This window comes from Thalassophryne amazonica, chromosome 13, assembly GCF_902500255.1.
Source record: "Thalassophryne amazonica chromosome 13, fThaAma1.1, whole genome shotgun sequence".
In the NCBI taxonomy this organism is placed as follows: Eukaryota; Metazoa; Chordata; class Actinopteri; order Batrachoidiformes; family Batrachoididae; genus Thalassophryne; species Thalassophryne amazonica.
In genome coordinates, this window is record NC_047115.1 from 87,049,394 (window position 1) to 87,193,572 (window position 144,179).

General features: G+C 43.0%; 1 protein-coding gene across 2 annotated transcripts; it reads right to left on the reverse strand.

Moving 5' to 3' along the window:
- Positions 1–2,350: 2,350 nt before the first annotated feature.
- LOC117523661 (pituitary homeobox 3) lies at positions 2,351–100,650 on the reverse strand. Of its 2 annotated transcripts, XM_034185240.1 has the most exons (5): positions 78,556–78,559; positions 71,766–71,772; positions 65,526–65,642; positions 42,611–42,816; positions 2,351–3,733 (listed from the first exon to the last, which is right to left on the reverse strand). In XM_034185240.1, exons 3-5 carry the CDS (start codon positions 65,632–65,634, stop codon positions 3,164–3,166), a joined length of 885 nt encoding a protein of 294 aa, XP_034041131.1. In that variant the 5' UTR covers positions 65,635–65,642; positions 71,766–71,772; positions 78,556–78,559; the 3' UTR covers positions 2,351–3,163. The 2 variants fall into 2 exon arrangements, with proteins under 2 accessions (XP_034041131.1, XP_034041130.1); XM_034185239.1 differs by lacking the exons at positions 71,766–71,772; positions 78,556–78,559 and adding an exon at positions 100,483–100,650.
- Positions 100,651–144,179: the final 43,529 nt, after the last annotated feature.

Consider the following 144,179-nt stretch of genomic DNA (forward strand, 5'->3'; position numbering starts at 1 on the left):
CAGCTCTAACTGGTATCACTCCACCTCCTGCACAAGCTCCGGCTCCTTCCCCTGCAGCTAGTTAACGTTCCACAACCCCAGAGCTAGGCCCTGCCACCTGGGTCTGGTCCGCCGAGGCTCTGGACATTCACTGCCACCCATAGGTCTGCGCACACAACATCAGCAGTTCCCCCTGCAGGTGGTGAGCCCACAGGGTAGAGATGGAGGGTCCACGTTTCTTTTTCAGGCTGTGCCCGACTGGGCTCCGCAGCAAGCCCAGTAATCATCAAACTTTCTTTATGATGTCACAAAGAAGTAATAAGAGACGAAAGCCCTTTTTTAGATGGTGGTGTTGGTTGAACATTATTACACTGGTGGACTACATGCTTGCTTGCTTTCTTAGTGGCCTGTTTTTTAGAAGAATAACAGCTAGAGGTGGGTGGATCGATCCTAATATCGATAATATCGATACCAACGCTGGTATTGATATTGAACGATCCTCATGTAAAAAGATCGATACTCAAGCTTTTTGTTTTCTCCCGCACGCACTGACTGCTGTGCACGCAGATTCATCAAAGTCTACTCTCTGTAAGAGCAGCGCTGCGCTGTGTCACACAACACGGAGCAGCGCACCCTTGTATTGTGGTTTGTCAGACCTCTACTTCAGATTTTGTTTGAAGTTGTGTTGAGTGATATTTTTTTAAACAAAAAAGTTGATTGTGATAATAAAGTATTTTGTTGTCACGTACAATGATTGGCAAACTTTTATCCTAGGTCTTTTGGATCCTTTGGATCTATGAAGCTTAAATATCAAAAAGTATCAGTATCTGTATCGATATTGCCGATACTGGGCCTGTATTTACTTGGTATCGGATCAATACCAAAATTCCCGGTATCGTCCACCTCTAATAACAGCCCTTATCACCATTGTACATACATACAATGAAATTTAGCCTCTGCATATAACTCGTGCTAATTTTCCAACAACAGTCTGCTTCCTGGGGACCAAATCCACATCTAGAAACAATACACATCCCAGAGTGTGACCCTGATGTGCATGTTTTAGATATTTTCATCAAGTGACAGAGGCAGAGGTCATGTTATCTCCTGTCTGTCTGTCCATTACACACACACACAGACACACACACATGCACACACACATGGACACACACACATCTTCAACCGCTTATCCAGGACGCAGGGGCCTGGAGCCTATCCCAGCAGCCATAGGGCGCGAGGCAGGATGCCAGTCTGTCACAGGGCCCTGCCCATTACATAGTTAGACCAAAAAGTGTCCAGTTTCAAACAGATTATGTGTGATTAAGGGAGGTGATGGTCTAGTGGTTAAAGCGTTGAGCTTGAGACCAGAGGATCCTCAGTTCGACTCCCAGCCTGACCAGAAAATCACTAAGGGCCCTTGGGCAAGGTCCTTAATCCCTAGTTGCTCCCGGTGTGTAGTGAGCGCCTTGTATGGCAGCAGCCTGACATCGGGGTGAATGTGAAGCATTAGGGTGTAAAGCGCTTTGAGCATTTGATGCAGATGGAAAGGCGCTACATAAATTTACTATCATCCTTCGATTCAGGAAGATGATTAAAGTTTGATTTAAAATTTTTGTATTTGGGTTTTTTGTTTTTGTTTCATTTTCTGTTATCTTTTTCATCTGTATTTATGGCATCACAAAGATTTATACACATTGTCACATCCATAACTAGTTGGATAATGATGCAACTTTTGTAATTTTCCTAATTACTTACAGCCTCTAAATCTAAATTTGCCTCAGCCTCAAATCTAAATTTGATTGTTTTAATGTTGAGTGGTCAAACGTATTGCACACACCTTGGAGGAAGCTACTGTATGTGGTTAGAAGGTTTATTGAAAAATGCTGTGAGTTTCAATGTCCCAGCAGTAAACAGGCGTGTGAGGGTGCCTTTAGGCTGCAGGGACTGATGAGCTGCTAACCTCTCATTTGTGCCTCCACTGACACATCTCGCTCCTTTGGGTCTTACGTAACGTTGGCAGCAGTGGCTTCTCTGAATTCCTGCTGTGTTACAGGATCACCTATGGCTCCAGCTCCAAGTGTAGGTCAAACGTATCAGTGACCGCTGCTCTCCTGCACAGCAACCACTCACTTTCACCATTATGTAACAGTTACCATGGAGATGAGATGGGGTTTCCATGGTGTTATGCTCATTGTTGTGAGAACATCATGTCGCACAAAGTAAGGGCGCAGAGTGCAGATTACAGACATGGACGCAGTGTTCCTGTTTAAGGTCAAAGTCCATTTCATGTTCATAAAAACGGATCCTTTAATTGGTTCTTTAATGAGACAAAGCAGACTACACCAGGAAAACAGCTGGGGTTTTTTTCTTATAACAACTGCACTCTTACATACATTTGTTACAGTCATGGATTCCCTTTGTAACACCACACAAATCTAAAAAGTCAATGGCTTTCATTGGTTCAAAAGGTTGCTGATATTTTGCTGTAAGTGTCAGTTGTGTCTCACTGCTCGAGGTTCCTTTAGCGTTCAGGACTGCTGTCTGTGACCTCTGCTTTCAAATCCAACTTAGCCTTTGACCTTCCAAGGCCAGAGAACTTCACAACAAAGATCCTAAAGTTCCTAAGATGTGCTCATTGTACATAAACCCAGGTCCTTCGCTTTTGAAGAACATGCTTTTCTCATCTTTTAAGTCCAGTACTACCTTTTGATATCTTTGTCACATACAAAAAAGAAAAAAAAAACTCCATTATATACATCCTCCATTTCCTCCGTTCTGTAACCAAAGGTACGTTCTCCTGAAACAGGCTGACGCTGATTTTTGATTGATCGACCCTATCTGTGTGGGATTTTTTCTTTTTTTATTGTTGTCTACATTTACACTAATCATGCAGTTGAAAAGAAGGAAAAATGTGAATTGACAATAATCTTTAGAAATCTCTTGAAGCAGTTTGTCATTCCATCAACAAAGTCTCACATAGCAGAGAGTTCCTTTGAAGCATGGTGGTCCGTCCTTTCATGTGCATTTGTTTTGTCAATTTTGAAGATTACACTCATCGTGTTTCGCCAAAACAAGCTGAATTCACCACTCTACAGTGTACAGATGGAATATGGCTGAGGACATGTCACACAGAGAAGGAGTGACTCTACATCTGGTCCGGTGACTCGTCGTTGGAGTTCTTTCTTCATACCGGCCGGTCCACAGCGTATTGGCAGGGGCTCAGGTTGGACACAGGGCTCTGCACTGCCGGATAAGCAAAGTTGGTGTGCTGCTTGGCCTTGAGCCGCAGACTGGCCAGGCTGGAGTTGCAGGTGTCTCTGTACATGTAGGGGCTGGCTGTGGTGGCGTAGGGGCAAGTGGCTGCAGTCACAGCGACTGAGTTAAGTGCTGTTGGACTGTTTAGGTTGTTTAGGTTGCTAAGGTTGTTGAGCCCCGTTGCAGGAACCCCGGCCACTGCCGAGGGCACCATGCTAGATGCCATGTTCATGGAGGAGATGGAACTTGGTGGGGAGAACATGGGCTGGGAGGACAGGGGGCTTACATTCATGGAGTTAAAGAAGGGGAAGCTCTTGGCAGAGAGCGGGCTGCTTGCTAGGCTCTTTGTGGCCCAGTTGTTGTAGGAGTAACCAGTGTACATGTCATCATAGGGCTGCATGAGTCCATTGAACTGAGCACCAAAGCCATTTTTGCATAACTCTGCCTGCTGGTTCCTCTCCCGCTTTCTCCACTTGGCACGACGGTTCTTGAACCATACCTAGAGAAAACAGCAGAAAAATAATTTCGAGAGGACTCTGTTTTTTGACATTTTAAACCCTTCTTCTGTGTTTGAATAAATTATATTCAAGCTGACAGGAAATGTTGACTAAACATAGGCCAAGCAAAATAGTCAAAGACTGACCTGGATTAATAAGAACAAGAAGAAGGGTCTTTATTGTCATTGTACATCGATACATACAACAGCATTTGTCCTCTGCACCATAGGAATAGGGATTGGCCAATACTACACTCAGTAACATCTATTTTCTATGATCAGTCTGTCAGCTAACACATTAAAGTCAATAATGTCACATCGGGAAACACTCAGTATCAAAAGCTGATCCATGAATTGCAACATGAAGAACACGTAGTTTTTAAAAAGTTACACTCAGCAATTGACTCATCATTGGCCCATTTGTGATCAACGGGGGGCATTGACCACAAACAGGTCCAAACTGGTTGCCAAAGTGTCTCCACTGTTAACGGCAAAAGCCAATGAAATACATAAATAAAAGTCACAGAAACAAACAGTACAGTAATATTTTGAATATACAAATTGAAATCAGTAATATGGTGCTTTGTCATTGGCTGGTTGTCCCTTAGAAACCATGAGATGTTCCAACAGCTCCAGGTTATAAATCAGCGATCTTTGTAAACACAAAAAGACTAACAGTCACATTATTTTCATATTATCTCTCTCATTAAACAATCAAAAAGTGTCACACAAGTCAGTAAAGTCTAATTTTAAAACACATCCAGTGAGAGTACTCTAACCCCTTCCAAATAGTTTCAGTAATATTGTGTGCATATGCATCCAGAGTTTTTGAAAGACACAATGATCCCAGAAAGTAAGTTGAAGTGTATCATCAAACAGTCATATTAGGAAAGCTTTATTAAAACTAATCATTGACTTATTTGAATAGCGAAATCCCAGTGAAAGAAACGGCAGGGAAGGGCAATCTTCATATTTGTCATTTGAGGGTCCTATATTTGGAGGATATGAATTGGATTAAAATTTAAAATGAGACTTTAAATTGCTAAGTTCCCTTTCATGTTAAGTTCTGGACAAACTTTATTTCTGATTTAGACAAAAACCTTCCATTTGAATGTGCATGTAGATGAGATGATGATAAGATCCACAGGGTCAGCCTGTGTCATATCTCCATGTTCCTGCAGGTCCTTCTGGTCCCTCTGCTTGTTTAAGCAGAGGGACCAAAAGGACTTTTTTCATCTCTCTCATCTCTTTGCATCTTGACTTCAACATCATCTACATATTTACATAATTGTGTTTACATTTCCATTCAAAGGACAGCAGTGTTTTACAGGACAGACAAGCACAGGATCAAAGTGTGCTGCTTATCTTACTTGAAACTTATGGCTGGTCAGTAATGATCACGATCGTAGAGCTCATCGGGAAAACACAGGAACAAGCCACTGGCTGGTCAGATGTTTTATGTATACAAGAGATAAGTCCTATAAGCTAACAGATCATCTGCAGAGGAATGGTCTATTTGAAGAGTTTCAGTCAGGTTTTAGAATTCATCATAGTACAGAAACAGCATTAGTGAAGGTTACAAATGATCTTCTTATGGCCTCGGACAGTGGACTCATCTCTGTGCTTGTTCTGTTAGACCTCAGTGCTGCTTTTGATACTGTTGACCATAACATTTTATTACAGAGATTAGAGCATGCCATAGGTATTAAAGGCACTGCGCTGCGGTGGTTTGAATCATATTTGTCTAATAGATTACAATTTGTTCATGTAAATGGGGAATCTTCTTCACAGACTAAAGTTAATTATGGAGTTCCACAAGGTTCTGTGCTAGGACCAATTTTATTCACTTTATACATGCTTCCCTTAGGCAGTATTATTAGACGGTATTGCTTAAATTTTCATTGTTACGCAGATGATACCCAGCTTTATCTATCCATGAAGCCAGAGGACACACACCAATTAGCTAAACTGCAGGATTGTCTTACAGACATAAAGACATGGATGACCTCTAATTTCCTGCTTTTAAACTCAGATAAAACTGAAGTTATTGTACTTGGCCCCACAAATCTTAGAAACATGGTGTCTAACCAGATCCTTACTCTGGATGGCATTACCCTGAGCTCTAGTAATACTGTGAGAAATCTTGGAGTCATTTTTGATCAGGATATGTCATTCAAAGCGCATATTAAACAAATATGTAGGACTGCTTTTTTGCATTTACGCAATATCTCTAAAATCAGAAAGGTCTTGTCTCAGAGTGATGCTGAAAAACTAATTCATGCATTTATTTCCTCTAGGCTGGACTATTGTAATTCATTATTATCAGGTTGTCCTAAAAGTTCCCTAAAAAGCCTTCAGTTAATTCAAAATGCTGCAGCTAGAGTACTGACGGGGACTAGAAGGAGAGAGCATATCTCACCCATATTGGCCTCTCTTCATTGGCTTCCTGTTAATTCTAGAATAGAATTTAAAATTCTTCTTCTTACTTATAAGGTTTTGAATAATCAGGTCCCATCTTATCTTAGGGACCTCGTAGTACCATATCACCCCAATAGAGCGCTTCGCTCTCAGACTGCAGGCTTACTTGTAGTTCCTAGGGTTTGTAAGAGTAGAATGGGAGGCAGAGCCTTCAGCTTTCAGGCTCCTCTCCTGTGGAACCAGCTCCCAATTCAGATCAGGGAGACAGACACCCTCTCTACTTTTAAGATTAGGCTTAAAACTTTCCTTTTTGCTAAAGCTTATAGTTATGCTGCTATAGACGTAGACTGCTGGGGGGTTCCCATGATGCATTGTTTCTTTCTCTTTTTGCTCTGTATGCACCACTCTGCATTTAATCATTAGTGATCGATCTCTGCTCCCCTCCACAGCATGTCTTTTTCCTGGTTCTCTCCCTCAGCCCCAACCAGTCCCAGCAGAAGACTGCCCCTCCCTGAGCCTGGTTCTGCTGGAGGTTTCTTCCTGTTAAAAGGGAGTTTTCTCCTTCCCACTGTAGCCAAGTGCTTGCTCACAGGTGGTCGTTTTGACCGTTGGGGTTTTACATAATTATTGTATGGCCTTGCCTTACAATATAAAGCGCCTTGGGGCAACTGTTTGTTGTGATTTGGCACTATATAAAAAAAATTGATTGATTGATTGATATAAGAGCCCTGATGCCCACCTGGAGCACCCGGGTATATGGCACATCGCCTGATACCCTATCGTGGATCTGTTGAGAGTTTACAAGTAAATTCTATGTACATAGCACCTTTCACAGATATGACATCACAAAGTGCTGCACAAAGCAAACAAGTAAATTACATAAAATATTGGCAAGATACATTTAAAATATACTGTAGATTTTAAAAACAGAAAAACCACAATAAAATCAATAAAACAATAGAAAAAAACCCTTGTCTAACTAAACACCTGTTTAAAAAGAAAAGTGCTTTTTAAATACATCAACAGCGTCTAGACAGCAAAGGGAAAGCAGTAGAGTGCTCCACAACCAAGGTGTTACTGCTTCAAAGGAGCAGTCACCTTAAAATTAGTTTTTGGGATCACAAATCCCGTCTGCCCTGCTGATCTCAGACTGTGGCTCGGCGTGTGTAGCTGTAGCAAGTGAGAGATGTAAGGAAGAGCTTGGCCATACAAGGCTCTAAAAGTTAGGGTCATGATTTTAAAATGTATTCGAAACTTCACAGCTAACCAGTGAAGGGGGGCTAAAACAGGCATGATATGGGCATATTTGTGTGTCCCAGTTAAAAGCCTTGCAGCAGAGTTCTGGATGATCTGAATGCGGTCAAGTTTAATTTAGACAGATTAATTTGACTATTGCCATATTCCAGATGTGAGGACATAAAAGTGGAATAATCATCTCCAATTCAACCTTGGTCATAAGGGGTTTCAGTTTAGAAATATTGCAAAGATGGAAGAAACTGTTTTTACTAACTGTTTAGAGTGACACTTAAGACACTCCTGAGACAACAATAACACCTACATTCTGCATATAGGGCTGGACAGAAGAAGCTAATGGACCTATGTGCTGTTTTATTTTAGGAATGACACTGTCAGGGGCAACAATTAGGGTTTCTGTTTTCTCAGAGTTCAGTTGTAAGTAATTATCACTTAACCACTGGTTGATCTTAGACAAGCACTTAGTTGAGGAAGGTAATTTGCACAATTCAATGCGCTTAAAAGAACAGTACAGCTGGATATCATCAGCATCAAGGTGGTAAGACACATCACTGGACTTGCTAATTATCTGTCTTAAAGGAAAAAAATATCACAGAAAGCATGCTGGGCCCAAGACAGAACCCTGAGGTACTCCACAGGAGAGGTAGAAAGAGAATCATTCTAAAACCACTCCTGAAAGCCCAACCACATCTCGATTTCTATTAATCAGAATGTTATGATCAACAGTTACAAAAGCTGCAGAGAGTTACAATAAAAGGATAAATGCGTATTGTCCATAGTCGGCTGTCTTCATAATGTTACTTGAAAGGCCATGCATAGCACAAATGAGGCACAATGGTGCACAAAGGAGGATGACAAAGAAACTTCATTTCTTCTCTACAAGAGTCAAGACAGAAGTCAGACTACCAGAGCAAGAATTTTAGCTGAGGAAGCTTCTGCGATTTGAAGCGAAACGTCCTCGCATCAAGCAACCCAGTCCAGTCGAAGATTCAAGCTTCTCTACTATGGAAACCACCTGGACAACTGAGAGCCTACACAGAAACCTCACATTGCAATCCCAATCGAATGGCGGTCAAGATGCAGTCTTGACCGCCATACTGCCATTCCACGGAAGTCACAACCTCCGTACTGCAAGTCTCTGCAAGTTGGACCATTCAGAATGCAAGTTGTATGAAGTATTTGGTCATGTCAAACACTGGCCGAACATCCTGATCGAGCCAGCCTTCATACTGTAGGCCAAATTACGGCGAATGACAATGCAAATGCCCATTCGACCCACACCCACTCAGAGTCGAGGTGTAACCCACAAACTTCCAACAGCAGTTGCGGGGCACCTAGAAAATGTTGGCCCATTCACGCAACCAGCACGAATGTAGTGCCCAGGACACCACTGTCGAGGTGTGGTCGAGGTGGCGAAACCTCAGAGGGAGGTCACTGTGTCGTGTCCACCCCCTGAGCACCACAAATGGCGTGCGAGTGTGTCGTGTGTGTCCCCCCAACCCAACATTGTCAAGGTGCGGCCAAGATGCCAGAAGTTCGAATGGTGGCCAGAGTGCAGTGCGATCACCGTCTAAGCGCACATCTGGACGGGCTGTCATGTCCATGATGGACTTCATTTAACAGATCCATTGCCTTTCCCTCCCATGAGTTGCATAATGTATATGAGACATTATGATCATCACAGCTGTAATACAACGTGCAAGTGCGCGCAGCGTCCTGCTTGCCCACAGCGAGTCGATGCATGTGATGGGTTGGATGTGATTTGAAATCTAGCAGGGGAGGAGCTGACCACAGTGTGCCACGCCCCATCAACAGCTGATTCCCAGAGAGAGAGAGAGGGGGAGAAAGAGGGCACACGTGCAAAGGGGGGGAGACACATACAACCCACATACTGACATGTAATGTTTGATATGGCAGGTCTTCCGGTGAGCAGACCACAGTAATCATCCTGGCACGTACGGCACTGGGAGTGCATTCCGCATATTCCTGCTGCATTCTGCTGGCATTGTGGTGTTTTGTGCTGTGTTCTTTTTCCTTTTTTTATTTTGTTTGTTGTATTTCTTACAGCCGATCTGCTCTGTGTCAGCCTGATCCCATCAGATCTCAGAAGCTAAGCAGTGCAGGACCTGGTTAGTACTTGGATGGGAGACCTCTTTGGAACACCAGTGGCTGTGTGTGTATCTCCACGTAAAATTGGAGTTGCGTCAGGAAGGGCATCCGGCGTAAAACTTGTGCCACCTACAAATGCGGATCTGGCTGTATCCACTGTGGCGACCCCAACCACAAAACAGGAGCAGCAGAAGGGACATTTTGTTTGTATTTCTTCCTGTTTTGTACTGTGTTCCTGGTGCAGGCTGCCTGAATGAAAGCTTTGATACTGGCCTATAGTTCTTCAGGATTGCTCGATCAACGCTAAGCTTTTTAAGGATTGGTTCAACGACAGCAGTTTTAAAAGAGTTGGGAACAACACTTGTCAGAAGTGATGTATTAAAGATAAGATCTGTAACAGATGGTCCAATAATACAAATGACTTTTTTTAAACAGTGCTGTGAAAATAAGATCATGAGGAGAGGAGGAAACTTTCATTTGGCCAAGCAGAGCAGTCACTTCGTGCAGTGTCACAGGCAAGAATGTTATCCACTTATGAGGAGGTCACAGGCAGAATCGTACAGATTTGGAGGAGAAATATTTGCCCCAGGGTCTCTAATCTTGTCAACAAAGACATTAAGAAAGACATTACTATCAGCTGAAGTTAGGGGAGGTGATGGTCTAGTGGTTAAGCATTGAGCTTGAGACCAGAGGATCCTCATTTCAAATCCCAGCCTGACCGGAAAATCACTAAGGGCCCTTGGGCAAGGTTTTTAATCCCCTAGTTGCTCCCAGTGTGTTGTGAGTACTTTGTATGGCAGCACCCTGACATCGGGATGAATGTAAGGCATTAGTATGTAAAGCACTTTGAGCGTCTGATGCAGATGGAAAAGCGCTATATAAATGCAGTATATTTACCATTTACATTACTATCAGCCTTAGAAAACACTGGAATTTGGGGAGCAGCTGGACAAACAAAGCAGCTGATGCTGTCAAACAGGACTTTAGGATTTTTCCTGTTGGAAGACATGAGTTGTGAAATATATTTGGTTCTGGCATTCCTTGTGACACCATTTCAGGAAGTTCTCTATTCCGTTAGATCATAGGTGTCAAACTGCTTACAGAAAGAGCCAAGAGGGTGCAAGTTTTCTTTGTAACCATCAACTCCTTAAGGTGGTTTCACTGACTAACATCACTTTGAGCAGATGGTAAGATTTCATCAGTGAAATCACCTGCTGAAGTGGGGGGTTACAAAGAAAGCTTGCACCCTCTTGGCTCTTTCTGGAATCAGATACTTGCTTTTTCTTCTGTAGACTGACACCTTTTTGTGTTCCATTAGAATGGCACCAGACAAAAGTTGCACCATCATGTCCCTGTCCTATACAGATGGATGATTCATCATTGAACATCGCTTTGATGCAGTCATTCAGACTCCATGATGGTTTCTCTTTTGTCCACTGCAAACTTTACTTTGTTTAATCATTTGTGTTGCTTTTCCTTTGGGCTTACTTAATGGAAATCTCACTGCATTCAGTCCATTTCTTATGGTTCTCTCACAAATGCTGACTTTTCTTACCATTTGGTTGCCATTTGTTGTGCATTTTCTATTTGTTACACATATTGCTTTGAATTTTCTATCCTGATGCTTTAACCTCTTACTTGGTCTCCCATATGTTGTTTATAGTCCATCCAGAAAGTATCCACAGCGCTTCACTTTTCCCACAATTTGTTATGTTACAGCCTTATTCAAAAATGAGGTAAATTCTTGCAAATACAGTTTTGTTTTGTTTTGTTTTGTTTGCAGTTGTATATACACATCAGACTGTGCATATTGTCCCTCTTCTTTATCATTGTTTTATAGGTTTGCACTGAGAAGGAGTTGCTTTTAATCTCATTGTACATGCATATAATTACAGTAAAGGCATTCTATTCTAAATTCATTTTTACCCTCAAAATGCTACTCACAACACCCCATAATGACAAAATGAAAAAAGTTTTTTGAACGCTGTGCAAATCAGACCAGAGAATTTTTTTCTCGTGGTCTGAGAGTCCTTCGGGTGCCTTTTGGTAAACTCTAGGTGGGCTGCCATGGCTGTCACTCTGACAGAGTGACCATCGGGTTCTTGGCCACCTCCCTGATTAAGGCCCTTCTCCCCTGATCACTCAGTTTAGGTGGGCAGTGAGCTCTAGGAAGAGTCCTGGTGGAGCTGAACATCTTCCATTTACAGATGATGGCCACTGTGCTCATTGGGACCTTCAATGCAGCAGAAATGTTTCTGGACCTTTTCCCAGATTTGTGGCCCGAGACAGTATTGTCTCAAGGTGGAAAAAGTGAAGTGCTGTGAATATGTTCTGGATGCACTAGATTTTAGACCCACCTAGCTGGAACCATCCAAGGTCTTTTGTCTTGGCACAGTTTTCTAATCCTTACTGTTGCTTTCATTGACATCTCTCTTGTTGTGGAAACATTTCTTTTCAGTTCGTCCAACAGCTTGTTAAGATCAGTAAGCATAACTGTGGACTAAAGTCGGTGTCCCATTACCAATATTTGACACCTGATTGTGTAAATTTTTGGGGGCAAAAAAAAAAGATTCCAAATTGAGGCCTGAAAATGGACGAATGTGGTATAAAGCAGTGTTGCACAACACTGTGGGCAATTAGGAAAGTTTTAAAAATATTTTTAAGTCATGACATTGTGATGTTGTAACATTGTGACATCGTGATGCAAAAAACTTTCTCTGCCCCTGACCAAGGCAGCGTCTCTACATCTGGAGTTGGTCGGCGAGCACCGGACTGTGGCTGCCCATTGCTCCGAGTGGTTGGATTGTGTCTAACTGTAACTAGGATGGGTTAAATGCAGAGGACAGGTTTTATTGTATGTATATATGCATGTACAATGACAATAAAGGCTCTATTCTATTCTATTATATTCTACTTTAAGACCTGTGCCAACATTTGTTTTCAAAATCAAACCACTATGTGATTCCACCATTTATTTTTCCTTTACATAATATGGAAAAATAACACTTGTAAAGGCGGCACAGTGGAGTAATTGTTGGCACTGATCCTTCACAGCCACAAGGTCATGGGATCACCTGGGTCTTTCTCTGTGAAGTTGGCAGGTTCCCTCAGGCTGCTCCAGCATCCTACCATTTCCAAGACATACAGATTAGGTGAATTAGAACTTTTGAAATTGACTGTTGAGGTGTGTGTGTGTTGGTTTAAATAAAGGAGTGGCAAAAGATGATTTACAAACTGATGGAATTTCATTATATATACATACAGTAGTGTTCAGAATAATGGTAGTGCTGTGTGACTAAAAAGATTAATCCAGGTTTTGAGTATATTTCTTATTGTTACATGGGAAACAAGGTACCAGTAGATTCAGTAGATTCTCACAAATCCAACAAGACCAAGCATTCATGATATGCACACTCTTAAGGCTATGAAATTGGGCTATTAGTAAAAACAAGTAGAAAAGGGGGTGTTCACAATAGTAGTAGTGTGGCATTCAGTCAGTGAGTTCGTCAATTTTGTGGAACAAACAGGTGTGAATCAGGTGTCCCCTATATAAGGATGAAGCCAGCACTTGTTGAACATGCTTTTCTCTTTGAAAGCCTGAGGAAAATGGGACGTTCAAGACATTGTTCAGAAGAACAGTGTAGTTTGATTAAAAAGTTGTTTGGAGAGGGGAAAACTTATACGCAGGTGCAAAAAATTATAGGCTGTTCATCTACAATGATCTCCAATGCTTTAAAATTGACAAAAAAAAAAAAAGAGACGCGTGGAAGAAAATGGAAAACAACCATCAAAATGGATAGAAGAATAACCAGAATGGCAAAGGCTCACCCATTGATCAGCTCTAGGATGATCAAAGACAGTCTGGAGTTACCTGTAAGTGCTGTGACAGTTAGAAGACACCTGTGTGAAGCTAATTTATTTGCAAGAATTCCCCGCAAAGTCCCTCTGTTAAATAAAAGATGTGCAGAAGAGGTTACAATTTGCCAAAGAACACATCAACTGGCCTAAAGACAAATGGAGGAATATTTTGTGGACTGATGAGAGTAAAACTGTTCTTTTTGGGTCTAAGGGCCGCAGACAGTTTGTGAGATGACCCCCAAACTCTGAATTCAAGCCACAGTTCACAGTGAAGACAGTAAAGCATGGTGGTGCAAGCATCATGATATGGGCATGTTTCTCCTACTATGGTGTTGGGCCTATATATCGCATACCAGGTATCATGGATCAGTTTGGATATGTGAAAATACTTGAAGAGGTCATGTTGCCTTATGCTGAAGAGGACATGCCCTTGAAATGGGTGTTTCAACAAGACAATGACCCCAAGCACACTAGTAAATGAGAAAGATCTTGGTTCCAAACCAGCAAAATGAATGCCTCGCAGATGTGAAGAAATCATGAAAAACTGTGGTTATACAACTAAATACTAGTTTAGTGATTCACAGGATTGCTAAAAAAGCAGTTTGAACATAATAGTTTTGAGTTTGTAGCGTCAACAGCAGATGCTATTATTATTGTGAACACCCCCTTTTCTACTTTTTTTTTACTAATAGCCCAATTTCATAGCCTTAGGAGTGTGCATATCATGAATGCTTGGTCTTGTTGGATTTGTGAGAATCTACTGAATCTACTGGTACCTTGTTTCCCATGTAACAATAAGAAATATACTCAAAACCTGGATTAATCTTTTTTAGTCACATAGCACTACTATTATTCTGAACACTACTGTACATACATACATACATACACACATACACACACACACACACACATATATATATATATATATATATATATATATATATATGTATATGTATATATATGTATATATATGTATATATGTATGTATATATATGTATATATATGTATGTATATATATGTATATATATGTATGTATATATATATGTATATATGTATGTATATATATATGTATATATGTATGTATGTATATGTATATATGTATGTATATATATATATGTATGTATGTATATATATATATATGTATGTATGTATGTATGTATATATATGTATGTATGTATGTATATATATGTATGTATGTATATGTATATATGTATATATATGTATGTATATGTATATATATGTATATATATGTATATGTGTGTGTGTGTGTGTGTTCTCCACTCAGATTGCAATAGCCAACCACAGATTAGCCTTTCTGTCCATCATTTACCTGTATTTTGGCATGCTTGGCGCCAGAAAGTTATTTTGGATCCAAAAGGATACAAAAAGGCTAGGACCAAAAGTTATATTGGATCGGTTCCCACTGACCAACAGCTAGCCATTCAGAGCGCGGCATACGAAGGTCAGGAACTAGCTGACAGACGCTGGTTGAAAAAAATGGCAACAAACATGTCAACAACAGCAGAAAATCATCTGCCAGCGAGGTTTGCTGAGTTCACAGAGGAGGAACTGGTGGAAATATTGAACTCCAAGGATGCCAAAAACACTAAGATGGTAGACAATCACGCTACTGACGTTTTAGAAGCATTCATCGCATCAGAATCAATCATATGCTGTTCACAACAAAATAAATTGATAAATTTACTTGTCTCTTTGTTGTTTGCTTAATTTGGGAGGGGGGTGGAGAACATAACAATTGATGGATGGCAAGTCGTCTGGAGTGGAGTAAGTGGTTGAGGATGAGTGACTGAGTGGGTATAGACAATGAATGAATGAAAAGCATATAATTTGTTTGAGGCTGTCTTCATGAACACAGAATGTTTAGCTAATGAACAAAAATGGTTTTGTGTCAGTAAGCCGTGTGATTACAATTTATGAAGGGTTGCAGGTGAGAAGATGGTCAGACTGGATCAGGGGTCCAAAACAAAAAAATAAAATAACATAAAACCAGCATGGCAGTAACATGTCTGAAGAACACGTGCTGTGGCAGAGGTACGCACTCCAATGGCTGTTCCCCTAGTTAGTAGCTAATAACTGAGTGTGGTAACATGAGTGACACAGTAAATTATGAGTACTTAATGAAACTATTAAATCACAGATGATGACATTGTGTCAGGTGCTGATTTGATCATTTATGAAGCTGCAGCAGAGCTGCTGGCCAAATATTGGACTGTTTTACAAGGTGTCACTTTTTATGCTCCTTCCTCTTTGTAAATGACTTTAGTCAGTTTATCTTTTTATTTTATTTAGTATGATCTGAAGAAAAAAAAGTATTAAAAACAGAGAGATACAATGTAAAATACTGCTCACTTTATTTGGTATCAAGTGTGTTGTGTATTTATTCCTTTAAAAACTGTCCTGTGATGATGCCGAGCTGCCTCTGCTTTCTTGGCATACATGCTGTGTGTCATCCAATCCTTTTTTATTATAGTAACAGAATGCTGTTGACCATTAATATGAGTATAAAGTGCATGACGGTGAGTTTTCCAGGCCACTCAGCGACAGCAGGGGAAAGCCCACAGCACCCAACACACGCCATTCAATCTCTGCACTGACTCGAGGACTATGCTGTTTGAAGGTTTGTGAACAGGCTGAATGTCAAGGTTACTCAACCATGCTGCAGTTGCCTGAGGTCAAACAGGAGCAGGATACTTCATGGGTCAAAGTAAATATTTTTAAGCCTCCAATAAAATGCACTGGAAATACAGTTAAATCAATTTAACAAACAAATATTGTGTCAGTGAGCGCTTACAACCGGAGCATGTGCCATTTTCAGGCACAGTGCCCACGTTCCTTAAATACCAAGTCTGCGTGTGCTCATCTGTGCATCCAGGGCCGTGTTGGTCTTAAATTGGGTTAGGGACAGGCACAGTATTGGTGCCTTGCTGTTGTGAGACACCAGAAAGTGAGTGTGCCAAAAAAACAATGAATACATGGTCTAAATTGAAGTGGAGAGGTTTTCTGCTATTTGTAAGGTGTAATAATCAGATGCTCCTGACACACACACACACACACACTCTGCATATACACACATGGATGTGCGTTAGTGTTCATATTCCTCCTCTTCACTCATCAAACTACAACAAAACTGAAGTAAATACAAAAATTACGTAAACGTCAGTACAAATGTACAAATCTAAACTTTAATAATTGAAGTTTCTAACATTTTGGTGGAGTTTTTTTCTCCCTGGGTTCACAGGCAGGGGAGCACTGGCCATTGTCCATGAACTGGGGGGGGCCTGATGGTGTACTGTGTGTAGACTGTATGGACAAGATTGGGGAGGTGTTGCAAGAATCTGCTGCACACATTAACACTTGTGCATAGCCCCGTTCCCTCGCCAAAATTCTCTCCCTTCTACTGAATGCATCATGATAACAGTGATGCACCAGGTTCAAGTGCACATGGCTCTTAAAGGAAATGACAGATGACAATCCGGACCCGGCGCCACCAGGGGGCATTTGGGGCGACGCCCCCTCACGTCATCAACCTCGCCCCCTCGGATGTGAGCGTTATCAAAAAATAAAAATAAAAAAGAAAGAAAAAGAAATACTGGAAAATATAGCAAAATATTAGTTATTCAATAATATCACGTATTTAACAAATAAACCAAATTAATTAACTAAAGTAAATAAATTTAAAACAAACGGATATGGCATGTGTCTGTGTTCAAGCAATTTGATAGGTTGAGGGTTGCGCTTGTCAGTGCAGCAGAGGGCAAGGATCCTGAGTCCAGTGATTATGGCAAGGTGGACGAATTAAAGCATGCTCGATTTATTCAAGCAGTGTCAGAGCTGGAGTTCCTGGGATTCGTCAAATCCACCAAGCAAAAGGCAGATCATGTAGCACGACTCACTTGGAGAGGGTGTTAAGATTTTGCACACGAGTGGAAAAAGCCTAGTGATCACAGACGCAGCATGCTGCATGAACGAAAGGCGAACTTAATAAGGCTGGCATTTGAAAATGACCTAACCAGGAAATTCAGTGGAGAGTGGCAAGATGTCCTTCTCAGAAGATTCAACGCGGCATCCAACCGAAGGCTTCAACTCTTCTGAGGTAGGCTAGCATCCAGTTTCCACACAGAATTTTATGTTAAGATAGGGACTTTTAAAAGTTATGTATTGTTGTAAATACAGTGGTCCCTCGCTATAACGCGGTTCACCTTTCGCGGCCTCGCAGTTTCGCGGATTTTTTTAGTCCAATTTTGCATGCTTTTTTTTTTTTTTTTTTTTTTTTTTACAGCGCATTGTGTTCTGTGTCCTCATCAAGCAGGCCGGTCGCAGCACCGCGAAGGGAGAGCACGCACATTGTGTTCTGCGTGTCTGTTTCTAAGAATCCTCTCGCCCAGAAGAAAAAAGAGCGCCAACAACTACCATTAACTGTGTTCTTCACTCGGAAAAAGACACCTGCACCAAGGCCTTCAGCGGAGTGGCGCCAGGACGAAGAGGCGCGATCAGAGGAACTTTGAAGTACTGGTTAGTCACTATTAAATTTTTTCTTATGTGTCCAACCTTGTAGGTTGATCGTTAAAATTAAATTTGTTAGTTCTAAAAGCCATCATAATTATTTATAGGAAAACGTTCTATTTTTATTTCTCAAACAAATGTTTGGGCCTGAAAACAGGTTGGTCTTATTTTTCTACTTGAACTTTGAGAGTGTTTACACACGAGAGAACAGTGAGAAAATGTTAATGCCTGTTTGAGAAAAGTGTATAAAGTGTGTAGTGAGGGGTTTTACAGCCTTAAAATGTCTATAATAATTGTAAAAAATAACGCTGACTACTTCGCGGATTTTGCCTATTGCGGGTTATTTTTAGAACATAACTCCCGCGATAAACGAGGGACTGCACATCTACATGAAAGGTTTATCTTTGACCCGTTGTGTGACTGTCATGTCCAATTGCGCTGTGTTTGCGCTTGTGATGGAGGGCTGTATGTGGGGTTAATCTACTGTCTTGTGTCGTTTCTCAGATCAGTTGTTGGTTTGGTTTTGTGGTATGCAGGAGATCACTTGACCGAGGGTCTATACGTTCAAATAATAATTAAAAAATACTGTCATCACTCTTTACTCTTACTCAGTCAGTCTCTTACAACGTTGTAGCCTAAATACACGAGCTTTCTAGGAGCGCACCCAATTCATTACGCACGCTCAGAGGCACGTCCCTTCCGGTGAGCACTTTTTTGGGGGGGGTGACCCCGCCCCCTGTGATAAACTCATCGCCCCCTTAATATTTTTTTTCTGGCGCCGGGCCTGTGACAATCTGACTGGTATAAGGTATGTTTTGCCCAAAGCACCCTCATGACTGATTAAGTGACTAAATAGAGCACTGTTGCACCCTGCACATCTCTTTGTGCACAGATTATGCAGAAAGATGTCCCCTTGGACTCCTCCAGTCGCTGGGGTCCTCAACGGTGTGGCACGTGCTGGAGCTCACCCAGAGAAATGTACCACACAGCCAAAATTGTGTAGCTGCTTTCCCACTGTACAGTGCATCCTCAAAGTATTCACAAACACCTCACTTTTTCCACATTTTATTGTTACAGCCTTATTCCAAAATGGATGACATTCATTTTTTTTCCCTCAAATTCTTCACACACTACCCCATAACGGCAATGTGAAAAAAAGCTTTTCTGAGATTTTTGCAAATTTATTAAAAGTAAAAAAACCAAAAACAAATCACATGTACACAAGTATTCAGGCACTTTGCTCAATACTTTGTTGATGCACCTTTGGCAGCAATTACAGCCTCAGGTCTAATATGATGCCACAAGCTTGGTGCACCTATCTTTGGGCAGTTTTGCTCATTCGTCTTTGCAGCACCTCTCAAGCTCCATCAGGTTGGATGGGGAGCGTCGGTGCACAGCCACTTTCAGATCTCTCCAGAGATGATCAATCGGTTTCAGGTCTGGGCTCTGGCTGGGCCACTCAAGGACATTCACAGAGTGTGTAGAATTTTGAGGAAAAAAAACAAAGAATTTCATCCATTTTGGAATAAGGCTGTAACATAACAAAATGTGGAACCAGTGAAGCGCTGTGAATACTTTCCAGATGCACCATATAAGTAATTTGTCTTCATATGATTCTGCCTCAGCTACTCAGTCATTCCAGTGGCATCCAAAGATTCTTGAAAGAGACCTGGTACCAAACACCTCACCTTAGCACACTGTTTCATGTCCAAATCTCCCTAAAAATGTGGACCTTCATTTTCCTGCAACCATTTCAACATTGCCAAACACCTTGTGAAAGGTGAAGTTCTTTGCACACGTCTCTCGATCTCAAGGAAAAACCCTGACACATGAATGTTACTGCTGAGATAAGTTAATGTCGCTACAAGTTTAACTCTCTGGAGTTGTCTGATGCAGAGGCATCAGACAACATTCAACAACAGATTCAAAGTCACATTACCAAACTAAGCGGACATACCATCCAGTACGCCAAAGTCTCCGTTTGAATGTGTGTCAAAAACTACAACTTCAAACTACATACCAGTTTATAAATTGTATTGACTGGCTAGTATAACTTGAATCATGATTAATAATTTATGCCATACTTTTTCCTGAATACTATGGTCATTTTTGGAGTGTGTTTCTGTAGAAGTGCAATCACATTCCAGCAGGGGGTGGTAAATTACTTATATATTAAAAGCCAAGTGGTCTCCGTACACGTGTGTGCGTGTGTAACTTTGATCACGGAGAAATTGGGGGGAGTTGACATTTGTCATTTGGTGTGCTTATGTATGTTGGGTCAAGGATGGACGCTGAGAACACGGAAATAGGCAAAAAATTGATAGGTCTAATATTTTTGGAGAAATTAAGGATATTAGGTAACAACAGTGAACAATGGACGTTGATATCACCATTAATCAGTCCCTGGTAACCAGACAAGCTCTGAACAAAGGAAATATCTCAACCTTGCCAGTTGTAAAACATGACATCAACTAAATGTCCTAAATAATAAATACAATTATTCACAAAGCTTTCTCATTTTAATTCTCTACACTTTCAGTTAAAATCATTATAGAAACTTTGCATAATTTATTACTACCCTTGAAAAATGTACTTATTTTATAAACACTAACCAATCTAGAGCATGTGGATCCCCACAGGCTAGCAGATATTTGATATTAACATTGATATTAACATTGTAAGATGGTGTTACAGTGAACTGTTCATACTGTATAGTTGATTTCTGCTTTGTCCTTTGTCCGAGGATAAACTGCTGATGAAGACATAGACCATTAGCGAAGAGGAAAGTACCTGGATTGGGATTCCTAATCTGTATGTTGGTGCATCTTGGAGTTTTGTAGATCCTCAGGTTTAACCATCAGCCATCATCCAAGATCCTTCCAGGACTACAGAGGTACAGGGGAACTGTAGGTATCCAGAGTGTGCCAAGGAATTATGGAAGCATCTTGGATGAAAACTGGGGAAGGTACCTTCAATAACTAATCTGGCATTGATCAATGACTCACGAATTGCTGTCATTTACTGAGATTCTGTTCTTCATCTGTCTGGATGGTTTCTGAGACACTGGTCTTTGCAACCACTGGACTCCTTATCTGTGTGGCTGCTTTGCTGCAACATTTCTGTGTCTGCATGTTTGACAATTCTTTGTTTTATTTGCCATGTTAATATGATGGCCAAAGTAGATGGTCACCCTGATCTGCTTGAGGCTTCTTCCTGTTGTTGGTGGTGTCCTTTCGGCTGCTGCCATTTTCTTTGGGGTCGCCATAGCGGATACAGCCAGATCTGCATTGGTATTTGGCACATGTTCCACTGTGCTTGTTCAGGGGGTGGGTAAAGTTAGACCTTACTCATGTGTAGCACCTTGGGGTGACACGTTGTGATTTGGCACTGTACAAATAAATAGGGTGCTCAAACATCTGGTCTACTTGGGGGCGGTGCATCATCATCATAATTGTGCCAATGCAAACATCCGCTGGACTAGCATTGTTTACATCATCTGCTATTGTCAATCTGCAAGCTATACATTTTATGATGCACATTGTTTCTGATTTTCCTGAATAAAATAAGCATTATGTATATATGTGAATTAGTTCATTAATGGACACTTTTCAAGTTGTGCTGCCATCTTGAAACCAAGACTTCCAGTTAGGGAGGCTCTCACTCAGGTCGAAGCTGGATGCCGGTTAAACGATGTCTCCAAAAGTCAAGAAATCGAGATTTCTTGTTTCTTTTTGGAATTGGTGTCCTTTGTTAGTGCAGTGTGACCGGGGATTTACATTCATTGCCAGGAGAATATCAACATTCTGGGTGCAATGAACATGTTTTCACTATTATTTGATTTCTTTGTGTGGCTGACATCGTTATTCAAGCATTCAAAAGGCTATTCTTACCGCCACACAACTCCAACCATCGACCAGAAAGTTTCTTGACAGTTCTTGTTGGTGAAAGAAACTGCGTCTCCCTAACCGGAAAGAGTCGTGATGTCATCACGCATGTACATAGGCGCTGGGTGCTCCGGCTTCCTCCCACAATCAAAAACATGCTCTTAAAAAAACAAACAAATACATTTTTAAAAGTGAAGTAAATTAGTGTGTTAATTCTCTGTGTGAAACTCAGCCGCAGGGTTGACTGGCTGCTCAAATAAAACCTTTATCGGGCTGATTCCGAACATGTCAGACCACTGTAAGTACGATTTAGTGTTCATAAATTTTAGTAAAAAGATTGAACATTCCATTCCTTCCATTCTAGTGCAAAGGATTTCCATGACAACTAAACTGCCATGGAAATGCTTACAAAAAATTATTGAATGGCAACTGTGGTTGTTGTCCCCATTTTCAATGTAGAGAACATGAGTTGCACACGAAATTGTGGATATGTGACATCAGTGAAATTAACGTGACATGCCCCCCCCATGAATTTCTGTCTGCAGGACAGAAGTGTCCAGACCCGTCTGTGTTTAGATCTGTGTTTTCAAAAAAAGGCTCGTCAGGTCTGAATGTGAAGAGATGATTGAAATGGATGTAATCTGGTTTGTATATAACAGTTCAAAACAGTATCTCATCTCATGAGGAATGTTGCTGAAGTGTTGAATTTGAAAATCCAGAATGCATTTTTCACGAGTGAAAACTCAGATTTTCACATTTTAATACGTTCTCTTACATTGTACATGACCTGACACCCTGTGTCGCCATGACGCAGTTTTAAGGACATACAGGACAAATTTAAATATTTATGGGTCTATATTCTGCACTGATCCTGATGGGTTTAACTAAATAAATGTTATATTGTTTACCTTTGCTGTAGTCCTGTTGTAGAACGTCCACAAGCTCAGCACTATGACAGAGTTATTTATTATTAGACATTAGGCAGTTATTAAACTTTGAACCTACAATGACTATGTGCTCTTGTGAAATAATAATGTGAATGCTTCATTACAAGGTAATGACACAAATCCAACAACACCGCCCTGAGAGTACTTTGGACCTGCAGGACCCACAGAATGACATCAAGACTGAGACAATGTGAAGTCCAGAGTCCTTTCAAAATAACCAGGAGTTCAAGCTATGTGACCTTTCATCCAGCCAATGATAATTTGATAACTCATCAGAGAGGCCGCCAGCTGCATTGTTGTCCATCAGAATGTGTCATCCTGCTGCACACAGTTACAGTCACCAGCCCACTGGGTGTGCACGCACTCCAGTGCACCTCTGACATTTAGGGCCCTATGTTCTACTCGGTTCAAAGCAGATGTACTTCATCATTATGTCAGTCCGAGCATGAAGTATGGTCATGCACAGTGCTGGTACACAGCGACTCTGAGGAGGCAAGAAAAGAAATAAGCAATGGCACAATAAACCAATCAAAACTTGATCCAAAGTCGAGCACAGTGTTTTTCTGTTGTTTACACAGCGCAACATTCAGAGGCGGCTTCACGACACGCAATATACAGTACACACACCGCACACACTTAAACACAATGAAGATGAATTGAAAACATCAAGCTAAATTAAAGCAAACGCTACTGGAGAAAATAGAAAACGCCAGCATTTCAGGGAGCTTTGGTGACTTCTCTCCGCTCATGTATTTTGACACAAAGTGCACAGGCCCATTAACTTGCTAGTAAACGTCTCATTCCAGTAGTCAGATGTGAAAATAGTGTGTCAGGTTCCAGTGCACCCTGACTCTTCAAGGGATGACAGGTGATAATCTGATGATTTATTTCATTTTATGTCCAAAACACCCCATGAATGAAAGTTACTAAATACAATGGCTGCACATCATTTCGAGATCATCAAGATCATTAAGACAGACCCTCAAATGTGTTTGCCAAATCTATTGTAGGCAAGAATAAAATATCTTCTGATGTTTTTGTACTTCATCCTTTCAGCCAATAAATTAGGGTGCTCTCCCATCGCTGATTTTTGATAACTGATTGCGTACATTGCACCAAATAAATAAACTGATACCAAAACGGGGCCTTATTGGGCCTTAAGGATATGTTCTCGATTTTACCATACCTGAAGAAATTTCTTTTGTAAGACAGTTTCTTAGTGGCATGTCTGTCTGTGATAGACTGGGATCCTGTCAAGGATGAACCCCACCTCACCCCCTATGGCTGCTGGGATACAATCCAGCCCCCCCCCCCCCCCCCCCCCGGTTACCCTTAATTATATAGATAGAAAACGGATGGATAGTTAAAAAAAAAAAGGATAGATGGATGTCCATGTGTGTCATATCAAAATGTTGAGAACAATTCCAGGTTTCTGAATGTATGGCATATATTCATAAAGAACATTCTGCAAAGATATGCTATTTTAACAGAAATATGGTGAGAAGTCGACCAGGTTGAAGGATAATGTCTGTGGTAAAAGTAGCATTGCAAACTGTGACCAATTGGGAAAGTTTTAAGCATACGAGGTCTATCAGAAAAGTATCCTACCTTTTTATTTTTTTTGAAAAACTATATGGATTTGAATGACGTGCGATTACACCAATCATGCTTCAACCCTCGTGTGCATGCGTGAGTTTTTTCACGCGTGTCGGTAATGTCATTTCCCTGTGGTCAGGCCTTGAGTGACATGTGGTCCCGCCCTCTCGGCTGAATTCCTTTGTTTCACATGCTGCTCGAGACGGCGCGCGTTGCTTTATCAAAGTTTTTTCTGGACCTGTGAGGAATATCCGAGTGGAAACTATTCGAGAAATTAAGCTGGTTTTCGGTGAAAAGTTTAACGGCTGATGAGAGATTATGGGGTGTTTCTGTCGGTGTAAGGACTTCCCACGGAGCGGGACGTTGCGCAGCGCTTCCAGGGGCCGTCGTCAGCCTGTTTCGACCTGAAAACATCCTAATTTAAGGCTTAATTCACCCAGGACGTCGTGAGAGAACAGAGAAGATTCAGAAGAGGCCGGCATGAGGACTTTATGTGGACATTCCACTGTTTAAGGACATTTTGTAATGAAAGACGTGCGCGCAAATTCACCGAGTCGTTTCCGTGACGACTCGGCGAACCTGTGTGCGCCGCGACAGGAAAAACATCTCCGTGTTGAAAACCATTTGTAAAATTCAGGCGGCTTTTGATGGCTTTCAACAAGTGAGTAACTGAGAAATTGTTTAACAGCTTGGGCATGTTCCAACTTGCCCGTTAAGGTTTCCAACGGAGGTGTTTTTCCTGTCGCGACCCCCCGCGGTCGGGTCCGGCCCGACATGCAACTCTGCCCACACGTTCTTTCATTACAAAATGTCCGTTAACAATGGAATGTCCAAATAAACTGCTCATGCCGACTTCTTCTGAAAGTTCTCTGTTCTCTGACGACTTCCTGGGTCAACAGAGCCTGAAATGTGGAAGTTTTCAACTTGAAACGGCGAGACGCTGCCGCCTCGAAGCGCAGATCGCTGTCAGGCACCGTGGGCCGTCCTTACGGTGACACTACCAGACCAAAATCTCTCATCAGCCGTTCAAATTTTTACCGAAAACCAGCTGAATTTATCGAATGGTGTCCACTCAGTTGTGCCTTACAGTTTTGAAAAAATTTTGATCAAACAAAGCAGCAGTCTCTGAGCCATTCCTAAACAAGGAAAAAATCGACGAGAGGGTGGGCCACTCCTCACTCAAAGACTGCCCACAGGCGAATGACGTAACCGACAGGCGTGAAAAAATTCTTGCATGCCCACGAGGGTTCAAGCATGTCTGATGTAATCACACGTGATTCAAATCCATATGGTTTTTGAAAAAAATAATAAGGTCGGATACTTTTCTAATAGACCTCGTATTTTAAAAATTTGTAACATTGGGGTAAATCACAATATGCAACTCGTGAAAGTCAGATTTAACAGGTGCAGACAGCAGATAATCTTGTGTAAAAGTAGGTGAAAGTGGACATGCGGGTATAGTATGCAGTAGTCAGGGCCAACTTCTCTGAGCAGAAGCCTCCCTCTGACCCTGTTATACAACGTTAAACCCATGAAAAAATAGGTCAAGCGCTTAAACAGAAGACAGTTTTGAGATGTTAGCAGAGACATTTTAACTTTCAGGAAATGTGGGGAAAAATTCTGAAGTAATCGTGTAATGGGAATCATATGTACTGAACTGTATTCAGCAATGTTCACTGACACATATGGAAGTGGATATACAGTAGCAGGTTATATGGCTTATACTGATTATTTTAAAAACTCGGGCCAAGTCTCCTCAATTTTGGCAGCTGGATAGAAACTGGGACCAAAAATTGTCAAGGAGAGACCATCCTGAGTCAGTACTTTTAGTGTCGAAGCTCTAAAAAAAAATCCCGAAATTTTCTTTGTTTTATTCTTGCAACATGACAAACGATAAATGTGAATGCTTACATTAGGTATTAAAGGCACTGCGCTGCGGTGGTTTGAATCATATTTGTCTAATAGATTACAATTTGTTCATGTAAATGGGGAATCTTCTTCACAGACTAAAGTTAATTATGGAGTTCCACAAGGTTCTGTGCTAGGACCAATTTTATTCACTTTATACATGCTTCCCTTAGGCAGTATTATTAGACGGTATTGCTTAAATTTTCATTGTTACGCAGATGATACCCAGCTTTATCTATCCATGAAGCCAGAGGACACACACCAATTAGCTAAACTGCAGGATTGTCTTACAGACATAAAGACATGGATGACCTCTAATTTCCTGCTTTTAAACTCAGATAAAACTGAAGTTATTGTACTTGGCCCCACAAATCTTAGAAACATGATGTCTAATCAGATCCTTACTCTGGATGGCATTACCCTGACCTCTAGTAATACTGTGAGAAATCTTGGAGTCATTTTTGATCAGGATATGGAGAGAGCATATCTCACCCATATTGGCCTCTCTTCATTGGCTTCCTGTTAACTCTAGAATAGAATTTAAAATTCTTCTTCTTACTTATAAGGTTTTGAATAATCAGGTCCCATGTTATCTTAGGGACCTCGTAGTACCATATCACCCCAATAGAGCGCTTCTCTCTCAGACTGCAGGCTTACTTGTAGTTCCTAGGGTTTGTAAGAGTAGAATGGGAGGCAGAGCCTTCAGCTTTCAGGCTCCTCTCCTGTGGAACCAGCTCCCAATTCAGATCAGGGAGACAGACACCCTCTCTACTTTTAAGATTAGGCTTAAAACTTTCCTTTTTGCTAAAGCTTATAGTTAGGGCTGGATCAGGTGACCCTGAACCATCCCTTAGTTATGCTGCTATAGACGTAGACTGCTGGGGGGTTCCCATGATGCACTGTTCCTTTCTCTTTTGCTCTGTATGCACCACTCTGCATTTAATCATTAGTGATCGATCTCTGCTCCCCTCCACAGCATGTCTTTTTCCTGGTTCTCTCCCTCAGCCCCAACCAGTCCCAGCAGAAGACTGCCCCTCCCTGAGCCTGGTTCTGCTGGAGGTTTCTTCCTGTTAAAAGGGAGTTTTTCCTTCCCACTGTAGCCAAGTGCTTGCTCACAGGGGGTCGTTTTGACCGTTGGGGTTTTACATAATTATTGTATGGCCTTGCCTTGCAGTATAAGGCCCCTTGGGGCAACTGTTTGTTGTGATTTGGCGCTATATAAAAAAAAATTGATTGATTGATTACATTAGACTAGGGATAGCAGTGCTATCAAATAACATGATATATCAATTTACCCAGTTCTGGTGAAATATCCGGGTGGAGAAAATGTGAAGAATGTGAACTGACTCCTTTTAAAACACTATGAAGATAAATAGATTTAACTCTGGACAGCTAATAGACTCAGACTGTAAGAGAGTTACATTCTTCTTTGGTTGCAATTGGAAAATCAATAATATACACAAAACACAGTGAGAACGGCTGTTCAGATATGATGTCAACCACGCAAGGGCACTCCCAGTAATCCCAAAATGATTCTCCAGCCTGTCAAGTAGAATATGAATTTCAAACGCAGCACTAAGATCTAACAGCACCAGAACCGTGGTGTCCGAATCCATTGCAAGCAGAAGATCATTCACCACGTTTGTGAGAGCTGTCTCCATGGAATTATATTTTCTAAAAGCAGACTGCAGTGGTTCAAAAAGATTTTTTTTTTTCCCATTTCAATTTATTTTCATTTATATAGCACCAAATCACAACAAAGCTGCCTCAAGGTGCTTCACACAAGTAAGGTCTAACCCCAGAGCAACAGTGGTAAGGAAAAACTCTCAAGCAGACCAGACACAAAGGGGTGACCCTCTGCTTGGGCCATGCTACAGATATAAATTACAGAACAATTCACAGAAACAATTCACAAAACGAATATACAGGAAATGCTGTTGGTGCACAGGACAATATTCTCAGTAAAGATAAAGATAGATAAAGATAAAGATAAACTTTACTGATCTCACAGAGGAGAAATTCACATGTTAAGTCAGCTCTTAAAAAAAAACAAGATGGGTGCAAGTAGAGGAAAATGTTCATCAAACAGCGTGTGCAAGGGTAAGCAATAATAATACTTGTAACAGTACAAGACATAAGAAATGAGGTAGAAATAGAATATGTATGTGTATATAGATAAAAAAAATAAGATAATTATAGTGGGCGATTTTAACATCCACAGATGCTGAGAATGACAACCTCAACACTGCATTTAATCTATTATTACACTCTATTGGCTTTGCTCAAAATGTAAATGAGTCCACCCACCACATCTTACACTCAACAAAAATATAAACGCAACACTTTTGGTTTTGCTCCCATTTTGTATGAGATGAACTCAAAGATCTAAAACTTTTTCCACATACACAATATCACCATTTCCCTCAAATATTGTTCACAAACCAGTCTAAATCTGTGATAGTGAGCACTTCTCCTTTGCTGAGATAATCCATCCCACCTCACAGGTGTGCCATACCAAGATGCTGATTAGACACCATGATTAGTGCACAGGTGTGCCTTAGACTGCCCACAATAAAAGGCCACTCTGAAAGGTGCAGTTTTGTTTTATTGGGGGGGGATACCAGTCAGTATCTGGTGTGACTACCATTTGCCTCATGCAGTGCAACACATCTCCTTTGCATAGAGTTGATCAGGTTGTCAATTGTGGCCTGTGGAATGTTGGTCCACTCCTCTTCAATGGCTGTGCGAAGTTGCTGGATATTGGCAGGAACTGGTACACGCTGTCGTATACGCCGGTCCAGAGCATCCCAAACATGCTCAATGGGTGACATGTCCGGTGAGTATGCCGGCCATGCAAGAACTGGGACATTTTCAGCTTCCAAGAATTGTGTACAGATCCTTGCAACATGGGGCTGTGCATTATCCTGCTGCAACATGAGGTGATGTTCTTGGATGTATGGCACAACAATGGGCCTCAGGATCTCGTCACGGTATCTCTGTGCATTCAAAATGCCATCAATAAAATGCACCTGTGTTCTTCGTCCATAACAGAAGCATGCCCATACCATAACCCCACTGCCACCATGGGCCACTCGATCCACAACACTGACATCAGAAAACCGCTCACCCACACAACGCCACACATGCTGTCTGCCATCTGCCCTGGACAGTGTGAACCGGGATTCATCCATGAAGAGAACACCTCTCCAATGTGCCAAACGCCAGCGAATGTGAGCATTTGCCCACTCAAGTCGGTTACGATGAAGAACTGGAGTCAGGTCGAGACCCTGATGAGGACAACGAGCATGCAGATGAGTTTCCCTGAGACGGTTTCTGACAGTTTGTGCAGAAATTCTTTGGTTATGCAAACCGATTGTTTTAGCAGCTGTCCGAGTGGCTGGTCTCAGACGATCTTGGAGGTGAACATGCTGGATGTGGAGGTCCTGGGCTGGTGTGGTTACACGTGTCTGTGGTTGTGAGGCTGGTTGGATGTACTGCCAAATTCTCTGAAACACCTTTGGAGACGGCTTATGGTAGAGAAATGAACATTCAATACACGAGCAACAGCTCTGGTTGACATTCCTGCTGTCAGCATGCCAATTGCATGCTCCCTCAAATCTTGCGACATCTGTGGCATTGTGCTGTGTGATACAACTGCACCTTTCAGAGTGGCCTTTTATTGTGGGCAGTCTAAGGCACACCTGTGCACTAATCATGGGGTCTAATCAGCATCTTGATATGGCACACCTGTGAGGTGGGATGGATTATCTCAGCAAAGGAGAAGTGCTCACTATCACAGATTTAGACTGGTTTGTGAACAATATTTGAGGGTAATGGTGACATTGTGTATGTGGAAAAAGTTTTAGATCTTTGAGTTCATCTCATACAAAATGGGAGCAAAACCAAAAGTGTTGCGTTTATATTTTTGTTGAGTGTAGATCTTGTTCTGACTTATGGTATGGAAATAGAAGACTTAACAGTATTCCCTGAAAACTCCCTTCTGTCTGATCATTTCTTAATAACATTTACATTTACTCTGATGGACTACCCAGCAGTGGGGAATAAGTTTCATTACACTAGAAGTCTTTCAGAAAGCGCTGTAACTAGGTTTAAGGATATGATTCCTTCTTTATGTTCTCTAATGCCATATACCAACACAGTGCAGAGTAGCTACCTAAACTCTGTAAGTGAGATAGAGTATCTCGTCAATAGTTTTACATCCTCATTGAAGACAACTTTGGATGCTGTAGCTCCTCTGAAAAAGAGAGCTTTAAATCAGAAGTGCCTGACTCCGTGGTATAACTCACAAACTCGTAGCTTAAAGCAAATAACCCGTAAGTTGGAGAGGAAATGGCGTCTCACTAATTTAGAAGATCTTCACTTAGCCTGGAAAAAGAGTCTGTTGCTCTATAAAAAAAAACCTCCGTAAAGCTAGGACATCTTTCTACTCATCACTAATTGAAGAAAATAAGAACAACCCCAGGTTTCTTTTCAGCACTGTAGCCAGGCTGACAAAGAGTCAGAGCTCTATTGAGCTGAGTATTCCATTAACTTTAACTAGTAATGACTTCATGACTTTCTTTGCTAACAAAATTTTAACTATTAGAGAAAAAATTACTCATAACCATCCAAAAGACGTATCGTTATCTTTGGCTGCTTTCAGTGATGCCGGTATTTGGTTAGACTCTTTCTCTCCGATTGTTCTGTCTGAGTTATTTTCATTAGTTACTTCATCCAAACCATCAACATGTTTATTAGACCCCATTCCTACCAGGCTGCTCAAGGAAGCCCTACCATTATTTAATGCTTCGATCTTAAATATGATCAATCTATCTTTGTTAGTTGGCTATGTACCACAGGCTTTTAAGGTGGCAGTAATTAAACCATTACTTAAAAAGCCATCACTTGACCCAGCTATCTTAGCTAATTATAGGCCAATCTCCAACCTTCCTTTTCTCTCAAAAATTCTTGAAAGGGTAGTTGTAAAACAGCTAACTGATCATCTGCAGAGGAATGCTCTATTTGAAGAGTTTCAGTCAGGTTTTAGAATTCATCATAGTACAGAAACAGCATTAGTGAAGGTTACAAATGATCTTATGGCCTCGGACAGTGGACTCATCTCTGTGCTTGTTCTGTTAGACCTCAGTGCTGCTTTTGATACTGTTGACCATAAAATTTTATTACAGAGATTAGAGCATGCCATTAGTATTAAAGGCACTGTGCTGCGGTGGTTTGAATCATATTTGTCTAATAGATTACAATTTGTTCATGTAAATGGGGAATCTTCTTCACAGACTAAAGTTAATTATGGAGTTCCACAAGGTTCTGTGCTAGGACCAATTTTATTCACTTTATACATGCTTTCCTTAGGCAGTATTATTAGACGGTATTGCTTAAATTTTCATTGTTACGCAGATGATACACAGCTTTATCTATCCATGAAGCCAGAGGACACACACCAATTAGCTAAACTGCAGGATTGTCTTACAGACATAAAGACATGGATGACCTCTAATTTCCTGCTTTTAAACTCAGATAAAACTGAAGTTATTGTACTTGGCCCCACAAATCTTAGAAACATGGTGTCTAACCAGATCCTTACTCTGGATGGCATTACCCTGACCTCTAGTAATACTGTGAGAAATCTTGGAGTCATTTTTGATCAGGATATGTCATTCAAAGCGCATATTAAACAAATATGTAGGACTGCTTTTTTGCATTTACGCAATATCTCTAAAATTAGAAAGGTCTTGTCTCAGAGTGATGCTGAAAAACTAATTCATGCATTTATTTCCTCTAGGCTGGACTATTGTAATTCATTATTATCAGGTTGTCCTAAAAGTTCCCTAAAAAGCCTTCAGTTAATTCAAAATGCTGCAGCTAGAGTACTAACGGGGACTAGAAGGAGAGAGCATATCTCACCCATATTGGCCTCTCTTCATTGGCTTCCTGTTAATTCTAGAATAGAATTTAAAATTCTTCTTCTTACTTATAAGGTTTTGAATAATCAGGTCCCATCTTATCTTAGGGACCTCGTAGTACCATATCACCCCAATAGAGCGCTTCGCTCGCAGACTGCAGGCTTACTTGTAGTTCCTAGGGTTTGTAAGAGTAGAATGGGAGGCAGAGCCTTCAGCTTTAACAGTGACGCTGTGTAATGGTGTGAGAGTGGACGCACGCCCTAAGAAGGAGCAGTGCAGGAATATTGGTATAATCGGTACTGGAGCCGAGGACGACATCCCAGTGATTAGAACTAAACTGGTGAGTGTGTTTGCCACTCGGTTTTCTCCTGAGCTGGAAGCTGACACCCTATCTTCTTATTTGTCTGGGAAGCTGGGGAAGTGTGTTACGTGTCGGAAGATTGTCTCCAGTCGCAATCGATTTAGCTCATTTCAGGTCACGGCAGAGTGTAATGAAGTGTCTGAACTTTACGATCCACAACTTTGGCCAGCGGGGACCTATGTACGTCGATACTTTGAGCCACGCAAACCCAGAGTGAATGCTGGGAGCATGGCACTTGGATCAGGAAGTGAGGCGGAATTGCAGCGCCCTGTATCTGTGATCGGACCTGGCGTTTCAGGAGAGCAGCCGTGTCCCGGCACGGGAAAAAAAGAGAAGAAAAAAAAAAAAACTACCCTCAAATAAATGATTGTTAATATTGTGTCATATAATGTGCGTGGACTGCGCATGGGACATACTGAGACTGACAAATCACGCCGTCTTGTGGTGGACAAATTGTTAGAAAAGTGTGATGTACTGTGCGTTCAGGAGACGTTTTTGGCAAAGCAGGACTTAGAAGGACTTAACTCTATGCATGCAGATTTTTATGGAGCAGGGGAATCTACCACTGACTGCAGCACCAAGTTGGTGCGGGGTAGAATCTCTGGAGGTGTTGCAGTGTTGTGGCATAAGAGATTGGACCGGCTGATTAAAGTGATAAGATTGGATGTTGACTGGGCCATAGGAATTGAGTTCAGTTGTGGAAATAAAAAGTTAATTATACTGAATATATATACACCCTATGAAAACCCTTATAATGAGGATGAATACCTTAATAGGTTAGCCTGCATTGTGTCATTTATTCAAGACAATCCTTCTACTTGTGTTTATATCTTGGGAGATATGAATGCTGATGTGAGTGACTGTAAATCCTTATTTGGTAACCACTTAAGGCAGTTCTGCTCCAATAATGATTTGATTCTTTCTAGTGAAATGCTTTTGCCAGTGGACAGCTACACTTATATCAGTGAAATGTGGCACACAACATCATGGCTAGATCACTGTATCTGCTCTGAGGATGCACATGACTCTTTAGAGGCTATGAGGATAAATTATGAATTTGCTATATCAGATCATGTCCCTTTCTCGTTGTCTATAAATGTGGGCAATTTACCCACTTATTTGCCCATGAATAATGAGACGCAAGAAGGAAAAATTTATTGGGACAAGCTGAACGCGCAGGATTTAAACTTGTATCACATCCAGTCTGATTTATGTTTAAGTAATATTGAGTTACCAAAAAGCGCAGTGGTTTGTTCTGACATGAATTGTAAAAATGCACAACATGGCGCAGAATTGTGCATACTGTATGAGAAAACTATAGATTCTCTTCTTATTTCTAGTAGGTCCTTGTATAAAACTAAAAAGTTCCAAGCCAAGCCGGGGTGGAATGTGTATGCAGAACAGCTTCATGCTGAAACTAGAAGGGCTTTTAAATCATGGGTTAAATTTGGCAAACCTAGACATGGTCCTGTGTTTGAACATAAGAAACGGGCAAATGCTCATTTTAAATATGCCTTGCGTTTTATTAAGAGAAATGAAAACCTCTTGAAATCTGAGTCGCTTGCAAGGAAACATCTGCAGAATAGTCCCACCGAATTCTGGAAAGAAATAAAAACAATGAACAATTTAAAAACATCCTTGCCAACTAATATAGATTGTGCAAATGGTCCTGACGAAATTATTCAATTATGGCGGAATCATTATTATGAATTGTTTAATTGTATTAAAAGTAATTCATTTGTGATGAACAGTATAGATAAACATGAGGAAGTGGTTATTTCTACACAAGAAATTAGTGATATTGTTATGAATTTGAGTAATAATAAGTCATGCGGTGTGGATAAAATATCGGCTGAGCATTTAAAATTTGCAAGCAGGAAATTGTTTTCCTTGTTGGCTATCTGTTTCACTGGGTTTTTAATTCATGGTATTTTACCTAATTCTATACTCTGTATTCTTAGTGCCTATTGTTAAGGATAAGTGTGGTAAAATAAATAATAAAGATAACTATCGGCCTATTGCTTTAGCCAGTACTGTATCCAAAGTCTTGGAGAGGGCTATACTTAATAGAATGGAGAAGTATTTGGTGACATCTGATAATCAATTTGGTTTTAAGTCAAAACTTGGCACTGATATGTGCATTTTTGCTCTTAAGGAGATTTTAGACTTTTATAATCGGTGCAATACTACTATTTTTATGTGTTTTATTGATGCCTCAAAAGCGTTTGATCATGTAAATCATGATAAATTGTTTTATAAATTGTATAATAGAGGAGTTCCGAAGTATTTATTGAGAATTTTAGTGTATTGGTATGCTCACCAGTCTATGTATGTGAAATGGGGAAATTATGTATCTTCCCCCTTTCATGTGAGGAATGGGGTAAGACAAGGTAATATTCTTTCACCTTGCCTTTTTAATGTGTATATGGATGATCTATCTAATCTGCTGAATCAGTGTAGGACGGGCTGTGGGGTTGGCCATACAACCATAAACCACCTAATGTACGCTGATGATCTTGTAATTTTTTCCCCGTGTAGTGCTGGGCTGCAGCAGTTGTTGAAGGTTTGCTCACAGTATGGTTTGGATTTTGACATTAAATATAATGCGAAAAAGAGCAACATCATGATTGTCAGAAGTAAGGAGGACTCGAAATCGTGTTTTCCTGCTTTCTTTCTGTCAGGCAGCATTCTCCAAGTGTGTGATGAAGTAAAATACTTGGGACATTACATAACTGCTGACCTGTCTGATGATAGAGATATGTACAGGCAGCGGTGTATTCAATATGCACAAGCAAATATGCTTGCTCGTAAGTTCTCTATGTGCTCTGTATCTGTTAAAATTTCACTCTTTAAAGCATATTGCACTTAAATGTACACTGCCCATTTGTGGCGGCATTTCAAACAAAGCAGTATGCACAAACTTCAGGTTGCATACAATGATGGCATGAGAATACTGCTTAAGGTGCCGAGATGGAGTAGTGCCAGTCAGATGTTTGTAAATGTTAGTGTTCCAACTTGTGCTGCTGTGCTCAGAAACTTCATGTACAGATGTATGTGCAGATTTACAGATTGTGTAAACAGTATCATTCATATCCTGACCAGTCCTGTACAGAGCTCGGTCAGGTTTTCTTCTAGGCTGTGGAAACATTGGCGTATCAGTTTATATGGCCATGGATGAAATTGGTCTTTTATTGTTGTTGTTTGTTTTTGTTTTTTTTTTGTATGTTCTTTTGTGTTACTATGGACCTTGTGTCTGAAATAAAGTTTGATGATGATGATGATATATATATATATATATATATATATATATATATATATATATATATATATATATATATATATACATATACACACATACACGCATACACATACATATTCATTGGGATTGAAAAGGAGATAGGAGCATCTTCTTTACAATATGTGAAATGGAGTTTAGGTGTGGTAAGGTGACATTAGTGCTGGGATTTGTAAACGAGTTGTTATTGCACATGATTTGTGGACATATTAATATTGCACGTGACTGTGGACATATTATTGCATGTGGTTATTTCACAGTGTTATTGTACAGTCTGACAGCAGCAGGGAGGAATGACCTGCGGTATAGTTCCTTCTTGCACTGAGGGTACCTCAGCCTGTCACTGAATGAGCTGTTCAGCTCCACTACAGTCCGGTGCAGAGGGTGAGAGGAGTTGTCCATGATGGATTTGAGCTTGGTTAACACCCTCCTCTCAGCCACCTCCCCCAGAGACTCCATAGGACAGCCCAGGACAGAGCTGGACTTCCTGACCAGCTTGTTTAGTCTCTTTTTCTCCGGCTCTGTGCTGCCCGGGGCCCAACAGACGACAGCATAGAGGAGAGCTGAGGATACAATAGAGTCGTAGAAGGTCTTAAGCAGAGGCCTGCTCACTCCAAAGGATCTCAGTCTCCTCAGGAGGTGGAGGCGACTCTGGCCTTTTTTGTACAGGGCATCGGTGTTGTGAGTCCAGTCCAGTTTGCTGTTGAGATGAAAACCCAGGTATTTGAAACTGTCCACAGTCTTTATTTGAAACTGTCCACAGTCTTTATTCCTCCCCCTGGATGTTCCCCTGGTGGGTGAGGTGGTGGTTTCCTCCTGAAGTCGATCACCATCTCCTTCATCTTACTGGTGTTGAGACACAAGTGGTTGCACTCACACCAGTCCACAAAGTCTGTGATGACCGACCGGTACTCCATCTCGCTCCCCTCAGACACGCGACCCACAATGGCAGAGTCATCAGAGAACTTCTGGAGGTGGCGGCTGTCTCTGTTGTAGGTGAAGTCCGAGGTGTAGAGGGTGAAGGGGAAAGGTGAGAGGACGGTGCCCTGGTGGGCCCCGGTGCTGCACCTTACCACCTCAGACTGACAGCCGTGCAGCCACACGTACTGCAGACGGTAAGTGAGGTAGTCGATGGTCCAGGCAGTGAAATGTCCATCCACACCTGCGTCCTCCAGCTTCCCCCGCAGCAGTGCCGGTCTGACGGTGTTGAAAGCGCTGGAGAAATCAAAGTACATGACTCTCACAGCACTCCCGCCGGTCTCCAGGAGGGTGAGCACTCGCTGCAGTAGGTAGATGACAGCGTCATCTTCCCCCATGTTGGCCCTGTAGGCAAACTGCAGTGGGTCCAGGGTGTCGCTCACCACGGTGCGGAGGTGAGACAGGATGAGCCGTTCCATGGTCTTCATGAGGTGGGAGGTCAGGGCAACTGGTCTGTAGTGGGCTGGTTCCTTGGCGTGCCGTGTTTTGGGAACCGGGACCACACAGGAGGTCTTCCACAGGGTGGGGACCACCCCCAGTCTGAGGCTCATGTTGAAGATGTGGCTGAGGACCTCATAGAGCTCATCTGCACAGGTCCTCAGCAGCCTTGGGGGGATCCCATCAGGTCCTGCTGCTTTCCTCTGCTTCAGCCGCAGGAGCTGGCTTCTCACCTCTGTTGGAGTTACAGTAAGGGGGGAGGGGGGCTGAGGTGGGCTGGTGCTGAATACTGTCCCGGGGGAGGAGGGACGAGGTCTGGGTTGCAGTGGAGGTGACCGGGGGGTAGAAGGTGGGGGGTCAGAAGGACTGGAAGGCTGGCTGCTGGAGACATGTGGAGGGACAGGAGCAGGCAGGGGGGCAGGCGTGGAGGAGCCAAAATGGTTAAAGTAACTGTTTAGCTCCTCTGCGAACCGAGAATCTCCATCTGCAGTCCTGCTGGCACCCTGCCCAAATCTGGAGGCGGTCTTGAGGCATCTCCACATGTCTCTGACATTGTTCCGGGCCAGTTGCTCCTCCATCTTCCCTCCATACACCTTCTTGGCTACACAGATCTTCCACTGGAGCTCCTGTTGGACTCTACGCTGCTCCTCTCTGTCTCCCGAGTTGAAAGCCCTCTTCTTCTGGTTCATCAGGACCTTCAGCTCAGGGGTCACCTAGGGGTGGTTGTTGGGAAAGCACCGTACCCTCCGGGTGGGCACAGTGCTCTCCACACAGAAATTCATGTAGTCAGAGACACATTGGGTCAGGCCGTTGATGTCATCACCATAAGAGTTTTGAAACATGCTCCAGTCTGTGGTTCTGAAACAGTCCCTCAGCCTCTCAATGGCCGCTTCAGTCCAGAGTTTCACTGACCTTTTGTGTATTGGTTCTCTTTTCACCCTGGGTGTGTATTGGGGGAGCAGATAGATGAGATTGTGACCAGAGCGTGCCAGCGGGGGGTGGGGGGCGGAGGTGTAAGTGTCCTCCACAATGACGTAAAAGAGGTCCAGTATTCTATTGTCCCTGGTTTTACACATGACATACTGGGTGAACGTGGGGAGGGTGGCGGAGAGGGAGGCGTGGTTAAAGTCCCCGGTGATGAGGAGGAGGGCGCGGGGGTGCTGTGTACGCAGCCGCGTGACTGTACTGTGGATCCGCTCACAGGCAGCGGCAGCATCTGCAGAGGGAGGAATATATGCGCAGAGCGTAATCATACTTCCAAACTCCCGTGGGAGATAGAAAGGCCTCATGCTCACCGTGAGTAGCTCCACGTCCGAGGAGCAGATCTGGTCTTTGACGTGAACATGAGTTGCACTGCACCATCTCTCATTCACATAAACAGCGAACCCCCCTCCTCTCTTTTCTCCGCTCTCCACCAGCGTTCTGTCCGTGCGGATGAGTGTGAAGCCGTCCATGTTAATTAAAGAGTCCGGTACATGTTCATCCAACCACATCTCTGTGAAGCACATGAGACTGCAGCCCTTATACAGCCTCTGGAAACGGGTTAGCGCTGCTAGCTCCTCGGTCTTGTTGCGGAGCGATCTTACATTCCCCATGACCACAGACAGAATATAAGTCCTTCTCCGCTTTGTCCGCCCACACCTGCACCATCTCCGTTTCTTCCGAATGTCTGCAGGTACGTCTGGGTGATCAGCATAGCGGGTACCGGGCCCACTGTACATTGAGTCTCTTAGTCCAAGCAGCTGATCCCGTCTATAAACAATGGGACGTCCGGAGCTGGAAACAAAGGGATTTCCCCGCGCTGCCTCAAAAAGTGAGAGCAGCGTGAAAATAATTACAACAGTAACAAAAGTGGGTTTCCCATGTGTATACTTGCACAGGGTACCACCCACTGCAAATAAAGACAAATAAGCACTATTAAAAAGTATTAAAAAGAGTTAAAGTAGGAAAAGAGAGGGGAGAGCTGAAGTAACAGGCAGCTGCATCGCCAGCACCATCTTGAAAAAAAAAAAATGTGGTCCACGAGCTGCCATGAAACCACCTTTTCCAGAATTTTAGAGCAAAATGATAAGATTTGATATCGGCCAATAGTTTTTCAATACACCAGGGTCAAGATTAGGCTTAAGTAATGGTTTAATCGCTGCAGATTTCAAACATTTAGGAACAGATCCAGAAGTTAAAGAAAGATTAATAATTTCCAGCACAGTTGGCCCAAGAGTGGGCCACAGTCCCTTAAACAGTTTTGTTGGTATAGGATCAAATAAACAGGTTGTGCTTTTTGTAGACATTATGAGTTTCATCAGCATGCCTAATGAGATACTATCAAATTCTGTAAATCTAGGTAATACCTCAGTAATGGCACCCACCTCAATACCAGGGTGTAGTGGCTGGGTTAAGGCATGCTGGGATATGTTTAACCTAATGTCTTGTATTTTTTTCTTGAAGTAATCCAAGAAATCTTGCACTGTAAATGGAGAACGAAGTACAGGTGGTTGTCCATGAATGTGTTGCCACCGTGTCAAACAAGAACTTTGAGTTATGCTTGTTTTTGTTGATCAAATCAAAGTAATAGGTCCACTTTGTAGCCAGTAATGCATGCTTATAGCCTACGATAGCATCACGCCACACAAGGTGGAATACTTCTAATTTTGAACTATTTCCGTTCTTCTAATTTTGAACTACGGCATTTCCGTTCTACACTTATACTTGAGGTCACGCAAGTAATCAATGAACCAAGGTGACTGTGTTTTTTTGGGGGGGTGGTTTTAATAAAGGTGGAGCAATCATGTAAAGTGTAGTTTTGAGCACTGAGTTTAAACTATCCACAAGACCACTGATACAAGAGGCATGATGTCAATATTCGTGACAGTAATACCACATGCGAGAACCAAATCCACGGTATTTCCACTAGCGTGCGTTGAGTCCTGAATGCATTGCTGAAATCCTAATGTGTCCACAATTTCCATAAATGATTTGCAAAGGGGATCAGAAGGCTTATTTACATGAATGTTAAAGTCACCAATAATCCCAATGTTATCTGCACTAGTTGACAAATTAGAGATGAACGCACCAAATTCATCTAAGAATTCAGAGTATGGGCCAGGGGGCCAATATACAGTGACAAAGTAATACGGCTGATTTTTATTCTTCTGACCTTGGCAATACATAGCATCATGGGCAGAGCGGAGAATCAGATGTTCAAACAAGATATATTTGTGATCCCCAACAGCTAAAAAGCTAAACCTAGATTTATAAATAAGAGCAACACCCCCGCCTTGCTTTGCATCACAAGGGACGTGACTAAACGTGTATGCCGGTGGGCAGGCCTCATTAAAGTGGAGGACAGTTGTAGGATTAAGCCAGGTTTCACATAACCCAAATATATCTAAGTGATGATCCATAATTAGATCATTAATCAACAATGATTTCAAGGACAGTGATCTAATGCTAATAAACCCAGACTAATGCCACGTTCACACTGGACGCCATGCGACGCCACAAATTCGCATTCCTCACCTGGCGATGGACGCGCCATCATCGCCCGGCGTGTCGCTCTGCTTTCGCTGCGAAAATTCGACCCAATGCATCATCAAATAGGACGCGCTTCCATTCCGCTCACCATCAAGTCAACATGGCGGACTGTGATCACACGGAGCGAGTTGCTGTGCTCTATTTGTTGTGGAAAGCTGACAAACGTTGCCAGCGGCACTGTCCCTGGGTTCACAACATCCTCATGAGATGTTCCCAATTCGGAGAGTTTCATTTTTTGCTGCAGGTGCTGCGTCTGGATGACGGCCACTTTCAGCGGTACTTCTGCCTCTCCAGGACCCAGTTTGAGGACCTCCTGTCCCGTTCGCGCACGCACATGTGAACAATTAAAACAAAAAACTTTCTGCCACTGCAGTTCCTCACTCTCCCCTCCAACACTGTCCTAATTGTGTTATAAACTAGTCACCATTTGTTTTATTATACATCTGTGTAGTTAATAAAATTATCTTCACGAACAATTCGTTCACACGCGCACATGAAAAAAAAACTGGCTGCTGCTGCAGTGCTGCTGCTCGCTCTCCCCTCAAACTGTCATAATTGTGTTATAAGTGGTGATCTTTGCTTGTGAACGGCTGAGCCTTTTGGGGATGCTCCTTTTGTCCCCAGTCATGACACTCACCTGTTTCCAATTAGGTGTTCATTGAGCATTCATCAACTTTTCCAGTCTTTTGTTGCCCTGTCCCAAAGTTTTTTGAAAGGTGTTGCAGGCATCCATTTCAAATATTTGCACAAAAGCAAAAAAAAGAGTCTAAAACGTCTAAAACAAAAACGACTGAGCCTTTTGGGGATGCTCCTTTTATACTCAGTCATGACACTTGCAGATAGTGTCCTCAGTTCCCAAACACTTATTGAGTGTTGTTAGAAGGAAAGGTGAAGTAACACAGTGGTAAACATACCACTGTCCCAGCTTTTTTGAAACGTGTTACAGGCATCCAATTCAAAATGAGCAAATATTTGCACAAAAACAATAAGTTTATCAATTTGAACATTAAACATCTTGTCTTTGTGGAGTATTCAATTGAATATAGGTTGAAGAGGATTTGCAAATCAATGTGTTCTGTTTGTTTATTTACATTTCACACAACATCCCAACTTCATTGGAATTGCGGTTGTATAAGATTTTCATAGTTTGTTAAAGCTTCTTAAAACTTGTTTAAAAAAACAATTAACAAGAAACGCAGCATCATCAGTGAACGCCCATGGCTGCGTTCAAAATCACTTGTGGGCCATCCTCACTTTGCGTTGCCACTTCTTATATTAATTGTTGTTTTATCCCCTCACAGCTGTGATCACACACAAACACCTCGATTTCTGTTTCAGAAATGTCTGTTTTTCTTTTCTTCCTCTGGGTGCCATGACAAGTGTATGTTTCAAGCCTCATGTGTACATATGTCTGAATAGTCATCAGATGTTTTGCATCAACCATTTGTGGTTAAATGGGGGCATGTAGAGTAGAGTCTGACTTTTTTGCCACCTTTTTTGCCTTTTATTCATGTGGACACTTAGTATGCTTTGATCTCTTTGTATGATATATTAGCCTTATAAAGCTACAAAGATTTGATTTTCATCCTGTCCTGTCTGTAGCTTAGAAAATCTGTTGCCCTTACGACCATATTAATCCTGTGTCACGTGTGGGACAACCCAACAAAATGTGACACGTCACATCATGATCACAATGTTTCCAGTTGTGCTGAATTTTTCTGCAGATTGCAGTTTTCTTTATTCTGCTCTACTGATTACCAGTTTTATCCTGACATTAACCCATGAACAGTGATGTCTTAAAACAAACAAACAAAAAAAAAGAGGTAACACAGGATGATATTCGATGATGTGCACCCACCCGGACCCGTGCCTCCGTGAGGTTGGTCCACACTGCGATCTCCTCTCTGGTGCTCATGTCAGGGTAGCGGTTCCTCTGGAAGGTGGCTTCCAGCTCCTGAAGTTGCTGGCTGGTGAAGTGAGTCCTTTGCCGCCGCTGCTTCTTCTTCAGGGATCCATCATCAGCGCTGGACTCATCCAGTGGGTTCTGGTGAGATTTCTCTGTATCTGCAACATGCAGAAGCAAATTATAAGATAATATTAAGGCAAAGGCACTCATGTCTTTTTTTTTGATAAATGGCCAAAAAAGAAGACAAAAGTCTCAAAATGACTCTGTTGCAGGACACAGACAAATGATTTATTCACAATCAACAGAGCAGTAACTCAAATAAAAAGAGACAGACCTGAGGTTAACATCAATGGGATGACCAGACAGGACAAAGCTGGACTTTGAATCAAACAGGAATTAAAGTTTCAAATGAACACCAAGGCAAATCACAATAATGGACCGAACAAAACAGAGAAAAATATCAGGGCTAATTTACTATGAATTGTGACAAGACAATACAAGACAGGTGTGTGATGAGCAATGAAACTCAGGTGCAGTAGTAAGACAGAAACAACACAAACCCTGAGAGAGAAACCAGACAGATACACACATGCACAAAGGGAAACTGAACTGAACTAAAGAGGCATTCAGACAGGAAAACAATGAACACAAGACCTACAATGAAACACACACACAAGAAAACTTCACAAAAAAGACACTGAAAACAAAGGTCAATTATCGCAAATGTGCACTAAGAACATGAAATTAATGTGATATTACAAAAACATACGAATGAAGAAAACAGTTCACTGCAACAACGCAGAGCACACTGAACAATCTGGACGGTGTGCGGCTAAAATGTGTAGAATATTTTTCTTACAATGAGAATGTGCATTTTAAATTTTCTGTCATCACTGTCAATAATTCATTTCTGTAAATATCAAGTACAGTTAACCTTACATAATTTACCTCACCTAAAGATACATTTAAAAAAATAAAGAAAAAGGAACAGTGCAGATAAGATTACATCTAAATACAAGATACCTTCACAGCTTCTTACAAAAATGAAGAAAAGATTTGTTAGTGGTCATACTGTCTTTTGAATGTAAGCAGAGTTTTAGAGGTAAATTCAAAATCTTGTCCTTGTATTTGGTCACACCCTTGACTGTTACCACTAAAGGCCACTGCATTTCATATGTTCCTCACTGGAATTTTTTGCTCTCCATTAAAAGGACTTTAAAAGAACATCATTACATTTTCTCATTTGGAAGACTAGGACACCCTAAAGGGCCTTTCACACCGCATTCACTCAAGTTTTTTACAAAATTGGACACGGCAACATTGCATCTGGACATGCAGAGGGGGCGGAGATTTCTACGTCACTATCTGTTTGTTTTTTTTAGCGTCAACAACACAAACAATCGCCATCATGGATGCATGACAGAAAAACAGTCTGTGAGTCATAAGCAGAAGATTAGAAGCAAAAAGCAGAAGAATGAGTGACGAACATCACTCTACTGGGAAGAGCCTTTTTCAGCGACTTTTCAGAGTGAGGCTGGGGCAGAGTTGAAGCGGCCATGCAGAGCTGACCCACAGACCCGGTCAAACAGAGAGACGGCAGCCAGTGTGAGCGAGCAGACACAATCTGAAATTCAACATTTTTGGATATATACCAACCTGGTCTCATGGCAAATCGTGATTCAGCAGCACGAAATATACATTAATCTATTGGTTGATGATATTGTGACAAAAAGCACTTCATTTTCATCATGGCAGCACAAATTCATTCTAATTCATTCCGTGATGGCTGCACGAAATTAAAAGTGAAGGAGGGGGTCGGGGTGGTTATGGTTAGGGTGGGGGTAGGAGTAGGGTTAGTAATAGTGAGTTTAAAAAAACCCCTGTCACGAAAATTTGACTCGTTTCATGACGGGAGCACGAAAAAAAAACATGAGACTGGGCTGTATATATACACACACCCAGTTTGAGCAATGGGGCAACTGTGAGTAATCTGAAAATAAAATGTGAACACTAATGTTTTTCAGCTAATGTTAGCTTAGCCTTTAGCTGCAAGATGTTAAATCAGTCGAGCTGAGTGAATGTTTTATATTTGTAAATTGTTTGATCTGTTATTTTTACAAAATAAAGCTAATAAATAATAGCTTTTTTTTAGTGGTTACTGCTCTGACTACAAGAACAGTCTCAACTTTATATAACTGATTTTTTTAATTGAACTATCCAGTAATCCTTAAAGAAAATAGCACAGCACTGTTTCAGGTTTCTTTATATTTTAAGAAATTTACTTCTTCACTTGTCCAACAGCAGGAACGTTTCAACATTTGCTGTGCAGAGAACCTTGTAAATCCAGATGCACTTCAAAAACTTCAAGCGATGGAGCTGAACACAAAAACCTGAATTCCAGAAGAAAGAAGAGAACAAGTCTGCTCTTCAAAATGAGAGGAAAGTGTCTCAAAACTCCACCAAGAGGTTCAAGCTGCAGAGGAGGCCTTCATCTGGTTAAATGACCTGAGGGTCCAGCTCACCTGTCACCTCTGAAAACTCACACCCGCTGCTACATTTTTAAATAAAACAAAGGCTCTTTAAAGAGCAACTATTTTATTATTTGAAAAGCGCTTTCCTTTTATATTTTAACATTGAATGAATGAATCATTAAACATGTCCATGAAGTTAGAGTTCAGTCAAAAGATACTTGCACAGGTAGAAGAAGCCCCGCCCCTATTGTGTACAATTTCAAAGCATTCACAATCACTAGAACAGTCAAATTCATATTTTCAGAATTACTCTGTCCTGACAACATTAAAATCAATCATATATTCAACAAAGACATAATTAAATGATGAAATTACTTGAAAAATGATTTGATCATGAGGTTTATGTCACATTGAGAAATCCTAATTAGCAGACACACTGCAGTCATTGTTACTTCATCTCCTGTTGTGTTTATAATAAATACTGATATTTATTTACAGCGTGTTTTTTTCCTGGTTGAAATGGAGATATGATTGAACAAATCTACCAGACGTCAAAATGTACACATTACTTTTCATGCTATTTTATTTGTCTAAAAATAAGTGTACAAGGTTCATGATCATATTTATCAAGAAACAACAGCTGAAACAACAGCAACAGATAAGTTATGGTTTTAATTTACAGATGAGCATCAAAGATTTCTAAAGTTTTTTTTTTTTTTTTACTTAAAGCTGTTTTAATTATAGGTTTTTAATGTAAGAAACATTTTTTAATTTCAAAATGTACAGTAATCACAAATTAATCTTGAGGTAAAAAATTAAAAAAATTGTAAGGGTTTTCTTTAGAAAACTGCTCCTCTGACACACATTTCTACACTCTGACATCTTCCATGTTTTGGCCTGATGCCTCATTTCTTTACACACACCTTTGCTTTAAAAAGTTTGCAGTGAGCTTTCCCACTATATTTGTGGCAGCAAACTTTATCCCCCCCCACAACACAACTCTACATCATGATCTGTGATTGGATTATCCCATGGGATTTATGTTTGGCGTTGTTCTTTCCAGCATTCCACCACAGGCTGTGTGTTCCTGGCTCCTGGCGCACTGCACTGTGAGATGCTCCTGGAGGTGAGATTCATGTTTTATATGTTGTCATGGTGAAACAGTTCCATATCATATGTCCAACAGAATTAAATGTGATCAAGCAATAATTTGTTTATTACAGCGTGAGATCCATCCAGCTCTGAGCCTGACCTGTGCAATGACGCATAACTGGGCACCACAGAGAGGCGCAGCTGCCTGTGTTATGATGGAGACAATAGTTCACATTATTTAAGTTGCCCATGGGAAGGAATGGACAAATATCTGTACTGTAAGGTCTATTGTGGATATAACAGCCTGTTCAGATTTGCAGCGGCATGTGCGCATTAGCGCACAGAGCTTTTGGTTTGATAGCTGCTATTCACATTCACTGTACATGATAATAATTCAGAATTATTATCATGATGAAGCATGCCACATACATTTCAACAGTTCCTTTGCGCTCCGGAGGGGGGGTGGACATTATGTGGCACGTGCAGTCATACCGGCAGACATACCGTGGCAGATCTATCGCAAGGTTCCCTTGTATGCGCTCAAATCGTTTCGGATCCCGTTTTGCTGGAATATGTAAAGATGGTACTCAAATTGCACATGGACCACCGTCGGATAGGTGTCCCATCTCGACGGCGCCCGGAGAGTTTTGAACATGTGCATTTTGACCAACTGTGTGGACTTCTGCAAATGGCTGTCAGAACATTTTGGAACTGAAGTCCGACACCTTTCGGATGTGCGCCGATTCATAAGTCTGATGCCACTGTGTGATTCCGGCTATGTGTGACGAGGGTATAAGGGCCAAAAGGTGGCCTGATATTTACCAGCTGGACAAAAGTGCCACACTTGGTATATAGTTTCAGTGGATGATAACAAACAACTTTTCTTCCATGTCCAAGCTGGCATTTGTGGCAGATGGGTTTTAGCGCCAAAAATTCAATGTGGTTGCCATGGGAACATTGAGAAACAGAAAACTTTTCTAATATTTCACATATAGAGCAACTGGAAAGTATTCACAGCACTTCACTATTTCTTATTTAGTTATGTTACAGCCTTATTCAAAAATGAAGTAAATTCATTTTTTCCTTCGAAATTCAACTTACAACACCCCTTCATGACAACATGAAAAAAGTTTTTTTTTAATTTTTGTAAGTTGATTAAAAATAACAAAAAAAAAAAAAAAACTAAGAAATCACATGTACATAAGTATTCACATCCTTTGCTCAATACTTTGTTGATGCACCTTTGGCAGCAATTGCAGCCTCAAGTCTTCTTGAATATGATGTCACAAGCTTGGTGCACCTATCTGTGGGCAGTTTTGCCCATTCCTCTTTGCAGCACCTCCAAGCTCCATCAGGTTGGATGGGGAGCATCGGTGCACAGACATTTTCATATCTTCAGAGATGTTCAATCAGATTCCAGTCTGGGCTCTGGCTAGGCCACTCCTGTTTTTGTTTTTTTTGTTTGTTTGTTTGTTTTTTGTTGTTGTTGTTTTTTACTATTTGTAACCCTACCCCTTCTCCTTCCCCTAACCCCACCCCCCCACCACCCCCCAAAAATTACCCCGCATTTTGTGCTCCAGTCACAAAATAAATTTGTGATACTATCACAAAAATGCAGCACTTTTGATGACGTATCATAAACCATAGATGCCATCATGAAATGGCGTGAGATTGGGTTGGGTTAAAAGTGTGTTAGAGAAATTGCTTTCCAATTCAATTTCAATTTATTTTCATTTATATAGCGCCAAATCACAACAGAGTTGCCTCAAAGCGCTTCACACAGGTAAGGTCTAACCTTACCAACCCCCAGAGCAACAGTGGTAAGGAAAAACTCCCTCTGAGGAAGAAACCTCAAGCAGACCAGACTCAAAGGGGTGACCCTCTGCTTGGGCCATGCTACAAACATACACTCAACAAAAATATAAACGCAACACTTTTGGTTTTGCTCCCATTTTGTATGAGATGAACTCAAAGATCTAAAACTTTTTCCACATACACAGTATCACCATTTCCCTCAAATATTGTTCACAAACCAGTCTAAATCTGTGATAGTGAGCACTTCTCCGTTGCTGAGATAATCCATCCCACCTCACAGGTGTGCCATATCAAGATGCTGATTAGACACCATGATTAGTGCACAGGTGTGCCTTAGACTGCCCACAATAAAAGGCCACTCTGAAAGGTGCAGTTTTGTTTTATTGGGGGGGATACCAGTCAGTATCTGGTGTGACCACCATTTGCCTCATGCAGTGCAACACATCTCCTTCGCATAGAGTTGATCAGGTTGTCAATTGTGGCCTGTGGAATGTTGGTCCACTCCTCTTCAATGGCTGTGCGAAGTTGCTGGATATTGGCAGGAACTGGTACACGCTGTCGTATACGCCGGTCCAGAGCATCCCAAACATGCTCAATGGGTGACATGTTCGGTGAGTATGCCGGCCATGCAAGAACTGGGAAATTTTCAGCTTCCAAGAATTGTGTACAGATCCTTGCAACATGGGGCCGTGCATTATCCTGCTGCAACATGAGGTGATGTTCTTGGATGTATGGCACAACAATGGGCCTCAGGATCTCGTCACGGTATCTCTGTGCATTCAAAATGCCATCAATAAAATGCACCTGTGTTCTTCGTCCATAACAGACGCCCATACCATAACCCCACCGCCACCATGGGCCACTCGATCCACAACATTGACATCAGAAAACTGCTCACCCACACGACGCCACACACGCTGTCTGCCATCTGCCCTGAACAGTGTGAACCGGGATTCATCCGTGAAGAGAACACCTCTCCAGCGTGCCAAACGCCAGCGAATGTGAGCATTTGCCCACTCAAGTCGGTCAGGTCGAGACCCCGATGAGGACGACAAGCATGCAGATGAGCTTCCCTGAGACGGTTTCTGACAGTTTGTGCAGAAATTCTTTGGTTATGCAAACCGATTGTTTCAGCAGCTGTCCAAGTGGCTGGTCTCAGATGATCTTGGAGGTGAACATGCTGGATGTGGAGGTCCTGGGCTGGTGTGGTTACACGTGGTCTGCGGTTGTGAGGCTGGTTGGATGTACTGCCAAATTCTCTGAAACACCTTTGGAGACAGCTTATGGTAGAGAAATGAACATTCAATACACGAGCAACAGCTCTGGTTGACATTCCTGCTGTCAGCATGCCAATTGCACGCTCCCTCAAATCTTGCGACATCTGTGGCATTGTGCTGTGTGATAAAACTGCACCTTTCAGAGTGGCCTTTTATTGTGGGCAGTCTAAGGCACACCTGTGCACTAATCATGGTGTCTAATCAGCATCTTGATATGGCACACCTGTGAGGTGGGATGGATTATCTCAGCAAAGGAGAAGTGCTCACTATCACAGATTTAGACTGGTTTGTGAACAATATTTGAGGGAAATGGTGATATTGTGTATGTGGAAAAAGTTTTAGATCTTTGAGTTCATCTCATACAAAATGGGAGCAAAACCAAAAGTGTTGCGTTTATATTTTTGTTGAGTGTAAATTACAGAACAATTCACAGAACAATTCACGGACGAATATACAAGAAATGCTATCGGTGCACAGGACAGGAGGATCGCCAACACAAACACAACTCCCATCTCTGGATGGAGCTGCACCTTAAACAGAGAGAAAAAACCAGAATCAGGCATCAGAAAGACAAAAAATACTGTATAATTTGCCAGTACTAAACCAGCAATTTCCCCACTCCGTTCTTTAAGATTTTAGCAAATATCCAATGTGCACATGATAATCAGTATGAACCGCCTGAACTGACCATCATCTCAGCTCACGTGGCTCAGGAAGTTACTCGCACCTGTCGGATTACTTCATCTTTATTAAAGTACAGTCTGCCGTTTGTCTATCCCAAACACATATTTTCATGTTCATAATCATAGTAATCATTACTTCTAAATAAATAGTCTCACTTTTCAGTATACGGTCATCAAAGAAGACACAGTGATGAGACAAAGAATAAGCCAGTATGTGGATGGTATCTCTGTCATCTCATTCAATAATTGCCATATATATTTTGTTTTAAAGACATTTAGATGTTGCCATTATTGGGTTGCAAACTGGCATGTGACATTCAATACAAAAATTCATATTGATTTGTTTCTAGGCTTGATGTTACAATCCATATGATGTCTTTTGACAGCAAAACAATGAAGAATGAACTGTATACTGAGCACTGAAAGGGGACTGGAAAATTTGTCTGTCAGGTGAAAACATCAGAATCATTCAAATGTCCACTGAACGCTGTGTCAAAAACCCACGATGAGAAAATTTCAAGATATCAATCATTTCTGAACTGTGTGAGAGAATTTGAAAATTTCACTCACTCACTCATCTTCAACTGCTTCATGCTGGGCTGGAGCCTATCCCCGCAGTCACAGGGGGATGAGGTGGGGTACACCCTGGACAGGACGCCAGTCTGCCGCAGGGCCACATACAGACAAACAAACACGTTCATACCTGCATGCACACCTACAGACAATTTAGTTTCCAATCCACCTAACCTGCATGTCTTTCACAGTGTGTCTGTTTTAAAGACAGTGTGTACATGCAAATTTTTACTTTTTTTAAGTGAAAAGACACTTATTTATGGAGTTAAATTTGTCTCATTAATACCTACAAATGCACAGAGGGTGATCTACAAATAGTCTGTGTTTTGCGATCCACAAACACAAATTTCCGATTTGAAATTTGCGTGTTCATTTTTACAAATAAATGTGTATTTGTAAATATGTCATTTTTTTCATTTGTAAAAAAGGCATTTGCAAAACTGAAAATTATGTTTGTGATGTGTGATTCAGCATTTGTGGATCACCAATCACACGCATTCTTCGCATTGCTCACTTGCGCAATATTGAGATATTCAGACAGCAAAGCTGCATTTGAGATTCACAAATATGTTGGTCGCTATTCACACTCCCATCCAGTAGATGGCAGTGTTCTATGCATTTTGATGGGGGGGTAGTGATTAGAGGAGACTCATTTCCCATAATGTCTTTTGAGCGTGTGTTGGTTAATTGCTCAAACTGTTGTGTGTTGGGGGGTGTGGCTGGATATTTTGGTGTTCTTTTCTTTTCTTTGCTCTCCAGGTGGCATGAGAGCTGATTTGTCTGTGGAGAAGGTGCTGGCTGAAGAATCCTTCACCCTCATCAACATCATGTGCAGCACCTGTGAATGGTGCTCACATGCAACCTTAAAGACTTTCAGCTGAAGCAGATAATTGGATGGCGTTCTGAATTTAAGTCATGTGTGATTCAAGCAGAACTGCCGGGAACTCGACCTTGTGATGTTCGTTTGTGAGACGCTGAGGACCGCGCCTGGGTTTGACACATCGAGCCCGTGAAGCAAGGAAGGGTGAGGGACACATGCTGTCAGCACACATCAAAGGTGATTAAATGTTTGACTAATTGTTGATAGTAACTTGGTATTTTGTTACGCAGTATACTTGAATTGTGATGAGGATTGTGCAGCTTGCTTCTCACTGCTGTGGCATGCGGACAAGCGGTCCTCCACCTGTTGTGAGAAGCTGCTCATTTGCATAAAGCTTAAAATTCAGACCTGCATGTGTTGCTGATACTGTGTGTCTTTTGAAGGATATTAGTTGTAACTGCTGACTTACCTCACCTCTTCTGTGCTTCGCAGGGGGTCGGTTTGTCGTGTCCACCTGGGGGGTGTTTGGCGGTGGTAGTGGGTCCAGGAGCGCCGGGCTTCGATCCTTTTGGGCGCTGGAGTGCGTGCCAGCCTTCACTCCACCAGAGGGACGCTTTTTCAGTTCTTGCACTTTATTATGCACCAGTGGGTGTAATAAATACATTGTTTTGTTATTGGAACCGCTTTCTGGTTATTTTTAGCGCTGGGTTCCGTCTGACGCAGGTCCGCTCCTCAACCCGCGTCGACACATAACAGTAGTTCCCGGCCATTCCATAATGGACCCAGCGGCAGAGGCGGTTCCTTTTGCCGAAAAAGTTCAAGAACACTTGGAGAAAATATGGGAGCAATTACAGCATCTCGCAAACCAAATTAAACAAACAGACGCCCGTGTTACGGAGCTTGCAGCGCAAGCCGTTCCGCTTCCTGCAGCTCCAGCTGCGGCACCATCGATACTGGTGCAGATAACTCCGTCACCCAGAGATTCGGTGTCCGAACCGATTGTTTGTCGTCCTGAGACTTGTACGGGAGATGTCGAAGCCTGTGCTTTGATGCAATGTTCTCTGGTTTCTGCTCAGTCAGGTTGGAATGCCGCAGCTTTACGAGGAATGTTTGTAGATGGGTTAAATGAGTCATTAAAAGACGAGCCGGCAGTCCGTGACGAGCCAAACGATTTAGATGAGCTAATATCATTGGTGATTCGTCTAGATGATCGGATGAAGGAGCGTGGACGCAAGAGAGGGCGGCCTTCAGAGCAGGTTTTTTCGTCTCGGGGCTTTCCCCGACACAGATCTGGGCCGCCTCTTCTTCGCTCCACTGAGGCTCCTCCGACGGGACCTCTGGCTCCTCCTGTTGACGAGCCCATGCAGCTCGGACGAGCAGAGATTACTGTATTGCCCCGACATATAAACGTCAAGAAAAATAATGGTGACGTATCTCCAGGTGTTCTGGGACAGGCAAAATCACACACAAAAAAAAAAAAAAAAAAAAATCTAGTACGGGTTAATGTTTTGCTTTCCTTAAATAGGGGTTATATTTGTTTGGGGAGTAAGAGGCGTGTCTGGTGGAGTGAATGTTAGGCGGTTAGAAGCCCGTCTGGGCTCACTTAATTGTTAATTTTTATGTGTTTTTAGGTATTTTCTGTTTGGGTTGTTGGGTTGTTTTATTTTGTTGTTTTTTATTTCCCTACATCCCTAACCCCAACCTCACTTGCCCCAAGACCGTTTGTCTTGTGGGTTGTGGGGTGGTGCAGGTTGGTCACGCTGAGCATTCTCAGAAGACCTCTGCACCTGGGGGGGGGGGGGGTGGTGGTGTTAGGGGCGTTTTTCTTGGTTTGGTTAGGGCCCGGTTCCACTCCAGCCTCCGTGAGCCTTTGTACCGTTCGTCATTGGTGTTGCCGGGGTGTGGTGCAGCGGAGACATACCTCAGTCGGAGGGGTGGGCCGATCTGTTGCCGTTCGCCATTTCGGTAGTTCCACCCCTCCCGAGAGGCTGGGGTATGGTCGAGTTGGGGCACCGGACGTATTTCCGGTTCTCCGCTGCGCTTTGGGGTTGGGGCTGGGTTAGTTATTCCTGTTCCCTTCCCCGGCTTACTGTTTTGAGCCGTTCGCCAAAATTGAGCCGCCGAGGGGCTCTGGGAGGGACCTGGGGTCTTTCGGGGTGCCGGGGAAGGTAACAGGGTTTGCGGTCGTTTTATATCCCCCCGGGGTTGTTTTTGGTAGTCCTCCGGGGGTTGACTTTTGATTTTGTTCTGTTTCCTTCCGGGTTCCACCTCCAGGGTTGATGGGACGGTCCTCTGGGGGGGAATTGGCTTGGGGCCAACTAGCCAAGTGTGGCCGGGTCTGGGGTTCCGGGGTTGTGGGGAGGGTACCTCCTCGGGTTGATGGTACGGTCCTCTGGGGGGCGCCGTTTGCTCCATGTATACCTGGGGACCTTTGTGGGATTCTGGTTCTGGCTGTTCCTCCTGGAACTGGCGGTAAAGGCCTTCTGGGGGGGGTTGGGCTCTGCAAGTCGTTCTGGGGGGGTTGTTTGTTATTTTTCTTTTATGCATTTATGTTTGTATTGTGTTTGTGGGGCTGTGTTGGGTTTTTGCGTTTGGGAGTTTTTCTTTTCTTCCCGGGGTTTGATGGGACGGTCCCCTGGGGAGGTTTTGGGTGGGTTTTTTTCTGTGTGTTGGATTGTACTGGGGAATGTTTTGGGGCTTTTGTTGATGCCAGCCGGCCTTCCAGCTGCGGTGCCCTGTCCTGCTGTCTGTGGTGGACCTTAGGAGCGTGGTGCTGTCTGCTTCCTGACGAGGACCCCGGAGGGAGGTGCTGTTCTCGGTCCTGGTCTGTTCGGTCGCCGGGAGGCTTCCCGTTAAAGGGGGGGTACTGTTGTGTGTTGGGGGGTGTGGCTGGATATTTTGGTGTTCTTTTCTTTTCTTTGCTCTCCAGGTAGCATGAGAGCTGATTTGTCTGTGGAGAAGATGCTGGCTGAAGAATCCTTCACCCTCATCAACATCATGTGCAGCACCTGTGAATGGTGCTCACATGCAACCTTAAAGACTTTCAGCTGAAGCAGATAATTGGATGGCGTTCTGCATTTAAGTCATGTGTGATTCAAGCAGAACTGCCGGGAACTCGACCTTGTGATGTTCGTTTGTGAGACGCTGAGGACCGCGCCTGGGTTTGACACATTGAGCCCGTGAAGCAAGGAAGGGTGAGGGACACATGCTGTCAGCACACATCAAAGGTGATTAAATGTTTGACTAATTGTTGATAGTAACTTGGTATTTTGTTATGCAGTATACTTGAATTGTGATGAGGATTGTGCAGCTTGCTTCTCACTGCTGTGGCATGCGGACAAGCGGTCCTCCACCTGTTGTGAGAAGCTGCTCATTTGCATAAAGCTTAAAATTCAGACCTGCATGTGTTGCTGATAGTGTGTGTCTTTTGAAGGATATTAGTTGTAACTGCTGACTTACCTCACCTCTTCTGTGCTTCGCAGGGGGTCGGTTTGTCGTGTCCACCTGGGGAGTGTTTGGCGGTGGTAGTGGGTCCAGGAGCGCCGGGCTTTGATCCTTTTGGGCGCTGGAGTGCGTGCCAGCCTTCACTCCACCAGAGGGACGTTTTTTCAGTTCTTGCACTTTATTATGCACCAGTGGGTGTAATAAATACATTGTTTTGTTATTGGAACCGCTTTCTGGTTATTTTTAGCGCTGGGTTCCGTCTGACGCAGGTCCGCTTTCTCAACCCGCGTCGACACATAACACAAACCTTCAGAAGTAGCACATTACTTTAAAAGATACGTGCGATACTTTCACTTTGTAAAAATGACAGAGTTGCCATTAATGTTGATAAACTATCCGGAATTAGTTTTGTTTATAAATGAAACCATGAGACAATGAAACCAGATGGACCCTGAGAAAGCTGCAGCCTTGCGGGACTGGGCCATTCCCACCACTTGTAAGGCGGTTCAAAGATTCCTGGGCTTTGCCAGTTTATTCTGAAAATTCATTCAAAATTTCAGCACGATCACAGCTCTGTTGCACAAAGTCATGTCGTCCCTCCGGCCGTTCATCTGGATGCCAGGGTGTGAGGAGAGCTTCAAAAGTCTGAGTACACATCAACTACACAGTTCGTGGTTGAGGTCGATACGTCTGATGCTGGTGTTGGAGCAGTCCTGTCACAGGTTAACTCCGCTGACAACAGGTTGCACCCGTGCGCCTTTCTGTTGAAAAAACTGACTGCTGCCGAAGGGGCCTTGGAGGAGTGGTGCCACTGGTTGGAGGGGGCACAAATTCCGTTCTTGGTCTATATAGACCACAAAAATGGAGCACATCTTAGAACCACTAAACACCGTAATGCTCATCAGGCCAGGTGGGCTATTTTCTTCATCTGTTTTGACTTTGTGCTCTCCTACCGGCCGGGATCCAAGAATGGTAAACCCAACGCGTTATCTCGGCAGGGTGACCCCGTTGACACACTGGCCGATCCAGGGACAAATCTGCAGTCTGCACCCATTTTGTTTCTGCTTTGACATGGGACATAGAATCAAGAGTTCAGTCAGCTTTAGGACTGATCTCTGCTCTCTTCCACAGCATGTCTTTTTCCTGATTCTCTCCCCTCAGCCCCAACCAGTCCCAGCAGAAGACTGCCCCTCCCTGAGCCTGGTTCTGCTGGAGATTTCTTCCTGTTAAAAGGGACTTTTTCCTTCCCACTGTCGCCAAGTGCTTGCTCACAGGGGGTCGTTTTGACCGTTGGGGTTTTTCTGTAATTATTGTATGGCTTTTGCCTTACAATATAAAGCGCCTTGGGGCAACTGTTTGTTGTGATTTGGTGCTATATAAATAAAATTGATTTGATTTAGGCAATACACCGGTTCATTCAGGTTACCCTCAGGGTAAGCTTTTTGTACCAGCAGCACTCAGGGGGACGTGATCAGGTGGGGACATGACAGCCGGTTCTCTTGCCATCCAGGAATTAAAAACACAGTGTTTGTTGTTCAGCAGAGGTTCTTGTGGCCCAGGTTATTGAAAGATGCTACAGAATATGTTAATGCTTGCCAAACGTGTGCTATTCACAAGTCATCTAACCACCCACCTGCAGGCTCATTAATGTCATTGCCCATTCCCACTCATCCCTGGTCACATATCACCTTAGATTTTGTAACTGGACTTCCACCCTCTAAGGCACTGGTCTCCAAACTATTCCAGAAAGGGCCGAGAGGGTGCAGGTTTTCTTTGCAGCCACTGACTTCAGCAGGTGATTTCACTGATTAACATCCCTTTGAACAGGTGGGATGAGTTCATCAGTGAAATCACCTGCTAAAGTCAGTGGCTGCAAAGAAAACCTGCACCCTCTCGGCCCTTTCCTTAATAGTTTGGAGACCACTGCTCTAAGGGGAATAGTGCAGTTTTAACTGTTTTCGATAGATTATCTAAGATGGCTCACTTCATCCCTCTGCCTAAACGTCCCTCGGCTAAAGAAACGACCAAGGTAATGCTCTCAAGTGTTTAAAGTGTAGGTGACACATAATGCCATGTTTTCATGAATGTTTAAGACTAAAATTAAACAACACTTTGAAATTTATTCTTTCCTGGTGCGCAGTTGAAGAGATAAATATTCGGATTTTGACCTGCGCAACACTAAAAACCAGGAACTTCCCGGAGTGCCGACATTAGACAAGAAGAAGGAGGAAGTAGCGTCAGCTCCGGAACTATTATCTTAATTGTCCCATTAATTTATCTCTGTGGTTCGGGACAGAGCTGCACCGTGTTTTCGGTGTCAGAACAGTTATTCTCACTGACAGAATCTTTTTCGATTGGCAGGTGGAAACATTTATATTGATGAGCGCGCACACAGACTGTAGTGCAAGTTCTCCACTCCACACGGAGTCAGAACTGACTGTTTACACTTTATTTGATTTTATTGTTTTTGGATCATGGGAATTTTGTCACGTGCAGACTGACATGTTAGGAGCAGACGAGGAACTGCGAGTCTTTTAACTTGAAGTACAAAGCGGCCCGCTGTCGAACAAGAGGATCCATTCACAGGAGAGACTTGAACGATCAGCTGCAGATGCAATGAACAGATTACACCTGCAGCAACCGCGCCGGTTACAGATCAGTACAGCAGAGACTCGAACCATCATAGACTTTTCTTCTGCCAGGACAACAAATTAAATCATTTTCATACGTTTTCATCAAAATGAATATGATCAAATTCTGATCATAATACAGTCCATTTAATTCCTACATACAAGACTGTGTTTAAGAGAAGGAAACCTCAATCAAAGACCCTGTCTATATGGACACAGGATTGCGTGGAGACACTTAAGGGTTCATTCCTCTGCACAAAGTGGAATATTTTTCATGATCTGGATATAAATGAGGCCACAGAAACAATAACAGACTATATTAAGTTTTGTGTTACTGTGTGGTTCCCACAAAGGACATTATTGCGTATCCCAATAACAAACCTTATATTACTAGAGAAGTAAAGGACTGTATTAATCGTAAAAAGATCGCTTTCAAAAAACATGATAGAGCTGGTTTAAAAACAATTCAAAAAGAACTTAATCAGTTGTTGCGAGAGGCAAGAAGGAAGCACAGGAATATCATAGAACAAAATTTTAGGTCTATGGACTCGAGAAGGCTTTGGGATTCTGTGAAAGCTGCAGTTAACATGACTACAGCAAGAAAACGCTTAGTAACTCATGATGAACTGGAGAAAGCTAATGAACTTAATGATTTTTTCCTCAGGTTTGAAACTCAGGATTTTTCATTGGAATGTAATCATGTGTTACAGTCTCTTCCTGCTACTGAGGTTGGGTTGGTAGTGACCCCCATAAAATTAAGTTACTATTTAGTAGGGTTTGTAAGGGTAAATGTACAGGCCCTAATGGCATTTCTCCTTTTATTTTGGGGACCTGCGCAGAAGAGCTCACTCCAGCTTGGCGCCCAGTTTTTCAACAGTCTGTAGACACACACACACACTTCCTAACCTCTAGAAAAAATCAACTATTATTCCTGTTCCAAAGAAACCCTGTCCAACTGAGAGTAATGATTATAGACCAGTTGCGTTAACTTCTGTGGTAGTTAAATGTTTGGAGAAATATATTATTTCTATATTGATAGCCGATGTTAGCTCTAAATTGGATCCACTGCAGTTTGCTTACAGACATGATCGAGGTACAGACAATGCAATTAATAGTATCACCCCATTTGACCCTAAAGCATCTTGAGGACCCCAAGGCTTACTCACGTCTTTTATTTGTTGATTTTAGCTCTGCTTTTAATACCTTGCGGCCTCATCTGTTGTTAAGCAAATTGTCTCAGATGACTGTAGACCCGCTTATTGTGAAATGGTTTTATTCTTTTTTTAACTGATAGGACTCAGAGCGTTAAAGTAAACAACACAGTCAAGACTCCAGATTTATTAGCACAGCAGTACCTCAGGGTTGTGTGAGATCCTCTGCTTTGTTTACGTTATATACAAATCAATGCAGCAGTCCTCTTCCCGGTAACTTTATATTTAAGTTTTCTGATGACACTGCCATCCTCAGCTTCTTGCACAAGGACAAAGATTGCTCATCTTATTTTTCTGAGGTGGAGTCTTTTGTTCAGTGGTGTGATGCCAATCACCTGGTTACAAATGTAAATAAAATGCAGGAAATGGTTCTAGATCCTCGGTCTGTTGGGGACCAGACTCCAGTTGTAGTTCATGATCAAAAAATCCACCAGGTAAGCTCTTGTAGATATCTAGGTGTTCAGTTAGATAGTCTATTTAGCTGGGGAACCCAACCCATATTGATCATTTGTGTGCATGTTTACAGCAAAGACTGTATTTTTTTACGTCGACTTAGGGTGTTTGGTGTTGACCAGAAAGTTATACTTTTATTTTATCAGGCGGTGTTGGAGAACATCATTAGATATGGGATGGCAGCATGGTATGGAAACTTATCGGTTCAGCTAAAATCAAAGCTTTCTCGCTTGGTGCAGACTGCTATGACGGTTATGGGGAGGACTGGAACCCTTCCCCTTCAGTCCATCTATGAGCAGTCTGTTTATAGGCAAGCACAGAAAATACTCTGTGATCCATCCCATATCCTCCATCAAGAGTATGAACTTTTACCATCTGGGAGATGATACAGAGTTCCCAAGTGCAAACTGAACAGATACAAGAACTCTTTTGTTCCAACCTCAATCAGACTCTTGAATGCTGCAGGGGTTGTCCGGGAGCAGCGTTAAGGGCTTTGTGCATGGATGTGTATGCACTTGCGAATATGTGTGTGTATGTGTTATACGTAGACGTGCATGTATATATATATGTATAAGTGTGTGTGTGTGTGTCTCTCTCTCTCTCTCTATATATATATATATATATATAGACACATGTGCACACACACAAGTGTGTGTATGTGTACAAGTAAAGTGTGCGTTTTAACTTATCTGTTTTAATCTGTTTTTTTATTGTCTTATTATGCTGTTTTAATGGTATATTATATTATGGGAATGTGCAACATGCTGATGAATGTTCCATAGGTATGCAAGCAGTGTACTGTTTGTTGTTGTGTGGATTTTGAGACAGGAATGTTTGCAAAGCACTTGAAGACCAAGACAAATTTCCCTTTGGGGACAATAAAGTATATCTTATCGTATCGTATCTCCCTGAAATGGACAGGTGAGACTATATTATTTTCTCCTTGTGCGAATGGTTTTAATATTTAATAATGTGTTACGCTACTAACTGTATCCAAGAAGGAAACAATATTTATTTTAAAATAGCTGATATTTTCAGTCCCTTGTGACACTTTTCAGATTTGAATGTATCATTTAATCACAAAAAATATCATAAATAAAAAAATCTACACCATCACAAAAACTTTTTTAATAAGTTGATTAGATCAAACAGCTGGCAAAAAAGTATCTCCTGCGAAAATTGCCTGCATTATTTATTTATTTATTTTATAATCACTATTCTGTTTTCTGAACTCTGCCAGTATCGTCACTGTTGTCAGACTGAAGGTTTTCCTCCAAGTTTTGTCTCCGTCATTATCATCTAAATAAGTCTCAAACCCATAAAGCTGTGTCCCCCACAGCTTACTCAGACACACGTTGATACTGGTCTTTAAAAATAAAAGACCCACACTAGAAATAAATCATCCGAAAACAACTCAACCTCCACCATGTTTACAATTGATTTGGGCTTGAATCAGCAGGTGCCGTTCTCCCGAAGATGTAGCAACAATATGGCCGTAGCTGAGGGCTGAAATAGAGCGCAGGCTTCAGACAGCTGTAGCTTATCTTTCACCTGTGCACTTATCATTGACTTTTATTGTTCAAGATTTTTTTAAATATCAACATTTCATCATTTTTAATGATTGTTTGTGCACAATTTTTGGTGTCACCTACAGTTTAAATTGCATGGTTTCCCCAAGATATTGTGCCAGAAAGAGGTTTATCTCCAACTTCTGGAGGGAGTTCTGCCATCTCCTTGGGGTCACTGCCAGCTTAACCTCAGGCTACAATCCACAGGCCAATGGACAGACAGAACGCCTCAACCAGGAGCTAGAAAAAGGACTCTGGATTCTCACCTCCCAGTGTCCTGCCTCATGGTCATCTCAACTGTCGTGGATAGAATTGGCTCACAATAGTCTCCCAACTGCATCCTCTGGTTTCTCCCCTTTTCATGTTATTTATGGTCATCAACCTCCTCTGTTTTTGTCCACAGCTCTTAACTCCTCTGTTCCCTGATCCCTTGGACTCATCCTCCACTGCTGACAAACCTGGGAGCAGGCAAGAAGGGCCCTGCTACAATCTTCGATGGCCTATAAGACTGCAGCTGATCAGAAAAGGTCCACCGCACCTCCATACAAACCTGTACAGAAAGTTTGGCTCTTGACTCATCACCTTCCCTTAAGAGGACTGCCCAGGAAACTAGCTCCCAAGTTTGTTGGTCCATCTCTGGTTTCCACAGTTATTAATCCAGTTTCTGTTCACCGCTGTCTCCCAAGGTCTATGTGCAGGTCTATGTCCAGCCCATTGTGCCCTCCAGCCGGTCCTCCGCCTCCTGCCTGGTGTGTGGATGGTGGCCCTGTTTTCACCATGCAGCAGCTCCTGGACTCTCGCCACTGTGGTCATGGAATCCAGTATCTTGTGGACTGGGGGCTATGGCCCAGAGGAGTGGTCATGGATCCCCCCCCCCCACCGCTTCGTGTTGGATCCCGCCTTAATCCGTGAGTTCCATGCTGCTCATCCTGGTTCCCCTGGGCCATCTGGAGTCGGCATTAGGGAGCGGGGTACTATCAGGGTTTGAATTTTTGTCTTGTTATCTGGTTTTATTTTTCTGGTCTGTTTTGTTTTCTTTTCTGATTTATTGGTTTTCTGTATGGTTTTTCTCTTGCTGGGTTTTTCTGCTTGGATCTGTGTGTCTCTAGCTCCCTTGTCTGTCTCTTGGTTCTTGGTGGTGGGCGTTTCACTCTCTCTGGCCATGACCTTGTTGTGCTTTTCACACACACCTGTTCCTGATTTACAACTCAACACCTGGGGTTATGTAAGCTCACTGGGTGCTTTAGTCCCTCACCAGATTGTTGTGCCTTGTGCCTCTTTCCACCTCTGTTCCTTGCATTTCATAGTCCTGCCTGCCTTGTTGTGTTTTATGACCTCCTGTCTGTTTGATCGACCACGCCTAAGCCTGATGATTTTTGTACCGCTGCTTTATATGGACTGCCTACTTGTGTACCGACCTCTGCTATCCAAACCAGTAAAGCCTTTTTACAACCAGAGTTGTTTTTTCAAGCCGTGCATTTGTGTCCAACCATTACTTACCAACCAGCCTGATACAGATTTTGTCCTTTGTATAACTGACTGGTTAGTCGTGGCCCATACTAATGATGGAGAAACTTCAACAGTGTGGTTCGCAGGTTTTATTGGCCGATTGTTAGCCAAACATTTCAAAATGTGATAAATATCAAAGTAAATACTGGTGTGCATCACTTTGACCTACTTCTAGCGATGGTGCAGTTGCATCCATGTGAAACAGAAACTATCTTTGTCACGTTCATGCAGCAGCAGTGTCATAGCTGTTTGAATGATGTGAAGTCGACTGGCCATGTATAAATACATCTTAACAACACACCCATATCCGCCTCCAGCACCTACCATATCACTTCATGTCCTGCTGCTGCACAAAACAGAGGCTGTGATTTTATTGATCATTGGTGAAAGATAGTGAATGTGAATAGTCACTGAAACAATCTTATTTTCACTATATATCTCAGTATTGTTTCCACAAAAATCACATCGGACTGTGTTGGAACTATTTGACATGGGTGCAGGAGCAGGAAGAAACATGTAGTGATGTTTCTGCGGCTTTGTCTTCTGCCTCCATAGAAGAGCAGGTTAGAATACTGCAGGACGACACAGTGTCAGTGCAAAGAGGAGAAATTCTAAATTATGCAGGCAGCTTGCATGCTGGATTGCTTCATTGTTATTCCACCCCTGCTGAAGCTGGCTGTTGTGGATAATGGAGTGCGTGCCCACTTCCAGTGATTCCAAACACGGCAATACACGCAAACACGAGCAAACGTAATGAGAGGCTGCATTTGGCCCCGCGGCACGGCGGCTTTACAGACCGCACATCCATGTTATGTCTAGCATGGCTCCTCTCTGCCGCTTCACACTCCCACCGTCTGAGGACCTCACAGACAGAAGTGAAATTAGTTGGCTAGCTAATCCCGCGGATCAGGCTTTTGTGACTGGGGCAGGTTGGGCTGTGTTTGGCGAGGGCTTAGCTCTCTGGGAGCACTTCGAAATGATCAGCAGGGTTTAAAAAGAGGCTCCGCAGGGCCACAGGCAAAACCAATAAGGGCCAGGCTGAGGCTGTTATCTGCCAGTAAACTGACACTGGGTAAGCCGTCACTTAAGGCCAAAGTCTATAACACAATACAGAGGAAAGGCCATCTCTCTTTTTCCAGCGACGCACCGACCAACAATAGAGGCAATCGGACTGATAATGTGCTGACATGAGAGAGCCGCTACAGGTCAGCTTCTCACAAGACTTCAATCCCAAAAGCAACTACAACATGCTTTTAACTTAATTGCATTTCAAAATCTGCAGAAAATGACAAAATTCTGAATATTTTCAGAATAAGTGCATATAAAAGCCTCTGTATTCTATCAAACAAACCAGAACGTTTCACACAGGAACTTATAAACGCGCCATCAGTTGGTTTAAGACCTTCAGAGCATTTCAGACACTGCAGCTCTTCCCTTCAAATCTAAATCATGCAATTAACATATTTATGAGTAAACAGGTGTGGTTTACTTAACTGATTAAAATGCTGAAAATGAACTGTATAATCCTTCAACTTTTACCTTAAAAAAAAGATCATTTCATGTGTTGAGCATAATTTTTGTTGTTGTTGTTGTTTGTTTGTTTGTTTTTAATCCAAAACAGCTTTGCAATACATAAACTCCACTATTTAAATGGCTTCAGATTAAACAGGCAGACTGTTGGATTTTATTATGGCAGGTTTAGGTTTAAATCCCACAAATATGCATGGATATGAAGTATTGCACAAAAACTACAGCAACAACTGACAATTTGGGGATTTTAATTTGAAAATATAGATTAACATTTTTTGAAAGTTTGAATACAAATTTAAGCAGCTCAGATGAAGTCGTTTGTTTTATCTCTTGAGGTCTGCAGGACGAGAACAGCACTCATCAGATCTCATGGGTCCTACCTTCCTGCTGGGATTTTAGACAAACGTTTATGACTTTGCTAATTCTCCTGTTCAAAAACAGAACAACTATGTTTCAAACACTTTAATTCATATCCGTTCATTAATGCCTGATACAGTTTATGGTGGACTGGATTTACATTCTTCATTTTTATTAAAAGTTAGTGAGTTGTTTGGTAGAGTGAAACATGTGGCACAATAATCCACAGTAAATGATGTCAGTCACAGAGTGGACTACAGTGGGACAAATAATCAGTGTCATGTGACATACCATCCACCAATCAAATGGCAACGCTTTATTTAGGCGCCATATAAAAGTTTGTATTTCAGGCCAGAGAAAAAGGTTTTATTTAGTTTTTTATGAAAATCACAGCAGTAATCCACAGATGGGAAGTCTAGAGTGGATGGTGTGTGTGTGTGTGTGTGTGTGTGTGTGTGTGTGTGTGTGTGTGTGTGTGTGTGTGTGTGTGTGTGTGTGTGAGAGAGAGATAAGGTTCCCATTTATCTGTTCTTTCTGTGACACATAAACACCCACGTCCAGAAAAATGAGAGAAAAGTAAGAGAAACAGTGTTTGTCACAAAGCTGCAGTTTGATATCATAAAGTGTTGCTTTTTACAGAAGCTATGTGGAATCAGCAAAGTCACATTCAATCAATCCCTGACTTTGACTGAGATCAGAGGTTCAAACGTCTGACTACAAATCGACTTTATGACTTATTATTTGTTAATGGTGGAACAAAAATGACAAATGTTCATCACAGCATGACAGAGGCCCACAAATATCTTCATGGTACAAAACTACATTTACACAGTGAACATTTAAAATGCTCACATTGTGCAAAGCAATAGTTCACATTTGTGATAAATTAAAGTTCATGATCAAAACAAGCAGCAGCTGATTTTTTTCAGCCACAAAGCAAAAAGACAGACAGAAAGCTTATTAATTATTAAAATGACATGTCATTCATAATTAGTAAATAAATACATAAATAAAATACAATTTTATTAAACCTTTTTTTATGTTTTACTTTTTCCTGCCAAAAAGTCAGATATTCGATCATTTAATATTAAAGCGAAAACAAATACCCAGAAGGGGCTGTAAACTGTCAGCGATTGATCTGATGATACGAGTGTCTTTGCTTATTGATAGACGATCGGATGACTGCAGAGAGGCTGCAGCAAATCGAAACGTGCTGTGATCATCTTCAGTTTGTTGCTTCAGCACTTCATTTTCATATTCAAAGCAAAATGCGATTTATGGCCTGATGGCAGGGCCTGATTTGTTTTGGAGACACGCAGCAGACAAATAACCAACTGGCACAAAAACGCTTCAAAGCTTCGTTTTCTCCATGTGCAGACAGCAAGAAACACACGGTGCTGCAGAAACATGTGACATAAGAAAGTGGTGACTGACCGCTGTGGTCCTGAACCTTACAGCCGGCCTCGTGCTGTGGAGTCCCGGCGTCAGACAGCGACAGCTCCGGGCTGCGGGCCTCCACCTCCGCCAGCAGGTTAAACTCCATGACCAGCTCTGTGAGCACAAACAAACAAACACGTCAAAGTCTTCATCCGATCAGAATTAACACAATAAAACACAGTCCTCATCCGTTCACAATTCATACAATAAAACACAGTCCTCATCCGTTCATAATTTATAGAATAAAACACCCTCATCCTTTCATAATTCATACAATAATACAGTCCTCATCCGTTCACAATTCATACAATAAAACACAGTCCTCATCCGTTCATAATTTATAGAATAAAACACCCTCATCCTTTCATAATTCATACAATAATACAGTCCTCATCTGTTCACAATTCATACAATAAAACACAGTCCTCATCCGTTCATAATTTATAGAATAAAACACCCTCATCCTTTCATAATTCATACAATAATACACAGTCCTCATCCGTTCACAATTCATACAGTAAAACAGTCCTCATCCATTCATAATTCATACAATAATACGCAGTCCTCATCATTCATAAATCATAAAATAATACACAGTCCTCATCCGTTCATAATACATACAACAGTACACAGCCCTCATACGTTCATAATTTATAGAATAAAACACATTCCTCATCCTTTCATAATTCATACAATACAGAGTCCTCATCCATTCATAATTTACAGAATAAAACACAGTCCTCATCCTTTCATAATTCATACAATACAGTCCTCTTCCATTCATAATTTATAGAATAAAACAATCCTCATCCTTTCATAATTCATACAATAATACACAGTCCTTATACGTTCATAATTCATAAAATAATACACAGTCCTCATCTGTTCATAATACATACAACAATAAACAGCCCTCATCTGTTCATAATTTATAGAATAAAACACAGTCCTCATCCTTTCATACTTCATACAATAATGCACAGTCCTCATCAGTTCATAATTCATATAATAAAACACAGTCCTCATCTGTTTATAATACGTACAATAATACACAGTCTTCATCCGTTCATAATTCATACAAAAAACAGTCATCTGTTTATAATACATACGATAATATAGTCCTCATCCATTCATAATTCATACAATAAAACACAGTCCTCATCTGTTTATTATACATACAGTAATACACAGTCCTCATCCTTTCATATTTTATAGAATAAAACACACTCCTCATCAGTTCATAATTCATACAATAATACACAGTCATCATCCTTTCATAATTCATACAATAATACACAGTCCTCATCTGTTCATAATTCATACAATAAAACACACTCATCAGTTCATAATTCATACAATACACAGTCCTCATCAGTTCATAATTCATACAATACACAGTCCTCATCCGTTCATAATTTATACAATACACAGTCCTCATTCATTCATAATTTATAGAATAAAACACAGTCCTAATCTGTTCATAATACAAATCCAACAGTCCTTATTCATTCATAAGTCATACAATAATACAGTCATCATCCTTTTCTAATTCATACAATACAGAGTCCTCATCCATTCATAATTTACAGAATAAAACACAGTCCTCATCCTTTCATAATTCATACAATACAGTCCTCTTCCATTCATAATTTATAGAATAAAACAATCCTCATCCTTTCATAATTCATACAATAATACACAGTCCTTATACGTTCATAATTCATAAAATAATACACAGTCCTCATCTGTTCATAATACATACAACAATAAACAGCCCTCATCTGTTCATAATTTATAGAATAAAACACAGTCCTCATCCTTTCATACTTCATACAATGATGCACAGTCCTCATCAGTTCATAATTCATATAATAAAACACAGTCCTCATCTGTTTATAATACGTACAATAATACACAGTCTTCATCCGTTCATAATTCATACAACAAAAAACAGTCATCTGTTTATAATACATACGATAATATAGTCCTCATCCATTCATAATTCATACAATAAAACACAGTCCTCATCTGTTTATTATACATACAGTAATACACAGTCCTCATCCTTTCATATTTTATAAAATAAAACACACTCCTTATCAGTTCATAATTCATACAATAATACACAGTCCTCATCTGTTCATAATTCATACAATAAAACACACTCCTCATCAGTTCATAATTCATACAATACACAGTCCTCATCCGTTCATAATTTATACAATACACAGTCCTCATCCGTTCATAATTTATACAATACACAGTCCTCATTCATTCATAATTTATAGAATAAAACACAGTCCTAATCTGTTCATAATACAAATCCAACAGTCCTTATTCATTCATAAGTCATACAATAATACAGTCATCATCCTTTTATAATTCATACAATAATACACAGTCCTCACAGTTCATAATTCATACAATAAAAGACACACCCCTCATCTGTTTATAATGCATACAGTAATACACAGTCCTCATCTGTTCATAATTCATACAACAAAACACAGTCCTCATCTGTTTATAATACATACAGTAATACACAGTCCTCATCTGTTCATAATTCATACAACAAAACACAGTCCTCATCTGTTTATAATACATACAGTAATACACAGTACTCATCCATTCATAAGACATACAATAATACACAGTCCTCATGTGTTCATAATTCAACCTTTGGAATTGATTTTGTGTTGACATGCCAATAAAAAAACAAACACTACTTTTATTACAACTGCTGGGTGTCTAAAATTTTTGCACAGTACTGCTTATACTGCTTATACACACACACACATTATATGTCACCATTTTTCTTAGAAAATATATTTCTAAAGGTACTTTTGACATGAAATGTTCACCATATGTCAGTAAATCAAACCATAGATGTCCATAAATTAGGTTATGTGCAATAATGTGAAAAGACAAGAAGGCAAGGAAAGCCAAGACACCACCTGAACTCTATCAGTAATTAGAAAGTAATCCTGCCTCTTGTCAGTGCAAATTAATATCAGCTTCACACAAGAAACATCTCATGAAAGGTAAAAGCAAAGAGCTCTCTGAAGATTTTCACAACCTTATTGTTGCAACACATAGTGATGGCATTTTTACAGAAGGATTCCTAAAATTCTGAATGTTCCAGTGAGCACTGTTGGGGCTATAATCCAGAAGTGGAAAGAACATCATTTCACAAAAAAACAGCAACACACAGGTGCCCTTCACAGGATTCCTGACAGAAGGGTGAAAAGATTTATCAGAAGAGTTTTGCAAGAGCCAAGGACCACTTGTGGAGAGCAACAGAACAATTGTTTCAAAGAAAACAATCAATCATGCACTCAACCACCATCGGCTGTATGCACACTCACCACGCAATACTCCACTGCTAAAGAAAAAGCATGTTGAAGCATGTTTAAGGTTTGCTGCACAACATTTAGACTATATATATATATATATGTACACACACACACAAAATGCACAGGGGCTTCTAGCCAAAGTCCAGCACACTCACTAATTAGTGAGTGTCAGAGCAACAATCCACGATGAGAGGACAAGCATCCATGAATACATCAGAAAGATGGTCCCCTATAAGATCAGCTGCTACAAAAATGCTCCAGACAGCTGAAGACAGACAGTGATACAAAACAGAAGTAGGAGATATCGTGGAAGACCAAGCCCCTCCATGGGATGTACCATCAGCAAATAGAGGAAGTGGCTGACATCAAAAAGTCCTACGAGTGGCTAGAAAAGGCCGGCCTAAAAGACAGGACAGAGGCTGTGATGATGGCAGCACAAGAACAAGCCCTAAGCACCAGATCCATAGAGGCAGGAATCAACCACAGCCAACGGGACCCAAGTTGCAGGCTGTGCAAATGTGCCCCAGAGACAGTCCAGCACATAATAACAGGCTGCAAGATGCAAACTGGGACAGCTTACACTGAGAGGTACAACCAAGTGTTGGGAATTATGAACAGGAACATCGGTGCTGCATATGGATATATGGATTAGAAGCCAAAATCCAACCCTTCGTCCATGTTGTGACAACCTTGGTAACAAATCAAGCACAGGATTGCCTGTTGGGGTGAAATATGGTAGGGACCTTGTATGCCCTGTGGCCACTACAGTATCCATAAAGATCCAACAGGAATCCTGAACAGGAGACAGCAAGGGGTGCTCTGGTGAAACAAGAAATCCTAACCAGCCTATCAGGAGAGGAGGTGATGGGTTGTAACCCAACGGCTGTGAAGGCAGATGAAGACTGCAGAATATCCTCAGTCCCCAATCGAGTGGCATATCCCAGTCATCACACCAGGCTAAAGATCTGTCAAGGATTGTCAAGAGACAATCTTCCTCGCCACTGAGGGATTGCCACGACAACGAGAAAGTGGAAAGTAATTTTTTGCTTGTAATGGATTCAGATACCACTACAGTTCTGTTGTTCTTAGATCTTAGTGGATACTAAGTGGATACTGTGGATCATCGTATTCTTCTTGATAGGCTGGAGAATCATTTTGGCATTGCTGGGAATGTCCTTGCATGGTTGACATCCTGCCTGACCAGTCACTCTCACTGTGTCCTGGTCATTAAAGAACATTTTGCACCTAAATCATAACAATTAAGATTTAGGCTGTTAGTGACCATCGGATGATCCACCAGGATTTCTTTGTGCACTTCCGTGACCAGTTTCAAAGTATACGGCATTCGCAGCAAACAGCTACAGAGACTTCCGAAAACAAAGTAGTTGTTTCCAACAGGTTTCGTAGCTACTCAAAGCCTCCCAGCGTGCCCTTCAATGGAATGTAGCTGTTAACATTAAGAACTGAGGCACAGATTAATTCCAAAATCTACATAAGTGTGATGTTGTGTTATGATGACTCATTTTTAAGTGATAACTGTTCATTTTGATGCAGTCACAGTAAAAGCAGCAGCCGTGAGGTTTAGTGCACCTGCAGCCACAAATCATAAATGCAGCCTGTTAAGAAAAAAACGCTAATAAGCGTTGTATATATCTGTGAAAATCTAATAAATATATATTAAGCAGCAATAAACAGACATGTGGGTTAAAACAGCATAACAGCCATTTTAACCTGCTTGTCAGCTGTTTTTAAGGGACTATTCAACATTAATTCTCTTTTGAAAAGTTTTTATAGAGGTTGACAGTTTTATGACATTTGAGAGTCTACAAGCTGATAATATAATGTTCAAATTCAGCCAGAAGTCTGTCTAAATTGGGGGTTAAAACAGTGGCTGCTCCACATACACACACACGCACACACACACAAACACACATACACACACTCACCACATCCACAGACTCTCTCAAAGTAAAAAAATCGCTTTCATTGAAAGCTCCATTGAAAAGAACACAAAGCAAAAGATGAAAAAAATTACTCACCCCACTCACCCCAGTGTAAAGATTTCCAAATTAGTCCACAACAAAAACAAGCCCTCACGCACGTGCAATTGCGATCACCAGAGAGCGTTTTGCGCAATTGCAATCGCCAGCCATGGAACGGTCCACTCGTCTTCACTTGGATCCACAGCCAGAGATCATTTTCACGTTCCATTTGGCCAGCTCTGCCTTCAACTCAAATTCTGTAAGGATCGTGGCACATTAGAGAGTCCATTATCTCCTGAAAATAGCATCTTCTGAGTGTTTCCAATGTGAAACATACATCTGCGTGTCCAGGCATGTCCATGATCACGGCAGCAGTAAACCAGCTTCCTGTGACACAAGCAGCAGCATCATGACACTTTAGGTTCCAAAATCTGACAGACTCTGAAAAGTTAAAAGTTTTGGGGTGAAGTGTGTCGTCTCCTCTGTAAATCCGAGCCACAGTTTTCAAATAAAAGCTCAGAAGCTTTGTTATCGGACATAACCGCATTAGTTTCTCTCTCTCTGTCGTTTATGTTTTGTGAATAACTATGCCACACACTGAGAAATGCAGAGTGAGACGTTTTCCAGAAATGCACCTGTTACCTCACTTAGGGAGAGGAATAAAAAAACATCAGAAACCACTAATTATATGCGCATGTGCGCAGAGAGATTTACAGTCATGAGTACTTTGATGTTGTGTTGCTAACTGGGACGTTAAAAAGCATGCGGCATGTCCTTTAATGTTACTTCTAGCCTTGTTGCCTTGAAATACAGGGTTCCACAGGGGTCCATCTTAGGCCCCGTGCTTTTTCTCCCATTATATACTGAAACAACCAGTTGGACTGAAGAAGAAGCATGTTAACCATCAAACTATTGACTGGACAGTAACGTCACAGCATATCAAAAACAAAACACAATCAGACAGACAGACAGACCAACCCAGTCTCGCAGCATGTCGTGATTCAGCATGAAATATACAGTAATCTATTCTTGGTTCGTCATATTGTCACGAAAAGTGCACAATTTGTGTCATGGGAGCACCAATTTATTCTAATTCATTCCATGACAGGTGCACATAATTAAAAGTGCAGTGGGGGGGGGTGTCCAGGGTGGTTATGGTTAGGGTTAGGGGAAAGAGTGCGGTTAGTAATAGTGAGTTTAAAAAAAAAACACGAAAATTTGAATAATTTCATGACAGGGCTGGACAGACAGACAGACGGGAGGAAGACCAACAGATAGACAGACAGACAGGAGGAAGACCAACAGACAGATGGGAGGAAGACCAACACACAGACGGGAGGAAGACCAACAGACAGAAGGGAGGAAGACCAACACACAAACGGGAGGAAGACCAACAGACAGAAGGGAGGAAGACCAACACACAGACGGGAGGAAGACCAACACACAGACGGGAGGAAGACCAACAGACAGACGGGAGAAAGACCAACAGACAGACGGGAGGAAGACCAACAGACAGACGGGAGGAATACCAACACACAGATGGGAGGAAGACCAAAAGACAGACGGGAGGAAGACCAACAGACAGACGGGAGGAAGACCAACAGACAGACGGGAGGAATACCAACACACAGATGGGAGGAAGACCAACAGACAGACAGACGGGAGGAAGACCAACAGACAGACGGGAGGAATACCAACACACAGATGGGAGGAATACCAACACACAGACGGGAGGAAGACCAACAGACAGACAGATGGGAGGAAGACCAACAGACAGACAGAAGGGCGGAAGACCAACAGACAGACAGACAGATGGGAGGAAGACCAACAGATAGACAGAAGGGAGGAAGACCGACAGACAGACAGAAGGAGGAAGACCGACAGACAGACAGACGGGAGGAAGACCAATAGACAGACATAAGGGAGGAAGACCAACAGACAGACAGACGGGAGGAAGACCAACAGACAGACATAAGGGAGGAAGACCAACAGACAGACAGACAGGAGAAAGACCAACAGACAGACAGAAGGGAGGAAGACCAATAGACAGACATAAGGGAGGAAGACCAACAGACAGACATAAGGGAGGAAGACCAACAGACAGACAGACAGGAGGAAGACCAACAGACAAACAGACAGGAGGAAGACCAACAGACAGACAGAAGGGAGGAAGACCAACAGACAGACAGACAGGAGGAAGACCAGCAAGCAGACAGACAGACAGTTGGAGGGCGTGAGCCCGGTTGCTTGTGTTGGGGTCAGACCAGATAACCCCTTCAGTCAGCTTCAGTTCTTTGTGAATCAATAAGTCTGTGATACTGACTGATTACGTGTTTTGGTTTGTTTGTTTGTTTGTTTGTGTGTTTATTTGTTTACAGCATTTGGCAGACGTCCCTCCTGCTGCTGACTGTGGCGGTGAGACATTCCAGGACTTTACGGCAAGAACACGTCTGCTGTTTCCATCAGCAGAGATCAAATCAAACGATCAGAGAATCATCAGACTTCCAGCAGCAGCAGACTTATTACTATAAAAACACAATGACATTTGAAAACACCACCAGTAAACTTTATATACGAGTTTGTCACAAATAGCTGCTGGTGATTTTATATGTGAGCCGTTAACACCGTGTGGGAGAGCGCAGGAGGTGATTTATGGCGGGCAGGATAACGTTTGTTGTCCACTTGACTCCAGTGTGTCTGCTGACAAAAATGCAGCCATAAGATATCGTCATAAATAAAAGCTGTCGTCACTCAGAGATCAAACCATCAGCCACACATGGATCATTTGAATCTGAATTTAACAGGCAAATCAATCTCAAGAATAAACTCACACAAACACAAAAGTGCTTACTGAACAAACAGACGTGTCGTGCGTGGCCTGATGTGCACAAAGAACTCATGTCAGCACAGATTTCCAAAGGTGTCAAACAGTGAAAAGCTGAGCTTTAAGCCTGTTGGTTGTCTGTCAGCGTCGCCGTGGTTACATGCCTTCCTGAAGCATCATTCTTAAGGCCCCCTGACATTTGCACAACTTTGATCCATGCACTTGCACACACTCTGCCATGCACAAGCATAAACTCATCTCAAACTCCTTGTAAACCATTGTAAACATGCGTAAAGAAAATTTTGAAATGTTCAAAATCTCCATCAGCATTAATGACGTGAATATCAAGTGTACACTGCGCAAACAATTCAAAAACACTGCGTGTGAGTGCAAGTGATTGCGTCTGCACACCGCATCAGAGTGCAGTTCGTATAAACGACTGTAACAAGATGTTAAATCTATCATAAACATAATTTTACAGCTGCTCACAAGAAGGAAAGAACATGCAACTGTTTAACCAAACTATTACAATGTAAACATGACACATACTTACCTTTTTAGATAGTTCCAAATACGTTCTCCACCTCATTCAGCATGTGCGCGTGATATAAGCTCCAGCTGGAACAGTCTGCTGTGATTTCGGAAGTGATTAGAGATGTTTTGAACAACCAACTCAAAGAGAAAATGATTAATCCGCTACAAAATAATTATTTTACATATGCAGCGTCCAACATACAACATGTAGCAGCCAGTGGAACAAAGCGTGGCGTCCAGCTGGGAACACAGCGGGTGGGATCGTCACAATGATGTGCATGCAAGTGCACGAATCAAAGTCGTGCAAGTGTCAAGGGGCCTTTAGATTGTGGACTGGAGCTCACAACCACAATCTGAAATGGCTGTTCTCTGTGTGCTTTGATCTCTGTATGACCTGTTAACTGCGTGGTCTCAAACACATGACCTCTGGATTACAGCACCACAAGAAATAATAACTTTTTAATCAAGTACTCGGTGCTGTCTGATTGTCTTTCATTTTTACATGAAATTTGCTATGGGAACAACATTTAAGAGGCATTCGGACCTTCACGTTGTGTAACGGGACGTGCACCAAGCTGCAGGAGCTGGTGAGTTCGGCTTACATCTCGCTAATGTCAGCTGCATGTCATCACTGTGCTCTGTCATATGTCATCCTGAGCCAGAAGAACTGATCACGAATGTTTTTATAACTGTTCGAAAATTTTACACCAACTTGACACTCCATGTCACATTGTGACGACATATTGGTGGATCTTGTTGATGTTGTTTGGTTTCATAAGAGCATTTTCCTGAGTGTTGTGTATTCTTGGAGATATGAGAGGACAATTAACAGTGATGAACAGGCAAGCTGCCGTCATAAAAGCAACACACGAAAGATCACATGACAGCATAATCAATCAATCAATCAACTTTTTTCTTGTATAGCGCCAAATCACAACAAACAGTTGCCCCAAGGCGCTCCACATTGCAAGGCAAGGCCATACAATAATTATGAAACACAGTCTACGTCTAAAGCAACATAACCAAGGGATGGTCCAGGGTCACCCGATCCAGCCCTAACTATAAGCCTTAGCGAAAAGGAAAGTTTTAAGCCTAATCTTAAAAGTAGAGAGGGTATCTGTCTCCCTGATCTGAATTGGGAGCTGGTTCCACAGGAGAGGAGCCTGAAAGCTGAAGGCTCTGCCTCCCATTCTACTCTTACAAACCCTAGGAACTACAAGTAAGCCCGCAGTCTGAGAGCGAAGCGCTCTAATGGGGTAATATGGTACTATGAGGTCCCTAAGATAAGATGGGACCTGATTATTCAAAACCTTATAAGTAAGAAGAAGAATTTTAAATTCTATTCTAGCATTAACAGGAAGCCAATGAAGGGAGGCCAACACGGGTGAGATATGCTCTCTCCTGCTAGTCCCCGTCAGTACTCTAGCTGCAGCATTCTGAACCAACTGAAGGCTTTTTAGGGAACTTTTAGGACAACCTGATAATAATGAATTACAATAGTCCAGCCTAGAGGAAACAAATGCATGAATTAGTTTTTCAGCATCACTCTGAGACAAGACCTTTCTGATTTTAGAGATATTGCGTAAATGCAAAAAGGCAGTCCTACATATTTGTTTAATATGCGCTTTGAATGACATATCCTGATCAAAAATAACTCCAAGATTTCTCACAGTATTACTAGAGATCAGGGAAATGCCATCCAGAGTAACGATCTGATTAGACACCATGCTTCTAAGATTTGTGGGGCCAAGTACAATAACTTCAGTTTTATCTGAGTTTAAAAGCAGGAAATTAGAGGTCATCCATGTCTTTATGTCTGTAAGACAATCCTGCAGTTTAGCTAATTGGTGCGTATCCTCTGGCTTCATGGATAGATAAAGCTGGGTATCATCTGCGTAACAATGAAAATTTAAGCAATACCGTCTAATAATACTGCCCAAGGGAAGCATGTATAAAGTGAATAAAATTGGTCCTAGCACAGAACCTTGTGGAACTCCATAATTAACTTTAGTCTGTGAAGAAGATTCCCCATTTACATGAACAAACTGTAATCTATTAGACAAATATGATTCAAACCACCGCAGCGCAATGCCTTTAATACCTATGACATGCTCTAATCTCTGTAATAAAATTTTATGGTCAACAGTATCAAAAGCAGCACTGAGGTCCAACAGAACAAGCACAGAGATAAGTCCACTGTCCGAAGCCATAAGAAGATCATTTGTAACCTTCACTAATGCTGTTTCTGTACTATGATGAATTCTAAAACCTGACTGAAACTCTTCAAATAGACCATTCCTCTGCAGGTGATCAGTTAGCTGTTTTACAACTACCCTCTCAAGAATCTTTGAGAGAAAAGGAAGGTTGGAGATTGGCCTATAATTAGCTAAGATAGCTGGGTCAAGTGATGGCTTTTTAAGTAATGGTTTAATTACTGCCACCTTAAAGGCCTGTGGTACATAACCAACTAACAAAGATAGATTGATCATATTTAAGATTGAAGCATTAAATAATGGTAGGACTTCCTTGAGCAGTCTGGCAGGAATGGGGTCTAATAAGCATGTTGATGGTTTGGATGAAGTAACTAATGAAAATAACTCAGACAGAACAATCGGAGAGAAAGAGTCTAACCAAATACCGGCATCACTGAAAGCAGCCAAAGATAACGATACATCTTTGGGATGGTTATGAGTAATTTTTTCTCTAATAGTCAAAATTTTGTTAGCAAAGAAAGTCATGAAGTCATTACTAGTTAAAGTTAATGGAATACTCAGCTCAATAGAGCTCTGACTCTTTGTCAGCCTGGCTACAGTGCTGAAAAGAAACCTGGGGTTGTTCTTATTTTCTTCAATTAGTGATGAGTAGAAAGATGTCCTAGCTTTACGGAGGGCTTTTTTATAGAGCAACAGACTCTTTTTCCAGGCTAAGTGAAGATCTTCTAAATTAGTGAGACGCCATTTCCTCTCCAACTTACGGGTTATCTGCTTTAAGCTACGAGTTTGAGAGTTATACCATGGAGTCAGACACTTCTGATTTAAAGCTCTCTTTTTCAGAGGAGCTACAGCATCCAAAGTTGTCTTCAATGAGGATGTAAAACTATTGACGAGATACTCTATCTCCCTTACAGAGTTTAGGTAGCTACTCTGCACTGTGTTGTTATATGGCATTAGAGAACATAAAGAAGGAATCATATCCTTAAACCTAGTTACAGCGCTTTCTGAAAGACTTCTAGTGTAATGAAACTTATTCCCTACTGCTGGGTAGTCCATCAGAGTAAATGTAAATGTTATTAAAAAATGATCAGACAGAAGGGAGTTTTCAGGGAATACTGTTAAGTCTTCTATTTCCATACCATAAGTCAGAACAAGATCTAAGATATGATTAAAGTGGTGGGTGGACTCATTTACTTTTTGAGCAAAGCCAATAGAGTAATAATAGATTAAATGCAGTGTTGAGGCTGTCATTCTCAGCATCTGTGTGGATGTTAAAATCGCCCACTATAATTATCTTATCTGAGCTAAGCACTAAGTCAGACAAAAGGTCTGAAAATTCACAGAGAAACTCACAGTAACGACCAGGTGGACGATAGATAATAACAAATAAAACTGGTTTTTGGGACTTCCAATTTGGATGGACAAGACTAAGAGACAAGCTTTCAAATGAATTAAAGCTCTGTCTGGGTTTTTGATTAATTAATAAGCTGGAATGGAAGATTGCTGCTAATCCTCCGCCTCGGCCCGTGCTACGAGCGTTCTGACAGTTAGTGTGACTCGGGGGTGTTGACTCATTTAAACTAACATATTCATCCTGCTGTAACCAGGTTTCTGTTAGGCAGAATAAATCAATATGTTGATCAATTATTATATCATTTACCAACACGGACTTAGAAGAGAGAGACCTAATGTTTAATAGACCACATTTAACTGTTTTAGTCTGTGGTGCAGTTGAAGGTGCTATATTATTTTTTCTTTTTGAATTTTTATGCTTAAATAGATTTTTGCTGGTTATTGGTAGTCTGGGAGCAGGCACCGTCTCTACGGGGATGGGGTAATGAGGGGATGGCAGGGGGAGAGAAGCTGCAGAGAGGTGTGTAAGACTACAACTCTGCTTCCTGGTCCCAACCCTGGATAGTCACGGTTTGGAGGATTTAAGAAAATTAGCCAGATTTCTAGAAATGAGAGCTGCTCCATCCAAAGTGGGATGGATGCCGTCTCTCATAACAAGACCAGGTTTTCCCCAGAAGCTTTGCCAATTATCTATGAAGCCCACCTCATTTTTTGGACACCACTCAGACAGCCAGCAATTCAAGGAGAACATGCGGCTAAACATGTCACTCCCGGTCTGATTGGGGAGGGGCCAAGAGAAAACTACAGAGTCCGACATTGTTTTTGCAAAGTTACACACCGATTTAATGTTAATTTTAGTGACCTCTGATTGGCGTAACCGGGTGTCATTACTGCCGACGTGAATTACAATCTTACCAAATTTACGCTTAGCCTTAGCCAGCAGTTTCAAATTTCCTTCAATGTCGCCTGCTCTGGCCCCCGGAAGACAATTGACTATGGTTGCTGGTGTCGCTAACTTCACATTTCTCAAAACAGAGTCGCCAATAACCAGAGTTTGATCCTCGGCGGGTGTGTCGTCGAGTGGGGAAAAACGGTTAGAAATGTGAACGGGTTGGCGGTGTACACGGGGCTTCTGTTTAGGGCTACGCTTCCTCCTCACAGTCACCCAGTCAGCCTGCTTTCCCGGCTGCTCGGGATCTGCCAGGGGGGAACTAACGGCGGCTAAGCTACCTTGGTCCGCACCGACTACAGGGGCCTGGCTAGCTGTAGAATTTTCCACGGTGCGGAGCCGAGTCTCCAATTCGCCCAGCCTGGCCTCCAAAGCTACGAATAAGCTACACTTATTACAAGTACCATTACTGCTAAAGGAGGCCGAGGAATAACTAAACATTTCACACCCAGAGCAGAAAAGTGCGGGAGAGACAGGAGAAGCTGCCATGCTAAATCGGCTAAGAGCTAGTAGCTACGCTAAGCTAGCGGATTCCTAAAAACACGCAAAGTGAATAATGTGTAAATAATTTAGAGGTGATTCAGCAGAAGGAGTGCTTTAGTTAAGGCACGTAAAGATTACACTGGGAAACAAATCGTAATCTAGATAACTAGATCAATCTAACTGCGCAGATTAAACAGCTAACAGATACAGAAAAACACCGCTGTGCTCCGGAACAGGAAGTGATACAATACCGCAGTGAGAGCCAACCACCAGTAGAGGCAAGCCTCCTTGATCTCCTGCTGGTTATACAATAGCACTCAGTTTGGAAAAATATGCAAAAATGGAATTTTAGTGATTTTTTAATCATCAAAATAAGTAATAAACTGAGCAAAACAATTCACTAATTTACTTGGCAGCACAGTGGTTTAGTGGCTAACACTATTCCCTCACAGCAAGAAGGTCATGGGATCGATTCCCACCTGTGGTCTTTCTGTGTGGGTTTCCTCCGGGTGCTCTGGTTTCCTAACACATTTTAAAGACATGCATGTTAGGTGAATTGGAAACTTTATAATTGTCCAGATCTCCCTTGCTAAAAAGATCTTTATCTCAAAGGGTTAAATTAAAATGAAAGAAACTAGTGTTGTTTGTTTTTCGACAATGTTTCTCTTAAGATTTATTGTTGAACTTTATACACCAAACCATAACTCAGCAGTGCTTTAAATATCTTTCTAAATTCACGGGAGTCTCCAGGGGAGGTTTCTGTCCTCTCTGAGTTTGACACCTGTGTTACCATTGGAGAGGTGCACTGTTCCAGTCAACCTCCCCACCTGCCACTGTCCCCGGAGCGGGTCACACCTAGCGGGGCCGGGCACTTGACACCAGAAGCAAGAGCCCGCTCAGGCTTAGCTCATCACCTCACTGGCAGAGTCAAGACAGAAGTCAGACGACCAGAGTAAGAATTTTAGCTGAGGAAGCTTCTGTGATTTGAAGCAAAACGTCCTCGTGTCAATCAACCCAGTCCAGTTGAAGATTCAAGCTTCTCTACTATAGAAACCACCTGGCCAACTGAGAGCCTACACAGAAACTTTCTGGTGATAGGGTTTGCGATCAAGATTTCCTGAAGTAACTGATCTGTAAACTGTAATCTGTAAACTACTTAAACTGAAATATATATATATATATATATATATCTTCCGATAAATTTTTGTCTGATAATTTTTAGACTATTACCGTGGTAAACAAAACTGAACAGCTACAAACATTTATAAAATTTAAAATCAGTTGAGCACCTACCTGTTAAATGTTTCGTAGCAGATGTGCAGTTCTACCCTCTGAAAACAAAGGAGAGCTGCTTCTAGAAGAAACCGCTCAGTCCTCTGCAGTCAAAGGAGAAGTGGTCACACACAAAAAAACCCAACTCATTTCTTTTAACCCCATACTGATACGCGGGCAATATCACCCAAGTCATCCAGAGGCAAACATTTTAACTTATGGTTCAAATTTTAACCAAACTAATTTTGGATAACTTATTTAAATTAACGTCACGTCTGAAGTTTTATAAAGTAAAAATTGTTGTGAAAGTGTCGTGACACGGACCCACAACAGGGGGCGGTAATGAACGGACAATGGATAAGCCAAAAGTAACAATTTAATGTTGTGAATCGCACAACGACGTACAGACAATAACAATATGGTGGACTGTCAATCATACACCAGGTGACGTGTGGGCAGGCTCGACGATAGAAGACGCCTGGCGAGAGAAGAGCCGGATCCCCACACAGCTTCCACCACCAACGGAGCTGAAGAACATCGGAGCCGCCAAGCCCTGCGCCCCAGGTGGCCGCTGTCTTCAGCAGTCAGACCCGGTACTGCTGGCAGAAAACAGAGACAGTCCTGATGAGTGTGAGTTTGCACACTCAGTAATCCCACAGTCAGTGTTTAATCAATCAATCAATCAATCAATTTTTTTATATAGCGCCAAATCACAACAAACAGTTGCCCCAAGGCGCTTTATATTGTAAGGCAAGGCCATACAATAATTATGTAAAACCCCAACGGTCAAAACGACCCCCTGTGAGCAAGCACTTGGCTACAGTGGGAAGGAAAAACTCCCTTTTAACAGGAAGAAACCTCCAGCAGAACCAGGCTCAGGGAGGGGCAGTCTTCTGCTGGGACTGGTTGGGGCTGAGGGAGAGAACCAGGAAAAAGACATGCTGTGGAGGGGAGCAGAGATCGATCACTAATGATTAAATGCAGAGTGGTGCATACAGAGCAAAAAGAGAAAGAAACAGTGCATCATGGGAACCCCCCAGCAGTCTACGTCTATAGCAGCATAACTAAGGGATGGTTCAGGGTCACCTGATCCAGCCCTAACTATAAGCTTTAGCAAAAAGGAAAGTTTTAAGCCTAATCTTAAAAGTAGAGAGGGTGTCTGTCTCCCTGATCTGAATTGGGAGCTGGTTCCACAGGAGAGGAGCCTGAAAGCTGAAGGCTCTGCCTCCCATTCTACTCTTACAAACCCTAGGAACTACAAGTAAGCCTGCAGTCTGAGAGCGAAGCGCTCTATTGGGGTGATATGGTACTACGAGGTCCCTAAGATAAGATGGGACCTGATTATTCAAAACCTTATAAGTAAGAAGAAGAATTTTAAATTCTATTCTAGAATTAACAGGAAGCCAATGAAGAGAGGCCAATATGGGTGAGATATGCTCTCTCCTTCTAGTCCCCGTCAGTACTCTAGCTGCAGCATTTTGAATTAACTGAAGGCTTTTTAGGGAACTTTTAGGACAACCTGATAATAATGAATTACAATAGTCCAGCCTAGAGGAAATAAATGCATGAATTAGTTTTTCAGCATCACTCTGAGACAAGACCTTTCTGATTTTAGAGATATTGCGTAAATGCAAAAAAGCAGTCCTACATATTTAATATGCGCTTTGAATGACATATCCTGATCAAAAATGACTCCAAGATTTCTCACAGTATTACTAGAGGTCAGGGTAATGCCATCCAGAGTAAGGATCTGGTTAGACACCATGTTTCTAAGATTTGTGGGGCCAAGTACAATAACTTCAGTTTTATCTGAGTTTAAAAGCAGGAAATTAGAGGTCATCCATGTCTTTATGTCTTTTATGGTCAACAGTATCAAAAGCAGCACTGAGGTCTAACAGAACAAGCACAGAGATGAGTCCACTGTCCGAGGCCATAAGAAGATAATTTGTAACCTTCACTAATGCTGTTTCTGTACTATGATGAATTCTAAAACCTGACTGAAACTCTTCAAATAGACCATTCCTCTGCAGATGATCAGTTAGCTGTTTTACAACTACCCTTTCAAGAATTTTTGAGAGAAAAGGAAGGTTGGAGATTGGCCTATAATTAGCTAAGATAGCTGGGTCAAGTGATGGCTTTTTAAGTAATGGTTTAATTACTGCCACCTTAAAAGCCTGTGGTACATAGCCAACTAACAAAGATAGATTGATCATATTTAAGATCGAAGCATTAAATAGTGGTAGGGCTTCCTTGAGCAGCCTGGTAGGAATGGGGTCTAATAAACATGTTGATGGTTTGGATGAAGTAACTAATGAGAATAACAGAAAAACACCGCTGTGCTCCGGAACAGGAAGTGATACAATACCGCAGTGAGAACCAACCACCAGTAGAGGCAAGCAAGAACCGTTTAGTTAGGAGGGAGCACCTCCACCTCCAATCACACACCTGTTTCACCACTTATCTGGTTTGGGGTGTGAGGCGAAGCCGTCGCAGATCACACCAAACGCCAATCCCACAGATAAGGACACACCAGGAAAACGGCTGCAAAGAAGTTCAGATTAATACTCAATGTTTTGAGTCAGCAGAGAAAGTTACCTGAATGGTAGCTGATTTCTCGGCGAGGAGGTGGAGTTGCAGTCTGGCCTTTATGGTAATGGTGATGAGATGAATGAGTGACAGCTGGTGCTGAGGATGAGTGACAGCTGTCACTCCCAGTGGTTCCGGCGCCCTCTCGTGCTTGAAGCCCGCACTCCAAGCAGGGCACCATCTGGTGGTGGTGGGCCAGCAGTACCTCCTCTTCAGCGGCCCACACAACAGGACCCCCCCAACGGGCGCCTCCTGGCGCCCGACCAGGCTTGTCCGGGTGCCGGGCGTAGAATTCGGCCAGGAGGGCCGGGTCCAGGATGAAGCTCCTCTTCACCCAGGAGCGTTCTTCGGGTCCATATCCTTCCCAGTCCACCAAATACTGGAACCCCCGGCCCTTTCGACGAACGTCCAGGAGTCGGCGCACAGTCCAAGCCGGCTCCCCGTCGATGATCCGGGCAGGCGGCGGCGCCGGTCCGGGGGCACAGAGGGGAGAGGTGTGGCAGGGTTTGAGTCTGGAGACATGGACCTTCACGATGGTGAAGGGTCCTATAAATCTGTCCTTCAGCTTCTGGGATTCCGTTTGCAGAGGTATGTCCTTTGTGGATAACCAAACCGCCTGCCCGGGCTGGTATGCAGGGGCCGAGGAACGCCGGCGGTCTGCATGGGCCTTAGCCCTCGTCCGGGCTCTGAGCAGGGCAGAGCGGGCGGTACGCCACACCCGACGGCACTTCCTCAGATGGGCCTGGACCGAGGGCACCCCGACCTCTCCCTCCACTAGCGGAAACAATGGGGGCTGGTACCCCAAACACACCTCAAATGGGGAGAGGCCGGTGGCAGATGAAACTTGGCTATTATGAGCGTACTCGATCCAGGCCAGATGGTCACTCCAGGCCGTCGGGTGCGCGGAGGTCACGCAGCGGAGGGCCTGCTCCAGTTCCTGGTTTGTCCGCTCTGCCTGCCCGTTCGTCTGGGGGTGGTACCCAGACGAGAGACTGACGGTGGCCCCCAGTTCCCTGCAGAAACTCCTCCAGACCTGGGAGGAGAACTGAGGACCATGATCCAAGACAATGTCCGATGGAATCCCATGCAGACGCACGACATGGTGGACCAGGAGGTCTGCAGTCTCCTGGGCCGTCGGGAGCTTCGGGAGGGCCACGAAGTGGGCCGCCTTGGAGAACCGGTCCACTATCGTTAAGATGGTGGTGTTGCCCTGGGACGGCGGGAGGCCCGTGACAAAGTCCAGGCCGATATGAGACCAGGGGCAACGAGGCACAGGCAGAGGCTGGAGGAGGCCTTGGGCCTTGTGATGGTCGGCTTTGCCCCTGGCACAGGTGGTGCAGGCCTGGACATACTCCCGGATGTCGGCTTCCATAGACGCCCACCAGAAGCGCTGCCGGACCACTGCCACGGTCCTTCGCACCCCTGGGTGACAGGAGAGCTTGGAACCGTGACAGAAGTCAAGGACCGCAGCCCTGGCCTCTGGTGGGACGTACAGTTTGTCCTTCGGACCTGTCCCCGGGTCCGGGCTCCGTGTCAGGGCCTCCCGGACGGTCTTCTCCACGTCCCATGTAAGGGTGGCCACGACAGTGGACTCGGGGATGATGGTTTCAGAGGGGTCTGACAGCTCGGTCTTGACCTCCTCTTCATGCACCCGGGACAGGGTGTCAGATCGTTGGTTCTTTGCCCCGGGGCAGTAGGTGATCCGGAAGTCAAAACGCCCGAAGAACAGCGACCAGCGGGCTTGCCTGGGGTTCAGACGCTTCGCGGTCCGGATGTACTCCAGGTTCCGATGGTCCGTGAAAACCGTAAATGGTACCGATGCTCCCTCCAACAGGTGTCTCCACTCCTCAAGAGCCTCCTTCACCGCAAGAAGTTCCAGATTGCCGACGTCATAGTTCCGTTCAGCTGGGGTCAACCTGCGGGAAAAGTAGGCACATGGATGGAGAACCTTATCGGACTCCCCGCTCTGGGATAGCACGGCTCCTATCCCTGAGTCAGAGGCATCCACTTCAACAACAAACTGGAGCTTCGTATCGGGCTGCACCAGAACCGGTGCAGTCGAGAACCGGCGTTTCAACTCCCTAAACGCGGCTTCGCACCGATTCGACCAGGTGAAGGGGACTTTTGTGGAGGTCAGGGCTGTCAGGGGGCTAACTACCTGACTGTAGCCCTTGATGAACCTCCGGTAGAAATTTGCAAAACCGAGGAACTGTTGTAGTTTCCTACAGTTTGTTGGTTGGGGCCAATCTCTCACCGCCGCAACCTTGGCCGGATCAGGGGCGACGGAGTTGGAGGAGATTATGAACCCCAAGAAGGACAAAGAAGTGCGGTGGAACTCACATTTCTCGCCCTTCACAAACAGCCGGTTCTCCAACAACCGCTGTAGGACCTGACGTACATGCTTGACATGGGTCTCAGGATCCGGAGAAAAGATGAGTATATCGTCTAGATATACGAAGACAAACCGATGCAGGAAGTCCCGCAAGACGTCATTAACCAATGCTTGGAAAGTCGCGGGCGCATTGGTGAGGCAGAACGGCATGACCAGGTACTCAAAGTGACCTAACGGGGTGTTAAATGCCGTCTTCCACTCGTCTCCCTCCCGGATCTGAACCAGGTGATAAGCATTCCTAAGATCCAATTTCGTGAAAATTTGGGCTCCATGCAGGGGCGTGAACACTGAATCCAACAGAGGTAACAGGTATCGGTTGCGAACCGTGATCTCGTTCAGCCCTCTGCAATCAATGCATGGACGGAGTCCGCCGTCCTTCTTGCCCACAAAAAAAGAAACCAGCACCCATCGGGAAGATGGAGTTCCGGATCAACCCGGCAGCTAAGGAGTCCCGGATGTAGGTCTCCATTGATTCGCGTTCCGGACGTGAGAGGTTGTACAGCCTGCTGGACGGGTACTCAGCGCCCGGTATCAAATCAATGGCACAATCGTACGGACGGTGCGGGGGCAGCGTGAGTGCCAGATCCTTGCTGAAGACGTCAGCAAGGTCGTGGTACTCGGCCGGCACCGCCGCCAGATTGGGGGGAACTAAAACCTCCTCCTTAGCTGTCACACCGGGTGGAACCGAGGATCCTAAACACTCCCGGTGGCAGGTTTCGCTCCACTGAACCACAACCCCAGACGGCCAATCAATCCGGGGATTGTGTTTTAACACCCATGGAAAACCCAAAATCACTCGGGAGGTAGAAGGTGTTACATAAAACACAATCTCCTCCCTGTGATTCCCAGACACCACCAACGTCACTGGCTGTGTCTGGTGTGTGATTAGTGGAAGAAGGGTGCCATCTAGCGCCCGCACCGACAATGGTGACGGTAAGGCCACTAGAAGGAGCCCAACCTCCTTTGCCCATCTGCTATCCAGCAGATTCCCCTCCGACCCCGTGTCCACCAGTGCTGGGGCGTGAAGGGTTAGATCCCCACTCAGGATCGTGACTGGGATTCGTGCAGATCGTCGGGGTTTCCCCACGTGGGTGTTGTGACCCACCCTTAGCCCAGTCTCTAAGGACGGGTGCTGCTGTTTTGACCGTTTGGGGCATTCTCTCTGTGTGTGCTCGGTAGAGCTGCAGAGAAAACACTCTCCACGGATCAGCCTCCTTTGTCTCTGATCTGATCGTTTTTTGGCCCTGCTCGTTTCCATAGCAACGTCAGCAGGGGGAGCTGTTGTCACGTGGAGAGCCCTGGCAGTGGAGCGTGGGGAAGTCGACTTCCTTTCAGACCTGGGAGGAAGAGGGACGGCTTGTACCTGACCACGCCCCTCGTCTCGCTGCCGTCGGTGTTCCGTTAATCGGTTGTCTAAGCGTATAACCAGGTCGATAAGCCCATCTAAATCCCGCGGCTCGTCCTTCGCCACCAGGTGCTCCTTAAGGACCAGAGACAGTCCGTTTACAAAGGCGGTGCGGAGCGCAACAGCATTCCAGCCGGCTCGCGCTGCCGCGATGCGGAAGTCGACTGCATACTTCGCTGCGCCCCTACGCCCCTGCCGTATCGACAGCAGCACACTTGAAGCGGTCTCGCCTCTATGAGGGTGGTCGAACACCTGTCGGAACTCCCTCATAAACTCAGTATAAACCGTTAGGAGCCGTGAATTCTGCTCCCAAAGCGCCGTAGCCCAGGTGCGTGCCTCTCCTCGAAGCAAATTGATCACATAAGCCACCCGGCTAGCGTCTGATGCGTACATGACGGGATGCTGTGAAAAGACGAGAGAGCACTGCATCAAGAAGTCCGCGCATGTCTCCACACAGCCTCCGTACGGCTCCGGAGGGCTTATGTATGCTTCAGGGGACGGTGGGGGGGTTCGTTGAACGACCAGCGGAATGTCTGTTTCTGGCACACGGTCAGCAGGAGGAGGTGCTGCAGCAGCGCCCTGAGCACGCGCTTCCACCTGGGCGGTGAGAGCCTCCATCCTACGATTGAGAACACTGCTCTGCTCGGTAACTAAGTCCAACCGAGCGGTAAAGGCAGTTAAGATGTGCTGCAGCTCACCCAACACGCCTCCTGCTGGCACCTGTGCACCTCGCTCTTCCATTGGCTGTTCAAGCGATGGTTGACGCCCCTCGGGATCCATGACGCTGGCCGAGAAATCCTGTTGTGAAAGTGTCGTGACACGGACCCACAACAGGGGGCGTTAATGAACGGACAATGGATAAGCCAAAAAGTAACAATTTAATGTTGTGAATCACCCAACGAAGTACAGACAATACCAATATGGTGGAATGTCAATTATATACAAGGTGACGTGTGGGCAGGCTCAAAGATAGAAGACGTCTGGCGAGAGAAGAGCCGGATCCCACACAGCTTCCACCACCAACGGATCTGAAGAACACCGGAGCCGCCAAGCCCTGCGCCCCAGGTGGCCACTGTCTTCAGCAGTCAGACCCGGTACTGCTGGCAGAGAACAGAAACAGTACTGATGAGTGTGAGTTCGCACACTCAGTAATCCCACAGTCAGTGTTCAGTTAGGAGGGAGAACCTCCACCTCCAATAACACACTCAGACAGCTCCTGAGACAACCACTTATCTGGGTGGGGTGGGAGGCGAAGCCGTCGCAGATCACACCAAACGCCAATCCCACAGATAAGGACACACCAGGAAAACGGCTGCAAAGAAGTTCAGATTAATACTCAATGTTTTGAGTCAGCAGAGAAAGTTACCTGAATGGTAGCTGATTTCTCGGCGAGGAGGTGGAGTTGCAGTCCGGCCTTTATGGTGATGGTGATGAGATGAATGAGTGACAGCTGGTGCTGAGGATGAGTGACAGCTGTCACTCCCAGTGGCTCCGGCGCCCTCTCGTGCTTGAAGCCCGCACTCCAAGCAGGGCACCATCTGGTGGTGGTGGGCCAGCAGTACCTCCTCTTCAGCGGCCCACACAACAAAAAATATCAGATATATGTTTTAGTTTTAAAGTAATGCGCTAATTTTTAAGGTTTTAGTGTGGACATGCTGTGCCAAGTGCATCATGGGTAGGATAGGGTAATCGCAGTACGTTCACGACAGGACAAATGCATTTCAGACACTCTGATCAGGCTCCACGGACAATAGCATTAAACTCTAGTGTCTAAAACTCTCGTGAATATATTCTCTGGGTTTATAGATGTCGTTATTGTGTTCGCGTTGATTAAATTCCGTGCATCTTAAATGTAGTAGGCACGGATTATCTGGAAGTTTTTACGGTCTCTATTGCCATCTACTGGCCAGTAGTGTTCATGGCAGTATTCACCCTGAAGCTGGGCTGATATTTTCAATCACTGTATTCGGTTCCAGCTCAAACTGGACGACAGCACCGCACAGTGTAAAAGTTAAGCGAGCCCAATTTATGTTCTCACACACAATGTATGTTCAAAAACCACACATCGGGCTCATGTTTCCAGAAGCAAAACATAAACAGAAGCTTTTTTTTTTCAAATTTAATTTACATTTCTTATTTTTTACAAAAACTCTTGATGGGAGACATCAAAGTTTAAAAAAAAACATTACAAGACAGGTCTGCAGTGTTTGCACATGGACAGTGCGAGAGGTTGGACGCTTGTAGCGCTTCAGCAGTGGGATACCCTCACGACGGCCGACCAGAATAACAAACAGGTTTGATTTTCATCTGACCATACGATCGCCGATCAGGAGGTGGTCGTGAGATGTTAAACACATAGTAGAGAAGCTTGAATCTTCGACTGGACTGGGTTGCTTGACGCGAGGACGTTTCGCTTCAAATCGCAGAAGATTCCTCAGCTAAAATTCTTGCTCTGGTAGTCTGACTTCTGTCTTGACTCTTGTAGAGAAGAATAAACACAAGCCACAAAAGCTGGAGTTATTGTGGCTTCTGTTTATTCTTCTCTACAAGAGTCAAGACAGAAGTCAGACGACCAGAGCAAGAATTTTAGCTGAGGAAGCTTCTGCGATTTGAAGCGAAACTTCCTGTCAGGATGTGAGGTTCTGCCTACCAAGCCTTGAGTTCGAGTCCAGCATTTGCATCCTGTCACACCCGTTTTCCAGTCTTGATACTTCCTCGCGTCAAGCAACCTAATCCAGTCGAAGATTCAAGCTTCTCTACTATGGAAATCACCTGGACAACTGAGAGCCTACACAGAAACATGTTAAACGCAGCTCATTACTCCATGTATACTAAATGATGCAGGACGCGCGTTTAACCTGAAACTCAGTGCGATCCAAAAAATTTTCGCACAAATGAAAAATCAGCTGAAAAAGGGCAAAACTTGCACAGTGTAAACCCAACTTAAGTACTGAACGTGTGGCACCCGTAGATCATGACAGTGTTCTATTTATTTTTGACACCATTATATCAGACAGTTATCTAATTACAACTTGGCTTTTTTTTTTTTTTTTTGAAAATGCCTTTTTTACAAATAAAAAAATGGAATATTTTACAAAAGCACATTTATCTGTAAACACCAACACACGACACACCTCACATTAACATGTTGGTTTACATAATGAATGAGTCAACCAATCAGTGTTAGCGGAGGCACATTTTACCCAGAATCCTTTGCGATTTGTCTGTGTTTGCTGCAAAACATCAGAATTAGTGCATTATTCAACATTAAAGATATATGTTATATTTTAACTTTGTACAAATGACAGAATTGACATTAATGGAGTTATTCTATCAGTATTCATTTTATTTATATACCAAACCATAACTCAGCACTGCTTTATTTTCCAAGACCTCCGCCTGACAGCAGCGTTGTGATTGAGTAGAGAGTTGAGCTTTGTGGCTCTTTTCAGCTTGCTTCTGTGCTGGAAGCCATGTATTAAACAGGAGCTTCCAACAGGGGGCAGGACACTCAAAGACAGAAGTGCTGATTCATTGTTTGGGTCTGTTGTCACTTTTGATGCTACCAGAAGCGATCGTGGTGTTAAAACTCAAAATCAGTTTGTTAGTAGTTGCAAGTGTACCGGAGACAGTACTGGAAGTTATCGGTTATCTGTAACTTCCGATACACTTTTGGGTGGTTTATCGGTTTAGCTGTACAAAAGATAACTTTTCAGTTATCTGATTATCTGTTATCGAAGTTCTTTTTTTTTTTTGGTTATCTGTGCCCACCACTGTATATATATATATATATATATATATATATATATATATATATATATATATATATATATATATATATATATATATATATATATGTATCATAAATGATATTCATGTTTTAGAAATTACATTTTGTGAGACCCGTGTTCACGTTTTGAGAGATATTTTTTCAGTATTCACATTTTGCAATTAACAGTATGCAGATAATTCAGGATTTGCAGCTGATTCACAATTTGGGGGTTAACAGGGCGTGTCTTACAGAGTGAGCATAGGCTCAGTGGGCGTGTCTCATAGAGTGCAGCTACTCTTAGTGGGTGTGTCTTACAGAGTGTAGGTAGGCTTGGTGGGTGTGTCTTACAGAGTACAGGTAGGTTGAATGGGTGTGTCGTATAGAGTGCAAGTAGGCTTGGTGGGTGTGTCTTACAGAGTGCAGGTAGGCTTGGTGGGTGTGTCTTACAGAGTGCAGGTAGACTTGGTGGGTGTGTCTTACAGAGTACAGCTCTGTTTGTACATTTGCACACACAGAGCTGTGTGACCCCTTTAAATCTCTGATGATTGCAGTGTGGGCTGATGCTGAAAACGGAGCACAGACAGGGAGTGTGAGTGGACATCATTAATAAGGTCTGACCTGCTGCACTGTGCACATGTGGTTCACTGTCTCTAAGGATCTGCTGCATATATGACAAGTGAATGAATGAATGAATTTATTTGGCACACATGTGACCCATGTGACCAAAAGGATGAGGGCAGAAACAAAGCTTATAATACCCACTCCTTATATTCTAAAAATAAGAACTACATACATACATATATACATGCATGCACACACACACACACACACAAATAGATAGATAGATAGATAGATAGATAGATAGATAGATAGATAGATAGATAGATAGATAGATAGATAGATAGATAGATAGATAGATAGATAGATAGATAGATAGATAGATAGATAGATAGATAGATAGATAGATAGATAGATAGATAGATAGATAGATAGATAGATAGATAGATAGATAGATAGATAGACAGACAGACAGACAGACAGACAGACAGACAGATAGATAGATAGATAGATAGATAGATAGATAGATAGATAGATAGATAGATAGATAGATAGATAGATAGATAGATAGATAGATAGATAGATAGATGCACACATACCTACATATATGTACAAGTCAGAGTTTCCCTCTAATAAATCTGACAGTTAATATAAGAGAAATCTAGGTGATATTTACTATCAACATGTTTTTCTTGTCCACACAAACAAGAAAAGTATTTTTTTTTAATAATTGCACTGCAGATATGAAGGATATTTGCTGCATCCTTTGGAGGAGCTGAGCATCTGCTTTCTGTTTGTAAGAATGATCGGAGCGTTTCAGAGAAGACTAATTGACAGGAAGGTGAATATTGTGATGCAGTCTGAGGCTTCTGGAGGCGAAGGCTGCATCATGGGGAAAAAAAGGAGCGCCTGATGATCAGGTCGAGTCTCCCAGGTGGAGATTACCGCGATGAGACCGCTGCTTCTGTGCACTAGTTTGGACTCATCACACTCTGATAAGAATTTGAGGGTCAGAAGTGACGTGTGGGTCAGATCACTCAGTTTTCCTCTCACTCAGAACAGCATTTCCCATGTGCCTTGTTGTTGTTGTTGTTGTTGTGAGTAATCAACAATAAAGGCAGCTATGACTCTTTAGTTGTCTGCAGATTTTAAGGTGTTTAATATGACTGGTTTTATTCAAAGTGTGTTTAAAAATCTCCATAGAACGCTGCCGTGGAGATTAAATAGAAACTTTTGCACTTTACATACTAAACATGTAAACATATCATTTACATGTTACATCATGAAAAAAGGCTGGATCAGTTTGCAGCTAAGTGTGAAGTGGCGTGGATGAGGATCAGCACCTCTAAATCTGAGGCTGTGGATCTCAGCAGGAAACCGGTGGATTGCCTACTCCGGGTAGGGAATGTGGTTTTGCCCCAAGTGAAGGAGTTCAAGTACCTCGGGGTCTTGTTCACAAGTGAGGGGACGATGGAGTGTGAGATTGGCCGAAGAATCAGCGCAGCAGGGGCGGTGTTACATTCACTCTACTGTACTGTAGTGAGGAAAAGGGAGCTGAGCTGTTGTGTGGGCCGCTGAAGAGGAGGTACTGCTGGCCCACCACCAGAAGGCGCCCTGCCTGAAGTGCGGGCTTCAGGCACGAGAGGGCGCTGCCGCCTCAGGAACAAGCCGTGGTGACAGCTGTCACCCATCATCTGTGACAGCTGTCACTAATCATCACATCTGGTATAAAAGCAGGAAGACACCTCCACCAAACTGCTGAGATATCATCTTCATCTGGAGGTATTACTCTCAGCCTTTTTGTGAGATTTATAAATCTGTTATTGTGAGTGTTTGCAGGAGAACCGGTCGTTTTTGCGGAGGCTGTGCAAGACGGCGCTCCTTTTCATCTGAGACCGCTGCAACGTGTTGAGTGAGAGGTGGAGGTGGCATTCCCACCATTGTTACTGGGTGTTCACACACCCACCCTTTGACTGTCTTTTGCTTTCTGCCAGCAGTACCAGATCCGACACGCCGGGAAGGTGGCCACCTGGGGGACTCCGGGACTTGGCGGCTCCAGTATTCCTCGGGTTCAGGTGGCGGTGGAAATCGTGTGGTTCCGGTTCGTTTCCAGACGGGCGTCTCCTATCGTCGAGCCTGCCCACACGACACCTTTATTAATTGACTGTTGCACATTCTGAATCTGCTGTGTTTGGTTGTGACATTCACAACAGTAAAGTGTTATAATTTGACTCCTTCCATTGTCCGTTCATTTACGCCCCCTGTTGTGGGTCCGTGTCACTACACTTTCCCAACATGAGCCAAAAGGTGAAGCTCTCAATCTACTGGTCAATCTTCATTCCTACTCTCACCTATGGTCATGAGGGTTGGGTCATGACAAAAAAAACTAGATTGCGGGTACAAGTGGCCGGAATGGGCTTCCTTAGGGGGGTGGCTGGTGTCTCCCTTAGAGGTAGTGTAAGAAGTTCGGTCATCCGTGAGAAGCTCGGAGTACAACCGCTGCTCCTTTGCATTGAAAGGAGCCAGCTGAGGTAGTTCAGGTATCTGGTAAGGATGCCTCCTGGGCACCTCCGTCGAGAGGTGTTCCAGGCACATCCATCTGGGAGGAGACCCCGGGGAAGACCCAGGGCGAGGTGGAGACATTATATCGCCACACTCACCTGGGAACGCCTCATGATCCCCCAGTTAGAGGTGGTCAATGTGGCCCAGGAAAGGGAAGTCTGGACCCCGCGACCCAATTACATATAAGTGGTTGAAGATGAGCAAGTGATCATGAAAAAAATCAGCCCAGTCTCACGGGGGGGGGTTCATGCTCCCACCACGAAATGAGTGAAATTTTTGTGATGCTGCTTTTTTATTTTACTATTCCTAAACCTACCCCTTCTCCTAACTCTAACCATAATGTAAGTCTCTCCATCCCCTAACCATAACCCCCCAGGCCCCCCATGTCACCCCACTTTTGGTGCCCCTGTCATGAAATGAATTTGTGCCCCATCATGAGAAGTGTGACAGTATCACGAACCAACTTTACTTATCACACAGCCGTCACCAACTGGTGTGAGATTGGGTTGGAAAACATACACTTTGTGTGGTTTTGTAAAAGTGCCAAATATCAGACTTCATAAAAATTGTACTTGCTAATAATTTTGGTTTTTAGTACAACTGAAATTCATCAAACACAAAAATCAACATCATGACTGCAAAAATAGAACATTTAGTTCAATATGTCACAAACTACATTATTCTTCTCAGTACACATGCCTGGTATAAGCTGGAATTGTCATGAATTATGTAGTTGTTATTCTATAACATTTTAAATAAATGTGTATTATTATAAAACATTAAAAAGATGCCACTTAAATTAATTTAAGAACTAAAATGAGCACAAATCTGCTGACTTTCATTAAATAATTCACTCAAATTAAAAACTATCACCGATTATCTTTGAAGTTGATGGATTTTTTTTCATGTCTAACATCAGTGTGACATTTGATTTTTGCATTCTAATTGTACACTGTATTGTTTATTTTGTCAAAAACTATTGTTTAAATGTTTGGGGAGTGTAGGCTCCGCCCCCGTGACCTGATCTTAGATAAGCAGTTGAAGATAATTGTGTGTGTGTGTGTGTGTGTGTGTGTGTGTGTGTGTGTGTGTGTGTGTGTGTGTGTGTGTGTGTGTGTGTGTGTGTGTGTGTGTGTGTGTGTGTGTGTGTGTGTGTGTGTGTTTGGGCAGTACTCTGATTAACCCTTTTCTTTGAACCAGAATGACAGTACTAATGTAAATGTGCTGAGTTTTCTTGTTTTTTTCCCGATGCTTTTGTCTTACTTTGAAATGAGACATTTCAGTTCAGCAGAGCTGCAACAGCGCATTTATTTATAACAATGTAATAAATGTCATTTCTGATTGGATTGACTGCATCTTTCACACAACATCAAAGTCTTTCATTTCTTCATAAAGAAGACAAAACTGAGTTTAACATTTACTGAAACAAAAGCAACTCTAGCAAAAAGAAGATATCACTGAATATACGTACAAACTCCTCACTGAGCCTTTTTATCTCTGCCAACGAAGCTGGAGGAGGTTGTTATCAGCCGTTTGTCTGTCTGTTTGTGAGCAGCCTGGAGTCCACGATTTTTCATATATTGTTATGAAATTTTTACTGAATATTCGTATGGTGATAGGCAAGAAATGATTCAATCATCAAGATCATAGGTCAAAGGGCAAAGTAGGGAAAATTCATAACTCTGCCAAAAAAGATCAAATGTCATTCATATTTGAAAGTGTTATGTAGGATGGTATCCTTTATCACCTGACAAAATGTCTGATCCAGATTACAGATTTTGTGGCCATTTAAACTGAACATTGAAAGCCCAATTTAATGTATATTTTGCATTATATCTTAATCAAACATGCCCCAATCACTCTCATATTTGAACGTGAGGTGCAGACTGGCACTCACTATCACCTGATAAAGTTTGATTTGAATCTCTGAATCTGATCCGTATTGCAGATTTAGTGGATATTTTATTCTTTTTACCTAACATTGAAAAGCCCTTTTGATCTATATCTTGTATTATATTTTAGCTTATAAAAAGTCACTTCTAATGGGACTTCAACCTTGAACAGTTTTTACAAGGTAAAAATTTGTGGAATTGGAAACTAGTGTTGGCGGAGGTTTGCGCTTTACGAGCTCGAGTTATTGGACTGTTTGGAACTCAAAAGGCACAGAGTCTGCAGTACTGCGAGTACTTGCCTGACAGAGCAGCAGCTGGCTGTTGGCGGGTGCCTACCCCTGGTCTGGTATGAGCTCAGTTCAGTATTTTGGTCAGAAATATGAACGTGAGCCAGTCCTGAGGGTTTAGGTGCTGTGATGGATGGATGTGGGTGCGCTGCTGAGAGGCCGGCTGGCTTGGCATCCAGGGATGTGATGCACGCCAGAACAAGGTGTCAGTGGCCCCCTCCCCTCGCATACACCAGGGGCGCCACATGATTATATTTCCAAAATCAAGAGCTGTCCTCCCCCTGGCTTTGAGCTCAGTATAGCTAACAAGCTATCACTGAGCTAACAAGCAGGCTGAGCTGGTCTGAAGCCGACCGTCAGACCGACCACTCAACCCTGTTTCCCCGATGCAATGCTTTTGATCGCTGATGGTGGCCATGTTTATTTTGACTCCGCTGTCTGGTAATAAATCTAAGCATGAGGCCTGGGCCAAGTTTAGAGGCCCACCAGCCTGCCCAGGAAAAACTAGTCACTTACTGTTTAGCTGGAACAGTCCTCTGTGGAACTGGTTCAGGCTGCTTTAATAAATAAGTAAGAACCTTCTCTGTGACAGAGAGAGACAGAGACAGATTGTGTGCACCTGTGGTGGGGCAGCTTCAGTTTATCAGGTTGTATTTAGGCTCAAGAGAGACGAGTGCTGCAGAGACACCGCAGAGACGCATTACAAGCAGAAAACAACACGATCCAAACATCCCGACCTCAAACCCAGGAGCCTCGCCGTGGAGAAAGGCCACCACAGACAGACCAGGTCCCCAGAGAAGACAGACTGTGCACCCGCTGCTCACAACATGAGGTGGACACCGAGCTGCACGTCCTAACCACCTGACATCAGAGACACAACTTCCCGCACATCACAACCAACCAAAAAGACTTTGAGAGCACAACCAACATCATCAGACCTCCGTACCTGCTGGGTGACACACAGCAATGTGCAACACAGCAGCAACGGACATAAACCACCATCAACCCAAAACAGGACGTTAAACTGCTGTGTCTCTTGACAAATATAACACATTTTATAGGATAGCATACTATTACACCGAAAGCACAGTTTTGACTATTATTTCAATCCTACATCTCCTGTTAACACATTTATTTACTGCAGAATATTGTTAACTGTATGTACATCTTAATTTTTATTTTTATTTGTTGCTCTATACACTTGCTTTGACACTAAACATGTTTCCCATGTCATGCTCCACTGACATGAAAATGAGAGAGAGAGAGAGAGAGCTGGACATGGACTGTGTCAATCAGCAGTTTGAAATGAACTCTGCTGTGTGTTGACTCACTGAAAGTCTTACAGACTGATTTAATTTTATTTTGATGTTCATTCCTGACAGCCTTTTTGTAAATCCCCAAAGTTAAAAGAACAAGTAAAAAAAAAACACTGGGTGCCGTTATTGTCTTTGGGCTCCTCTGGTACAGTGTTAAAATGTTCAAATCCATTTACTTACTGATCAAATAAATAGTGTTTTGGTACTTCACCAAGGGGAACACTTTCCAGTGCAGATAAAAACATAAATGCATGTTTTAGAAATAACAAAAAAACTAATGTTACGTTGTGGACAGTTTTAAAGCTCAATAAACTGGTTTTAACGTTGTCGCACGACGGACCAACGATGTTTCTGCAGCTTCTGTTCGCATCCCTTCACAGCGCCGATGTTCCAAAGACTTAATACCGCATAATTATTGGTGCCATTTGACCTAAAAATTCGATCCAGTAAAGCAAAAACTTTGTGTCGCAGTGGGCTACACTGTGTCCGGCAGCAGAGTGGCCGTGGGTTCGAGCGAGTGCTCGTTTTCACAAACACAAATCATTTGCATTTTTTCCCTTTAACCGGATCGTGTGTTTGTTTGTCCATCCGGTGATAAAGAGTTTTATTTTATTATATTTTATTTTAATTTGTTTTAAAGGGCGCAGGCCTGTGTGCTCAAACTGCGCGTGTTCACACGCAAATGAGCCCCGGACCTCCGGTTTGCATGCGCGGCGCTTTGCATGCCGAGCTCATTAAAATATATAGCAGGTGATAAGGATAATAAATAAAAATGAGAGCAAAAATCCTCTCATTTTTGCGGAGATTGTCGGGCCCATCTGGCGGGGCGCGCGCCAGTCTGCTCGCACGCGCACGAGCCGCAGCATTAAATCAGGAATTATTCACAAACGCGCCGAGAATTAATTCACGGGATTAAGAGTTGATTAAGATGTGTGTCACTTTGCTGTCTGAGAACTTATTAAGGGCCTCCTCGAAAAGGCTGCAGATGGAATTTCAGCTCAATGTTTGTCCATGTTAATTTGTCCCTCCTATAACGGACATTTACATATGAAGCTGCAGAGCCTCAACCCGCTCACCAGCGCCCTCAAACACATCATTATTATTATTATTATTATTATTATTACTGCTACCGATCTATATATATATATATATATATATATATATATATATATATATATATATATATATATATATATATATATATATAACATTTAATCAAGAGGATGACGTGCAGCGACATCAATAATCTATGACAGTAAGAACAACTTAAGCTGATATAATGGACTTTTCTAAAAGAATCAGTACACTGCATTTTCAAAGAATTTTTCACATATAGTATCTTACATTATTGACATTGAATTTTGCTTTATCATTTAACTTTGTGACTGAACATTTTTAATTGCTATTTCAGGCTGGATAATGTTCTGTTTAGCTGATTTATATTTAACTTTTAGCCAACGCAGTTGCCCATATTTTTGTCTTACGTGCCACCAAACAAAAGTAAAAACAAATCATGTCGCTTCGAATAAAACATGAACTGCGCTCTTTATTGTAGAAGTGAAAACAAATTTCGACAACATAATCTAAATTAGACAAATGTAAAAAAAAAAAATCGCAAAATGATGGCTCGGATATCAGAAATCAACATATATATATATATATATATATATATATATATATATATATATATATATATATATATATATATATATATATATATATAAGCCCAATGACTTTGACAATAACTTTCATTCAGGTCATTAAATAGCTCTTGTCTTTGGTTAATCTATATACAATGGAAAGATTGCATCACAGTATTTTCCTTTAATTTAGCTCATGTTAAAAAAATGTATTTACGTTGACTTTAAAAGGCAAAAAAAATATTTTAAATAAATAATATTTCACTTTTTAAAAAATTTAAAAATCTTATAAATTGCACGAAAAATATCTTTAAAAATCCATTGTAATTATGATACAGCTGTATATTTATTATATTTCCAATTATGTAGTTTAAAGTGGAACGCAAAATTACACAAAGTAAACAACATTATTTTGTTCCAGTGATCTAAAAAGTGAACGAAATGAAATAATAGACAGCAGTGCTCAGCGCAACAAGCCGCGGCCTTCGGACCTCCGATCATTCAAAAATATTGCAGCCAGAGGCCAAACATAAAGTGTGATTAAACAAATGGTATTTCCATATGACCTGACCTGAAGCAGATGCAAAAAAAAAAAAAAAAGGCTTCTGAAGGAAACTTCAAACCCGATGATTCTCCAAGTTTTCTTTGTATTTATTTATTTATTTTCATAATCAGACGATTTAAAGTAAATTGAACACAATATATATATATATATATATATATATATATATATATATATATATATATATATATATATATATATGAACGAACTGTCATTTTCGTGACGCGTTTATTATTATTATTATTATTATTATTATTATTTTACTATTTCTAACCCACTCCCTTCCCCTTACCATAATTTCTTTGTGAACAAAAATAAAAAGTAAACTATAGTATTTGTCATTTTTAATTTGAGCATTGGTCTTTTTAAAAATGATGGTTATTTCTTCTTGAAGATCGTGCAGCTGGTTGTGTACAATAAAGCACGAAACATTTATTTTGTGTTTTTGGTGCGCTCTTTGTTGTTTGGGGCGGTACAATGTCAAAGGCGAAGCGGCGCGTGAGTGCGTGCGTGCGTGTCGGACGCGGCTCCGGTTCGCGCTCGCTGGTCTCTTGTGGTCCCGCGGCCACCTGCCGCAGAGCCATTTCCTCCATATCCTCAAATATTCTGGACTTCCCAAATATTTTCACAGCGTCCGCCTCTGCCAAAGTGAAGACCATCTCCGTGCGTAATGCTGCTGTCCGAACACAAAAGGCCTTGTTCAAAGTTGTTGGTCCACTGGGTTTTCTCCGGGAGGCCCAAATCCAGCCGAACCGGGCCCAGACGGCACGGGGACGCAGAGCGGAACTTGGCAGATTTTGGTGCACAAACATCCTGTAAATAGTCACACTGAATATCTGCAGCCAAACTCTGCAAATGTCCTCTGATTGTCTAAGCGCCTCTTTGAAAAGCGCATCATGAAAAGCTTAACTGAAACATCTCAGATTTGCTTTGAAAACTTTTACGCATAAATCAAACACCCAAAGACGAGATCCACCTGAATAACATAGATAAAAAAAGTGACTTTTTAATGTACTTACATCAAATCCCGGTCTGGTTAAATTAATCCGTGGAAAAGGTCAGTGGTCGTGCTGCGGCTGAAGGTCGTCCTGGCTGCAGGTCTGCCGCTGACATGGACACAAAGTTCTCCGCTGCGTCAGAAAGTCAGAAAACGCGTCAGTCGGCTTCCCTCGTCTTCCTCCGCGAACTGTCACACACGCAGGCTGCGGAACACAGGCTCGATCCGCGCGCACGGAGGGAGGGAGAGATGGGGGGGGGGGGTGCTAAATATTGTGCGTGACAAGTCCACTGTGGAGAGGACGGCCCCTTCTCTCTCTCTCTCTCTCTCTCTCTCTCTCACGCACGCACGCACGCGCACACACGTCTCATCTGTTCAGGTTTCTGCAGTTGATCCTGTTTGAAGAATCCTTCACAGTGAAAACCTTATAGCATTTTTCTAATCTGCAAAACTCAAAATAAAAACACTTTTACATTATCATCAAATATGGATTCAATCAAAATCTGAGATACATTCTGAGGTTCGTTTTTTTTTCTCACTATTTTCCCAGAATAAATTGCATCAGAATGTGAAGCTCTGTGATCAAACTGTTCGGCTGCACGGGACTCATTCATCACTGCGGCATTAACATTTAGCACTTTATGATATGTCATTCAAAACTTTCCACTACAATACATAAAGTTAAATACATGCAAACCTGACCAGTCACCTTCTTCTTATCATGGTTACTTCGATCTTCCAAGATTTCAGATATCAGGAAGTTGATTTTTGTGGTGAATCAGAATGAACTCACACCAAAGGCACCCAGCAGCAGATAAAAGCCCAAATCAGAAAAAGTTGGGACACATGGAAATTGCAATTAAAAAAACAAACAAACAAACAAACAACAAAAAAAAAACAACAAAGGAAGCATTTGTCACTTTGTAATGTTGCCATTCCTTCTCACAACAATAGAAATTTTTTCATTGAGGATACCAAGCCATGAAGTGTTTCAGGTGTTATTTTGTTCTGTTCCTCTTGAAAACATCTTAGAGAGGGACGAGCTGAAAAAATTTTATCTGTGAAAACATACTAAAACATGCATTTCACACCCTTCTTATGAGTTTTTTGTTTTTGAAAATTAATCTTCTTTTTCTTTCGACTGTTCCCATTAGCGGTCATCACAGTAGATCAATCAATTGATAATTAATAAATCAATAAAATAAGTATTATAAAGAACGCACCTGATTGTGTGTAGGGATCAAGCTCCTGTGTATATCTGGCACTGTAGGAGATGGCTGCCTCTCCAGTTTTACCTCTTTCTGAGGTATTTTTTCCTGTCCTTCTGCTCATGAAGATATTGTGTGCTTTATACATATCCCATGGATATTTTTAACTTTTCAATGCTACCAGGAGCCAGCTTTTTCACTTATTCAAGAGAAGAACTCCTGGGTCTGAAAACAAAGGGACGACACCCCATTCCGGCAGAGTTGAACAGGAAGCTTTAGCTTAGCCCCGGCTGCAAGGCCGGGGCTAAGCTAAAGGCTAGGCTAGCAGACAATGAGAGGTGCTACAAACCATCGATTCCCTCTGTGATCATGGGAAATGTGAACTCACTGACTTTGAACAAGATCGATGAGCTGTCCACACTGAAAAACCAGCGGATTTACCATGAGAGCAGCTTGTTTATCCTTACGGAGACGTGGCTAACAGATGCTAACATGGATCTGCTGCAATTCACTGCTGTGAGAGCTGACAGAGACACTAAAGTGTGCGGGAAAAGCAAAGGTGGTACTTGAGGGAGTTCAGCTCTAGTTTGTTCTGACTTTATCAGAGGACCAACTGTTCCACTTCCTGTCTGTATGCAGCCTCATCACCATCCTGGATGAGTCCAATGATGGCGGTGTTGTCCTCAAACTTCAGTAGTTTAACAGAGGGGTTCCCTGAGGTGCAGTTGTTCATATTGAGGGAGGAGTGGGGAGAGCACACACCCCTGAGGGGCGCCACTGCTGATTGTCCATGTGCTGGATTGATGCTCCCCAGCCTCACTTGTTGTGTCCTGTCCATCAGAAAGTTGGAGATCCACTGGCAGGTGGGAGCTGGCACAGAGAGGTTGGAGAACTTTTGGTGGAGTCCTGTGATGTCCTTCAGGTGCCTTAACACCAGCCTTTCAAAAGACTTCATGACTACAGATGTCAGGGCAACAGGCCTGTAGTCATCTAGTCCTGTTCTGGAGCATTTCTGTGGGACTGGGATAATAATGGAGTATTTGAAGCAGGAAAGAACCTCGCACAGCTACAGAGATCTGTTGAAAATCTGGGGTGAAGATGGGGCCAGCTGATTAGCACATGCACTCAGACATGAGGGTAAGACACTGTCAGGTCCTGGAGCCTTCTTGATCTTTTGTCTGTGCAGCTGCTTACACACATCCTCTTCACAGATCGTTAGTGTTGGTGGTGTTGTGTGGGCCGCCCGAAAAGGAGGTACTGCTGGCGCAACACCAGAGGGCGCCCTGCCTGACGTCAGGCTTCAGGCACCAGAGGGCGCAGTCGCCACACAGGAGCACCAGGAGGCCGGAGCTGACAGCTGTCAGAAATCATCCCATCACCACCTCATCCATAAAAGCCTGGGAGAGACATCACAACTCTGCCGAGTTATCAGCTTACCCGTCAGGTAAACCTACTCAGCCACTTTGTGCCGTTCACACATTTATTGCTACTGACCTTTGCAGTCGTAACCTCTGGAATACTTGCAGCTTGGAGCTGGGTTTTTGTAAGTTTGGAGGAGCTGGCGTTTCCACTCCTCACTTTCTTTATCTCAGAGTGTTACCATTGGTACAGCACGTTTTCAGTGTTCCTGTTTTCTGGGAGTGGTGGATTTTTCCCTCAGGAAGGAACTGTACTTTTGCTGACTGTTTGCTGGGTGTACACACACCCATCCTTAACCTGTGTCTGTTCCTGCCAGCAGTACCGGATCTGACAGCTGGAAGCAGTGGCCACCTGGGGACTCAGGACTTGGCGGCTCCGGTGTTTGCAGGTCTCCGTTGGCGGTGGAACCTCGTGGGTCCCAGCTCTTCTCTGGATAGGCGTCTCCTACCCTCGGGCCTGCCCACGCATCACCTTTTGTGTAGATTGATTGACAGACTAAAAGCATATTTGGTTGTTGTGCACATTTGCAGAACAAATTGTTATTTATTCTGACTTCCTACTGGCCGTTCATTTACGCCCCCTGTCGTGGGTCCGTGTACTTCACTTTCCCAACAGGTGGTGTTGCAGAGGGGAGGGGGGGAAGAAGTGTCCAGGGGGGCAAGTAGTCCATTCCATTGTTGTTGGGGTGTGTGAGGGATGTGTGAGGTTCAACTCCTCAGCCAGTTGCAGGTTCTCCACAGGTTGGGCGATGGACTCCTGTAGTTGGTGGCATGCTGAAGACCTCTCCACACTGGCTGAGAACTGTTTTTTTGTCAGCCTATCAGAGTAGCTCCTCTTTGCTACTCTGATCTCCTTTGTCCATGTGTTTCTGGCTTTCTTGTACAGGAGCCTGTCACCATTTCTGTAGGCCTCCTCCCTGGCCTGGCAGAGCTGCCTCAGTTTCCCAGTAAACCAAAGTTTGTTGTTGCTGTATGTGTAGAAGGTGATCTCGTCAGCGAGCTGCTGCTGCACCTCCATTACACATGCCTGAGGTGGGATGTAAATACCGACCAGCACAAATGAGGAGAATTCCCACGGTGAATAGAACGGGAAACAGTTTATGAAAAAAGTATCCAGCTGAGGGCTGCACATCCTCATCAATATTATGACATCTGTACACCAAACTTTGTTTATACAATAGCATGTTTCACCTCCTGTTGTCTTCCCAGAGACCCCATTACATGTTCCACACACAGCAGTTGGAAGCCGGGAAGATGCAGAGCACTGTCGGGGATATGTTCACTGAGGCAGATTTCAGTGAAACACAGTGTGGTGGATATGCCAAAGTTTGAGTTACTCCTGTTCAGGAGCAGCAATTCATCCATCATGTTCAACAGAGAGCATACATTGGTGAGGTGAATAGATGGCAGCGCCGTGCGCAACCCTCACCATCTGAGTTCCATAGGTGCGCTGGCTCGCTTCCCCCCATCCCCCAACGTCTCCTATAAAATCCATACAGAGCTACCGCTCCTCTAACCAAAACATCTGTGAAACTCCCTGGTTCTGTGAAAACCAGCGAAAAGTTCCAGTAGATGACAGTACAATGTTTATACAGCCAGATCCACAGTGGATCTGGCTGTATCCGCTGTGGCAACCCCGAACAAAAAACCGGGAGCAGCTGAATGAACAACAGTCAAAAAGAGCAAGGCAGAACTGAGCAAAGACTAAGGCTGGACTGTGGACAAGAAAAAAGAAAGTAATTTGTTGTTGTCCATTTGGCTGCTCCCATATTGTTCGGGGTTGCCACAGTGGATACAGCCAAATCCACATTGGTATTTATGCCGCATGCCCTGGCTGACACGGACGCTGGTGTTCCGAAGAGGTCTCCCATCCAAGTACTAACCAGATCCTGCACTGCTTAGGCTGGGCTTACACTGTACGAGTTTTGGCCCTTTTTCAGCCGATTTTTCACTCGTGCGAGAATTTTTTGGATTGCGTCAAGTTTCAGCTTAATCGTGAGTCTTGCATCATGCAGTCTACATGGAGTAACGAGCTGCGTTTAACATCTCACGACCACCTCCCGATCGGGAATCATATGGTCGGATGAAAATCAAACCGATTTGATATTTTGATTGGCCGTCATGACTCGTGAGGGTTCCACGCTGCTGAAGCAGTGCTACAAGCGTCTACGTGCTGATTACCTTGCGCACTGTCCATGAGCAAACACCGACGTGATCTCATGTGGTGGGGGGAGACTGTACGTATATGCGCGCATGCGCACACACACACACACACACACACACACACACACACACACACACACACACACACACACACACACACACACACACACACACAGCAAACAACAACAGGATGAAGGAGTAAGTTGCTACACCTTGCACAGCTGTATGACGAGATCTGACAGGATCAGGCTTACACAGAGCAGACCGGCTGCATGAACAATAACTGATAAACAGAAAATAAAACCAGTGACAAAAGTATTACACAGAGGAACGAGAAACTCAGAACCAAACTATGCTGAGACTTGACAAATGACTAAAATATAATGAACAGATAAACACAACAGGGGACAAAACATGACTGTGCCAGACTGGGGCCAAAACATATACGATGTCTATTAGAAAAGTATCCGACCTTATTATTTTTTTCAAAAACCATATGGATTTGAATCACGTGTGATTGCGTCAGACAAGCTTGAACCCTCCTGCGCATGCATGAGTTTTTCCACGCCTGTTGGTTGCGTAGTTAATCAAATTCTGAAAGGTGGCAGGTGCATTTGTGAGTCCAAAAGGCATAACTAAATATTCATAATGTCCATTAATTCCCCTCCCATATCCTGCCTAAACAGTATGCATTTTGAAGGTCAAGTTTGGTGAACACTTTGGCTCCCTCTAGGGGAGTGAAGGCTGAAGCAAGCAACAGGAGAGGGTATCTGTTTTTGCAGTAATGTCATTTAGTCTACTATAATTGATGCAGGGGTGTAATGTCTTATCCTTCTTCTCTATGAAGAAGAATCCTGCACTGGCAAGTGATAAAGATGGTTGAATCAATCCTGCAGTGAGTGACTCCTTGATGTACACGTCCATGGCTTGTTGTTCTGGCCCATAGAGAGAATATAATGCCTGTAGAGGGCGTGGCTCCAGGCAGTAGGTCAATAGCACAGTCATATGGACGATGTGGTGGCAAAGACTTGGCCTTGGCTTTGTATAAAAATACTATGACTAAATCATGGTTGTTGTGGGCTGGGGTGTTTGGCTGGCTTTGTTTTTGTTTTCTGTTTCTCCCACCAGGTGGTATGCATTCAGGACTGAGTGGCTGAGCATTAGGACCTCACCCTGAACACCTGAGGCTTGTTTTCACGTGCAGGTCATCAGGACTCACAGCTGTGGTGTATTCTGTCTTGATCAGAGATTGCTGCATTTAAACCTTGACTGCACAGTGTGTGATTGCCAGAGACTCGACCTTGTGAGCAGACATGTGAGATCGACGTCATGAGAACAATCTCACCATTACGGATGCAGAGACCGCTCCAGGTTTGACGCCACAGTCTGTGAAGGAGGATTGTGTGAGGTCTCACGCTCTTCAGCACACTTCCTGAGGTAATTTGGTTTTGGTGACTTTTATGAAGTAATGACAGTGGATTTGGTGTCCCTCACACCTTGTTGTATTGAGCTGTCACGTTATGCTAATTGTCTAATCAGCTTCTGCTGCAGTGGAGATTTGAACTGAGTTGTTCTGTGCCTGCAGGGTGAGAAGCTGAGATATATTTAAGCCAGGAAATGTTTGCTGATTGTGAGCACCTTTTGAGCTGTGTCTCTCTGGGTGGAGAGTGTTGGACTCACCTCATGTTTTCTTTCTTCACAGACTCGGTTTGTCGCGGCCACCTGGGGGGTGTCGGCGGGGTCCCTGGGTCCGAACTGCTGTGGCTCCGGACCGTTTGCGCTGCTGAGAGCGCGCCGTGTTTTCACCTCACCAGACACCTCACTGCACTCATTATGATTATTAAATTCTGTTATCTTTTGAACCGTGCTCTGCGTATTTTATGCTGGGTCCTGTCAAACGCTGGGTCAGTGCTCCGACCGCGTCCGACACATAACAATGGTAATTGACTGGGGATATTAATGAGGTCAGGATTCTCTGGTTCAACGTGGCAGGTGAACTGGCAAGACGGATTGATTGGATCTGCCCTGTGGCCCAGTCAATACTAAGACTGTGTTTTTGCAGCCACGGCTGCCCCAAAATAACAGAATGAGACATTTTACCAAAAATATTAAAACTTAGTGATCTGCGTGTCCATCACAAAATACCAGCTGCACCAGGAGTGAGCAAAGAGAGACCTGTCCTAATGTGCTGCCATCCACAGCGTTAACCTCCACGGGGCATGGTAGTGGGTGCAACTTAAGGCCCAAACTCCTGGCAACAGAGCAGTGCAGAAGATCAGCATCTGAACCAGACTCTATGAACAATGGAACAGTCTCAGATGTGCCATTAAAAAAGATTGTGGCTTTTACATAGTCGTCTTCAGCTGTGGTGTTAATACTGCTCTGACTCATCCTCATGGAGGTCAGTGGATGTGGACAAGTGCTGCAGGATGGGCAGCCTTAACCAGGTGACCAAGTTGTCCACAATAAAAACACTGTCCCTCACGCTGGCGTCGAAGACGTTCCCTGGCAGACAGACAGGTGCGTCCCAGCTGCATCGGTTCCTCTGATGAAGCGACAATGGGTGTGGTTGGTCGGAATGACAGGTCCATGCCTGTGTGCTTACTCCTCGGCAAGCCTTTGACCTTGAACACGGCGTGTCAACTGGATGTGGGAAGAGTATGCTTTGTCCATTTTTAACCAGTTCATTCTGTCAGAGACCTGGACCCAAAAAAGTAGGACAAAAATGTCAGACTCTCTCAGGAGCGTTGTGTATAAAAAGCATTTTACTGAGGATTCCAGCAGAGGTCGGTACACAGGAAGGCAAGCCAAAATCAGCAACAGTTTCCAAAACATGAGACAAAAAACGAGGCCAAAAACAGGCAACAGTTCAAACATGACAAGATCAAGAGCAAGGAATAAGGCTGGAACGATGACGCAAGCAAAAACAAAGTGGCCAGGCATGGGTGTGAACAGAGGGCTTAAATAACAAGGGTGATTATGGTAAATGAAGAACAGGTGTGGAGGAACAACCATGAAAAGGGCGTGGAAAACAAGGGGACCATGACACACCCAAATCCCAACCATCCGACAAGAAAGTGCAGTTAGAAAAACTCCAAGTAAACCACTACCTGAACATAATGACCAGACATAGCATGAACATAATGAACAATTATGTTCATTGTGGCAGTTGCTGTAATAACATCTGAATGAAGTGGCATAGAGGAGGATTTTTTTGAAGAACAATATCATGATTGGTGGTCAGGAATGGCGAGACACAAATGCAGGACTCAGACAAACAGCTCTGGTGTTTAAGGCAGTTTACTCGTAGGATAAGTTCAGTTCACGTGAAGGCAGTCCAAAAAGAGCAACAGTACAATGATCATCACGCTAAAGGTGTAGTCTAGTAAACAGGCAGATGATCAAAAAAAACAATGAGGCAGGCAGCATGAGAAAAAATACAAGAACAGAGCTGGAAAGAAGGCACAAGGTACATCGTCAAGTGAAGCTTATCCCAGGTGACGAGCTACAGATTAGAAACAGGTGTGTGTGGAAAGCACCAGAACAAGGGTGTGGCCAGACAGAGTGAAATGCCCACCACCAAGCACCAAAAGACAAACAAGAGAGATAGAGACAGAAAACCTCAAGCAGGAAAAAAAACAGCAAAAGAACTAACATCCAAAGAAAAGAAAACAGTAAAACAAAATAACTAAACAGAACACAGCACACATGACAATACAAAATTCCAAATCTTGACAGTAGCTCAACAGCCGACCCCGACAGCCCAGGGAAACCAGGGTGAGCAGCATGAAAATCACATATCAAGGCGGGGTCCAATACAAAGCGGGAGGGAATCCATAACCGCTCCGCCGGGCCATAACCCTCCCAGTCCAACAGGTAATGGATGCCAGGACCCGCTGATGAGAGTCCATGAAACTCCACACAGTGAAAGACCGGGCCACCATCCACAAACCGGGCAGGATGCAGGGGGGTAGATGATAGCCGGGCACAACGGGCTGGAATGAACAGGCTTGACATGGCTGACATGGAACGTCCTAGCAGGGGCAGGTCACGCGTGGAGAGCCACACCTTCTGTTCAGAATGAACAGGCTTGACATGGCTGACACGGAACGTCCTAGCAGGGGTAGGTCGCGCGTGGAGAGCCACACCTTCTGTTCAGCAGCATAAGACGGCGCCATGGAACTCTTCCAGTCAGCAGCAATCTTGTAAGCCACTGAGGAACATAGCAGGGCCCTTCTTGCCCGCTTCCAGGTTCGTCAGCACCGGAGGATGAGACTCAGGGCTGAGGGAACAGAGGAGTGTAAGGCTGTGCAGGAAAGCAAGGGAGGTTGGTGACTGTACACATGAAAAGGAGAGAATCCAGAAGAAAAGGAAGGCAAACTGTTATATGTTAGTTCAATCCAAGACAACTGTGATGACCAGATACCAGGATGTTGAGAGGCGAGGATCTGCAGTCTATCAGGCTGGTTGATCAGAAGTAGTTAGACACAAATGCACAGCTCTAACAAACAGCTCTGGTTGTAAAAAGGCTTTACTGATGATGATAGCAGAGGTTGATACATGAGTAGGCAGTCCAGAAAATACAGCAGTACAAAAATCATCAGGCTGAGGCATGGTCGACCAAACAGGCAGGAGGTCAGGAACACTATCAACAGAGCTGGAAAGAGGCACAAGGCACATCAATCTGGCGAGGGACTAAGGCACCCATTGAGTTTATATAACCCCATGTGATGAGCTGCAAATCAAGCACAGTTGTGCGTGGAAAGCCCCAGAAAAAAAGGCGTGGCCAGAGAGAGTGAAACACCCACTACCAAGAACCAAGAGACAGACAAGAGAGATGGAGACAGACAGACCCAAACAGAAAATAACAGCAAGAGAATAAATATACAGAAAACCAATAAATCAATAAATATAATAAACAGACCAGAAAAAATAAAAACAGATAACTAGACCAAAAGTCAAACCCTGACTAAGTCCCTTTTCTAGCTCCTGGTTAAGTTGGTCTGTCTGTCCATTGGCTTATGGATGGTAGCCTGACGTCACACTGGAAGTGACCCCAAGTACGCAGTAAATTTTGCTGAGTAAAATATACTCTGCCGAGATAACATTTGGTCCCAGTCTAAATACATTAAAATACACTCTATTATAGAGTGAAATCAGCTTTACCATCTTGTCAAATCAAGTGTTTCTACTCCAATAAGAGTTGATTTTACACTGTGATAGAGTTGATTGAGCACTGTGATAAAGTATTTTTAACTCTATTTGGACTGCGACCAAATGTTATCCCAGCAGAGTAAATTTTAAACTGTAAATGGTAAATGGACTGCATTTATATAACACTTAACCACTAGACCATCACCTCCCCTCACTGTGTAAGGCTGGGTTCACACGGCAGGATAATTAGGCCAATATCGGACCCGATCTTCCCCTTCCGACAATCTTAAGGACGCCCCGACAATTGTGATGACGCTAAAGATAATCTTATCAGATATTCCTGCCGTGTGTGGTGTGTTAAGAGCACTCTGATCTGCTCGGAAGGACGTCAGGAGCGCTCCGATTGCAAATCGGGGATATTCAACATGTTGGATTTACTTATCAATATCGCAGCAAAACTTCCGAAACAAAACAAGTACGCAGCCTGCTGAATGTGATGTTCAACCAATCAGAAAGCGAGGTGACGGACGCACGGAGCGGAAAATAAAATCAAAACAGCTGTTCTGACTTACCAGAAAGTCCGGTGGTTGCGCTGTCTCCACTCCTTTAAAGAACACCTTTTCTTTTTCTTTTTGCATTGTTTTTTCCCTCTGTTTTAAATAGTCCACAAAGTACCTTTGTTTGTTTACTCTGAGGTCACGTTTAATCTCGAGAGATTTTGCGAGATTTCCTGTGTGAGCTGTGAATGTCCGTGCGTGAAATCTGTTCGTGTGTGGTGTTGTCCTTGCCATGTGGCTGAACACCACACACTGTACGACCAAACCTGTTAGAGCTATGATTTTTTATCTTCACGTGTGTGGTCTCTCAGGTTTTGGAAACCTAAAGATAATTTTAAAATCCTGTCGTGTGAACCAGGCTTAAGTGGCAGACTCCCTCCAAAACCTTGAGATGAATTGAGGTCCACAATCCAAAACAATGTCCTGAGAGAAACTGTGCACCTGAAGACCTGAGACAGCATGACCTCGGCCGTTTCCTTGGCCAAGGGAAGCTTAGGCAGAGGAATGAAATGAGCTATCTCTGACAATCTTTGACACCACAGTAAATACAGCAGTGTTGCCCCTAGAGGGCAGAAGACCAGTTACAAAATCAATAGAAATGTGTGACCACGGATGCGTAGGAACAGGCAAAGGGAACAAAGTGCCCGCAGGTGGCCGTGTGGAGGACTTGTATATAGCACACACTTGACAAGCATTAACATAGTCAGTAACGTCTTGAAGCAAATGAGCCCACCAGAATCTTTGTTGTACCGCATAAGCAGTTTTCTTGATACCTGGATGACATGAAAAACAGCTGTCATGGCTCCACTTGATTGCTTCCCCCCTCAGAGAAGCTGGAACGAATAATTTGCCATGTGGACACCCCGGAGGAGCCGGCGTGTTACCCAAAGCCGACCTAACCTCAACTCAATTTCCCACATCATGGCCGAAACAAAACAGGAGGTGGGCGAAATAGTGCCGGGGTCAGAAGACATGTTCACCGGGTCACCTTGCCGTGACAACACGTCCGGTTTATCGTTTTTGAAGCCCGGTCGGTAAGACAATACAAAATTGAAATGGCTGAAGAAAATAGCCCACCTCGGCTGCCTAGCCCTAAGGCATTTAGCGGTATGGAGATATGCAAGATTCTTGTGATCTGTGTACACCAGAAACAGCATCTGTGCCCCTTCCAACCAGTGACACCACTCCTCCAAGGTCACTTTGACCGCCAACAGTTCACGGTCTCCAGTGCTGTAATTACATTCAGTGGTGGTCAGTTTCTTGGACAGGAAAGCACAAGGGTGCAGCTTATTATTCAAGGGATTCATTTGAGATAAGACTGTTCCGATACCCACGTCAGATGCATCAACTTCAACTACGAACTGTCAAGTGGAGTCAGGGAGGCGCAACTCGGGGACCACAGTAAAGCATTCTTTTAGGACCTGAAAAGCCTCATCACACAGCGTTGAAGAGCACGACCAAAGGGATGCCGTAACACTGTTTAAAAGGGCTGCAATCGTGCTGAAATTGTAAATGAATTTACAGTAGAAGTTAGGGAATCCCAAGAACCTCTGAACCTCCTTACAATTGCCAGGAACAGCCCAGTCCCACACAGCTTCAACCTTTTTAGGGTCCATCTTAATTTCTCTCTCAGCTACGATGAACCCCAGGAATGACACACTAGGTTTGTGGAACCTATAAGTCATTTTGCAATAATGTCTGCAGGACAGCACGACTGTGAGTATGTCAGTCAATGTCAGGAAAAAAAAATCAAAATATCATCCAAATACACACAAACACATTTATTAAGGAACTCATGCAGGACGTCATTAACCAAGTTTTGGAAGACAGCAGGAGCATTCGTGAGGCCAAAGGGCATTACCAAAGATTCACAGTGCCCAGTGGGGGTGTTAAATGCTATCTTCCATTCGTCCCCATCGGATCCTGACTAAATGATATGTGTTACGAAGATCGAGTTTAGTTAATATTTTAGCGCCTTCAAGCAATTCAAACACGGTAAAAATGAGAGGCAGTGGGTACAGGTTCTTTACAGTTATGTCATTAAGCCCACGGTAATCTATGGTAGGATAGAGGGACTTATCCTTTTTCTCAACAAAAAAGAACCCCGCCCCTGCGAGCAACTAAGAGGGTCGAAACAAGCCAGTCACAAGTGATTCTTGGATATATTCATTCATTGCGGTGCGTTCAGGTGTCAAGGCGGAAAAAGCTTTCCCCGGGGTGGGCTCGCCCCAGGGAAGAACTTGATGGCACAATGGTATTCGCAGTGAGGCGGCAAAGACTTGGCTTTGTATTTACTGACTACCAGTGCGAGATCATGATAGCAAGACGGTACCCCCCGCAAGATCCAGGTTCGAGTTTACTTGTAGGATAAACCGGGGTCAGTACACGAGAAGAAAAAGAGCAACAGTACAATAATCATCAAGCTAAAGGTGTGGTCTGGTAACCAGGCAGGTAATCTAAAAACACCAGGCAGGCAGGACGAGAAAAAATACAAGAACAGAGCTGGAAAGAAGGCACAAGGCCAATTTGGCGAGGGACTAGAGAACCAAGTGAAGCTTATATACACCCCGGTGACGAGCTACGGATTAGAACAGGTGTGTGTGGAAAGCACCAGAGCAAGGGTGTGGCCAAACAGAGTGAAATGCCGACCACCAAGCACCAAAAGACAGACAAGAGAGATAGAACTAGAGAAAAACACAAGCAGGAAAAAAAACAGCAAGAGAACGAACATCCAAAGAAAACAGTAAAACACAATAACTAAACAGAACACAACACACATGACAATACAAAATTCCAAATCCTGACAAATAAGACTTGAAGGTTCAGCTATAATTTGCCAGAAGGTACATCAGAGATGCAAGCCTAGATTTGATGTTTTGGTGAAAGAAAATCCTCCTCTATACCACTTCATCATGCAGCTGTATATCTGGTGATACTAAATGCAAAATATGCACTGTGCACAATTTCTTCAATCACAGCCAAAGAAGCCTAGAACTTCTTCTGGGTTATCTGGGTGTCTTGGTGGCTTTCCTCACTCTTCTCTTTCTTGCACAGTCACTCAGTTTTTAAGAACTGTCTACCATAGAGTGCCAAACTGTTTGTATTTCTTCATAACTGATGTAAATAAAGTCCAAGACATATGAGGTCTGTCCAAAAAGTATCATACCTTTTTATTTTTTTCAAAAACTATATGGATTTGAATCACGTGTGATTACATCAGCCAAGCTTGAACCTTCGTGCGCATGCGTAAGTTTTTCCACGCCTGTCGGTTGCGTCATTCGCCTGTGGGCAGGCTTTGAGTGAGCACTGGTCCACCCCTCCCATCGGATTTCTTTTGTCTGAGAACTTGCTGAGAGACTGCCGCTTTGCTCCATGAAGTTTTTTTCAGAAACTGTTAGAGACAGGCAGTTGGAAACCATTCGATAGATTCAGTTGGATATCGGTGAAGATTCTGTCGGCGTCACGCGGATTATGGACTGTTAAAACCTTTTTAAAGACGGCCCACAGCGGCGGAGGGCGCGCGGTGCGCCGAGCGGCCATTCGACAGGCTGCATCGACCAGATCATTTCTAAACTGAATGCTGTCTTGATCCGGGACATCATGTGACTACCACAGAAATGGCAACAGAGCTGGATATAGCACTTTTGCGGCACATTCCACTGTTACAGGAGATTTTGTAATGAAAGACGTGCGGAGGATTTCGCGCGTCGGCACGAAGCAGCTCAGGACGCGCAGCAAAAAAACACCTCCGTCTTGGAAGTCTCACAGGACATGTTGGGGCATGTCCAGCTGTTACACAATTTCTCGGATACTCACTCGACTGAAAGCCATCGAAAGCCGTCTGAATCTCCTGAATGGTTTCCAACACGGAGGTGTTTTTTTTTTTTTTTTTTGCTGCGTATCCTGAGCTGCTTCGTGCCGACGCGTGAAATCCTACGCACGTTTTTCATTACAAAATAGCCAAAGTGAGTCCTCTTCCGGACATCGACGAATATCCACTGCCAGTTTTAAAAGACACTGCGCTGTGTTGATTTCAGCCTTGCAGGTAAGCCTGTGGTTCCAATGGACTATGCACAAACCCACTGCTGGCTTTTGATTGGCTCAGTAGAAAAAGCTATACTTCTCACATGACCGTTGACACGGCCATTCAAGGACTGTTTAAAATATTAAAACCATTCACACACTGAGTAAATATAAAGTCTTAATCTGACCTGTCGTTTCAGTGGGATTCATCATCACAACCTGATGATGAGATGTTGGGAAATACAGTGGTATGTCAAAGTTTGGGCATCCCTGATGATTTCCATGATTTTCCTTTATAAATCATTGGTTATTTGGATCAGCAATGTCAGTTTAATATATATATATATATATATATATCTTCTTTTTCCTCACGATGTTCATCACAGTGGAAACTGACAGCTGAAATCTCTGAGATATCATTTTGTATCCTTCTCCTAAACCATGATGTTGAACAATCTTTGATTTCAGGTCATTTGAGAGTTGTTTAGAGGCTCCCATGTTTCCACTCATTAGACAAGATGCAAAGACAGGAAATAAGACAGTAAATACTAGAAACTTCATTTCACTTCTCAAATATCAGTGTGTTCATCTGCTATATGATATATTTAACTGAAATTTCTGATTCAGACAACCAATGATTTATAAAATAAAATCATGAAAATAATCAGGGGTGCCAAAACTTTTACATATACAACTGTACATAGATTGCTTTTTTTATATAGATAACTTTGATGAATGATCCTGTAAGTATAATTTGTTGTGTTTGTCAACAAATGTGAGGGATTTGTTGCTCAGACAGGCACAAAATGGTGAAATTCTGTGAGGCTTAAAGTGTCTGACCTCTTGTAATCAATGTGTCTGGCCTGTCAATAGGAGCAAATCAGCAGCCTGCATGCAAATTTTGAGCTGCATAAAGTGTGTAACTGCAGAAACCTTAACAAGTTCATATATGCAGATCTGTTTCAAATCTGATCTCACTAATTGACTGCCCACATTATAGATAGCAAGTGACCAAATCCGATCTGTGTGTCCATATTGCAGTCCTCATCTGCCTTCGTATCCGCATTGGTTGGCTATAGGAATGAAAGTCACAAACAGAAACCTTTCTGAACACAGACTCTGTGACTCACAGAATATCAATTAAAAAAATTGCGGAAGATTATTTTGAGTTTATTTGAATTTAGATATTTTTAATTTATGACTTGTACTGATTGACCAGACAAAGGGACCAAGCTGGAAATGATAGGCAGCACATTAGGGTGATAAAGGATGAAATGGTAAAGTGCTGCCAAGTAACGAGAGTGTGTTGAGAAGGTGGAGAGAATATTTTGAGGAGCCAATGAATGAAGAAAATGAGAGAGAGAAAGAAAGAGAGAGAGAGAGAGATGGCTAGATCATGTGGAGAGAGTAGATCAGGAACTGTAAGGATGAAGTGAAGGTTGCTATGAAGAGGATGAAGAGTGGAAAGGCAGTTGGTCCAGATGATATTCCAGTGGAGCCATGGAAATGTTTAGGAGAGATGGCAGTGGATTTTCTAATCAGGCTGTTTAATCAAAATGAGAGGATGCCTAAGGAGTGGAGAAAAAGTCTGCTGGTCCTAATTTTTAAGAACAAGGGTGAAGTGCAGAGCTGCCGTAACTACAGAGGCATTAAGCTGATCAGCCATAGCATGAAGTAATGTAAAAAAAAAAAGCAGTAGAAGCTAGGCTTAGAAAGGAGGTGAAGATCTCTGAGCAGCAATATGGTTTCATACTGAGAAAGAGCATCACAGGTGCAATGTTTGCTCCGAGAATACTGATGCATTAGTATAGAGAAGGCCAGAAGGAGTTACACTGTGTGTTTGTGAATTTAGAGGAAGCTTATGACAGGGTGCCAAAAGAAGAGTTGTGGTATTGTATAAGAAAATCTAGAGTGGGACAAAAGTATGATGCAGGACATGCACAAGGACAGTGTGACAGCTGAGTGGAGCCATGCCAGGCTTTGTTATTATTTTTATTTATTTATTATTTTATTATCAGTTCATTTTTATTTTATTATGCTTTACAGGGCTGTTTCTTATTGGGTACAGTCAGGGGAATTTCCACAGCCTCTCACATAATCTCACATAAAAGCAGGATAATATCAGGACAATACCATCTAAGCACTTTGTGGGCAAACGTCATCATTTCAGCCGTAAGTGCTGTTAGACATCCGTGAGAGTGCCCCACGACATTTGCATGCAAATCAGAAGATCCTTGCATTGATCCTCTGAGAAGGCTGCGCTCGACATTCACAAGGTGTAGGTATTGTTCGAGCGATATTCACGAGATATGTATGCGAACAGCTTCACCACAAGTGTGCATCATTTGTCCGACATTCGGGTGACGTGCTAACATGTCGATAGTACCAAGTCGGCGGGATGCCAACTGCGATTTGACTTTGTGTGTTTGGTCGCTAATTTGCGTCTCCACCTACTCTCCGACAGTCGCAGCCCAGTGTGATAGGACCCTACCTGCTCATTCCACTCCACAGAGTCAGAACATCATTCTATTCGTTTTCTTCAGTCAGTGGTTAGAGTCCACCTCTCACACGATTACACAATAAGACAGGAAGCACCAGAACTCTAAATCATGAAAATATTCTTCTCCTGCATCACCATTTACATCTGTCCAGCAACCGCATGGCTCCATAACCTCTTCCCAGACATGTTTCAGACTCAAGGTCTGACCTACCTACTACCAAGATAAGTGAATCTCACAAAAATTTCAACACCCTCAAATACCAGCACAATGTTGAAGCTTTAGTCCAGAAAGCCACTGAAAGCATGGATCTTCAAGGAGACCTAGACACCCCAGTGTGTTTCAGGACAAACAGTCATAATGACATGGCAGAGGGAAATTTAAAAAAAAAGAAAAATTGATTTACCATCAATTTGAGATTGGGGGGTGTCGCTCAGTACATGCCCTTTCATTTCAGTTTTTTAAAAGTTCTATGAATAGCCTCAGTTCAACAATGAGAATGACATTTTCACCTGTGAACATTCGAATTGTGGCTTTTATTGTGGAACAGTGTGGGTTTAAGATGCGTCCTGATACAAGTGGGGAAATGAATCCCAGTTATTTGAAGAGTGTTAACACATTCTAAACACAGCTGTAGGCTATGAGATATGATGTTGGTGTACACAACTCCAACATTTATCATCTGTCACTGAGCTCAACTGCTGATGGGGGAACTCAGAGGTCTGTCAAACCAAGCTCCAGCAGGAGAGATATGAAAGTGACTAAACTGGGATACAGGTGTATTTGTTTTTCTGGAGCAGGTGAAAAGGAGCTGAGGGCTGCATGCCAGGGCAGTGCACTGATAAACTGCTTTTCACTGCTCTGGAGGTCAGCTTGTAAGAAAGTGCATGAACGAGGTCTGAGGTACAGAACAATCTGCTCATTACAGGATATTATGTTTCATGTAAAATTATATACAGCCCATGGGAGACTCACAGATAGAAAATTGTGATCCAAGGATGAGAGCAATCTGATACAAGAGGTCAAATCTGAGTGTAATATTGAATAAAATAAAGAATGTCAGAAATGAAGAGTTTACCGGTGGGCAACCTGTGGCTCCAAGGGTGATCTGTTGAAACTGCTTTCCAATTGTGTCATTTTTAGTACCATACTGGCCCAATTGTGAGATGACCCCAATGATAAATCAACAACCCTTTTTGAAGACACATTTTTGGTAAATAGTTTTCTGAACATTAAATATTGAGTGGGTTTTAACAAAAAACATACTTTTATTTCAAAATAATGTTGAAGAAGGCAGAGAGAGCCGTACACGTTTAGTCACGTCCCTCATGATGTGAAGCAAGGCAGGGGTGTTGCTCTTATTTATAAATCTAGGTTTAGCTTATTAGCTGTTGGGGGCCACAAATATAACTTGTTTGAGCATCTGATTCTCCACTCTGCTCAGGATATTATGCATCGCCAAGGTCAGAAGAATAAAAATCAGCCGTATTACTTTGTCACTGTATACAGTAGTGTTCAGAATAATAGTAGTGCTATGTGACTAAAAAGATTAATCCAGGTTTTGAGTATATTTCTTATTGTTACATGGGAAACAAGGTACCACTAGATTCAGTAGATTCTCACAAATCCAACAAGACCAAGCATTCATGATATGCACACTCTTAAGGCTATGAAATTGGGCTATTAGTAAAAAAAAGTAGAAAAGGGGGTATTCACATTAATAATAGTGTGGCATTCAGTCAGTGAGTTCATCAATTTTGTGGAACAAACAGGTGTGAATCAGGTGTCCCCTATGTAAGGATGAAGCCAGCACCTGTTGAACATGCTTTTCTCTTTGAAAGCCTGAGGAAAATGGGACATTCAAGACATTGTTCAGAAGAACAGCGTAATTTGATTAAAAAGTTGATTGGAGAGGGGAAAACTTATGCGCAGGTGCAAAAACATATAGGCTGTTCATCTACAATGATGTCCAATGCTGTAAAATGGACAAAAAAACCAGAGACGCGTGGAAGGAAAACGGAAAACAACCATCAAAATGGATAGAAGAATAACCAGAATGGCAAAGGCTCACCCATTAATCAGCTCCAGGATGATCAAAGACAGTCTGGAGTTACCTGTAAGTGCTGTGACAGTTAGAAGACGCCTGTGTGAAGCTAATTTATTTGCAAGAATCCCCCGCAAAGTCCCTCTGTTAAATAAAAGACGTGCAGAAGAGGTTACAATTTGCCAAAGAACACATCAACTGGCCTAAAGAGAAATGGAGGAATATTTTGTGGACTGATGAGAGTAAAATTGTTCTTTTTGGGTCCAAGGGCCGCAGACAGTTTGTGAGACGACCCCCAAACTCTGAATTCAAGCCACAGTTCACAGTGAAGACAGTGAAGCATGGTGGTGCAAGCATCATTATATGGGCATGTTTCTCCTACTATGATGTTGGGCCTACCCTTACCAAAAAGTAGTATATGCAAGTATGTTTCAAGTATACTTCTAGTTTACTTTTTATATACTTATCAGTACTATTTTTTGGTAAGGGTATATATCGCATACCAGGTATCATGGATCAGTTTGGATATGTCAAAATACTTGAAGAGGTCATGTTGCCTTATGCTGAAGAGGACATGCCCTTGAAATGGGTGTTTCAACAAGACAATGACCCCAAGCACACTAGTAAACGAGCAAAATCTTGGTTCCAAACCAACAAAATTAATGCCTCGCAGATGTGAAGAAATCATGTCAAAATGTGGTTATACAACTAAATACTAGTTTAGTGATTCACAGGATTGCTAAAAAAGCAGTTTGAACATAATAGTTTTGAGTTTGTAGCATCAACAGCAGATGGTACTATTATTGTGAACACCCCCTTTTCTACTTTTTTTTTTACTAATAGCCCAATTTCATAGCCTTAAGAGTGTGCATATCATGAATGCTTGGTCTTGTTGGATTTGTAAGAATCTACTGAATCTACTGGTACCTTGTTTCCCATGTAACAATAAGAAATATACTCAAAACCTGGATTAATCTTTTTAGTCACATAGCACTACTATTAGCACGTGGTATTGCTGTCATGAATATTGACATCATGCCTCTTACATCAGTGGTCTCTTTACACTTTCACGGCCGTGTTTAGTGGAACAACAACCTTATATAGCACTATGGCGATGCATCAACTCCTCAACTAAGACTGAACTTGAAGCTAGACTGTCTCATGTCTTAGCTTCACATTTGGCAAATACCCAATCAGTAGACAGACTTGTGGATAGTTTAAACTCAGTGCTCAAAACTACACTCGATATGATTGCACCACCTGTGTTAAAACCGCGCTTCCCCAAATTGGTTCAATGATTACCTGTGTCACCTCAAGCATAAGGCTAGAGGTCTAGAACAGAAATGACATAGTTCAAAATTAGAAGTATTCCACCTTGCGTGGCGTGATGCTATCTTAGACTATAAGCATGCATTATTGGCTACAAAGGGGACCTATTACTCTGATTTGATCAACAAAAACAAGCATAACTCAAAGTTCTTGTTCAACATGGTACCAACACTTATTCGTGGACAACCACCTGTAAGTCGTTGTCCTTTTACAGCACAAGATTTCCTGGATTACTTAAAGAAGAAAATAGAAGACATTAGGTTAAACATATCCCAGCATGCCTTAACCCAGTCACTACACCCTGCTATTGAGGTGGGCACCATTACTGAGGTATTACCTAGATTTACAGAATTTGATAGTATCTCACTAGGCATGCTGACGAAACTTGTAACGTCAACAAAAAGCACAACCTGTTTATTTGCTCCTATATCAACAAAACTGTTTAAGGACCTGTGGCCCACTCTTGGGCCGACTGTGCTGGAAATTACTAATGTTTCTTTAACTTCTGGATCTGTTCCTAAATGTTTCAAATCTGCAGTGATTAAACCATTACTTAAGAAACCTAATCTTGACCCTAGTGTATTGAAAAACTATAGGCCGATATAAAATCTATCATTTGCTCTAAAATTCTGGAAAAAGTGGTTCCATGGTAGCTCGTGGACTATCTTACTGAGAATAATCTATTTGAGCCACTACAGTCTGCTTTTAGAAAATATCATTCCACAAAGACAGCTCTCACTAAAGTGGTGAATGATCTTCTGCTTGCAATGGATTTGGACACCACTACGGTTCTGGTGCTGTTAGATCTCAGTGCTGCATTTGATACCGCGGATCATCATATTGTACTTGATGAGATGGAAAATCATTTTGGGATTACTGGGAGTGCCCTTGTATGGTTGACGTCAGACTTGACCAGTCGTTCTCACTGTGTTTTGTACAGTAACACTACCTCTAACCTTAGTGACATGAAATTTTGAGTTCCACAGTGGTCGGTCTTAGGCCCCCTGCTTTTCTCCACTTATATAGCACCCCTTGGGCACATACTGCGGCGTTTTGGAGTTACCTTTCACTGCGATGCTGAAGATACTCAGTTATACATGCTGATAATTGCTGGTAATCTCATTCACATAAAATTCTTAGAAAATTGCTTTGCATCAGTGAGAAGTTAGATGTCTAGAAACTTCCTACGTTTAAACTCTGATGGTTATACAGTGGGGCCAAAAAGTATTTAGTCAGTCCTCGATTGAGCAAGTTCCCTACTTACAACCCCTGGCAAAAATTATGGAATCACTGGCCTCGGATGATATTCATTCAGTTGTTTAATTTTGTAGAAAAAAAGCAGATCACAGACATGACACAAAACTAAAGTCATTTCAAATGGCAACTTTCTGGCTTTAAGAAACACTATAAGAAATCAAGAAAAAAAAGATTGTGACAGTCAGTAACGGTTACTTTTTTAGACCAAGCAGAGGAAAAAAAATATGGAATCACTCAATTCTGAGGAATAAATTATGGAATCACCCTGTAAATTTTCATCCCCCAAACTAACACCTGCATCAAATCAGATCTGCTTGTTGACATTGACCCTATGTGTCTTTTTGCAAGGAATGTTTTCACAGTTTTTGCTCTATGACAAGATGCATTATCATCTTGAAAAATGATTTAATCATCCCCAAACATCCTTTCAATTGTCCAAAATATCAACGTAAACTTGTGCATTTATTGATGATGTAATGACAGCCATCTCCCCAGTGCCTTTACCTGACATGCAGCCCCATATCATCAATGACTGTGGAAATTTACATGTTCTCTTCAGGCAGTCATCTTTATAAATCTCATTGGAACGGCACCAAACAAAAGTTCCAGCATCATCACCTTGCCCAATGCAGATTCGAGATTCATCACTGAATATAACTTTCATCCAGTCATCCACAGTCCACGATTGCTTTTCCTTAGCCCATTGTAACTTTGTTTTTTTTCTGTTTAGGTGTTAATGATGGCTTTTGTTTAGCTTTTCGGTATGTAAATCCAATTTCCTTTAGGCGGTTTCTTACAGTTCGGTCACAGACGTTGACTCCAGTTTCCTCCAATTCGTTCCTCTTTTGTTTTGTTGTGCATTTTTCGATTTTTGAGACATATTGCTTTAAGTTTTCTGTCTTGATGCTTTGATGTCTTCCTTGGTCTGCCAGTATGTTTGCCTTTAACAACCTTCCCATGTTGTTTGTATTTGGTCCAGAGTTTAGACACAGCTGACTGTGAACAACAAACATCTTTTGCAACATTGCGTGATGATTTACCCTCTTTTAAGAGTTTGATAATCCTCTCCTTTGTTTCAATTGACATCTCTCGTGTTGGAGCCATGATTCATGTCAGTCCACTTGGTGCAACAGCTCTCCAAGGTGTGATCACTCCTTTTTAGATGCAGACTAAAGAGCAGATCTGTTATGATGCAGGTGTTAGTTTTGGGGATGAAAATTTACAGGGTGATTCCATAATTTTTTCCTCAGAATTGAGTGATTCCATATTTATTTCCTCTGCTTGGTCTAAAAAAGTAACCGTTACTAACTGGCACAATCTTTTTTTCTTGATTTCTTATAGTGTTTCTTAAAGCCAGAAAGTTGCCATTTGAAATGACTTTAGTTTTGTGTCATGTCTGTGATCTGCTTTTTTTCTACAAAATTAAACAACTGAATGAACATCCTCCGAGGCCGGTGATTCCATAATTTTTGCCAGGGGTTGTAGAAAGATGAGAGAGGTCTGTAATTTTCAACATAGGTACAGTTCAACTGTGAGACCAAATGAGAAAAAAAATCCAGGAAATCACATTGTAGGATTTTGAAAGAATTTATTTGTAAATTATGGTGGAAAATAAGTATTTGGTCACCCACAAACAAGAAAGATTTCTGGCTCTCACAGACCTTCATCCATCCATCCATCCATCCATTTTCTTCCGCTTTATCCGGAGTCGGGTCGTGGGGGCAGCAGCTCAAGCAAGCAAAGATGCCCGAGCCACCTCAACTGACTCCTTTCGATGTGGAGGAGCAGCGGCTCAACTCCGAGCTCCTCCTGAGTGACCGAGCTCCTCACCCTATCTCTAAGGGAGCGCCCAGCCACCCTGCGCAGGAAACTCATCTCGGCCGCTTGTACTCGCGATCTCGTTCTTTAGGTCATGAGCCAAATCTCATGACCACAGGTGAGGATCAAAATGTAGATCGATCGGTAAATCGAGAGCTTTGCCCCCCTACTCAGCTCTCTCTTCACCACGACGGTCCGATACAGCGACCGCATCACTGCAGATGCTGCACCGATCCATCGATCAATCTCACGCTCCATCCGTCCCTCAATCGTGAACAAAACCCCGAAATACTTAAACTCCTCCATTTGAGGCAAGGACACTCCACCAACCTGAAGAGGGCAAAGCACCTTTTTCCGGTCGAGAACCATGGCCTCGGATTTGGAGGTGCTGATTTTCATCCCGGACGCTTCACACTCGGCTACAAACCACCCAAAGTGCACGCTGACGGTCCTGATTTGACAAAGCCAACAGAACCACATCGTCCACAAACAGCAGAGACAAGATTCTGTGGTTCCCAAACCAGACCCCTCTACACTCTGGCTGCGCATAGAAATTCTGTCCATAAAAATAATGAACAGAACCGGTGACAACGTGCACTTGAAACAGGTTTGACTTACTACCGGCAATGCGAACCAAGCTCCTGCTGTGGTCGTACAGGGACCGGATAGCCCTTAGCAAAGGACCCCGGACCCAGTACTCCCAGATCACCCCCCCACAGGGTGCCCCGAGGGACACGGTCGAACGCCTTCTCCAGATCAACAAAATACATGTGGACTGGTTGGGCGAACTCCCATGAACCCTCGAGCACCCGATGGAGCGTGTAGAGCTGGTCCAGTGTGCCGTGACCAGGATGAAAACCACACTGCTCCTCCTGAATCCGAGGTTCGACGATCGGTCGAATTCTCCTCTCCAGTACTCTGGAATAGACCTTACCGGGGAGGCTGAGGAGTGTGATCCCCCTATAGTTGGAACACACCCTCCGGTCTCCCTTCTTAAACAGAGGGACCACCACCCCAGTCTGCCAAACCAGAGGCACTGTCCCCGATCGCCACGCGATGTTGCAGAGGCGTGTCAGCCAAGACAGTCCCACAACATCCAGAGACTTAAGGTACTCAGGACGGATTTCATCCACTCCAGGAGCCTTGCCACTGAGGAGCTTTCTAACCACCTCTGTGACTTCGGCCTGGGTAATGGATGAGTCCGCCTCAGAGTCCCCAGTCTCTGCTTCCTCTTTGGAAAACGTGACGATGGGATTGAGGAGATCCTCGAACTATTCTTTCCACCGCCCGACAACATCCCCAGTCAGGGTCAACAGCTCCCCACCCGCACCATAAACAGTGCTGGTGGAGAGCTGCTTCCGCCTCCTGAGGCGCTGGACGGTTTGCCAGAATCTCTTCAAGGCCAACCGATAGTCCTCCTCCAGGGCCTCCCCAAACTCCTCCCAGACCCGAGTTTTTGCCTCTGCGACCGCACGGGCTGTGGCATGCTTGGCCTGCCGGTACCTGTCAGCTGCCTCTGGGGTCCCACCTACCAACAAAGATAAGTAGGACTCCTTCTTCAGCTTGACGGCATCCCTTACTTCCAGTGTCCACCACCGGGTTTGGGGATTGCCGCCGCGAAAGGCACCAGAGACCTTGTGACCACAGCTACGAGCGGCCGCATCAACAATGGAGGTGGAGAACATGGTCCACTCGGACTCCATGTCTCCAACCTCCCTCGGGATCTGGGAGAAGCTCTCCCGGAGGTGGGAGTTGAAGACCTCGCTGACAGAGGGTTCCGCCAGTCATTCCCAGCAGACCCTCACGATACGTTTAGGCCTGCCGGGTCTGACCGGCTTCCTCCCCTCCCAGCGGATCCAACTCACAACCAGGTGGTGATCGGTCGACAGCTCTGCCCCTCTCTTCACTCGAGTGTCCGAGACACGTGGCCAAAGGTCAGATGATACGACTACAAAGTCGATCATCGATGTCCGACTCATGGTGTCCTGGTGCCACATGCACTTATGGACACCCTTGTGCTCGAACATGGTGTTTGTGATGGACAAACTGTGATTAGTACACAAGTCCAACAACTGAACACCACTCGGGTTCAGATCGGGGAGGCCATGCTTCCCGATCACCCCCCTCCAGGTCTCACTGTCGCCGCCGACGTGGGCATTGAAATCCCCCAGGAGAACAATGGAGTCCCCAGTTGGAGCGCTATCTAGTACCCCTCCCAGGGACTCCAAGAAGGTCGGGGACTCTGCACTGCTGCTCGGCCCGTACCTGTAACTTCTTTAAGAAGTTCTTCTGTCCTCCACCTGTTATTTGTTTTAATGGCACCTGTTGGAACTCGTTATCTGCATAAAAGACACGTATCCACAGGCTCAAACAATCTTTAAAAATCCTACAATGTGATTTCTTGGATTTTTTTTTTCTCATTTTGTCTCTCACAGTTGAAGTGTACCTATGTTGAAAATTACAGACCTCTCTCATCTTTCTAAGTAGGAGAACATGCACAATCAGGGACTGACTAAATACTTTTTTACTCCACTATATGGTTCTTGGTCCAGTGAGACATCGGCATCAATTTTACCAGTTAATGCTCAGCCTAGGCTCCTGTGTCATACATCACACTGACAAAGTGAGGAACCTTGGGGTAATTTATAATCCAACATTGTCCTTTGACCTCCACATTAGAAATATTACGAGGACTGCTTTCTTCCATCTGCAAAATATAGCAAAGATTCGTCCCATCCTGTCTATGGCTGATGCTGAGACCCTGATCCATGCATTTATCTCTTCTTGATTGGTCTACTGCAATGTTCTATTTTCTGGTTTACTGCAGTCCAGCATTAGGGGTCTCCAACTGGTTCAAAATGCTGCAGCCATACTTCTGAAATGAAGCATAAAGTTCGACCACATTACATCCATTTTGGCATCCCTTCACTGGCTTCCTGTCCCAGTGAGATCAGATTTTAAGGTTTTGCTACCAGTCTATGAAATTGTTCATGGACTGGCACCTGCCTACTTAGCTGACCTAATTAAACCCTACGTACCAGTCCGGGCTTTGTGTTCTCAGGGTGCAGGACTACTTTGTGTCCCTTGGGTGAATAAGAAGTCTGTGGGTCATAGAACTTTCTCTTATCGTGCCCCTGTTCTGTGGAATGATCTCCCTGCGTCAATAAAACAGTCAGATTCTGTGGAGACTTTCAAGTCCATACTTAAGATGCACTTATTTTCCCTTTCATATGGCTAGCATACTGGCATAGTATAGTTTTACGCTTTTTATTCTTAATTCATTTTATTAGGAAACGGAGCAGGCCGGGGCCTCAACTTTACATAAATTCTGGGTCTTTTCGTGAAGCTTAGGGCTAGTGGCCGGCGATCACTTTAGTATTTCCTGTTTTTCTTGTTATTTAATGCTGCCAAATTATACTGTATTTGTTGTCTTTTTGATGCTGATTCTGTTTTTTATTCACCGCGCGGCACTTGCACCGCGAGGCAGGGCATAATAGCATCCGGGTTGTCAGTTCGTCCGTCCGTCTGTCCGGTCGCAATTCGTTCGCCGCAACGTAGCTCGTAGCTTGGTGGGTACATGCCTTGGATGAGTACTTCGCATGGGCTCGAAGGCCAGTGACCTTGACCTACTTTTGAAGGTCACCATTGGTCACAACTGTCAAATCCTTCGCCGCAGCGTAGCTTTGCACCTATTGCTCCCAGAAGCTTCATATTTGGTGGGTACATGTCTTGGAGGAGTACTTCACATGGGTTCGAAGGCCAGTGACCTTGACCTACTTTTCAAGATCACCATTGGTCACAACTGTCAAATCCTTCGCCGCAACGTAACTCGGCACCTACTGCTCGCAGAAACTTCATATTTGGTGGGTACATGCCTTGGAGGAGTACTTCACATGGGTTCGAAGGCTGGTGACCTTGACCTCTGTTTCAAGGTCACCAGTGGTTGCATTTGTTTTGAAGGCTGGCGATCGTGACTGACTTTTTATGGTCACTGTTTGTCACATCCTCTAAATAAATATTATGCCAATCTCCAATTTTTTTCATTGCATATCCCAGTTTACATCAAACACATAAGGCTTCAACCAAATAACCACCCCATACAAGTACATATTACTGCACTTTCCATGGAAAATAATACTGCGCGTGGGGCATTTCATGATGAATGTCTGTAGTTCTCTCTGTTTAAGGTGCGGCTCCATCCAGAGATGGGTGTGGTATTTGTGCTGGAGACCCTCCTGTTCTGTGCACCAACTGCATTTCCAGTATATTTGTTTTGTGAATTGTTCTGTAATTTATGTCTGTAGCATAGCCCGAGCAGAGGGTCTGTTGTGTGTTGGGGGGGTTTGACTGGACATTTTGGTGTTCTTTTCTTTTCTTTGCTCTCCAGGTGGTATGCAAACTGATTTATTGTCTGTGGAGAAGGTGCTGGCAGAAGAGTCCTTCACCCTCATCAATGTGATATGCAGCACCTGTGGATGATGGCTCACGTGCAACCTTAAAGACTTTCAGCTGAAGCAGATAATGAGATGGCGTTCTGCATTTAAGCCATGTGTGATTCGAGCAGAATTGCCGGGAACTCGACCTTGTGATGTTCATTTGTGAGACACTGAGGACCGCGCCTGGGTTTGACACATCGTGCCTGTGAAGGAGGATGGGTGAGGGACACATGCTGTCAGCACACATCAGAGGTGATTTGATTGTCTGAATAATTGTTAACAGTAATTTGGTATTTTGTTACGCAGTATATGTGAATATTGATGAGAGTTGTGCAGCTTGCTTCTCACGGCCGTGGCGTGCGGACAGATGATCCTCCACCTGTTGTGAGAAGCTGCTCATTTACATAAAGCTTAAATTCAGACCTGAATGTATTGCTGATAGTGTGTGCCTTTGAAGGATATTAGTTGTAGCTGCTGACTTACCTCACCTTTTCTATCCTTCACAGAGTCGGTTTGTCGTGTCCACCTGGGGGGTGTTTGGCGGTGAACGTGGGTCCAGAGGCGCCGGGCTTCGATCCCTTTGGGCGCTGGAGAGCGCGCCGTCCTTCACTTCGCCAGACAGACGCGTTTTATGTTTGTACACCAAGTATTGCACAAAAGGGGGAAAATAAATTGTTTTGTTATTGGAACCGCTTTCTGGTTATTTTAGCGCTGGGTTCAGTCAGACGCAGGTCCGCTCCTCAACCCGCGTCGACACATAACAGGGTCACCCCTTTGAGTCTGGTCTGCTTGAGGTTTCTTCCTCAGAGGGAGTTTTTACTTACCACTGTTGCTCTGGGGATTAGTAATGTTTAACCCCTTACTTGTGTAAAGAGCCTTGAGGCAACTCTGTTGTGATTTGGCGCTATATAAATGAAAATAAATTGCAATTGAAATTGAGAGAGAGAGATTAGGACTCGGAGGACTTATCAGAGGCGTAAACATCTGATAAAAAGTTCCCAGAGGTTCCCATGAATGGAGCAGTAAAGTGGATATGGAGACTTTAAAAGAGTTTTTTAAAAAATCTTCAGCTGTATTCAATTATTAATTTACTTTCTGTATTCACTTTCTCCAGTTAAGGGTCGAGTGGTGGTGGGGGGGAGTGGTTGGGGGTGGTATCTGGAGCCTATCCCAGCAGTCAGAGAGGCGGAGTACAGTCTGTCACAGGGCGACATACAGACAAACAAACACATTCATACTTACGGCCTTTTAAAAGTGTCCAATTCACCAAACCTGCATGTCTGTGGAAGTAAAAGGAAACTGGAGCACCCAGAGGGAACCCACGCAAACATGGGAGATCATGCAAAATCCACACAGTGAGCCTGGGCTCACTGGAACCCAAAATATTTTGTCTTGTAAACTTTGTTTCATTGTTCCATTCATGTAGTTAAGGCCTGTAATACATTCCAGAAAATGTTCAGCTACGAAAGCATTTACCATGTTGTAATGTTGTCATTCCTTCTCACAACACATAGAAGAAATTTTGGCTTTGAGGATACAAGCAATGAAGTATTTAAGGTGTTATTTTGTCCCAGCCTTCCTTGTCTAAAGGTGTGCAACAGGTGCATTTTTTTTTTGTTGTTGTTTTAACCATTTCCACTCATTTTCTACTTGGGACAGGTAGCATTTCATGCTCCTGTCACAAAATGAATACTAATGTACTTTTCGTGAATTCATCACAAAATGGAGTGAGATTTGGTTGGTACTGTGACTCTCTGAATAGACAGACAAACCCATTCACGCTCTCGCCAACAGCTACAGCCAATCTGAAGTCACCATTTCACCAAACCTGCATGTCCTTGGAAGTGGGAGGAAGCTGGAGCATCTGGAAGGAATCCACACAAACCTGGAAGCTTCTTGCTTCAAAGGCAACGGTGTAAAGCACTAAGCCACGAAACTGCCCCCGGGGGCACAGGTTAAAAAAAAAAGGACAAATGATAAATAAATAAACAATACTTGCAGAAAACAAGTTAAAAGATGAATTCCAGACCCTCTTTAATGCAAATGCACACAGAGGTGAAGCAGAAAGCCAGAGACCGGGGTATGTCTATGCTGCCGCATAGAACAACCCTGCAGTTTGCACAAAACACATGCTGGATTAGTTGGCACAACAACATATGCAAAACTGCAAACCTGTTGAGGAGCAGGTTCAAGCAGGGTTTGATAATGAGCAGAAAAGCTGCTGTTCCAGGAGCTCCACCCAACCATTAGCTGAACCATGTTTGTGGGAGGCACTGGTTGTAATCAGTACATTTATAAAAAGAAGAGAATTCTAAGTGAAGAGAATGTTGCAAAACTGTTGTATTCATTTGAGCATTTTTGTGTTTTACTTTCGGATCGGTGCAGCATCTGCAGTGATGCGGTCACTGTATCGGACCATCGTGGTGAAGAGAGAGCTGAGTAGGGGGGCAAAGCTCTTGATTTACCGATCGATCTACGTTCCGATCCTCACCTATGGTCATGAGATTTGGCTCATGACCGAAAGAACGAGATCGCGAGTACAAGCGGCCGAGATGAGTTTCCTCCGCAGGGTGGCTGGGTGCTCCCTTAGAGATAGGGTGAGGAGCTCGGTCACTCGGGAGGAGCTCGGAGTCAAGCCACTGCTCCTCCACATCGAAAGGAGTCAGTTGAGGTGGCTCGGGCATCTTTTCCGGATGCCCCCTCGACGCCTCGCTGGAGAGGTGTTCCGGGCACGTCCCATTGGGAGGAGGCCCCGGGGAAGACTCAGGACACGCTGGTGGGACTACATCTCTCGGCTGGCTTGGGAACGCCTTGGGGTTCCTCCGGAGGAGCTGGGGGAAGTGTGTGTGGATTGGGAGGTCTGGGCGGCTTTGCTTGAGCTGCTGCCCCCACGACCCGACTCTGGATAAAGCGGAAGAAAATGGATGGATGGATGGATGGATGGATGGATGGATGGATGGATGGATGGATGGATGGATGGATGGATGGATGGATGGATGGATGGATGGATGGATGGATGGATGGATGGATGGATGAATGTGTTTTACTTTACCCTGTTCCCTGTGGTGGGGGTGGTGACCAAGTGGTTAGCGTGTTTGGTTTCATTGTGACAGGTTCCCAGTTCAAACCCAACCCCTGCAACATTTCTCCACGTCATGTGGGGTTGTGTCAGAAAGGGCATCCAGTGTAAAACTTGTGCCAATCATGATCAACGTTTGATCTGCTGTGGCGACCCCAAATGAAAACAAGGGAGCAGCCGAAGGGACTTACTTTACCCTGTTCCCAGGTCCCTGGTGTACAGATATGTGCTCTACATATTAAGGAATAAAGACCAAACATAAAATGATAAGATCATTAGCGCCGTGGACATGCAAAGACTGTAGTAGTGAACAGCTAAAAAAGGCCCCTTTTTTCGTCACTTTTCATTGCTTTCTGCTTCAGGAATTTGATTGTCCAGGGGCCTCATGTACAATGAAAGGCTCATTAAAAGCCTGCTAATGAGTCTTTCATTTGATTCAGGTGTGTTGGAACAGGGAGACAACTAAGAGTGTCAGGAAGGTAGATCTCGAGGATTGAACTTGGGCACCCCTGGCGTAAACCCCCCAAAAATGTGAATACGCATGGATTCAATCACACTGCTTTTGTACAGTACTTCTCAATCAACGTGGAATTGAGCACACATGCAGAAGTGCCAAACTCCTCCCTGTCCACACCCTATTTAAATATGCAAATTAAATGAAATAGGCCCTGGGACCTGAGATTCCTCTCTGTATCCTTCAATATGAACAAATGTAAGAAAAGGAATTTTACAGAGTGTGAGCTACAGATACAAGTAAGACACGCAGGGAAATTTTATTTGGCATCTTGTCAACCAACATGAAACAAAAAGGAAGTGAGTGGGAGTGTGTGTGTGAGGCTGTACACACTGTAGGCTCAGAGCAGGGCATACGCACACTGAAGTAAAAAAAAAAATGACATAAAGGTGTAAGTTAAGCAGAGGATTTCTGCCGAAGCTTGGCCACCTCAGGCGGGGGGCCAGGTGTGGAGGAACTCACCCCCTTCGACAAAAGAGTGGGTGACACAGCTTTCATGGGAGTGGTGGGAGCCATGAAAGAGCCCATGAAAGTGACACAGATCATCCTAAGGTAAATATGCTGAATTCATAAATGTTGGGTAAATTACACTGGTCTCCTACAGGGTGACCCAAAATAGACAGAACCCATAAAAATTGTAATAAATCCTACAAAGGTCCTTCTTGAAGACGACTGTTCCAGTTGTCTTCCCCAACATGTCTTGATAAACCGAGGAAAAGTCATTTTGCCTTCTCCACCTGCTTCACCGGCCTCGCTAGCCTCAGCATCTCCACTGACTTTACTATCCCCTCTGGCCCCTCTGTCTCCACCAGCTATGCTAGACCCAGCTTCTCCAGGCCAGCTTCTGATGTCTGCCTGGCTGGCTGTGTCCTCACCCAAGCTGTGCTGGAATCACAAGAGGAAATTGTGAGAGCAATGATCATCTGGATCAAATGATCCATGTCCTTGGTGATATCAGGAAGGCAATAAATGCACTTGTGAATAAGTGAATTCTGTTGTTGACTTTTTACATGGTTGAAATGACGCTGCCAGGCCCATGTGGCTTCCAGGGGTGGGTTGAAGTTGACAGGTTTGGCATCCGGTTCCTCTGGTAGACGGGATATTCTGCTCTGGCAGTGGTATGCTGTGGTGCTGTGCCAGATTGTGGAGAACACCACAGACCATCACAATGCGGCACACCTTCTCAGGTCAGTACAGCCCGCCCCCCCCCCCCCCCCCCCGACTTGTTCAGGCAGTGCCACCATCCCTTCAGCTGCCCAATTGCCCTCTCCACTACTGTCCGAGTTTGGGAATGGAATTCATTGTACTGCCTGTCTTGGTTGGTGTTGAGGTTTGTTAGCAGAATCACCAGCCACATTCTTAGTGGGTAGCCACAGTCCCCTGGGGCCAGATGAAAGCAGAATACAATGTTGTTGTTGTCCTTTCGACTGCTCCTGTTGGCCAGGGTTGCCACAGTGGTTACAGCCAGATCTGCATCAGTATTTGGCACAAGTTTTACGGCGGATGCACTTCTTGACGCAACTCTAGTTTTACCTGGTGAAACAGACACAGCCCTTGGTGTTCCGAAGAGGTCTCTCGTCCAAGTACTAACCAGGACCCACACTGCTTAGCTTCTGAGATCTGACGGAATCAGTCTCACACAGAGCAGACTGGCTGCTGAAGGCATAATGCAATACACCACTTAAATGAACCACACTATTAATGAAAGCAGAGGTGTGCTGCGGCTGATAGTGTGTGACATTCACAACTTTACACACGTTTATTGACAAATACTGAACACAGGGAGACAATTGGGGGCCTGTTAGGAAGCGCTATAGCTCTAGTTTCACCATCAAGAAACAAACAAAAAATAACAATAATATAAACATAATTGAATGCACACATGCCCAAATTTGCTTGCCCTGGTTTTCACTCAGTGCCAGCCTCTAGCCTGTTCCCAACCATGCTATTAATCAGAATGAATGAGTCATGCATTGAATCAGGCCTCCTAGCCACAATGTCAGATACATTTGCGCATCACATATGATTTGATTGACTGATTAATTGAAAGTATTATTTCGGACATGAAAAACAAAACAAATATAATATAAAAGAAAACAACAAACATATAAAACCAACAAATCACAAATAAAAAAGGCAAAACAACAAACATTCAGTTGGTTTGGGTCCGATGCCGATCTCAGTTTTTGGGACTAATCTGTTTGTACATTTGTATGCTTTCAGCTGACCTTGACTGGCCGGCAGCTAAAGGTGCCCTGACACTTTGATCCACGCACTTGCACACACTTCATTGTGACGATCCCACCCGCTGTGCTTCCAGCTGGACGCCATGCTTCGTTCCGCTGGACACTGTGCTTTAGTACGCTTGATGCTGCTTATATAAAATAATTATTTTGTGGTGAATTAATCATTTTCTGTCAGAGTTGGCTGTTGAAAACACCTCTAATTGCTTCCGGAATCACAGAGGGCTGTTGCAGCTGGACCTTTTTTCTCTCTCTCACTCTCATCCACAACATATTGGAACTGTCTCAAAGGTATTTGTAATATTTATATTGTAATGGCTTGGTAAAATAAATGAATGTTCTTTTCTTCTTATGAGTAGCTGTAAAATTATGTTTATGATAGATTTAATATCATTCAGATAAGTTTCACTGTGTGCGCTGAAGCAATCACTCCCACTCACACGCCAAGTTTTTTAATTGTTTGCGCAATGTTCATGTGAAGTTCATGTTATATACGTGATGGAGATTTTGAACATTTAAAAATTTTCTTTGCACACTACGAAGCCGCGCACAGTTTAGAATGGTTTATGAGTCTGAGACAAGTTTACTCTCCTGCATGGCAGAGTGCGTGGATCAAAGTTGTGCAAGTGTCAGCGGGCCTTAACAGGACTCTTCCACAACCCCTGGCAAAAATTATGGAATCACCGGCCTCGGAGGATGTTCATTCAGTTGTTTAATTTTGTAGAAAAAAAGCAGATCACAGACATGACACTAAACTAAAGTCATTTCAAATGGCAACTATCTGGCTTTAAGAAACACTATAAGAAATCAGGAAAAATAATTGTGGCAGTCAGTAACGGTTACTTTTTTAGACCAAGCAGAGGGAAAAAAATATGGACTCACTCAATTCTGAGGAATAAATTATGGAATCATCCTGTAAGTTTTCATCCCCAAAACTAACACCTGCATCAAATCAGATCTGCTCGTTAGTCTGCATCTAAAAAGGAGTGATCACACCTTGGAGAGCTGTTGCACCAAGTGGACTGACATGAATCATGGCTCCAACACGAGAGATGTCAATTGAAACAAAGAGGGTAAATCATCACGCAATGTTGCAAAAGATGTTGGTTGTTCACAGTCAGCTGTGTCTAAACTCTGGACCAAATACAAACAACATGGGAAGGTTGTTAAAGGCAAACATACTGGTAGACCAAGGAAGACATCAAAGTGTCAAGACAGAAAACTTAAAGCAATATGTCTCAAAAATCGAACATGCACAACAAAACAAATGAGGAACGAATGGGAGGAAACTGGAGTCAACATCTGTGACGGAACAGTAAGAAACCGCCTAAAGGAAATGGGATTTACATACAGAAAAGCTAAACGAAAGCCATCATTAACACCTAAACAGAAAAAAACAAAGTTACAATGGGCTAAGGAAACGCAATCGTGGACTGTGGATGACTGGATGAAAGTCATATTCAGTGATGAATCTCGAATCTGCATTGGGCAAGGTGATGATGCTGGAACTTTTGTTTGATGCCGTTCCAATGAGATTTATAAAAATGACTGCCTGAAGAGAACATGTAAATTTCCACAGTCATTGATGATATGGGGCTGCATGTCAGGTAAAGGCACTGGGGAGATGGCTGTCATTACATCATCAATAAATGCACAAGTTTACGTTGATATTTTGGACACTTTTCTTATCCCATCAATTGAAAGGATGTTTGGGGATGATGAAATCATTTGTCAAGATGATAATGCATCTTGCCATAGAGCAAAAACTGTGAAAACATTCCTTGCAAAAACACACATAGGGTCAATGTCATGGCCTGCAAATAGTCCAGATCTTAATCCAATTAAAAATCTTTGGTGGAAGTTGAAGAAAATGGTCCATGACAAGGCTCCAACCTGCAAAGCTGATCTGGCAACAGCAATCAGAGAAAGTTGGAGCCAAATTACTGTTTGTCACTCATTAAGTCCATGCCTCAGAGACTGCAAGCTGTTATAAAAGCCAGAGGTGGTGCAACAAAATACTAGTGATGTGTTGGAGCGTTCTTTTGTTTTTCATGATTCCATATTTTTTTCCTCAGAATTGAGTGATTCCATATTTTTTTCCCTCTGCTTGGTCTAAAAAAGTAACCGTTACTGACTGCCACAATTTTTTTTCCTGATTTCTTATAATGTTTCTTAAAGCCAGAAAGTTGCCATTTGAAATGACTTTAGTTTTGTGTCATGTCTGTGATCTGCTTTTTTTTTACAAAATTAAACAACTGAATGAACATCTTCCGAGGCCGGTGATTGCATAATTTTTGCCAGGGGTTGTATGTGACTGTGCTGGCAACTGACATACCTTCTTGGTGGTTTCAGCTGATGCTGGATTGGTGGTGCTAGAGCTAGTACATACTATTCTTTAAAGTAGCATAGTGAATTGTGAGACAATGGCCAAACTATTAAAGTTAGTGGACCCTACTGAGCCTGGAATGTCAGATACACAGTGCCTGACCACAGACTGGAATAAATATGTTGTGTGTCAGGAAGATAGAGATAAGATACTGAAATGTCCAGCTAATTCAACACGTGGCAGAGATGGGGAAGGATACAAGACCATAGCTGAACTTCTTGTATGACCAGAATCTACCAGAGCCTGTCATGAACTCCTCTGCTGTGGATGCAAGAAAGGGATACAGTGGAAAGTACAAATGTTTTCAAGGCAGTGCTTAAGTGCACTGCGCTTTGCCACCGTGGTGGCTTGTGTTTTCAGAATTAACATTGCATTTAACTATAACTTTCTTTTTTGTTGTCACTATACCACTGCAGTTGTGTTTTCAGAGCTAGCATTGCAGTTAGCATTCACTGTAGCTGTGTGACGTCTTTTTTGTTTTCATTAAAAACAAGCAAACAACAACAAAAAAAAAAACATTAGATTTCATTGATTTAGATGAAAACTTTTAAAAATACACTAATCCTAATTCAAACGTTTGACCTAATGGTGGCACTAGAAGGAAGGTCCTAGGGTCACCAAAATCAATAGACTTCATCCTCAGGGGGCCATGAGTGTTTCCAGATAATTTGAAAAGAATCGGATGAAAACTCTTGGAGTTAAGACGCTAATGTGCAAACTCTGCAGTGGCAGAGATGGTGGCAGTCCATAAAAAAACATAATATCCCTGACTCATCATTTGAGGATATAAATAGTACCACTGCATTCCTCATCCTTAAAACTGTAGGATTACGGACATGGGATCAAGACCCTTGCTGGTCTAGAGCCTGACCAACTAATAGAACAACAATGTATGGTGGCCATCTTGGAAAATGGCTGCCTCTGTGATGCCCCATAGCCAAAAATGATCTTTAGGGTATGCTCAAACACTGTGCCAAATTTCATGCTTTTATCAGCAAAGTCACAATTCATCCACATATCCGCTCTGCAAATACCCAAACTGAAACAATTTTAAAAACTGGACTTTCAATTGAAGCAGGAGGTAATAATTAAATGATGACCAAAGACTGGAGCTGAAAGGTTTGCTTCAGATAACACGGCTGTGAGGAGGTCCAGCAAGAAACTGCCTTTTTTTTGTGCTTTTCCTGCCTTATTTTCTCAACTTGTAACAATGTCTGGACTCAGATGGGATATTGTGACCTGAAGAATTTACAAAGAAATGTCATCACAGACACGCGGTCAGCCACTCAGATTCAAAGCCAGAAAAGGCAGAAAACAGAGTTAGAATAAGACTGATGAACGATGACTTTCATCCCTGGCAGACAGGGAGACTTTTAAAACTGAAGGAAGATAAGGAAAACTTCTACAAGCAAGTCATCGATGCTTTTGTTCAGAAGGAGCGGCACATGGACTTCATTTATAAGTAAAGGTAAGACCATAATAATGTTTTTTTTAATTAAATGTGCTTTTGTGTGCTACAGTTTGTATCTATAAAGAATGCTGATATGAGATTTTAAACATAACCCGTTAACTGCTGCCAATCAAATGGTGAATAAGCTACTCTGTGGGGTTCATATCTTTGTAAATCTAATTGTGATGAAGTCAGTGCCTCACCAGCCATCAGCCTCACTGCACATCACTGGTCGCAGTGCATATATTGTCACCACGATGATATATGGCAGTGACACATAATGTCGTCGGCATATATTGCCCCAAGTGACAATATATACCAACAATCAAGGCACATATTGCCATCGTCCAAGGCGGAAAATGTGATGTTTAACTATGAAGTGGGTTTTTTTTTTTTTTGGTCTCTCTCACACACACACAGACACACTCACTCGCTGTCATTACGTCCGCCAAGAACATAATATCATCAGCGTTTATTTATTTATCTGTATTCCCCAATAAATAATGAAGGACCTGATTTGTTGTGATGTTTACCTATGAATTGTTTTTTCTCTGTCTCACACACACACACACACACACACACACACACACACACACACACACACACACACACACACGCACACACTACATTGCTGTGGCAACAATATGTGCTGCTATCTGCTTCCTGTGTGCAGTGTTGCACATGTGTGAGTACTGCCTTAACCTTGACCTTGGGTGATCTTGAACTCAAATGGACACAGTCAGACCATAGGTATTTGGACAGTAACAATTCTTAGCATTTTGTCTCTTCTCTTAGTGCCAAGTTTCATCTTTCATTGACACAGTTTATGTTGTTCTTTGCCCCTGTTAGTGCCCCTTTAAGTGTTTATTTTCAATGTTTTTTTTGCTGTTCTCTTGTGTCCTGTTTTATTTTTCTGTTGCGCTCCTTAACTGCTTTGACTTGTTCTCTACTTTTGGTTATGTACTTCATCCTGGTCATTGTTTATTTTTCAGTATGATTTTGTGAATTGTTTGGTTTTCTGCATGTTTTATTATGTTCCACTCACTTGCAGATGTCTGTTTACTTCCGTTCACTTTTTGTTGTTCGTTGTCACATGACCTTTGACCCCATCACACACTGTCCTCCATTTTGTTCAGTCAGCTCCTCCTGTGCACTTGTTCCATCTCGTTCTCCTGATTCAACACACCTGTTCGTCATCAGTTTGGTTCTTAATTAAGCACTTCCTTGTTTGTCAGTCATGCCCGGTGTCGCTGATCAAATGGTCCCCCCTGCCTGCACTGCACATGCGCCATCAGCCGCGGTTCATGGATTATCACCTTGTTTCTGCTTCAAACTGCACTCCAGTCATCATCTATCTCAGCGACAAATATCTGAAGCTTTTGTACAACAATCATTTCCACATAAATTCTGCATTATTTCATCATAAAAGATGGAGGATGCGACCAGAGCACCGCAGCTACATGGGCTGCTAGCTGTTGCATTCGCTGGCCGTCCGTCATTTCATAGCGTCACTGAATATCACCTCGTTTCAGCTTAAAATGGCATCATTTCTGCTTAAAACTGACTTTAAAATGATTTAAGAGGTTTTACCTTGTCATGTGAAGGTTAATAATTCCATTCATCCATTTGATCACTTTCGGTGAAGAGACTCTGTCTCAGACGAGTTGCTGAGTTCCGCAATGTCGCATGCGCAGTAGAGGCAGGGCGGACCCATTTTTAGGAGGGGGGGGTTCCGTTTGCGACACTGGTTCATTGCGTATTTACCCTGTGAAAACTCCTCGCCCGGTTTCCTGTATAATCTCGTGTGTGAGTATTGTTCCTTGTGATTACCTCAGCCACAGTCATTTTGTAATTCTGGCCCTGGTTTTTGATTGTTTCACTTTACAGTCTCTGCTGGTTTTTGCTGCACTGTATTAATGGGATTTTTGGGACTGTTGAATACCTTTGCACTTTTTGGAACTTTGTCACAATAAATCACTTTGGTTGATATGATCCCTCGTGTCCACGCTGCTTGCATTTTGGGTGTCAACTGAACTCTGCTATCAAACCTTTAACAGTTTAAGAAAGAAATTACATGAACCATTTAGGAATTACAGCCATCTGCATACACAGTACCTTCATTTTCTGGGACCATCAATATTTCGTATTTCTACAACCCCAAATCAGAAAATGTTGGGACTATATGGAACATACAAATAAAAAATTTAAAAACATGTGATTTTGATTTTTTTTTTTTTTAACTTCTGTTTCACTGCAGGCAGTATGAACCCAAGATATTTCATGTTTTGTGTGGTCCTCTTACCATAACCCCACCGCCACCATGGGCCACTCGATCCACAACACTGACATCAGAAAACCGCTCACCCACATGACGCCACACATGCTGTCTGCCATCTGCCCTGAACAGTGTGAACCGGGATTCATCCGTGAAGAGAACACCTCTCCAACGTGCCAAAGGCCAGCGAATGTGAGCATTTGCCCACTCAAGTCGGTTACGACGACGAACTGGAGTCAGGTCGAGACCCCGATGAGGACGACGAGCATGCAGAAGAGCTTCCCTGAGACGGTTTCTGACAGTTTGTGCAGAAATTCTTTGGTTATGCAAACCGATTGTTTCAGCAGCTGTCCGAGTGGCTGGTCTCAGACGATCTTGGAGGTGAACATGCTGGATGTGGAGGTCCTGGGCTGGTGTGGTTACACGTGGTCTGCGGTTGTGAGGCTGGTTGGATGTACTGCCAAATCCTCTGAAATGCCTTTGGAGACGGCTTATGGTAGAGAAATGAACATTCAATACACGAGCAACAGCTCTGGTTGACATTCCTGCTGTCAGCATGCCAATTGCACGCTCCCTCAAATCTTGCGACATCTGTGGCATTGTGCTGTGTGATAAAACTGCACCTTTCAGAGTGGCCTTTTATTGTGGGCAGTCTAAGGCACACCTGTGCACTAATCATGGTGTCTAATCAGCATCTTGATATGGCACACCTGTGAGGTGGGATGGATTATCTCAGCAAAGGAGAAGTGCTCACTATCACAGATTTAGACTGGTTTGTGAACAATATTTGAGGGAAATGGTGATATTGTGTATGTGGAAAAAGTTTTAGATCTTTGAGTTCATCTCATACAAAATGGGAGCAAAACCAAAAGTGTTGCGTTTATATTTTTGTTGAGTGTACATTCACACTTCCACCTTTGCTGGAAACTCAGTTGCAGTGTTGCCAAAGTAACTTTTAAAAGTTACTTCATTAGTTACTTTATACAGTTATATTTTACAGTTACTTTATACAGTTACTTCATTAGCAGCTGCGGACAACTTGTCGGCAGCTGCTGAATGTATAACTCATCATCTAACTTGGTTATTTTTAAGATTTAGTACTCAGAAAAGTAACTATTAGTTACTTTGCTGATTAGTTACTTTGCTGATTAGTTACTTTGCTGATTGCTCAATCTTAAGATTAACCAAGTTAGATTACTAGTTACCTTATTAGTTACATTATTTATTAGTTGCAAGTTTTTGGCAGCTTCTAATGAAGTAACTGCATAAAGTAACTGTATAAAGCAACTAAAAAAGTAACTAAAAAAGTAACTTTTCAAAGTTACTTTGGCAGCTGAGTCAGTTGTCACTCCATGGTAACTGGTCACTCTGTTGTATTTTGTATTTTGCGTGTGCCTACGCTAAAACCTTTGTGAATCTGAACCCTGAGCATAACTCGCTACACTTGAGCTCTGAGTATCTCAACGCTAACACCTTTTGAGCTTTTGAACTGTGAGCACTTCACCGCACAATCTGTGCTCGCGTGCGCTGCGCAACCTGGCTCATCAGCTCCACAGGTGGTCATCTGTCTTCAGACCACAGCATCTCTTCCATCATTGTCTCCTAGCTTGGGTTTCCCAACCCACTCTTCATCTCTGGTCCTCCGGTCCTGGTTCTTCATCTCTGGTTCATATTCCTGGATCCTTATCTGCGGCCTGGTTTCAGCTGACTGTAGTTCCCTGCTTCAACATAATATCAGTCTGGACTTCCACGCTCCAGGTCTCCTACCTATTTCTAAATTCTGTTGGCACATCTGCAAAAGCTCATTGTACAATAAATCCCGTTTCTTTTTTTTTCTTTCAGCCTCCCATGCTTTGGGTCCTCCATTCTGTTTGGGTTCAAACCATAACACAGCCTCCACTGAAAGGCACAACCAAGAAGCTGTGTTAGTGCACATGAACATCTGTGCCAAATATAGACTGGAAGCCCCAAAGTCTGAGTGAGGAATGCCACCAAGTGGGGTTGAGAATAGCAGAGATGAGGTGCTACAGGACTTCAAGTTCCACAAAGACAAACAGACAGGTGCTGTCCAAACAACCATACATAGTGGTGGTTGACAAGGAGCAGAAAAAGGGCAGTTGTGCTCAACATCAGAAAGAAAGTGCATGAGAAGATCAGAAAAAATGTATATATTGGATGTCTTTGGTACTTGGTCTCTATAAAGGTATTGAGAACTGTTGGACTGAGTGTCAAACATCAACTAAGACAGTTTATATATGTTCCTATCTGGGTGGTCACCAAGCAGGATCCAAGGTGGTTCCATAATGCGGTGAGTGAGTGAGTGAGCAGCATTGGCAGCCAGGGCCATAATCACAGGGAGACTAGTTAGAAGCATGACACTGTGATGTGGTGAATGAGGTGATGGCGGGGCACCGGTGCATGCTCCCTGACATTACCTGACGCGTGTACTGTGTTGTGTTTCTTATAAACCAGCCATTTAAAGCAAGTGTTGCTGTAGCTCCGCCCCTCCATACACACAGAAGATTCACTGTGCAGAAGGCTTCCTAAAGTGATAGAAGCCTCATTTTATGCACTTATGTGGCACAGTGATCTGCACCATAGTGTCACAGTGTCATCATCAAGTCATCACTGGAGATAGCTAGACCTGACTGATGTAAAATGCACACGCGCACGACAGTTGCGATGCATGTGTCCAACATGCTGTCTGCAGTGTGTTCCAGACCTATACCTTACTGAATGCTTCTATACTACTATTTTTTTAAACAACCTATTTCAAGCATTATGCCAAAATATGTATTACAAGAACACAGTAAATTGATCATCTCTCCTTCTTGGGCAAATGGTTCAATCCATGAAGCGCGCGTACATTCATCTCTCTCTCTGCTCTGGCATGTGTTTGTGTTGCGTGGTGCTACTGCAGGTGGCGCTCATTTAGCAGAGGCGCTGTCCTGTGAGCGCTGGTCGTAAAACCTCGTCCAGCCGCGCTGTCAAGTGATTTCCAGGCGACTGTCACGTTTGCGAGGTATTTATTCACAGTTTATGTCTCTGAATGTGAAGAGCAAGTGCAACTTTCTGAAAAGTGGTTATTTTACTCACCTAGCTACCTATCGCAAAACACAGTATATTGCGCTACGAATTAGTGCGCACTGTGCGTGGTCAAATGTAAGATTTATTCAGTGTTGTGTCTTTTTTTTCAACTAAATCCTCTTGTCAGCTACTAAATGGTGCTGGCCCTTCAATCTGTGTAGCTTCCATGAACAAATCACTCTCCTACATCAAATATCATGTACACAGATCTGACCTGAAATGCTTAGTTGAGGTCCTTAACTAAGCATTTCAGAATTAAGACAGTAAACTTTACCACAAAGTTTAATGCACAGCATGATAATAAGTGAATAATTCCTGCTAAAAAGGCATAAATCATAAAACTCATTTTGCATTTTTATTTGTTGGCAGTAAGTGGCAAACCAAGCCTGCAGTGCAGTGATGGATATCAGAGCATTTTTTTCAAAAGCAAAAAAACCTTCAGGTGAGGTTTGTGCACTCTATAGACCTTATGTGATAGTAGATATGGACACTGAGAATAGCAAAGGATGGAAAGTGAAGCTAAGGGTAAATTGAATATGTGTATCAGACTGTGGAGGTGTCTTACTTGTGTTACTGGTGTTTTGGTATGAATTCTGACTTTTAAGTCACACATTTTTATTTTTCTTACTTTTAAGGATTTCATTAGATCTTGTCTGTCCTTTCTGTGCTTTGCTGTTAATTCAATAAATAATTCATATTCATATATTTCTTATCCTGAACCCATTTATGTGCAGTATACCATCTGTGTTCTCCATCCAGCCTTATAGTGGAGTGCTGCTG

What these genes read in the sequence shown, in the direction of transcription:
- LOC117523661 (XM_034185239.1), bottom strand. Translation starts at nt 65,634, where the DNA reads ATGGAGTTTAACCTGCTGGCGGAGGTGGAGGCCCGCAGCCCGGAGCTG. An exon ending in TAAGGTTCAGGACCACAGCG is followed by an intron (nt 42,817 to 65,525) that starts GTCAGTCACCAC and finishes TGCATGTTGCAG; the next exon opens with ATACAGAGAAATCTCACCAG. An exon ending in TCACGGAGGCACGGGTCCGG is followed by an intron (nt 3,734 to 42,610) that starts GTGGGTGCACAT and finishes TGTTTTCTCTAG; the next exon opens with GTATGGTTCAAGAACCGTCG.